The sequence below is a fragment of the Monodelphis domestica genome, chromosome 2 (genome assembly GCF_027887165.1).
Source record: "Monodelphis domestica isolate mMonDom1 chromosome 2, mMonDom1.pri, whole genome shotgun sequence".
Taxonomy (NCBI): domain Eukaryota; kingdom Metazoa; phylum Chordata; class Mammalia; order Didelphimorphia; family Didelphidae; genus Monodelphis; species Monodelphis domestica.
In genome coordinates, this window is record NC_077228.1 from 100,287,720 (window position 1) to 100,431,898 (window position 144,179).

Consider the following 144,179-nt stretch of genomic DNA (forward strand, 5'->3'; position numbering starts at 1 on the left):
CCAATTAGTTTTTTATTTTTTTCCCATGTACCTTTACTGATCATTATTTTTATTGCCTTGTGATCTGAGAAGTCTGCATTTATTATTTCTGCTTTTCTTTATTTGTGTGCTATGTTTCTCTGACCTAATGTATGGTCAATTTTTGTGAATGTGCCATGTGGTGCTGAGAAGAAGGTGTATTCCTTTTTGTCCCTATTTATCTTTCTCCATATGTCCATTACCTCTAATTTTTCTAAGATTTCATTCACCTCTTTTACCGCTTTCTAATTTATTTTTTGGTTTGATTTATCTAAATTTGATAATGGTTGGTTTAAGTCTCCCACTAATATGGTTTTACTATCTATTTCTTCCTTCAATTCTCCTAGTTTCTCCATTAGAAATTTGGGTGCTATATTATTTGGTGCATACATGTTGATTAGTGATATTTCCTCATTATCTAAAGTCCCTTTTTACAAAATATAATTACCTTCCCTATCCCTTTTGATCAGGTCTATTTTTGCTTTGGCTTTATCAGATATCATGATTACCACTCCTGCCTTCTTTCTATTAGTTGAGGCCCAGAAGGTCTTACTCCATCCTTTAATTCTGACCTTGTGGGTGTCAGCCCACCTTATGTGTGTTTCTTGAAGACAACATATGGTAGGGGTTTGGATTCTAATCCATTCTGCTATTCGTCTCAGTAACATAGCTTTTAAGCACTGGTTTCTATTAAAACCGATAAAAAATTCCATGATTCTTTGAGTTGATCTTGTCATTTTTAACCCTTTCCAAAAAAGAAAATTGGTTGACTAGAGATTGACTAACCTAACTCCTCCTCCCTGGTTTTACCATGGGCAGAGCACATCACTCCTCCAAATCTTAGTGGTATCATTTGTAAAATGGAGTTTATAATATTACACTGTTACTATGTCAATTTAAATAGTATTATTGACATTAATACTATATTTGAAGATCAGGAAGATCTAAATTCAAATACCACCTCTGATATTTAATGGCTGTGTGATCCTGTGAAATTCAGTTAAACTCTTCCAATCTCAGGTTAATCATCTCTAAAAATGTAAGAATAATGTTATATCCTACCCAGGGTGGTTGTGAGAGTATAATAGTAATAATAATATTAATGATAAATATTATAAACAATAATGGTCTTCATGTAGTCTTTCAAAGTCTACAAAACATTTTATATACCTCCATTTATCCTCCCAACATTCCTGGGACATAGGTGCTATTATCTCCATTTTTCAGATGAGGAAATTGAAGTAGACAGAGGTTAAGTGACTTGCCCAGGGTCACACAGCTAATATATATATTTTAAACCCTTACTTTCCTTCTTGGAGTCAATACTTTATATTGGCTCCAAGGCAGAAGAGTGGTAAGGGCTAGGAAATGGGGGTCAAGTGACTTGCCCAGGGCCACACAGCTGGGAAGTGTCTGAGGCCAGATTTGAACCTAGGACCTCCTGTCTCTAGCCCTGGCTCTCAATCCACTGAGCTACCCAGCTGCCCCCAATACATTTTATTAATATTTGTCTTCTCATATTTTTGTAATCCATATTATCTCTATCCCTTCCATCATCTCCCACCCTAAGAAGGCAAGTAATATGATGTAATTTCCATAATGTTGTGAAAGAAGATACATAATGCTTATACTAGAGGAAAAATTCATGGAGGAAATAAAGGATGGTATGTTTCAATTTGTATTTGTAATCTTCTGTGGTGGTGGATAGCCTTTTTTCATTATGAGTCCCTAGGAGTTGTCTTGAATCTTTGCCTGATGGATAATAGTTAATTCATTCACAGTTGATCATCATATATTATTGTTGTTAACTGTGTCTAATATTCTCCTGGTTCTGCTTACTTCCCATTGCATCACTTCATTTAAATCTTTTCAGGATTTTTTTTTGATCATCTTGTTTGTCATGTTTGATGGCACTACAGTATTCAATTCCAAGCATATTCCACAACTTGTTCATCCATTTCCTAGTTTATGCACATCCCTTCCATTTTTAGATTTTTTTTTTGCCACCAGAAAAGGAGCTGCAATAAATATTTTTGTACAGGTAGGTTCTTTAACCCTAATTTTAATCTCTTTGGGATACTATAGTTTGGGATATTAGTGGAATTGATGGGTGAAAGAATATACACAATTTTATGGCTCTTTGGGCATGGCTCCTGATTGCTCTCCAGAGTGGTTGTATCAGTTTTCAGTTCCATCAGTAGTGTATCACTGCCACAGACTGTATATTCTTAAGAGGGTTTCCTGCGATGCAGAGATGTTGAGTTCCCAAAGATGAAATGTATCAGATGTGGATTTAAGCTCAGGTCTTTCTGATTCCAAGAATAGAGCTTTAACTCCTGCCTCACTTGGTTGCTAAACTGTACTGAATGTAATGCCTCCCTTTCTCCCCATCTTCTTGTTCAGCTTGATCACGCAGTTAGCAGAAATAAACAAACAAACAAATGAGTGAATGAATGAATGAATAAACAGACAAAAATGATTACTTCCTTTCTCATTGTTATCACTACTTTTAAAAAATTTTACTTTCAAAGCCTTGATGAGGTAAATTCATTTGATTTGAATTTTAGAGATGTATGGAATTGGGCCAGGAATGAGAACACAGAGAAACTATTTGAAAAGCTGTTGTTATTGTTTTAGACTTTTAAGTTGGCTGTAAATTCAACGAACTGTATGTACCACATTAGAATGAAACCCTGCTTCATCATGCCACCACTTTTTTATAGAAGTTGAATAAATACACTTTTTTCTCCTTCCATACCAAAACTCTAAACCATTAATGATTTCTATTTATGACCATACATAACTGATAGTACCACTAACCTAAAAAAATATAACCAAGAAGTCATTTAGGAAATTTGAAAAAAAGTCCCTTTGAATCTGGGGTGGAAGGACACTTGAAGGTAAATAAAGCTGAGGAGATGTAGAAGGGAAAAAAATTCATAAACAGTCTCTACCTTTAGGATAAGATAGTTATCAGTTCATGGCTTAGGTAATATTCTGTGGCCTGACACAGACCTTTGAAAATTGAATGCATCTAAAATTCTTTCCCCTTTATCCCTTCCTAGCTTTTAGTCCCTCTTTGTATTTGAGATCATTGAATTAAAGAATATTAAATCATTATCACATTCTATATTCTGACCTCAAACTTTCATCCTAGATGGCAGATCCAGGTTTCATTTTTATAGATTCCAAGGCCTCATGCATAATTTTATTAGCAACACTTTAGAATTGTGTGTGTGTGTTTGCAGGTATAGACACATATGACTGTGGTTTTTCAATTAAGTTTTGGGGTTTTGTTTCTTGTTTTTTACTTAGTGAGGTTCCTAGTTCATCCTAAGTGCCACATGTCTGAAGAGTTTACCAACTGCAACCACTATTGAATGATTCTGGGAAAAGCAATCCTCTCTTTTTCCTTCCTTGCCAATAATGTACTTAGCCAGCTGTGCATTGCTGTCCCTCTGTGCACACATTCCTTCTCGAGATGCACAGGTGATCAAGTTACACCCTAAAGCACAGGATTTGATTACTCTTATTATAGTAGCTTGCAAAGCTACAAATGTCATTAGTAGTCATTAAATTACCCAGCTTTTCTTTCTAAAGTGAGCCATGATATTTCACTCAGTGATCTCCAAGGGCTGTGAATTCCACAGGTTGAACATCAATTTTCAGAGTTACATTTATCCCCAGTTCTATGTATGATTGCTCTAAATATGACTCTCTTCATAATGAAATCAGTACTGGTCTTTGTGTCTGTGAGTCTTAATGGGGTGAGTGGAAACTCAAGTCCTAGATTGATCATGTGTGATGGCCAGTATTCTCATGTTGTCTCCCCCACTCTTTTTGCTGTGTGCAAGCAATTTAATTCGGCATCTAATTTTACTCTGTAAACCTTCTGTTCCTGGAGCTGGAAAGCATGTGTTAGCACTTAACTAGAGAGGAGGCTGGGCTGAATAGGTCAGAGGATTAATGATGTTGAGCCTGCATTTTAAAACTGGTTTTTTGATTTTTGGAACCCCTAGTTAATGCTCTAAATAAAACAGGCCAGTTATTTCATGGCTCTTTGTATGTGGTATGAAATAAATTAAGAATGGATCTAAAAGATACATATAGGATCAAAAGATGGAAAAGACATTGGGAATCATTTAGTCCAAACTTCTCATTTTTAGATGAGAACTCAGATGCCCAATGAAGTTGAATGTTTCTGTCATGGGCAGACACAGGATTTGAATTTGCATCTTCCACCTACAGATCTAGTTTTCTTTCTACTATCCATATTGATCGATTACAATTCATTTCTATGGAACTTTTCTCAGATTTTTCAAAAGGAATTTATGTTTACATTAGTAGTGAGAGAATTCCAGGTACATAAGCAACAGGTGAACTTTTGTGTTTTCAGAGGAACTCAAAATACCTTAGGAACAGGTGCATATGGGTGTGGTAGAAAGTCTCCCTGTCAATTGAAAACCCAGTTGAATGATAGTGAAACTATTTCCCAGTTTGAAAAAAAAATTAAATGTCTAGATTTAGGGAATATACAACTGTTTTCTTGCTATTTGTTTTCTGGAAAAAAAGGTAGAAATTCACCTAAGAAGGGTTGAAGTTCATTCAATTTATTCTTTCTTCTAGATCTCCAAACAACTCATTATATGGCTAATTTAAACTATATCCAAAGATAACTTGGGAATTTGATGTTGCAAATTGGGTCCTCATTTGAAGGGGGAATGACACCAAACTGTGATGGAGAACCTATGGCATGTGTGCCAAAGATGGCATGCAGAGCATTCTTTGTGAGCATGCACACTGCACCATTCCCTCCAGCCAAATTCATTACTAAAAAGGCAGAGGAACTTGGGCAGAGCTGTTCCCTTCCCCCTTCCCACTCTGATGACATTTTTTTTCACATCACCTGATCCTCTGCTCAGCAGCCCAATGGGCACATGTTCTCATTCCCCTGTGTGGGATAAGGGTGGGGTAGGGTGCTCTGGGCCTTTGGTGGGGAAAGTCAAGGCATGGCAGGTGGTCTCTAAAAGGTTTGCCATCACTGCACTAAACCATGAAATGAATTCACCTCAGCTAATTAGGGATTAAACTTTGCACTGTCTATGCTGCTTGAGCTACAAATTTAGAGTACTCTCTAAATTTGGTACCCTGAGAGACCCAGTTCCTCTACCCAGTTCCAGCAGTGCCTGTTTTTTTTTTCCACACAGCCTTGAAAATGCTGTTGGTAAATGGAAATCACCAAGGGAACTGGAAATACAATGTAATAAGGAATAGAATGTATAAATTAAGTTAGATGAACCCACATATAATAGAAAAATTTCCTTTTCTCAGTCAAACTCATTGAAAAAAAGGTCTATTCTCATTAGCTCTACTTACTCTCCTATCAATTAGATTTCCAACATTATCAATCAATTGAAACTACTTTCTTTAAAGTTATCAATGATTTTAAATTGCCAAAATTGCTGAATATCAATTTATTAGTTTTTATCATTCTTGATCCATCCTGAGCATTTGCCACTGTTGGCCATGCTCTACTCCTCAATATTATTTCCTCTCCAAGTTTTTAATGATTCTTTTTTTCTTGATTGTTCTTTTGTCTTTCTGTTCCTTCTCAGTCTCCCTTGCCAAAACATCTTTCAGAGCATTTCAGATGATCTATCTGCTCTCCTGCCTCCTGTTGCAAGAGAAGAAATATCATTCCATTGATTCCTTTCTAAAAGGTAAGAAGAGAAAGTTTATTCCACCAAATCTTTAACCTGCTCTCCTACCTTGGGGAGGAGGAGAATAACATCATTCATTTAGTTCAAAGCATCTATCCCCTCCACTAAACTGTCTATGACCCTAGGAGGACTCCACCCTAAGATTAAACCTCTATGGGCAATGAAAATCTACCTAAACTTATTATTCATTAATTAGCAAAATGCTTCCTCCCCCAATATACCCTTCCCATGGCCTCCCTCGAGTCATTATTTAGACCTGTTCCCTGTCCTCCACCTTTCTGATTCCTTATTCACACTCCCTTTAACCAAACTCCCACAGTGTCCCACTACAATTACCTATCATCCTATTCTTCTCTTTTAAAAGAAGAAAAAAAAGAAAGGAAGAAAGAAAAAAGAAGAAAGGAATGAAGGAAGAAAGTGAAAGGAAAGTAAAATGAAAAGAAAGAAGGAAAAACTATCTTTTTTATCTTAAAGAGTTTCCTTTTCTATGCCTTCCATTTTCTGGCTTGCACTCAGACCTAGCTCCCTCCTGATTAGAGACTCCCTGGCTACCCCTACTTCTGTTTCTTTGAAGTCCACTACCACCCAATAAAAATTCTTGTAATTGCTATCTATAACCCTCCAGGATGCTCTCCTTTTTTATCTGGGTGAGTTCAGTGCTTGGCTCCCAGTGTTTTTTTCCTTCTGAATTCCTGTCCTCATACTAGGGAATTCCTCATACATATTGATATTCCTTACTCTTCTCTGTGACTGGACTTCCCAAGTTTTCAAGTATCATCTAACATCTTATTTTCTTCAAGAAGTTTTTCCTATTCCTCCTTAATTCTAGTGCCTTACCTCTGTTGATTATTTCCAACTGATCTTGTCTATAGCTTGTTTGTACATAGTTCTTTAGGCATCCATATCCCTCATTAGATTGCGAACTCCTTCAAAGCAGGAATTTTTTTGTTTGTTTTTACCTTTCTTTATATTCCCAAGAGTTAAATACAGTATCTGGAACTTAATATAGTTCCTGGCACCACATAGTGGTGCTTATTACATATTTATTGACTAATTGACAGCACACCATGAATGGACTCCAGGATTCTGTCTTGTATTCTCTTCTTCCTACTCTACTCTTCTTATTTGGTAAGCTCCCTCTCAATCTTATGCAGATGCCTCTTGGATGTGTGTGTGTGTGTGTGTGTGTGTGAGAGAGAGAGAGAGAATATATATATTATTATCTTGGTGTAGCTAGGTGGCTCGAGAAATGGGAGATCTTAGGTTCAAATCTGGCCTCAGATACTTACTAGCTGTGTGACCCTGGACAAGTCACTTAACTCTCATTGGCTGTCCTTTACCATTTTTCTGCCTTGGAACACTACATTGTATTGGTTCTAAAATGAAAGATAAGGGTTTTCAAGAAAATAAATAAATACTGAGACAACACACCTGAAATAAAATTCTTTATCTTTTCCCCCAACTCAATCTACATGCTTATTCCAATCAAATGTGTTACCATCCTGTCAGTCATCTGTATTTGCAACCTCACTGTCAACCTTGATTCATCACTCTCATTCACCCTAAACATCCAGTCAGTTGTCAAAACTTGTCATTTTTACCTCCACAATAGTCTATATACATCTCCTCTTCCTTCCTTCCACAACTAACACCCTCTTAGGTCCTTATTACTTCTTACTTATACTGCATGTAATTGGTCTCCCAACATTTTTCTCTTAGGCTACATATGATGACCCATACCTGTAATTTTTGATATTAGAAAAGTTAAGGATAGTGGATTGCTTGAGCAGAGGAGTTCTTTGCTGCAATAGAGCTAAAGCTTATCAAGAATCCACACTAAATGCAACATCTATATATGAATACTTTCCCACTCTCTTTGCCCCTCTCCACACTCCCAGGAGTGAAGAGCTACCATACTGCCTAAGATGCAATGAGCCAACTTAGGTCAGAAAAAGAGCAGGTCAAAGCTTCTGTGCTAGCCAGTAGGGGATCACAGTGGTAGGTGGTCTCTGTACTGGGTCAGATACGGAGATATGGAAACTTTTATTTCCAAAACAAAACAAAAACAAAGCTGATCCTTGACCATTCCAATTCATCCTCCACAGAGGTTGGGGAAAAAAAAAACTGAGAAGAAGGCAGGAGAGGGGAAACAATTAAGGAAATTAACCTAGGGGTCAAAGAAGGTCCCTCAGTAGAAAAATTCAGCAGCATTTATTCTAGGGTAAATCTAGCAATAATGAGAAGGGATTGGATTAGTGGTAATTTTGCATTGTACTATAACTATGTACTAAAAGCATGAGGAGGAAGGGAGTGAATTAATCAATGAATAAAATGACATTTATTTAGGCTCTTATTATGTAATAAGAATTATCTTAAATGCTGAGGGTGCTATTACAACTAATGGTAATAATAGCAACAACAAAAAACAAAGACATACCTTCACCTATAAAATTCTAATAAAGGAAGCAGGATACATAGAGATATAGTAACCAGGGAATCGTGCTTTGTCTAGAAATATATTAGTATGGTTGTTGAGGCCCTAGGGGAGTGGTTGGTATGCCCTATTCAGAAACAATGCTGGTGGTTAGATGGACATAGATAATAAAAATGTTATGAAACTATGACTGATTATTGGGATTTTCTTCAGAAGAAATAAACAATTTCCAGTGTTAGATACAACTAATAATCCAAGTAAACTGCGCCTTACTGAAGCTTTAATGAAGACCGGAGAATTTCAATAGATTATATAACAAAACAAGATATGGTTAATTAATATATCTTTATAAAATACTTCACCCTTGATATGATTACATTATGAACCAAATCAAGTTTTATATGATATGAAATAAATCTCTCAAATGAAAACTGGAAGACCTCAAACCATATTATCTTCATAGTTTCCCTCCCCACCTTTGGTAAAATAAGTCACCTTCCAAAGTATTAACTGTCTGGTATTTCAGCCTTCAAGGACTTGATCCAGTGAGGGATATCGATTCCCTTTGTTACTATGGCCAAGTATGCAATGCTCATACACAGGTCGCATTTGATGTATGCTTCACCTTTCCATAAAAACAGATTTAGTCCTGTGGCATTTAAAAGAGGGGATGTCACAAACTGTAAGAGTTAAAATAGTGGGAGACATAAACTGTAATAGATATAAGAGTGGGTGAGTAAATTGTGACCACAGAAAATATGTTTCACTACAGTGTCTTGTCTTGTATCAAATCAAATATAAGGTGGTCACCAGGGAAATATTCCCAATTATGAATATACCCAAGTCAACTGGGTTTTATAGAGATTTTAATTAATAATACAATGAGGAATTAAAGAAAGAGAGAAAGAGAGAAAAAGGAAATAATGAGAAAAGAATAGGCTGGCCCAGGGCAGCCCTGGCCAACCCAGGCCTAAGCCTTAAGAGAGAAACCAGTCAGTCGTTAATCACTCACCATAAGATTTGTCCAAGCAAGGATTCAGAGGGACAGAGTCTCCCCAGAGGGAGTTCCAGCCAGAGTCAGCCTCCCTTGAGAGATCTCCTTAGAGATTTCCTCCAAGAGATTCTTTCTCAAGAGACCCTCCTTAGAGCCTGCCTCTCAAGAGCTTTCCTTCTCAAGAGATCCTTTCTCAAGAGATTCCTTTTTCTTATATAGGGGGTTTTCTCCTATGTCACCTCCCCTAAGTTCTTCCATCTACCAATCACAGTAGACGTTTTCCAAAGGACAGCCCATTCTGAATTCACAGCTGAGTCGACTAATCCCTTTAGTAAGTTTGAACCAGAAAAAACACAGCTGAGTTGACTAATCCTTTTAGTAAGTTTGAACCAGAAAAAACTTCTGAATAAGTTTTCAGCTCTTTGCTCCTTGTAAATTCACAAGTTGCCTGACCTTTATAGGTACTTAGCACCCTATTGTATTAATTCTAAAAATAGGCATGGCTTAAGTATGGGTGTAAGTATTTTTCATTGTTTAGCAGGGAGTTTTCTCCCCTAAAGCAGTCCTAAGTGCAGGTGGAGCAGAGGTCCTCCCATTTCTGATCCAAGTAGAGTTCTCACGGTACAAATGGGGAATGTTCCCAGTAGGGAATTGTTCCAATGGAGAATTCCCCAATGGGGAAATTTTTAACATTCACAAGTCTGAGAAATTTCAAGATTCACAGTCCTAAGTGTTGTATAACTTATTCCCTCTTTAGAAATGTATTCCTTGAACTTGTCATCTTTCTAAGTCAGTGGGTAATCTCTTAGCTGCTCATCTGCCTCTACTGTATAGTACCAATGAAAATATAAAATGCTTTTCTAAATCTAGTGTATTGCAAGTACATTTATTTTTATTGTTTTTTTTTGTTAAGACATTTCATTAAGAGGCAATTACTTCAAAAAATTGGAAAATGAGGGGATGTCCTTCAATTGGGGAATGGCTGAACAAATTGTAGTATCTGTTGGTGATGGAATGCTATTGTGCTAAAAGAAATAATGAGCTGTAGGAATTCCATGTTAACTAGAATGATCTCTACAAAGTGATGTAGAGTGAAATGAGCAGAACCAGGAGAACATTGTAAACAGAGACTGATACACTGTGGCACAATTGAATGTAATGGACTTCTCTACTAGCAGCAATGCACTGATCCAGGACAATTTATGAGAGAGAACAGTATTCACATCCAAAGAAAGAACTGTGGCAGTAGAAACACAGAAGAAAAACAACTGCTTGATCACATGGTTCTAAGGGAATGTGATTGGGGATGTAGACTCTAATTGATCACCCTAGTGCAAATATCAATATGGAAACAGGTTTTGATCAATGAAACATGTAAAACCCAGTGGAATTGCTTGTTGGTAACAGGAGGGGGGTGGGGGGAGAGAAGGGAAAGAACATGCATCATGTAACCATGGGAAAACTATTCAAAATTAATTAATTTAATAAATAATTAAAAATAAAACATTTAAATAAATTTAAAAAGAGGCAATTCCTTAAGGTAGGCTACAAGCTGCTATCTTAAACTTTTAGAATATAGTAACATTGATAGATCTCATGGGAAAACTTTCTTGATTTCTCTCATTCTTTCTTACACTTCACTTGGCACTTTGTTTTGAAATTCTGTAATACATTAATCACATATTTTACACATAAAAGTTATCTGCTTGCTTCTTATTATACTTCTAAACTGCATTTCCTAAATCTGTACATTGTGACACTTACTAAGTGCTAGTCAAATAAATGAAATGAATGAATGAATGTAGTTTGTAGATGGCAAGCTCTTGAGTGGTATTGTCATTTTCTATCACTATATACTCTATTATCTCACCATTTTATACTTTAAAAAAATCCTTACTTTACATCTTATAATTACTACTGTGCATTGATTCTAAGACAAAAGAATGAAAGGAGCTAGGCAATGGGAGTTGAGTGACTTGCCCAAGGTCACAAAGCTAGGAAGTGTTTGAGGTCAAAATTGAATCCAGGACTCTCCATCTTTAAACCTGCTATACTAAGCTACCTAGTTGCCCTCTATAATTGGACGCTTAATAAGTTATTTTGATGATGGCAATGAAGATAATAAACTTGTACTCATGATTTTTATCTCTGAAGAGATAAAGCTAGATTACTTGATCATCTAACATTGATCTATGATTTGTGATACTCAACAGAAACATTAGAGCAATCAAACTATTTTTTGTTTTTGGGGGTGCCAATTCACAATAAACACCATGTATATTTAATTAAATTCATAAGTAAAAAATTTTAGCAGCGGAATTTAAACTCAGATCTTCTTTATTTCAAGTCCAGCACCTCAAGGGTTATACTATCCTCTATTTCCTCCAGTACCTAACTCAGTTTTGTGTGTGTGTGTGTGTGTGTGTGTGCATAATAAACATCTACTAAATATTGGTAAATAAATAAATGAGGTACATGTCTGAAAATAATGTCATACTCTTTTTATTTTAATAGGTGAGCCTTTGAGTTAGTAGAATATTATAACAATTCAGCAGAAATTAAAATGAACCTATAGGGCAAAACAAAGTGGCAATTAATGAAATAAATCTTCAAGTTAGCTTTATTTGGGGAAAAGAATCTCATGTTATGTGTCAGTTAGGTTTTAATATCTAAAGGAACATGGTATTTATGCATTTTGTCTCCCTTCTTATAACTGTTAAGTTATATACAAGTCACAGAAAGAAGAAAAAAAGCAAAACAAACAAAAAACAACCCTTGTATGAGCCTCACCAAAATGAAAGCAACCAAATCACTTACAGACTGGAAGGATATAGAGAGAAATTTATAGGGTTTTTATAATGCTCTAAGTTAAACTGAGTCACTGGTATTCTTTGTTTCTAATAGTATAAAATGGCATAAAATATGACATAAATTATTAATTATCCCAGTATAATAGTTTTCTTTTTCAATGACATAGTAGTTGGTTTTAAAGACATGTTTTATTCCTTTTCTCCACCTCAGTGATTTCTATACTATTTATAAATATATGTACACACACATATATGTATACATATATGCACTATTTTTAAAGATTTCTAACTCTATGAGTGTGAATGATTTCCCACTCTGAATAATTATAGGAAACTTCATTACAGCATTTGTAACAAACATTTGATAAAAATTGAATCTTTATATCCTGAAGGCATTTGCCAGTCTTCAAATGAGAAAAGATCTGTTGAGGGAAAAAAAAAACACCTCTTAGATTTCTGTGTTCCAGCATGGCTTTCATAGATGATGCTTCTCTTGCCTGTGACTGCAATAAAGTGGGGCCACAGTTGCATTCATTGTTCAGTGAGCTTGTCCATACAGTTAAACCCACCGACAGCAATGAATGTTGATTGTGACCTTTTTAAAAAATAAAGCTGGGCAAGACAAGAGGCTGGAAAAGTGCTTGAGGGTCCTGGTTTGGTCTTCTGTTGTAGTGGAAGTCCTGAGAGTGATGATGGAAGAAGGATGATGGTGGTTAGCTGTAGGGTACAATCAACGGTCGATGGTTTTCATTTTAATTCCAAACTCACCGACAGCGTTGAATGTTCACTGAAGCAACCTCAAAAAAAAAAAAGAAGAAGAAAAAGAAAGAAAAAGAAAAAAAAACAACAAAAACAGAATTCTATTGACTTATCATCCATAGGTATCTAAAAGGGGGCAAAAACACAATCAACACAGAAATTTTCACCATTCAATTCATGTTGTTTAAGTTGTGATGACATAGCAACGTTAAGGGGTATAGAGGGAATGGTCCAAGCAGGAGCTGGTAGCTTTCTGTTTCATATAAAAGGAAAAAAAATCTGCTTCTTCTGGAAATAAAAAATACAAAAATTGAAATCAAACAAAAAAAAAACCCATAAATCATTGCAGTTCTTGGTTTAACTTTAGAGTCAATGACCTCAATCTTAATGATGCTGAGTATTTGTCATCAAATACGGTCTCATCAAAACACATATCTCCTAATTTGTAAATAGCTATGTTTACAAGATAGATTAAAAATTATGGTATAGTCATCAACAATCATCAACATACATTTATTAAGGACATACTCTTTGTCAGGCAGTATGCTAAGGTTCAGTAGAAAGGACTCTGAAATTGTAGTCAAAAGTTTTTGGTTCAAGTCCTGACTCTGCTACTTCATAGCTCGCTGAGGGTGGTCAAATTTTATCAGGTATAAAATAAGAAAATATGAATAGGGGGCATCAAGAATAGAGGGCTGGGCCAAGTCAGTAAGATCTAAATTCCAATCCTGCTTTAGACACCTAATAGTTGCATGACCCTGGGAAAGTCACATTGCCTCTGCTTGCCTCAGTTTCTTCATCAGTAAAATGGGAATAACAATAACACCTATGGTCTAGAGTTGTTATGAGGATCAAAAGATAGGATATTTTTAAAGTGCTTCCAGGAAAATACTTTGTAAAAATCAAAGTACTATAGATATATATATATAGATATATAAGTAAGTATTAGTATTATATAACTATATAACATAGTATAGTAATATAAAGTACTATAGAAATATTAATAAAGTTATAGAATTATCATAAAGGTTAGAGTTTCCTAAAACGAGTCCTATATAAATCTGAACTATGAGAAGCCGAGAACTATAATGAAGAAAGTCCTAAATTTGGGGCTGAGGAAGTCCTGGGTTCAAATCCAATCCCTGGTACTTAAGGTTATAGGACTATGGGTAAGTCATTTAACCTCTTTAAGACTCAGTTTCCTCATTTGTAAAATAAAGCACAATAATAATTATCACTACCTAGTTATAATGGATAATAACTAGCATTTTATATGATGATTTAAGGTTTTCAAAGAACTTTATAATCATCTCATTTGAGTCTTACAAAAACACTGGGAAGTAGGTGATGTCATCTCATTTTATAGATGAAGTAAATAGAGGTAAGGATTTTGGAGAAAGAGCAATATAAATGACAGCTACTATCACATAGGAAATTTCTAATCTGTGTGGAATCCCCTTCTCCCATGTCCCAATTTCAGCTCCTATGAATTGGCTTCTAATTTTCAGGAGGTACATTTTTATCTTTAGGTATTTTTAGAGTGTGTAATTTTAGATCTAGTGTGTAAAATTTAGATCTTCCAAATAAATGTCTCTGTTAAAGTCTTATCATATGAATTACTGACTCAAATGCATCAATTCCTCAAAGGCCTCTGATTTTTTGATACAGGCAGATTACAACTAGCCTATAATTTAAAGCCTTAGAAAACTACTTGGCGCACAAGGAGATTAAGAGATTTACCTATGGTCACATAGCTTGTGAATATCAGAGGTGGAATGCAAACTGAGTTCTTTTTTTTTTTTTAAACCCTTACCTTCCGTCTTGGAGTCAATACTGTGTATTGGCTCCAAGGCAGAAGAGTGGTAAGGGCTAGGCAATGGGGGTCAAGTGACTTGCCCAGGGTCACACAGCTGGGAAGTGTCTGAGGTCAGATTTGAACCTAGGACCTCCCGTCTCTAGGCATCAAACTGAGTTCTTACTGACTTTAAGTCCAACTCTTGCTACCAATCCATGTTATTTTGCTGGCATATATACAGGATTAGTAAATTAAATGACAAAGGGCTTCATCTTAAGGCTCAAATAAAAATTACATTATTACAAAGAAAGGACAAGACTAGCCATATAAGTTCCAAATCCCTTCATTTATATGATATTGACAATCTTTTGGGGTTTGACCCCTTACAAATCCTATCTTTCTAAATATTCTCTTTCAAATATAAAGTGCATTTCTTTTATAACATTCTTGTTGTTTCTTTTTAAATAGTTTCCCCACATTTACTGAAATGTTAAGAGGTGCTTTGGGATATAACAAAATCAACACTGAGAATCATGGTCCCATGAATTTAAATGATAACTTGCTAACTTCTAGAAGAATTATATTTTCTCCTGGGTCAGAATAACCCACAATCTTTGGGGAATATTATTTTAAGGTGACTATGTTCAGTTCAACTCAAGTGTCTAGTTATTACAATGTGACCATACTTGCTAGCTAGACAAATGTTTATCAATAATGAATTTGGGGGGCACTTAGAAAAACTGTAACCCAATTCTGGTTGCCTTCAAAGTATGTTACAGGAATTTAAATTTTATCTAGAGCAATGATTACCGCCCCCCCCCCCCTTCATGATCTTCTAGGAAATAAACATTGGGGGATAATTTTTTTAATGATCATTTAAGATTTTAAAATATGTTTTCTTCATTTTTATAAGCAAACAAACATTTTTCTTAGACTAACATTCTCCAAAGAGTCACAGCTGAGAATTCTTTCATCAGCAAACTTTTCTGCATTGATTTTTTATTAAATTCTTCTCAATATGGTCCTGCTGATCCATTTAGTTACATAAGGAGATAGAGCTGAAGGTCTAGCTCTTCTTTCTGAGTTGGCTACTATGACATTAGGTAAATAAATCACCACTGTCAATCACATCTGAGCATCTCCTTATATTTACTAATATTGACATAATCAGAGCCCCCAAATTAATGATTTGCTATATATAAGATTTATTTAATTAAGCTTATATGATAAGTCAGTTGCAATTATATACAGTGAGTATTTTTTCATTTTCTCCTATGCCCATTCAAGTGTGTCAGTGATCTCATAGATTTGGGAGTTTTATGTTATAAGTGGTCTGTCACAGATGTGTAAGTGTATCTGTCACTTAAAGCAGCAGGAAATTATGAGGGACATATGCAAATAAAATGAAAACATTAAACTAGAAAGCATTTCTTATTTCTGTGAACAATGCTAATAATAATAGTAATGGCTAACACTTATATGATATTTTATTGCTTCTAGAGCTCTCCCAATTAGAACTTCATAATCAATGATCCAATGAAGCAGCCCCTGCAGGTTTTTTATTTTTATGTTTAAAATTTTTATTTTTAAATATTTTTCTATGGACTTATGAGAAAGAATGCTATCCACATTGAGAGAAAGAACTATGGGAGTAGAAATGCAAAAGCAAAACATATGACATTACTTATCACATGTATGTATGGGTATGTGATTTGTGGGCTTAGGCTTTTAAAAAATCACTCTGCAGGTTTAATTATCCTCATTTTAAAGGGGAAGAAACTGAGGGATGGAGAGGTTGATTGACTTCCCTTGAGTCATATAGTTAGTGTCTCAGGTGGGATTTGAACCCAGGTGTCTCATACCTTTAAAATCAGGAGAGTCACAGTTATAGATTTCATCTTCAGGTATTTAGAAATCCTTGTAATTGCAAATGTTATAAATAAAAGGGGCACAGTACTCAAACCTTAGATAGGGAAGAAGTTAATTATTAATTGGAGGCATTTTGGTACAATGCAAAGAGTGCTGAATTTGGTGTAGGAGGGCTGTTTTCCACTTGCTACTAGTGTGTTCTTGGGCAAGTCACTGAATCTCTATGGGTCTAAGTTTCCAGAAGCAGTAGCATTAGATGACCTCATTGGTCCTATCTGGCTATAATTTTATGCTTCCATATGATTTATAATGTGGAATGTTTGTATTTCTACACTTGCATTTTAATTTAACATAGGCTTAGAGGATAGGATTCTGGATTATTCATGGACTGGTAATTTCTGGATTGTAATTTCATTGATATTGGGAACTATCAGGTAGAGAAACTTGTCAATATAGGTTGACACTTCTTTTGAAGCATTGAGAAATTACTGTAGTTTTTTTCTCTACATATATATCGACATTCTCTTATCCTGCTTGGCTAGGTCACTTTCTGACCATGTCACCCTAATACTCAATAATCTCTAATGGCTCTGTCACCTCTGGGATTAAATATAATATCTTCTGGTATTAAAAGTACTTCATAACCTGGTTATGGAAGCACATTTTGGCTCTTCTCCTACCTGATTTTTGTCCCACTAGACAGATATTCTTTAATCCAGTGACTCTCTCCTCTTTGATGTTCTACAAAACACTCCATCCTGGCTTCCCAGCATTTTCTCTGGCTGTTCCCCATGATTTGAAAGTTCTCCCTCCTCCTCCCCACCTTCTGACTTCCTTGGCTTCCTTTAGGCACCATCTAAAGTTCCATCCTCCTCAGGAAATCTATCTCAACCCCTCTTAATTCAAATACTTTAGTTAATAATTTCCTATTTGCTCTGTACCTAAGTTGTCTGAATGTGTACTTCTTTGCTTGCAGTCTCTTCAATTATATTGTGAGGCCCTTGGGGACAGGAACTGTTTTTTGCTTTTTTGAGTTTGTCCAGCACTTAGCACACTTCCTGGCTTATAGTTCATCTTTAATAAATTATTTTTGGCTGATGGACTTTCTCTTGCAAGACTTTATTTTTCACACTTTGTCCCAGAAGATAGGGAAATTCTGTAGATATTCTAATTGACAAACATCAATTTTTAAAATGCTAAAATTCAGCTCTAACTGAAAATCCATTTTCTTTATTCAAAAATGTCTTCCCATTTTTCAAATAAACTATTCACATAAAGACATTTTCCCAGAGATGAAGGCAATGAGACTGTTTCATTCTTCTATTTGTGTCCTTAGCACCTAACATAATATGTAATATAAAGTAAGTACTTAATATCATTTGTTGGTTGATTTTAATATACAAAAAAATGATGTCTTCAAGTAAAGGAGATAGAGCAAGACCTAACAAAGGGACAATACAATTATTTCACTGGTATCCATGTAATGTTAAAAAAAAACCTAGAGGAATATCTCATGATTTAAGCTACATCCCAACAGATTGGGTGGATATAGAACATTTATTAAAGGATACAGATAAAAATCACACTTGTTAAGAAGTCATGGGTGAGAATCACCTGGAGGGAGAACCCGCCTCAAAGAGGTCTCCAAACCATTTCAGAATCTTAAAAGAAAAAGCAAAACTAATAATTCACTATTCCACTATTTATAATTCTATGAATTAAAAACAGTAAGGATAGTATACTAAATGTAGCATGAACAAGTATACTGGAATCAGGGCAACTATTAAAAAATCCCAAACCCTTACCTTTCATCTTAGAATAAATGCTATATATTGCTTCCAAGGTAGAAGAGATGTAAAGGACAAGCAGTGGGAGTTAAGTGATTTGGACAGAATCATGCAGCTATGAAGTATCTGATTTGAATCCAAGACCTCTCATCTTTGGATCTGGCTCTCAATCCACTAAGCCACTTAGTTGCCCCCTAGCCCTAACCATTTTCCAAGGATCATTCATACATTTCTTCTTTTTAAAAAAAATTCCTTAACTTTTCTTCCCCCCCCCCCCCTTAAGGCTACCCTTCACTTAATTTGCTAAAAATGCCAGAATTCTTTTCAGTTTTATTTCTCATCTTAGGCTTATGGGAACACATTTTGTTTTGCTTAATGTTAGCAGGTCATAAATAAACCAAAGCACTCTCCTTGCTTTGAGCAAGAGTTACAGAATACATGAAATATCACTTTAAAAAAAAAGTGAGAGTCTAACATGAACTGACAGAGGTACAGGAGGAAGTAGTACATTGTATCTCTGTAAAGGCCATGGGGATTTGGGCTATGGAAGTTGTCTTTCTCAGGAATAGATGAGCTATCTTGCCTGATGACCTGTACTTAATTTAAGTGACTGCCTTTGCCAGTCCTTCCAGAGGGCAAGTGTGTGAAATAGAGCATCTCAATGTCAGTCTCCAATCCCTTCCTCTTTGTGATGGTGTGACCTAAATTGAAGATTTGGTTGTTGATCTGGTTGAATAAACAAATAAACAAATACTTTGCCACCAATATAAGACTTTTCTGTACTTTGAATTGGCTGATTTAAGGGTACATTGGCTATAATACAGCTGTGAATGGATTTCAATTTGTTATTTTTGCTTTTACTGAAATTAAAATTTTCTAATCTAAGAAACTGAAATGAGTTACACTCATTATTTTCAAATACCTTTGCTATTGGTCACCTTTCTTCCTTTATCATTTTTTTCTTTTAACTTTGCCACAAAAAATAATCAGGGAAATATAATCTTATATGCCAAACCTTATAAGAAAATTTAACTGATTCTTCCAGGCACCCCTCTCCTGAAATCACATTGTATTATCTTTATTTGTGTACATGTTGTTTCTCTTTTATCAGTTCCCAGGTAAATGTACAATCCTTAAGGCAGGTATTCTTTTTGAATCCCCAGGAACTATCACAATGCCTGGCACATAGTAGGTACTTAACAAATGTTAGTTGAATTAAAATGAACAGAATTTTCCAGGCAGTGTAATATATTAAAAAGAGCCCTGTTTCTGGAGTAGACTATTATTATCATCTCATCTGGATTCAAATTCTTCCTTAATTTCTGATTTCCTCAACACTTTAAATGTTATAGCTAATAACAAACCAATCTGAATACAAACTGATGAAACTAGTGGTACAGTGGATAGAGAGAGCAATAGATTTGGATTCAAGATGACCTTAGTTCAAAGCCTATCTCCTACATTTAGTAGTTTTGTGACTGGGAAATCACTTTAACTAGTCTATCTCAGTTTCCTCATCTGTCAAAATGGGATAATAATAGCACTTGCTTCCTAGGTTTATTGTGTATGAAGATAAAATGAAATATTTGTGATGGATTTTGCAAAGCTTAAAGTCATTCCTAAATGCTATTTATTAGTGGTTTTATAGTCATCATCATTAATGCCTCAAAGGAAAGAAAAACATCCACCTCCCTAAAATAATCAAAACATGCTAACAATAGCCAGGACAATGTAAGATTTAGAGTAAACTTGGTAATTCTGATAATCTCATGGTATATTTTTCATCACCTATAAATTAAAATGCATGGATACCATATTTTTATACACTTTGCTTTTAGCATCACATGGAAGGAAATGAACATCATCTATTTGCTCCCAAAATGAAAATGAGCAATTCAAGGATCTTTCATCTAAGTTGTATTGTTTCCATTCAGAATTTATTGGCAATTGTAAAGGTTTTTATGGTGTAATTATTGTATGTGTGTATGTATTATATGGTGTAAAAATAGCTAAGCATTATTATGGCAACCATCTGGGTGAATCTCTCAACTTCCTTCAGTTAAAAGAGCCAGAGGAAATGCCAACAAGATGGTTTTCATTGGATATGATAAGGACTTCCCATAGATAACTCATTATATCCTCTAGTTGGAAGGGATCAATCTAAGATTTCTTTAAATTAAATGCTTAACTCAAACAAGCATTCTTTCATTAACATTCCCAGTTATTGGCACAAGGATACTCTTTGGAAGTTCTAAGATAGTGACTATCAATTTAGTGGAAACCACAATAGATTGGAAACCCAAAGTGTTCAAATCCTGTCCCTGCTACTAGTGTTTCTATGTAATATTGCCAAGTCACTTAAATGTCTATAAACCCCACATTTTTTCATCATAAAAAGTGAGATGGACTAGAAGACCTCAAAGGTCTGTTTCAACTTTGTATCGTATGAGTTTTATCTGAAAAGAAAGAAATATCATATATTACATCAGTAGTAGAATTTCATATGCTTTTCTAGAGAATAATTTGCCATTCCTCTATATGCTGTAATATGTGGAATATTATTTCCTATAAAGTATTTTAAAATGAACTATATTTTCATAGGATTAGTGTAGGGATCAAATGAGATAATATATGGAAAGTGCTTTGTAAAATTTAAAATGTAATATGAATGTCCACTATTATTATCATCTCATTCTCAACTTTTTTGGTAAGATTCAGACAGATAAGGTCCTCCTGAGACAAGTCACTATCATATCATTCTTTTATATTTAATGTTTTAGGAACTCTTACACAGATGAATTAAAAAAATCTTATTGTAGTTTTAAATTAGTAATATATTATGCCTTTTTAGGCTTGCAGAAATAATCTTTTGTATAATTATGATATCAGGACAAGAGGTACCATCTGTACTTTGTTTTACCTCCACACAATTTTGATCTACTCTGTTATGTTTCATATTTTTAAAGAGCTTTTCATTTCCTGTCACATACATGTCACGAGTATTATTAGATGTGAGGACATTTATTATGAACACTGTTCTTATGACATTATAGAATAAATCATCAATGTTATGTCCGGGAATTTATGCTCTTCATTTCAGTAAGCAATAATGGCTTGGTTTCAATAGAGATTATTGGTTTAGTTTGAGCTTTCAAGGTCTCTGTAGAATAAGGATTTACCATTTGCGGGTCCATGAAAAGACATTATGCTTATGTGTAATACTCGTCACCAGTTCATATTATATTAGATATTTGGCAGGTGATAAATTTTTAGTATGAAATGATGTCACAATCTCCATGTATTGTTGATTACAAGATCTAGGTACATGAATAATTTCTCTTCTGTAGTTTGTGGTAGTCATAAACTGGCCTTCAATTGTCACTGTAAATCCCTTTATGTACAAAGATAAACATGATTCAGCTATTTGTTTGATGATTCTTTGTCAAAATATTATTGAATTCATGTAACTATTGCCCATCAAGGTCATTTTGATTCCATTCTTGGTTTGGAGCCATCTTATATGACCTTTTAAATTGGAGGTAAATAACTTACAGTTATAGTTGAAAAAAATCCAATTCTTTTTACCTGTTATCAGGTTTTGTTAGTACCTAAAGCTTTTGAGGTCTTTGTCATGTGCTCAAAGGATGATTATCAAGATCTATTTTCCTTTTTGGAGAGAAAATGTTAACTTCTCTATAATTACCTTACATTGGTGGGCCTGTTTCTTACTAATTAATTAATATATTATTAGTAATAAACAATATGATAAATACACATAAGTTCATAACTAAAAGTAATATTATTACATTTATGACAATACATTAATTTTTGTTAGGACATATTCCAAATGCTATTTTTGTACAACTTGAGAAAGTTAAAAAAATAAGATTAAAGAACCAATTAATGTGTTTCTCCCCAATAGAGCCACATGATTTGGTGCCTTCTATATATATGAAGTAACCAATAATTTTGGTAATATTTCCTTTTTTAATTAAAAGCCATACTTGCTTCTTTTAAGAAAAAAATGATAATTGGCCTAATGCTAAGAAAAAAACAGGATGGACTTAAACTGTCTCCCTGAAATATGTTCCATTTATAAGAATTATTATTGATATTATGTTGTTGCCATATTTTATAAAAAGAACAGTTTTTGGTGACATTTTTAACTATAGTCAGATTACATATTTCTAGCATATACATAAGCCATGAATTTAGAACTGAGTCAAAAACATTTTTAATGAGTGAATGAAGTGAGTATAAATACTATAAAATTTTGGGGTGTTTGTTCAAAAACTTCTGATTATTCAGCCATTCTTTGTATTCTTGGGACTTTTTGATACCCCACATTTGCTACTTAGGAAATATATTGTTTTCTGGTTAGAGTTTACAAATTATTTTTAGTTACATAAAACAAGAATACTTTGTGTAAAATCCATAAACAAAACTGGCCTACATTTAGAGAAGTTACTTGTTTTCTTATCTTTTGCTAGATTGTTATTGAAAACAATAATGATAATAATGATTTTGAATACAGGTTGTTTAAATCAATTGAATTACCCACTCCCTCCAATTATTTAATTTAGCTTCTTTATGTTTTATATTAATGGTTGACTCTAGCAGGGTATTTTTTTCCCTTTAAAGAAGGCATTTTTCAGGGGCAGCTGGTTGGCTCAGTGGATTGAGAGCCAGACCTAGAGACGGGAGGTCCTAGGTTTAAATCTGGCCTCAGACACTCCCTAGCTGTGTGACCCTGGGTAAGTCACTTAACCCCCATTGCCAAGCCCTTACCATTCTTCTGCCTTGGAACCAGTACCCAGTATTGAGTCTAAGATGGAAGGTAAGGGTTTAAAAATTAAATAAATAAATAAGTGATTTTCAACCTTTTTGGTGCCTGGTGAGATTTATGGATCCTTTTTCAGATTAATGTTTTTAAAATAAGATAATTATGATTACAAAGGAAGCTAAATACAGTTATCAAAATACTTAAAAAAAAATCAAGTTCACGGACCCAGGGTTTGGAGCCCTTGCTACAGAGCGTTGATGTCAACATAAATGTAATTAAATTAAATTAAATTAAAAAATTAAATTAAAATTTAAAAAGCCTTAAGCTCCATACTCAGGGCCTTGGAAAGCAAGGCTGATTTGTACACTGTTGTTTGTGGATGTTTCCACCACAAATATATTTTCTTACCCTTGAGAATGTTGAATGGTTGCCAAGAAACAGTTCTGATTAAAAAGAAAAAAAAAACATTTGATATCATTCGTTCCAGAAAAAGCATGCTGTTTTTAAATGCATAAATAAAAAGCACATATATTTTAAATTACCTATATCAATTTCTCAATTATTATAGATTTCTGTTCATTTAAGTACTTAATAAAAAGTTGTTGATAGATTAAAACTCCTATTTTAGGACTGCATCATGTGATATAGGAACTCTTCCTGAAATAAAGAGAAAAAAGATACATTATTATATATCTACCAGGAACCATAAATGAATTGATATCACCTAACGACATTTTAGTTTATTGTTTGTAAATAAAATGTCATATGTAAAAACTATTTTTGAGGTAAGTTGTAAAGCAACTACCACATTAGACCTATCTGTTTTATATAGTTTTAATAAGACAAAAATAAAACAAAATTCAAGTTAATGGTCTAATGACAATAGAAAGTTGTTCAAAAATATTCTTACAGAGCACAAGACTAAAAGGGAAGAAAAAGATTAGAAATGTCAAACACAGGCATAAAAACATTTTTAACTTGAGTTGTGGTGGTAAAATGAGAATGTTCTTGTCTCCAACAAGTAGTGCAAAACAGATTCAAAGTTTTCGTTTAAAAGAAAAGTCCACATCATACCTACCACTGAGCAGCATTCCACATAAGAGTCTTGACTTTCCATTTGTCTGACTGTATAAAACAAATTTTCTGCCCACCTCACAGATTAGTGCAATAGGAGCTAGTGAGAGGGTTGAGGAGTGAGTTAATTCCAATTAACTGGAATTTTAAAGTGTAAATAAACATTATCTCACCTTTTTTGAAGGTGATAGGTTGATTTGTCACAGAAATGAGGATTGCCATATAAATAGAAGAGGGATGTATATTTCCTTAAGCAACAATTATATCAATTACTCTTGAGGAAGAAAAAAAAGCCTGACTCTTTTTACTTGAGAGTCTTACATTTATCACTGAAAAGAATCTTAAATTCATATTAAAAAATATGTAGTAATTTCTGAATGCATGTGTGTGAAATAGTGGAAATTGTCAGTTATGATGAGAATTATATTTCCTAAATGTAGAGTGGAACATAATTTTTCAGTCTTTATATATATGCATAAATATATATATGTATATATATTTATGTAGCACTTTTGTTGCTTATTTTCTGTATTCAATACAAAGGACACAGCTAATTCAGCAGCTACTTTTAGTTTCCCCAACCTTTTAGACTACATTCCTCGTTAGCTACATTACTAGAATACTTTACTATTTATGGGAGAAAGTATGAATGCATCTTAGTTTTTGGAGTTATATGAACATCTGTTCCTTCAATCAACAGAATAGCAAATGTGATATTTCACATCAGTGTGTGAAACAATGCCTACAGGCTTTGACTTCACATGGGCTTCTAGATAGTTCTAACTTCACAGGCAAGATATCTGAAAATGAATTCAAGGAACAAAAAAAAGGTTTTTGGGTGAAAGGAAAAAAAAATAGAAAAAGAACTCTGGGACCCAGAAGAATTTAAAGTCATGGAAATAGTTACTAAAAGTTGTAATATAAAAGTTCCTGAGTAGTAACTTGATATTCTTCTAGCTTTCAACTTTCATATGAAAGACATCATTGGCTACCTTTTCATCTGAATAGAATTAGGCAACTTAAGTGATAACAAAGATGAAGTGGGGGCATTAATATTCCAGGCAATAGCTAAACCCACAATATGTGGATTTATAATCTCCTACCCAAGATTACCTTACCTCCTGCCACCCAAGCCCTTCCCAATGGCAGCTATTATGAATTAGAAATGAATTAGATTATTAGAAATATGAAATTAGATAATAGAAATTAGAAATATGAATTAGAAATGGAATTCAAGTAGCCTTTCTGGTTCTTTTGTGGCATTAAATTTAAATTATGAGCATTTTAAAAAAGACTTCCATATTTTTATAGCCCCCAATTTTGTCACGTTTATATTATTTCTGCAATGCAATTGGATAGATTTAAAAGAAGTACTTCCATATTTGAAGAGCATTATTAAACAAGAAAAATCTCCTTAGAGTCCATTTGGGGTAACATAGATAATTAAACATACACATATAATTAAAATATATAATAAAATATGATAAGAGAGTGCTATGTAGGTCTCAGAAAGGCAGTATGGTACAGGGGTTAGACATTAGATCTTAGAGTCCAGAAGTCCTGGCTTTCAATCCAACCAACTGACAGTCAGACTTTGGGCAAGTTCTGCTTAACTCTTTGGAACTCCCTGAATCTGAAATGGTTTCCTCATTACACCAATGATTAGGTCCAGACTCTTAAAAATGAGAACTCCAAAGAGAAGAGCCATTACAATTGGGGAGTATATGTTAAGAATTATATTATAGACCTGGCTCTTGATTTGTTTAAAGCATATAAAGAACAGAGAGAGTTAGCAAAAGTATGGAGGGGTAGACATGGCACAGAGAGAATTTATCATTCTAGGCAATGACTAAGAATAATTTTAATGGTTGTTAAATAATAATTGGTCATCATCAATTAATCATACCTATTGTTTTTACTGTTTTACTGTCCCAGAGAACTAATAGACATTAATCAACACTGGTAAACCTGCTTTATCACAATGATTTCCTTCTAATTTTGAAAAGACAGAAATGTAATTTTACTTTGAACAATAATGCCATGGCACTGTTTAAAACATCTAAATTGTATCCAAGGAAAGGAAAATAAAACAACAAAGGATTTTATTCCTGGAATAGACTTATGGTGATATAAGGTAACAAATGTACCTTCTCAAATCTATATTAAAAATTCAGACTGAGAAGAGTGTTCCTGTTTAGGAAAACTGAATATAGGAAAACAAATTAATTTCTTAAAGTTGTAAAAATTAGTTTATTTGAATTATAGAATGCTATTTCAGTCTATTAAAATGTTGACCAAGAGAAAAGTTAGCTTCTTAAGTACTTCTTAAGGTAATATTGTGTATTTATCAGGAAGACAGAGAAAAACCAGTAAGACTTAAATTGGGGGTAAGAAAATGAATACAAAATATCAGATTATTAATATCAGACAAGGTATAAAATAGGAAAACACATTATCCAAGTTGGGGCATTGCCTCTGAAATTAGTATGGGAAAATAGTGATGATGACAATTCAAATATGTACATTAGAGTTTACAAAGTACTTTCCTCACAAAACCCAGAGAGATAGAAGTATTGAAAGCATTATTCTGCCTACTTTATATAATATATGTATATATTATATATAATGAGGAAACTGAGACTCAGAAAGAGTTGTGTCTTCCCAACAAACATAGCTCATAGCCATGGGGAAAAACATATTTTTTTTTATTCAAAATCCAGTATTCTTTCTCCTATTCCAGGTTGCCAGTCTCATCACAATTAGATTTATAAAAATTCAATATACTAGGGTAACATTTTTTCAGGAAAACTTTTCAGGAAAATATATATGTATAAAGTAAGATATACATACATTGTATTTGAGTCACAAATACATGATAATATAGTTATACCATATTTTAGATTTTAATAAGTATTTAGATTGGCTTATGGACATCACCATCCATCTATATTTTATTAGACTTCTTGGGAGTAACTACCATCATACTTAAGATTTGGCATATGATTTTTCTCATCTTGTTATTGAATATTTATTTTTCAGTCACAAGAATTTAGAATTTATTTTGCTTACTTTTGTAGGACAGGAGACTCTTCTGAACAATTGCCAACCAAGGTGCCTCCCCACCTCCACCATGAAATCCCAATTGGATACACTATTCTGCCTGGTTTCCTGTCTTAAAATGGATATTTTGTATTGCAGGGCAGCTGTTGAACAGCTGCAACATTTGTAGAGGTGACTTCTTTCCGTTGATGAATGAAGTACACAGTCCCAGAGAAAATTAATAAGATTCTTCTTGAAGAAGAACTTAATGCCATTTATGGCACTTTAAGACCTTACATTCTTGGCAATCCAGACTCCTTACTCTCATGAATTTATATATGCTTCTGAAACAGGAAAATGGAAATAAATATTCCCTTGGATATGTAGATAGAACTGCTTTCAGAATTAAAGGATTTGAATTTGAATTCCAATTCTCCTGATTTTGTGTGTGTGACTTATTCCAAAACTATCAACCTTTTCGGGTCACGTTCTTCTTTTGTAAAATGAAAAGCTTGATTAGAGGACATCTGAGGTACCTTCTGGTACCATATTTATGATTCTTTGATCTTAGAAGATCTCCAATATTCCTTTCAGCTCTAAATGTGTATTCCTATGCTGGGTCCAATACTTACTAGTGAGCCTCTTCCTTCCCGAATCTTAGTTTCTTTTTCTGTAAAATTATGAAGCTAGTTCAGTCAGTTTTAAAGTCTCACATTTCTAAATCCTATGACCTGATTCTTAGCTTTACCAAATTCCACCCCCAACCCCTTCCCCAAACCTTCTTTAATTCCTCATTCACATTGACTTGTGGATAACTGGAAACAACAATGAATTCATGATGTAAGTATAATGTGAATTCCTAGTTATCACACTCAACCCTTAAGACCCAATCCATAGATATCCTATGAGAAATGAATCTGCATTCCGTTGTTAATAGCCCAGATTTAGAAATAAATAATATTCACTATAGAAAATAACAATCAATACTTATATCCTATCACAGTGCCTTGTTCATCTGCTTCAGTTTTATTGAATTGATTGAAGGAGGGAGTGGGGTTGCCAGGAGGGAGAAGGTTGATTGCTTTCATTAAACTTTTAAATTATCTTCTCCAAATAGTGATCCTTTGAGCAAATTTTTGAAAGATTTCAAAAGATAGGAAAACACATTGTACTTAAAGATATTGATATGTTTTCTAATTTTTTTCTTCTTGAATCTAATGATATCAAATTCCTTTAGCTAATTTCTCATATGCCACAATCTTTAAGTCCTTTACCATTTGAGTTGCCCTCCTCTGAACACTGCTGTTTAGCAATTTCTTTTCTAAAACGAGATGGCCAGTATTGAATAAAATACCCAGGCATAGGTCTGACGAGGGCAGAATATCTTTATCACTTTAGGCAAATTATATAATATTTCTTAGCCTTAGTTTCCTTTTCTGTAAAATGAGGGAGTTGGATTACATAACTTCTAATGTCCCTTCCATAACTGTCAATGATGCTATGAATGGAATGCATTAAAAAAAAGAGAGAACATGGAATTATATTTACAAGGCTAAATCTCTTTCTGTAAAGTTTCTTTTCAAAGCAACCACTCCCTATACAGCTCTTCGTATATTCTATGATGCCTACAGATCGACAATTAACCACTCAATTTGATATTATTAGAAACAAAATAAATCATTTTAACTAAGCTGCCTCAATATTGATGAGCTGAGGAAGCAACTATTCACCATTAAGGGATCCCAAATCTCTGTGTATATTTGAACCTTAAATCTCGGAGACCTTTCCTAACTGACCTATTTGTTCATTACTCTTCCCATCACCCCTTAGTATATATTTTGTATTAACTTGTCTATGTTTGTTAATTTTCATTCAGTAAAGTATAAAAGAATCAAGTTCAGGACAGTTTCACATTTTTTGATCTTTGAAACCCCAGTACCTACCAAAGTAGCTGGCATAGGATTTACTGAACACTGAATTGAATTGAGTGAGAAACAGATTACTTAAGAAGAAAAAGCATAAGAAGTTGCTACCAGACTTCAGAGCCAAGTCCCATGCACTCACATAAATCTGTTTTCTGAATTTCTAGTCCTATCTTCAAAATATATCCTTTCAAATAGTGGAAAGGTAATGTAAAGTAAGTAGCTAGAAGCTTGGCCTCAAGGTCAGCACGACCTGGGTCCAAACTATGCTTCTGACACATGCTGATTTTGTCACAGTAGGCAAGTAATAATCTCTCAGTGCCCCAGGCAATTGTTTAAAACTGTCAGGAGGGAATTTTTTCACCAGGAGTTTCTAGTACCAGTGAGAACACAGGTATAGAGCCTCTTCCTCCCCTATCCTAAATAGTATTACATAACTTGTTCATTCCTTCTCCTACTTTAACCAAGGGAAAATGTTTTAAGTGCTTTAGATGTTTGCATTTTTGAATCCACTATCAAAGGCAGGCAGGGGTGTGTGGTAGGAGGGGAGCTTTCTATTCCCCTACTCGCCCTACCCAGAAGAGTTTAAAATTCCCAAGGAAGGGGGAATTTTCATTAAAATGGCAGCATTATTGGAATGATGTCCTAGGACATCTTACCTGTGGGATTCACATCTTAGGTGTTTGCTGAACTGAGCAATGTGAGCATTACCAGGATCTCTTCTGTTCTGCTTGTTTGTTCCCAAACTAGTTGCATTACATTTCAGGGTAACCTTGTTATCATCCAACCCCAAATATCTGTTATGGAAGCACTTGTATTATAGTCCTTTGAGGGCAATACTAGTAATCATACCAAACAGTAAAAATGCTAGTGTATAATAATAATGAACCTTGGGAAAACGTCACTCTGTCCTTCTTTTGTTTTCTGGACTCATTTTAGATAAGAAAGAATTTTTTTAAACTTTTAAATAAAAGGCAACAAAAGGAACAAAATTACCTCAACAGAGCTCATGTTGCTGTATTTCTTATCCAACATTCCTGCTGCTTTTATATAATTAAGTTATATCAGTATCTGGAAAATTGATATTCTTTCCATTGTCAGACAATCTGTTTGGCATTGCCTTTTATGTGGAGCATGTTTCACTAATTACTTTTGCTCTCCTTTTTAAGGGTTTTTGGAAAATAATAGGAAGAAGGATGAAGGATTGGGGAATCACACATAGGCTCTCTGATCATAGATTCTTATGCTATTTACACTTGCCATTAATTTCTGGATGCTGTATATTTCTTGAAAAAAAAAACAATAATTAGAAAGTTCTGCAATAAAGTTAGACAAAGGCATGGAGTATTCCTCATATACATATTATTCTGATAGTCTTCCAGAACATTAAATAAAATGCTTTTGGGGGCAGACATTAGACTCACGCTTTAATGAGTGTAGGAAACTTCTCTTCATCAATGTAGGGAAATCCCAGTGTAGAACCTCCCTTTGTAGCTCTTCTATAATTGCTTGCTTTACAGAGTGCTTGGAGCATTGAGAGTTTTAATTGTATATGTCAGAGAAAGAGACTTGAATCCAGAATCTCCAGACTTAGAAATATATAGAATCAGAGATATAAAGCTGGAAGACACCTTAAAAGACCACTCCTTTATTTTATTGAAGGAAATTAACCCCAAAGCCAACTCTCTTTCCCTCTCTACATCATCCAGTCAATAGAAGAATTAAGAGACTATTTTTAACAAATGCAATCATAAAGATTTCTTAATGTTTTTGAATACTCTGATATGTTTTCTACAATTAATTTCCAAATGTGACACCATGAAAACATAATTTTTGTAATGATATGGAGAGAGAAACTGTTACTTAGAGGATAGCTGTAGCAATAAATTTGAGTATTTTTCTAACTTCTATTTCCTGGTAAATTAAAAAGTGTTGCTGGGGGAAAACAGTAATGATTCTGGTAAATGAAGACTTTGAGCTCAGAATTGATTAATTCTTTTCACCCCACCCCAGCCTTCATTAAGGGATCATCACCTAAGTGTATGCTAAAATATTTCTTTTAAAAGCACAAGCTAAGTTTGGTTCACAAATATTAGATAGCCACATTTTTAATGGAGCTCCCAAAGCAGATTAACATCATTAAAGATCTTTCCATGACCCTGCTGATTTACTATTCCTTTTCCAGTAATATACTCTTAAACAGAAAACTCAATCTAAACATTTCGTGGCTCTCTTGAAAATTATTATAGTTTCCCTTGAGTAACTAATTAGTTACAAACAGCTAACAACTGCTGTTTAGGGCACAGACATTATTATATAAGCTTTCATTTCCACTGTGGGAAATGACCTGAGGCACATGGGGCAGGAGGTGGGAAGGGGGTCAATTTTCCTGCTGTTTTTTAATACAACTTTTATTTTAGTTAAAGCTGATATTCCATTAATGGGAGTGTTTCCAGAGTATCAATGTCTTGCAAAGATGTCTTCCTGGCATGAGCAGTAGGAAATTTAAAAATAAGAGGTGGCTTCATCTTAGTAACCAGGTCTATTTTAGGGAATACTGAGATAAAAATATTCTGAGCATGCAGCAAAATTCAGAACAGATGTTTTCTAATATGCATTATTTTATATGCATGTAAATAGTGCATATTTCTAAAGCATGATTTTTAAGACATCTTGTGGAAAAGAAAAAATAGATTTAAGATGTAAATAGATTTTAAGTTTTGCAATTGAGGAAGTTGCTCAGATGTCAAAGATTTCAATTTTTGTGACTACAGAAATGGAGAATTTCGACATTTGATTGAAGTTGATTTTCCAATGCTTTTACCACAATGCCTGGCACATAGCAAACACATAATAAATGCTTATTGATTGATTTTTCCCCTTTTTAAAAAATGAGCATGCAAGCTTCTTGGAATTTGGAAGAATTCCTGAACTCTTCACATGTTTGAATGTTTTGAAGACTAGAACATAGCAACACATCATGGAGATGTTTACAGGCACTTTCATGAAAAATAAAAATGAATACTGAATTGCATCCATTTTTATACTTCATAGGCTTGTAGCTGCTTTGGGTTTCACAATATAGTTTACATCACAAACCTAAGGAATCTTTAAAAGGACATTCAGTGTCTTTAGGAAGTGTGGAAGCTCAAACTTCCAAACAGTAAAAACATTTTTTCCCGAGCTTCTAAAAATCCAAATCTAGAGAGCAAATTGCTACCTTTTCCTGATAGTATAGCAGCTGCTTGTCCAAAAAATGTCATCGCCCATAAGCTCTGATGGTATATATTCCTGGTTGCAGTGTGGTGGTGTTCCCTGCCCTCCCCCATCCCACTAAATCTAACATCCATAGAAACCACTCTTATTTAAAATCTATGACTTAGTGAAATGAAGCAAGAATTAATTCTAAATGGGCAGAGTGCCATGTGAACAGATGGGCATGATTGCAGACAGCCAGGAAATGATGTATGTACATCAAGAGTGAATATGTGGTGAAGGCAGGATAGATCTGGGACTATTGAAACATCTGTCTTTCCTGAGATTGGGCACCTAGATTATAGTAAAGAGAACATTATTACTAATGCATTGAGTGGTAGAAAGAGGCAGATACTTGAGTGGAGTTAAAATTGTCTCCTTTAATCTCTGAAATGGGAGGCCTTAAGATTCAGGCCTAACTGACTTTGTAATTACGTGGCTTATGGATATGCCAATGATGGAATTGCTGGAGAGTACTTAAGTGTTCTATTAGCTCATCCATCCATTTTGTGGTCAAATGTATACTTTTCAATAATATCTTTATAAATAATAAAAAGCCTTTTGTATTTTTAATACACTTATTGTTGTATGGGTTTGTTTTTAAATAATGCAAATAGGAGGAGATGAGACATGAAAAGTTAACCTAGCACCCTGAAGCTTGCTGGAGGTCTATTCATCAGAACTATTGATACGGATTATTGATTGAATATGAGTGTTGGTCCCTTATGGATTCTAGTATATCTGTAAACTGTTTCAAGATACAAGCTAACTTTTTATTCAGAACTTTTAAGAACAGGCAACTCTAAAGTAAAAGCTATTTCATCTTTGACAACTTATTGAATTTTATTTCATCCCCATTTTTTGGTTTTTGAAAACAGATACTACTTGTGATTATTTGGGGTGATATAATTATTTTTAATAATAGGTACACTCCTAGATCTCTAGCAAAATGATTTAGAATGCAACACTCTACTTCTTTAGACTTACTTGAATCTTAGGGGTTGAGGGTAATCTTTTGAAAAGCAAGAAGGAGAAAGAAAATTGAATTACCCATGGACTAAGAAAGTATGTATCAAGTTAAATTGGGTGCAAAGGAACAAACAAATGTATGTTAAATCAGAAATTTGGGGAAAGCAACAATAAAAGGATTTGGAAAAAAACAGAACAATTTTAAATAAGTGAAATTGAATTACCAGGAGTCAAAGTGGCAGAGCTTAAGATAATTGCCGTTCTGATATACTATAGCAGTTCAACCGTCATTTCACTTTAGTAGAGAATTTCAATTCCAGAAACACTTATTAGACTCCCACTGTATGCAAAGCTGGCTCCAGTAACTGAAACTTAGAAAGACAAAACTAGCCATAATTTTTGCCCTTAGAAGTTTACAATTTTCTGGGAATATATAAAATGTATCTCCTTTCACTATGAAGTCCTTCTGATCCACCCAACTATTATTGGCTATCTGTTAAAAATGACAATACATTGCAGGCAAAGAGATTGGGAGGGAGTATTTTTGCAAAGAAATAGATCTGAGAAATGTAATCTAGTTTAAAGAGAATTGTTAGGAGGCCAGTATGACTAGACTATGGCCACATGCAGGTGGTAGAAATATGAGATCATGGGAAACATATTGAAAAAGTCTATAAAAATCATGTTGATGGTTTTACAGTTTATCCTAGTGACAATAGAGAGAAAATTTTAAGAATTCTGAATAGAGAGATTGATAATATGGTGTTTGGGGGGGGGGAGAGTGATGTGGCACGGTGCAGGATGGATATGACAAAGCAGATAAAGTATAGGATTTGGAGTTAGCAAGACTCATCTCCCTGAATTCAAATCAGGCTTCAGATACTTACTAACTGGGCAAGTCACTTAATCCTGTTTGCCTCAATTTCCTCATCTGTAAAATGAACTGGAGAAAGAAATGGCAAAGCACTCTAATATCTTTACTAAGAAATCCTAAATGGGCTCACAAAGAGTTGAACATGGCTAAAAAATAACTGAACAACAGCAGCTGGATGGATGAGAGAAGAGAAAGACTAGAACTAGAGTAGCCAATTAGTAGACCATTTTATAAGTCTAAGAAAGAGAAAATTAAAACCTGAACAAAGGTAGAGACCCATAAAATGAAAAATAAGGAAATGTACATGTTATCATCATCAGAAATTGTGAAATTTAGAGGAAGATAGGTTTTCAGAGAATTACAATTAATTTTATTTTGGATGGATACGAATTTGGCCATATGAAAAAATATAGCAAAACTCACAGATTTTTAGATCATAATGACAGTTTTCCCCTAATGTTTGAGATCATTGATCTAACAAGAAGAAATAAAAAGAGCACATCCTAATTTATTTGAGAATATTCTAGAATAATTAGAAGGGTTATGGTTAGACAGTCCTAGAATGTTAAAACATTACAGGACCTAAGAGAACATTTAATTTGATCCTCAATTTAGGAATGGTTGAATTGAGGTCTAGATGTTCATTTAAAATTTTTTCTTCCTCTTTTACCTTCTCTTCCAACCTGTCACCCTAAAAAATATTTCTTTCACACTTTAAAAATTATTATTCTCAATTTGTTTTCTTTGCTCCTAGAAATGCCAACCTTTGACTTTTTTTAGTGGAGATAATGAAATATAAGAGAGAGTTTCCCTCTCATCCCAGGTAATCACAAAATGTTAATAAGGTATTAAACTAACTCAAAAGATGAATCTATGCCCTGATCCTTTTATGAGGTGAAAACTCCTCTTTGATTGTGTCAAGAAGGGAACAATGCCATTGGTTGAACAAACAAATTAAGGTTGTCTCTGGGGCCTTTAAATAGCTGAACCCTAATTTCAGCAGTTCCTATAATTGTGAAATAGGTGTTTTGTAAGTCTTAAAATGGTATATGAATTATCATATATATGTAGAAAATTCACTATGATCACGATCAAATGATAACACTTGGGTTTTCAAAACATTAGATAATAATAAATCATCTTTATTTTACTAATCATTTTACTAATCTGAATTTCTTCTTTCTTTTCACTTCTTACAACTTCATTTATGGCAAAAAAAGAGCCTAAAACTTCACACTTCCTTCTGGTAGGTGTGATCACAGCAATGTCATATATAGAAAGAGGCTAGCACTTCTTTGGTCCTTTGAAGTAATGCCTTTTTATTCATGCCCCTCATCTTTCCTTGCCTTCCCTCCTTACCTCCATTTAGGAGTAACTAAGTATTCAAGGTGATTTCTGTGCCCAAATGATCCCAAAGATCTCTATCCCTTTTGAAGACAAATATTCAAATTTTCACCTACCTTCATTCCCATTTCATCTTTTCTCTTCTTTCTCTTTTTCTTCCTTGGGCTAAAAAGACTAGAACAAATGAAAATCTTTTTAGTTTTATACCCATGTTAGAATATCTCTTCTAATTATTTTTAATTTAGAAGTTACTTTGTAAGAGAGAGACAGACCTGGAGGTGGGATTCCATATAGTAAAAGGAACTACCACAGAATCACAAAATTTCAAAGCTTTAAGAGATCTCAGAGGGTATCTAATCCAAATTGCGTAAGTAAGAATTACAAGTAGAGTATACCTGACAATTTGCTATGTTACTTTTCTGCTAAAGATGTCCAGAGATGGAGAACTCTACATTTACAGGCAGCCCATTCCCAATCTGGATAACTCTATTTGGTGGAATGTTGAAACTAGATCTCTCTCTCTGTAAGTTCCCACTATTGGGGAGAAGGGAATAAGAATTTATATAGCGCCTTCGATGTACTAGGCACTGTGCCAAGAACTTTACAAATATTGTATTATTTGGTCCTCACAACAACTGAGCCAGGTAGGTGCTATTGGGAAACTGAGGCAAGAAAAAGTTAAATGATTTGCCCAAGGTCACCCAACCAGTAAGTGTCTGAGGCAAGATGGAAACTAAGGTCTTCCTGATTTCAAGCCTGATACTCTATGGACTATACTGTCTACTCCCATGCTTCCAGTTAGAGTTTAAGAAAAACGAGTCTAATTCCTTCTCTACTAACCAGCTTCTTAAATCTTTAAGAAAACTACATCTTCTTTAATACCTTTTGTCTTTCTTTCAGTCAATATAATAAAGATTTCAATTCATTTGCCACCCTGCTCACCTTTGTCTGGACCCACTACAAATTGTCATTGTTCTTCCTAAAATGTGGAATCCACGATTAAACTCTATACATCAGATGTGGGAAGATCACTAGCATGGAAACTTTTCTACCAATGCTGATTAGCAATTCCTGTATGATTTGTTTGTCTGGTTTATTGAGAATTTATGTGGTTTGATTATGGATACAAAATCTCAGAGGCAGGTCTTGAATCTAGGAACAATGTAATTTATGTGCTGGTCTAAAATTCACCTACTACAACGCAGTTTCTTATATTCTTTTATAATTGTTTAAGAGTAAATTAAGAATCAAAAAATACAGAACAGTTTTAATAACGATAAAATGATAGATACAGAAAGCCTAATCATTCCATTCAAGACTCCTGACACAGACTTCAAATTTTTCTTATTAGATATTTTGGCCAAGTACTAACATTAACCTTCCTGATCTCCAGTTTCCTTATATGTTAAAATGTTTGAACTAGATCAGCAATTTGTGACCAGGGTCCATGAATTTGAATGTTTAGAAATATTTTTATAATTATATTAAAATATAGTTTCTTTGGTCTAAATATTTTAAGCATTCAAAAATTTTATTCTAAGGAGTCTATTAGCCTTATCAGATCTTTAAAGGAATTCATGACAGATTTTTAAAAAAGCATAGAACTAAACAAGATGATTTCTCTGTTCCTTTCCATCTATAATATTGTTATTCATTATGGTACCATACAACAATGATAAGATATGACTCGATTTCTTAATGAAATGTACAAAGGCAACTGTAGAATGCTACTTATAATAAGTCAAAACTATTCAACAAACCATACATTCTTATCTGGAAAATACACTGAACAAAGAAAACCAAGCTGAATTTATCATTTCTGATTTTTCACTCCCTGTTTAGATTTTCCTACAATTCAAGAAAGCTCATTTCTTAACACAGACTACTTAAGAGTTTCTCACTCAGAAAAAAATAGACTGGGGAGTCATATTCCAAATTAAAGTAAATACAGAATTTTGTGAGAGTTTTCCATTGCTCTCCTCAAGATTGGCACAACATCAGTATCAGCCTTTTAGGATTGTTTGCAAAGTCCTGATTGTTCTGTCAGAATCTGGAAAACAAGAAGATAACTTTTCCAGACATTGACTATTGAAAGCTAAACCCAGCTACCAGATTCCTTTCCTATCTTTCCAATTCTGTGACAGGGTTCTGATCTTGTCACACCATTTCTCTCAATAGGAGAGGACTACTTTCCATACATTTTCTCTGACTACATTATTTAGGGAATAAATTTCCTAGAAACAACTGAATGGAGAGTTTAGCTGTCGTCCATACATATATGAGAGCTCATTGTAGAGAATTTTCTTACGTTATGGCAAAGTCAATTTCATAAAATCACTGAACAGTGCTTGGAAAATGGTAGCTAGACTGCAGTTTGCTTTTGATTCTAATTATTATATTACTTAACTTAGAAACAATTGACCAAGTAACCCACTTTAAAAATGGATTTTCGTTTATTTGAAATAAGAATAGGTTCACATTACAGTGAGGAATCGTAGAAACTCAGAGCTGGAAGGGATCTCAGATCTAATCTAATCCATACCTTAATAGAAATTTCCTCTACAACATCTCTAAGGAATAGTCACCCACTTCTGGGTCAGCAAGCTGCACAGGATCAGGAGGATAACTTTTGTCCCTCCTTTAAATTGTCCTGAAGACCTGAGTTGGCAGTCTTCACCTAAGTTAGCAAGACACTGTTTATTCCAGTGACTATTTTCCCTGAGTGAGGAGTGCAGAATTAAGGCTCTTGTGTAAATAGACTCTCAACAATGTCTAGAATGAAAGACAACAGATGTAACCTAAAGAGGCTGATTGTGATTGGGGGGGTGGCTGGGGGTTGTTATTATTTTTTCTCCTAGGAGCCTCTTAGGTCTCTCCCTTTGCTCAAGTGACAGCTTTCAGCTGATATGGCCAACAACTGAAGCAAGTAATCTGCCCTCAGGGGCTTGTGCATTGTCTCCAAATGGGCAGTCCTCCAGGGAAGGGTTCAGCAAGTAAATCAGAGCCAGAAAGTCTGTGTCACTATGAGTTTTAGCTGAAGCTGATAGCTTGAAGGACTCATTGTCTGCAGCCTTGAGTCTTTAGGAAGGTGTGTGATTATAGGGTTTGAAAACGAAGCCCTGGCAAAGGGTTCAAGTGCCTGGAGTATAAAATAGCTATTAATTAGGACACACAACATTCAAGTACTTCAGCAGTGAGTAATGATTTAAAAGCAAATGGAATTAATTTCTACTGCCTGTTAGACATTTGGGCCAGTTAAAATGGTGGCACTTGGAAAAAACCACACAAATCAAAAGCAACAACATTCACTTTTTACATTAACCTTTTTTCAACTGAGTTTCAGATTTTCTCCATGAAGCTAGATATAAAAAACACTTTTTATTCAAAAATCAGTTGAAAAATGTGTATTAAGCACCAGCTAGATATAAAACACTATCCTAGTTTGATACTGTACAGCATATTACACAAGATGGGCTAATAGGCTCAAAGAATGATATAGTTGGAGATGAAAGGGACTCTAAAAGTCATCTTGAACAACTCCTTCATTTTAAAGATGGGAGAACTGAGATCTAAAAAAGGTTAACTGGTTTGCCTAAATGTGAGAGGCAGAGCTGTACCAGGGTAAGGTTAAGTGACTTGTAAAGTAAGGTCACCCAAGATGCATATGCCAGGGCACTGGTCTGGAGTTTTCTCTTCTAACTCTCAGTATTTCCCACAGCACCACAATGCCTCAAACCATGTAGAAAGTGCTTTGAAAGCTTTAAAGAGTTACATAAATGGTCATTTCTAGAGGGAAGGAGTTTATATTCATTGGAGATCTTTCTTTACATAAGCTCTTGATTGCTAACTATTGGTTATGTTGTAGTTGAGATTCTTTTTCAGATATGGATGGCATTAGGTACCTCTAGAAGAGCCTTCCAATTCTGAGGGATCCCATGTTAATTATCTTTATTCTGGGCCTTCAGATGATCAGCACAGTACCACTTGCAAACAGCAGCACCAAAGGGCTTCACCATTCATAGAGTATTTCTGTTCCATCTTGTCCCTACACTAGGAACCTTTTATACATATTTTCTTATGCATTTCAAGGGGTAATATTGTATAGTCATGTACCTTGGATCCAAGATTTTCAGCAACTTCATATACTTAAATAGATAGAGAAGTAAAGTTGCTTTGGAGTTCAGCTAAAGCTATTTCTATTATGATGATAGATAGTAGACGAATAGAGAGATGCTTTGAAATTTTCCTTAGATTGAACCAAATTATTAAGATAGGGCACAATTTACAGGACTTTTTTACATTTTTATATTGTCCTCAGTTTTATTTGTGAGATCACAGTTACAAATGTAAAATTTCATACCCAGAGACTTTATGGGGAATTGCTGCATACTGTAGAAAAAATATTGGATCCAGAATCTTATAAATAACCTGTCCATCGATTAATAAATGCATGGGTCAGCATTGAGTATAATTACTCTCTCAGGATAAGTAAAAAAATTATGTCAGATAAATGTTAACATTGTTACTTTATTAATCTCATTTTCTCCAGGGCAAGTACATTAAAAAAGAATATGACCTATATGGTAAATTTCTAATAATTATTTACATGGTGATGATTTAGAGAAAAAAATCTGTCAAAAGAAATTATTGGCTTTTTAAATGGGATTAATTCTAAAAGAAAATTTAAAAATCTCTCCCAGATATTCTGCTTATGACCTGTAAGACTTTTAGCAATTTTTCTAACTTCTCCAGTTCTCAGTTTCCTCACCTGTAAAATACAGAATGCAGCTAGAAGATCTATTAGGTCCCTACCAGCTCTGAGTCTATGCTTCCTTCACTTAATATCAGGAATCTGACTAAAGAGGAACTTTCTAAAGAAACTAGGGTCTTAAAATATATAAACACTTAGTAGATAGGTTAATGCCATATTTTGCTGTTGCTGTTGTGACAAAATTCAAGCAGTTCTTTGCACAAGTCTACAACTAGCATTTCTATCTCATGCTCATTACCAAGCATAATTATAAAATCATATTCAAATATATTCCAGCTGTCCTTTCTGGAATGATTTAAAAAAGTTTAGAAAGGTAACCATAGTGTTTTATTTTTAAGTTATTTTATTTAATTATTATGAAATAATTTTATTATTACGTTGTATTACTGAATTCTTTTGCAATTTGAAAAAACATCATGATAGTGAAATTTATAGAATGATGGACTTGGTAGTCTGAAGACTTGATTTTAAATCCTCTCTTAGATAACTACTAGCTATGCCAGGGACAGTCACTATGTTAAGCTGAGTTTCCTTATCTACAAAATGAGGATAATAATAGCACCTACCTTCCAGGTTTTTGTAAGAATTAGATGTGCTTTGCAAATCCTAGAATCCTATATAAATGTTATCTACAGTTATTAATTAAAAAATGGGGGGGAGTCTTCTTAGACTTTACTTTCCTAAGAATCCATTGTTATTGTACCTCTCCATTGATCTCATATATCTGCCTATCAGAAATAAGGAAGAAGGAGGAAATGCAAGTTGGAAATGACATAGGAAATAGCTGAATACTTTTGTTTGTGGGAATTTTGTTTCCCCCCAAAAAACTGCCTGCCCTTTAATCCAGTCATACTACTGCTGGGTTTTTACTCCAAAGAGATAATAAGGAAAAAGACATGTACAAAAATATTTATAGCTACACTTTTTATAGTGACAAACAATTGTAAAATGAGAGGATGCCCTTTGATTGGGGAATGGCTGAAAAAATTGTGGTATCTAATGGTGATGGAATACTATTGTGCTGTAAGGATTGATGAACTGGAGGATTTCAATGTGAACTGGAACAACTTCTAGGAATTGATACAAAGTAAAAGGAGCAGAACCAGAAGAACTTTATACACAAAGACCGATATACTGTGGTACAATCGAATGTAATGGACTTCTCTACTAATAGCAATGTAATAATCCAGGGTAATTCTGAGGGACATATGAGAAAGAATGCTATTCACATCCAGAGAAAGAACTGTAGAAGTAGAAACACTGCCTGATCACATTGGTTGATGGGAATATGATTGGGGATAAAGATTCTAAACAATCACCCTAATGCAAATATTAATAATATGGAAATATGTCTTGATCAATGACACATGTAAAACCCCGTGGAATTGCTCACTGGCTATGGGGTGGAGAGAGGAGAGGAGGGAAGGAATATAAATCATGTAACCATGGAAAAATATTCTAAATAAATAAATTAACTAATTTTTTAAAAAGGTCTTAGAGATTCTTATTAGGAAATTAGAATACAAATAAATTATCAAAATTAATATATATATATAAATACAGCTCTACATTATAATATTTTAACAGTGATACTAAGGATTATCTATAAATTAAAGTCTTAGATGTCTCATTTTATATATGAAAAAGCTAAGACATTGTTCCACTGGAGAAGAAAATGGTGAACCACTCTAGTATCTTTGCCAAGAAAACCCCATGGATAACTATGGTCCATGAAATCATGAAGTTTTATATATACATATGTCTTTTTGTCAAATGATGCCCTCTCTAATGGGAGAAGGGGAGAGAAGGAGGGATCAACTAAGTACTTTAATGCAACAAACAAAAAAATAAATTTAAATTTAAAAAAGAGTGACAGTAGACTGAATGACTGAACAACAAGGCATGGATAGGTTGTAGCTTGTCTAACATGAATGAAAGAAAGTGCATTTATTAAATGTTTTATCCTAAAAATTATGTCAAATAGAAATCCACACTCTAGTATTCTTTAGTAGGTCTTAGGTCCTGTATCAAAGTTCTTCTTTGACACAGATTAGCTAGGTATGTGATCATGGACAAGTCATTTAGACTATTAGTTTTTAAACTTCAAACCCTTCCCTGCTCCCTATCATACCCTTCTATCTTAAATTCTCTTAAAACTATGTAGTAGAAGAGTTGCTATCTATGCAAGTGATGAGAGTTTTTACACAAAAATGTCCCCATATAGATGAAGTCACAGGTTCAGATAAAAACAAATCTTACTACATCAATAGCTTATGGTTTAACCATGTTAATTTTCTAGTGTGAAAAGGACACTTTTATAATGAAGCAGAAAAGTTATATAAATAAGTCTTCTATACACTACCCAATTTAAAATTTCCCCTAAGAGCCAGTGGAATTGCTCGTTGGCTAAGGAAGGGGAGGGAAAGAACATAACTCTTGTAACCAAGGAAAAAATATTCCAAATTGACTAAATAAAATTTTTAAAAAATGTTCCCCTAGGAAGAGAAGATCCAGGAATATTCCTAAAATGTAGAGACAGGGGGAATTAAAAAAATTACCAGAATAGGCTGGCCATCAACAAAATTGCTTTATGAAAACAAGAGATAAGTCTGTAAGAAAGAAATTTCAGTATACTTTTTTGTGGTTATACTAGTAATCAAGAAATTGAAGAACAAAGAAGCCGCCTGTGGAGGCAGTTTTTTTCTTTTTAATTTCAGTTTTTTTTTTCTTTTTGCTATACCCTGCAGCGGGCATCTGTGTGAATAGCTCACAAAAAGTCCCTTTACAGACTGTAATTAACAGGTTTCATTGTACAGTATTGCATTTCTTGGTAATTCAAATATTGTGTAACCCATGTGTGCCCTTCAATCAGAACCACAGACTGTTTATTTATTCACAGAATGTTAATCTGGTTTACAAGGATGGTTTGTGAAATTTGGTAAGGAAATTACTAGGAAGCCTCTCCTACATGGATCTAACAGATCAAGGATTATGAGAAAGGAGAAAAAAAAATAAGCCATAAAGGTCAAGGGATCTATAGAGTTTTAGGAAAGTGTGAATCTAAAAACTCCAGTTACATCCCAAAGTCAATGGATTCTGAATGTCAAAAAGTAGTTGTTGGCACATCTGGCTTAAGATTTTTCGAAGTAACCACAGCAATGGAAAATTGCCCAGATCTGGAAATGAAGGGATCTTCAATTGATCTGTACTTTTAGTACACAGCCACTTGGAGACAATGTACTCAGGAAATTGACTTTACTATGAAAGTTTTTTTTTTCCACTTTAAAGCAGCAGGAAAATGACTGCCTCTGATGATGTACTGCTACCCTTACTGACCAGGATCTTGTAATATAATATAGTACTCTTTTTAGAAAAAACACTAACAAACCTTGTAAGTTGCCCTCTCGTCTGCCCTGCAGGTCCTGATTAATACTAAGTAATGAGTTTTTTGCCCATAGAACTGGCATATTGTTCTTTGCTATTCAGTACCCCCTGGACTCCCATCCACAAATTACAACTCAACTGTGTAAGGAAGTTATTAGAACATATGCTTGTGAATATTACCATTTTTTTAAGTGGAGGCTGTGAATTTCAATGCTTTCTGCCTATCATTATTTGGCAGTATGAGATAAAGTAATGTCTTAGTTATAGGGTTCAGGGTTGATTCACATTCATATAAATACATTGATGTCTAAAAGAATCTAATGGTAATTATATGGTAGCCATTATGAACATAACTGTATTTAATGATGGAGAAATATTCTGAATACTTTTGCAATGCAGACCCCGGGTTGATGAGATAACAGATAAACAACCATTTGCCTATTCATGTAGAAGAATTCTCTATGTTCGATTGCTCTATTAGAACAAAAAATAAATTCTAGTCTGGTCAGAAGAAAAATATGCAAAAGTAACAGTAAATACCAGGAAAATATTTTGGTAAAATAGAAGTAAATATTCTGGTAAATATAGTAAGTATAATTATACCATTGCTTGAATTCTAGAACGAAATAGTATGTAGATATAGAGTAGAGAGGGGAAGCTATGATTTCACTGGTATAGGAAATCTACAGGTCCAGTGGCACACATTCAACATGTATTAGAGACAGGCCTTGAACTTACATCTGTTTACTCTGACTCTATTATGCATATTATCCGTATTTATATAGCAAGATTATTTAAAGAATCACTTTAGTTCAAAAAACATGTACTAAGTTTGAGGATTCTATCTCCAGAATAGGTATATATATATATATATATATATATATATATATATATATATATCTCAATATCAGCATAATATAACAGGATAAAGTATACGTATTCATACTGTACCATGAAATATATTAAACACATAAAACTATCCATTTCCCCTAGTGGTTTATGTGCTACATACATTTTCAAACATTCTGTATAGTTGTCAATAGTATTTTGAAAACAAAAGATGGTTCCCCTTAACTGATCATTAAAATCTTCTATGTTTTATGATTAATAAAAAATAAATGTGAAGGAATTGAAATGAGCAGGACAAAGACAGAGTGTGCATAATTATTAATACCCTGAGAGACTTGGAATGTGCAGGCACTAATGAGAGCTTGTTATAACATAGGTATTACTGGTAGAATTAGGGTAGAGATTTCTATAGTCTGGAATCAGGCCCAGTGGAGATTTGTATCACCACATTAACAAATAGACTTAGAATAAGAAGGCATATATCAATGTTTTTCCTGGAAAAATGTTATATATTAAAATGATAAAGGAACAATCTTCATTCCCATATATTATTCTTTAGAATCTGTATAATGTTTTGTTTGTGTTGTTCTTTTAAGGAAGAAGCTAACAAAAAGGTGCAAACCATTTTGATGCAAAGACTTAAGAGTGTAACATTTGATCTCCATGTAGAGAATGGAAAATCCAGGACACTCACAGCCAGTCATTTGTATATGAAAATGTGAAAAAAAAACAATAGTCCAGTTCTTTCACACAAAGCTGGATTTATCCAAGGGATAATGAGAAGGTATCTTTACAGTTTTTTTTTGCATGTTAATGCACAAATGACATTTCTATTCACTAAGATTCTAAAGCTGCTAAATAACAAATAGTACTAGTGATAATTACTTAATTTCTCCATGGATGGAAAACCAGCACTTTGTAGGTATTGAATAGTACGATTATTTGTAGTCACTTAAAAGTTATGCTGCGGTGGCAGGTTCCAAAAGATCCCAATTTGAAATCTTGCTTCAAGAAGATTGAATTCTTATATCTACTCTTTTTGGTAGCATTAGGATTATTTGTATTTTAGTATTATTTTTTTTACTTTATGTTTAAATTTGGGAGAATTAGCATTATGAATTGTCTTCTATCTGCCCTGAGGATAAGTCCAGAGATTGAAAACATGAGTGATTCAGGTCTTATCAAGGAGAGATTTATAAATAAAGCCATGCTCTCTCTGTCTCCATCTCTGTCACTGTCTCTATTTCTTTTATTAATTTATTGTTTATTTGTCCTGTTTTTGTTTTTTTATATAAAATAATAATGGGGCAGGTACTAGGCTGAGAATCAGAAGTTCTAAATTCAGATCCTGGCTTGTGCAATTATTGCTTTGTGATCTTAGGCAAATCAATCCATTGTTCTAAAATGGGGAATTAGGCTACATGAGGTCTAAGTTTCCTTTGAACAGTAAATCCTATACTGTATATGATCCTTTAATAATAATATTAGTCAATCCAATGGGAAAGAAGCTAATATTTAGAAATTTTAGCAGAATCTAGGGCTATGTTGGAGAATGCACACTTAGCAGAGCATGCTTGAGGGTTCTGCTCCCTTCTTCCTCTCCACATGTGCCTAAGGACATTTCTCCCATGACCTGCCTTTCTGCTCAGCAGCCCAATAGTGGTGCTTTTTCCCTCCTTTATCTGAGGTAAGAATCTGGGGGACTCACATGCCACATGAGGGTTGCAGTTTGGGCACTCAGTCTCTAAGGTCTCTAAAAGGTTCACCATCACTGATGGAGTCTTTAATAGAAAAATAAAGAAGTGATAACATAAATAAAAATTACTTTTATACTGTATTTTGCATAGTATTTTAAAGTTTACCTATATATATATCTGTATATGTATGTATAAATATATATGAATATATATGTATGTATATATATACATATATATATATATGTATATATAAAATACCCTTTCAGGTATGCAGTACAAGTTCTATTGAGCATCTTTTGTATGAGGGTATTAGATTGATGAGACAGATTTGGCTTTTTCATTGGTTTGGAAAGTCTTTAACCAGCACAAAGGCAAAGAGGAGAAAGAAGCTGATTTCTCTTCTCTGCCCAAAATATGTGATGCCTAAAATGACTTTTTAAAAAATAATGTTGAAAAAGCAAATAAAATATTTACAAGTAGTAAGAATATATGAAATTGGTTATTTGGGGAGTATGAGATATCTTAGATGTTCAATTTCCATGTGGATTTGCTCTACTGACATCCCTGCTTTCTCCTCCACAGCAAATGTTCACCATAAATTGAATATTAACCAAATGAAAATAAGCCAGATAATTTTTGTTTCATTCCTCCCCCTCTCCCAACCTTATTTCCTGTTTGGTTTATAATTGAAAATGATCACTAACTGTGCATTCATTTGCACTTAGAGTAGAAAGGGTTTAGGCATTTGGGGTTAAGTGCCTTTCCCATGTTCACATAGCTAGGAAGGGCCTAAGGTCAGATTTAAACCCATAATTTCCCATCTCTGGGCCTGGTTCTCAATCCACTGGGCCACCTACATGCCACCATTATTTTCACTAAGGACAATAATTACAATTATGATAACTCATAGTTATATTGGTCCTTAAAAGTTGTATAATATAGATGCTATACAAAGTCCAAAACAGCTCTTTGCAGGATGGCTTGCATGGCTGTATAAATGCAATAGTAGTGGCAAGTACTCTATAATGATATTGGGCCCATGAGATTAAGTACTAAGTTTAAGTACTCTCCATGGAGGTAAGGTCTCTCAATTACTCTTTTATGCTTGGAGAAAATTCTTTCCACTACTCTCTTCATTTGTCCCTTAGAACTTTTTTTCCTCATCACATTAATGGATGCCAAAATCTATTTTTGACCAAAACATTTGGTTCCACAGCCCCAGAGACAGATCCAGTATTCTGACAATTCTGTATCTGCCAAGTCACAGACTTTGATTGTGGGAAAAGATGATTTAGTCTCTGAAAGAGGATTATACTGGAACAGTCTCTATTTGTAATTTGCTGCTCATAGAGACCATGCAAATGAAACAAAAGGTGTTTCTAGATCTGAAATTTCTTAAAGTCAAAGACTGTTTCTAGGATTAATTTAATAATATATTATTGGACACCTACTTTCACCAAGGAGGCACTATGAAGAATACACAGAAAAGAGTACAATCCCTGACTTCAACCTCTGTTTACTCATGAATAAAATGCAAATGTTGCAATAAATGATATTTAAGAACCATATGCTATGTTTCTACCCAAACAAGTGTGTTCAAATAGTGCAAGCAAAGTATAACAATCCAAAAGGGAAAGTCAAGCCAAGTCGACAAGCATTAATTTTATTTTTATTTGTTTTAAACCCTTACCTTCTGTCTGAGAACCAATACTGTGTATTGATTCCAAGGCAGAAGAGTAGTAAGGGGTAGGCAATTGAGGCTAAGTGATTTGCCCAGGGTCATATACCTAGTATGTGTCTGAGGAGAAATATGAACCCATGATCTCCAGTCTCTAGGTCTAGCTCTCAATTCACTATGCTACCTAACTGCTATCATCACTGAATAGAAAGCAAAAATAGTCCTTCCCCTGAAAGTATTGAGAAAAACAATTTACAGACAACTAGTACAAATAAAATGTATATAGGACAAATAGTATTCTTAGACAGAAGACACTGATTAATAAGATTAATAAGGTCCTGGAAAGTCTTCTTGCCGAAGTAGGAATTCAGCTAACACTTGAAGGAAGCATAGGAAGTCAGGAGGGAGAAATGAGTAGGGAGAGTGTTCTAGTCATGGGAGCCAAGCCAATGGAAATGTTCAGAGTAAGAACAGGTGGAATGGAGTGTACAAGAGATTAGTGTTACTGTATCTCTGAAACTGTGGAGGGGGAAAATATGAGAAGATTGGAAGGACAAGATTAAAAAGAGCTTCAAAAGCCAAACAGAAGATTTTATACTTGATCCTAAAGAATTGAACCACTGGAGTTTATAAAAAATTGATCTTTAGGAAGATCAATTTGATGGATTGGAGTGAGGAGAAACTTGAATCCGGGAGACTACCAGCTTATCAGATATTTTCGGGATATGAGGTAAAGAGTACCCATACCAGGTTGGTTCCAGTGTCAAGGGACAGAAAGAGGCCTATATTATTTTATAAAGGTAGATATATTTGGATATTCAAGGGGGAAAGAGATAGTCGAATCTGATAGGAAACAGAGCTTGATTGGGAAGATGTTGATACCCTTATAAGTAACAGGAAATGTTAGGAAGAAGAAAGTGTCAGGGGGGAAAGAAGGATCTAATCTAATGCCTCAGTGTGAAAGCTGGGGAGAGTCCAGTTTCAGTGAACATTTCATGAACATTGCTATATTTTAGTTCAGGCCTCAAGGATAGATAGAATTTCAAAGGGCAGAAATTGGGGAAAGGCATTCTAGGTAAAGAAAAAGATATCAGCAAAAAGTATTGGTGTGGGAAAAGATAAGAGATTCATGGGTATATCAATTAGTCCAGTGTGACCAAAGTGTAGAGTATATGAAAGGGGAAAATGTAAAATAAAACTTGGATGGTTAGTTGGAGCCAGAACATAGAGAGATTTGAATGCTAGGCAAAAAAGTTTAGACTTTATTTGGTACCTAACATCTCACAAATACAGATTTCTTTCATTCCTGGTACTGCCACATATACTACCTTATTAGAGATAATTTTTTGTATTTTTTTAGAAGTATAACAGCAGAAAATATAGCCTTGACTGTTGAAAAATAGATGTTGTTATTGTATATAGGAAAGAAAAACATTTTAGGTCTGAAATGGATCTTACAGATCATTTGATTTAGTCCCTTCAATTTGCAGATGAGGAAAAAGGAAAAAGAGGAAAAGTGATTTGCCTAAGGTCTCAGAAGAGGTAAATAACAAGAGTTGGATTTGAACCCAGGTCTGTTGATGACAAAACTTGTATTTTTCCCACTACACTTTCTTTACAAACTTAAAAGCAAAGTAATATTGACAATACTTAAAAATCCAAAGATTGAATTTAAGAGCCCTCTACCCACAAAAAGTCAATGTTTTGAAGAAATCTACACCAGCTAATTATCAATTAACCTAGTGAAATAAAATGTGATTATGTGAAAATTTGCTGTATTTTTTCTCTCTGTTGAATTTCAAGGTTTGAAAAATTGAATAAAGAAATTGAGGAATTAAAATCACAGAGAGGTAGGAGACTGTTATGCCCAAGTACCCGAATCAGAGCTGAGAATCTATTTTTTCCTTCCTAATCTAGTGGAGTCACTGTACCTACAGAGGAATGTGTACCAAGCTCACCAGTACGTATGAATTTAAGTTAAAAGGGAATTTGGGGGGGCTAATAGGTGGCTCAATGGATAAAGATCCAGGTCAAGGGATGGGAATTCCTGGGTTTAAAAGTGACCTCAGATACGTCTTAGCTATGTGAACTTGGACAAGTCACTTAATCTTCACAGTCTACCTCTTATCAGTCTTCTGCCTTAGAACCAACACATAATACTGATTCTAAGATAAAAGGCATGAGTTTTAAAAAAAAGGAATTTTCAAGACTCTTATTTAAGAAATCTTATAGAAGTAGGGCCCAGTCAAACTTAAACCTATGTAATAAACAAACTTATTTTGGTTTCATGATATTTTTAAGGGGTATGTTAAAATTGACCTTCTTGGTTATGTATTTCCCAGGTAATTAATTTATTCACAAAATTTTACAGGATTTTTCCCCTGAAAATGTTACATATTGGAAAGAGGTATATTTTAACCAAGAATCAATAAATGTTATTAATTTTTAATTTTTCTCTAATAAACATGAAACTCAATTCTATTTGGTATTATCTGTGGATCCATACTAAAGAAAAGCATGAATCTTATCAAAAGAATTATGGAAAGAGACAGATGGAGAGAAAGATAATACTTATCTGAGATTCTAATTCAATTAAACCAGTCTAAACCCATGTGGGTCTAATTTTTTTTTTTGTCTATGCCAACACACATATATCTACATTAAAAGGTAGTTGGTTTTACTATTTTTCTAGCAAAGAAAAGAAACGAAGACAAGTACAGTATATAAAAGAACTGTAAAATGAGGCATCCTGACAGATTATAATATGGTGTCTCATCAGATGACAGGATGTTTTGACTATATGGCTATAGTGGGGCTATAATTTAAATGCCATTAATGGGACACAAAAGCAAGCACATGGAGATAGGAATACTTTAAAACCTTTTGGTCTGCCGTCACAATATAGATAAAATTGGCCTTTTGATCTTGTAGTGCCAACTCTATTACCCAGAAGAAAATCTCCTTTCAGGGGTACTTTTAGATATTGCAGGTTTTCCTTTCTTTTTCTTTTCTTTTTGTAAGCTGTTCAGTTCTTATAAAGAAAGCATAGTGGCTTTTGTTATAAATTATATTTTTGATAGGTTAATCTGTACTAGCATATGCATTGTTTATATTATTAATAAATATTTACTCAATAAGTAGACTTAGATTTAGTGTAATAGTAGCTATATGATCTTGGGCAAATCACTATCTGCCTCAGTTTCTTCAACTGTAAAATAGCAGCTAGCTTCCAAGGCTTTTGTGAGGATTAAATAAGATAATATTTGTAAAGTGTTTAGCCCAGTCTCTGGCCTATACTTAATAAATAATAAATGCATGTTCTTTTCCCTGTCACCTCTCCCCATCTATCTAAGATATTTAGATTTAGCATTAAAACTAGGTTATGAACATGTTACAGTTCTGTCTCCTGTAAACTTCTTACATACCTTAGAAATGGTTTTTAATTGTTAGACAAATCATAGTTAATTCTAGACTGAGCAAGTCATTTGGATTTGACAATTTTCATGAAATGTATTTAGTTCATTTGTAATAAATACTATCCCTTACAGGGAATATTGTGCAAATTATAATAGTTATTATTTCTAGATAAACACACAGATGAAAGAAAGCAGCCTTTGAGATTTATGGTTACTCATCCTAATTTCATATATAGTGGCTCACTATATATACAGCCTGTTTGAGTCTATAGACAGAGTCATATAGGGGGTCACATAAGAATATTTTGAAATGGTAACTTTTGGCAAATAAAATACAGATCAGTGTTTAAGCATATAAACACATAATATGAACTAAATGGATTTTGTAATTTTTAAATAAAACAAAATGGACAAAATTGTTTGCTTTAAAAATTGGTGAGTTTGACCAATCTAAAACACAAACAAGCAAAAACCTTTTCATTGAGATAGATTCTGAATACTGCATATGCCATTCATTCATCTCACTGTTACCTAATATGTAAGTTGCATTTGAAAATGACTTCTTATTTAATGAGCTTTTAGAGCACCTAAATATTTAAACACAGAGAAAATTTTCTCCTCTGCCAAGTCTTCTGTTGCTGTTGGGAAATCTTAATAATAAATTTTAACTTTTAACTAAAAAATGCCTAAATACAATACATTTCTTACACAACGGTCTACTGAGTTTTGTGACAAATTTCATTATATTATGACAATGTCAAGTAAACTATTCAGTCTATTAATTATTAGGACTTTAGAACTTTATTTATAATTGTAAATATCAAAATTTTTCTTATTTCTTATTTATAAACCAAAGTATAAATGATTAATATTGTCAGATATTTAGGTAAAAAATAAAAAAAAAAACTTGAACACTTTTCCTTAACCATTTTTGTCCCATCAAGAGCTGTATATCTAAATATCTTTCACAAATTCTTTGAAATCAACAGCAAATGATGCCTTCTCTGTTAATGGTAAGCAGAATTAATAAGCATTTATTAAGCACCCCTTACATGTTAAGTATTGGGACAGCTAGTGAGTTTACAGCAGAAAAAAATTCAACCATCACTATTTTCAAAGATTTCATATTCTATCAAATGAAATGGTTTGTAGTATTCATGGGGAGGCTTTTCCTAGTGAAGAACAAATACTAGACTGTAAGCTCTTTGAAGGTAGGGGTTTGGGTTTTTCTTTCTATCATCTGTAGCATTTGCTTTGGTGCATTGCTCATAATAAATGTTCAGAAACACATAGAATATTCAAGATCCATAAAATGATAAATGCCATATAAAGGGAAATTCTCTAAATTCCTCTGGAAATAAAGAATACATCAGTATGAGTTTTTCTACTCCTTGAATGATTGCCAAAGCACTTTGAAAATGCCACCTTGGAAAAAATTTTCTTTTCCTCAGGGGACCTGAAAATAATTTACCTTTCTAGGATTACATAGAAACATCTTTAGTTTGATGCTATGTCTCTTATTATGTGTTTTTTATTGATCATATGTGAGTTATAGTTTAGGCAACCAGCAAGACAAACAATCAAGGAATAGATTAAATGCTTTATACTATATTCTGAAGTTATGCTCTCTAGCTATATTAAAATCTTTCTGGTCTCCATATATACTAATGGTTTGCAAGTATCAGCCTAAGGCAGATGACATACTAGGATTTCAAACTAGCAACCATAGAGCAATAAGGGGAAATGAACCTGTCATTTTATAAGTAAATAATTATATTTTATGATTGTAAAGCTCCTTAGAAAACTTGAGGGTCCTAAGCAATTGAAAAATGTGTGATATCGGTTGGGTATATTAGGAATAAAATTGTGATAGAAGTCAAAATGTTTATGGCCACTAAAGCAACGATCCAGGAAGTTTCTGAGGGTGTTAAAATTCTGTTAAAATATCTATATGGAGGGTAGAGTGCTGATTATATCTGCCAAATTGGAAGGAATAAATGATAACAGTAGGAAGTAAATAAAAGAGCAAAAGAAATTATAAATAATTTATATTGCTTTATCAAGTTATGATATTGATAAAGCATTTATTAACTATACATAAATTCAGTAGAAAAATATTGAGCTCTATTAGTAGGTATTTTGATGTTTACAAAAGGGAAAGCTTGAAAGAGGAGGGAGCATTTAAAATAAACCTGAAGGAAGAGTACTAATTGGAATAATAGTATTGAGGGATGTGGAGAAGACGGTTCAAAGTAGAGAGACAGGTGCAAGCAAAGGTACTGAGAAGAGAAACCATAAGATCTATTTGGGGAAAGATGAGAAGTCTAGTTTGGCAGTTGTATAGTGTGTATGCAGGGAAATGATAATAGATAAGGCAGAAAAAAGTAGATTGAAAGAAAGACAAAATTAACTGAAAAAATATTTCACAGCTTAATAAGTGATAAGGTACTAAAGTAATAAAAGGCAACAAGTAATAAAAAACTATTGGTTATTTTTAAGTAGGGGAACAAGATAAGAGAAGTTATAATTTAGGAAGATAGTAATCTAATGTTTGTATATAGGCTAGAGGAGACTGAAGTTCATTTAGAAGAATATTGCAATAGTCTAGGTAAGATGCAATGAGTATAAGAACTAGATTTGGTGGCATTCAGAATGGAATGGAGGCAACAGATGTAAATTATATTATAGAGAAATAATTACAAGGATTTAGAGATTAATTGGCCCTGGGAGAGGGGATTTAAAATGTGGGACAAATCAAAGATTATTTTAGGGTTTTAAGCCTGAATGACAAAGAAGATCATATCTCCATTAATATATAGGAAAGCTTTAAGAAAGAATAGTTTTTTTTTTAAAAAGGAACATAACATTGGACATGTTGAATTTGAAGGAGGACAAATGTAACATCTAGGTAAATGTATAAAGCAAACAGCTGTGGTTACAGAAATAATACACTTATATTTGAATGCTGGAGCAATGAAAGTAGATGAGATCAGCAGGGAAAATATTGTAGAGGGAGGAGAATAAAATATACAATAGTGTCAAAGACCAAAACCTGGAGTATATCATCATATAGTGGCAGAATAATATGGAATCAGTACAGACAGCATGAACAGTAATAAAGAAAAGAGAACTAAAGGAGTAAATCATCTCAGAAGTAAAGTAGTTGTTTCCAAATAAAAGAAATACACAACAAAATTAAGTAAGTTAATGATTAAAAAAAAAGAAGACATTGACTCTTGCTACTAGGAGGTCATTGGTGTACCTAAGAAAAGCAGTTTTGACAGAGTGCCAGACAAAGGTATGAGAATTGAATAAATGGTGAAGTGAAAATAGGAATGACAGTTGTTCTTGAAAAGTTTGGAAATGAATATTGATAGAAGGGTTTTTGTAGAAACAGGAATAGCTTGAGCATGTTTTAAGTAAAAGGGGAGGGGGGGAGAAATTCGGTATATAAGGACATAAAAAATTTAAGGAACAAAAGAGGGAGAGGGAACTCTCCATGAATTAAGGTCCTAAGGAAGGCAAGAGGGAGTGGACACAATTGTCTAAAGGGAAATGAGAAGAAAAAAAGTTATTGGGCAGAAAGACTGAAAAACACACTGCAGAAAGATGTCATTGTTTTGAAGAAGCAAATAAAGAAATAGAGAGAAAAAACAGAAATGAATCTAGTTATGACCAAAATGTTAACAACACAGCAGGTCCATTTTCCATACTCAGAAAAAAAATATGGAAAACATAAGTCTCAAAGAATTATGCTTTTCAGCATTAATATTTGGTGTCTGAAAAACAAATGAACAAATATCATGACATATAGGCTAAGTTTATAAGGAGAAATAAAAAAGGAAAGAATTTTAAGATAAAATTTTCTTACTAAAATCAATGTAGATTTTCTGAAATAACTCATTTTAGGGAGAAATGGTATGATTGGAAATGAGATCAATTATTAAATTTGACTATTTCAGATACAAATGAAACATGCAAATCCATCATTTACTTATCTTGATTTAAAAAAATCTCATAGGAGTCTGGGAAAAAAGATTTTCTGGGTTTTATCAAATCAAAAGCATTTGCAAAATCATTTCAGACATTCAATGAACCCAAAACACAGCTGGGTTTGCCCATCTCTTCATCATTATGCTTAGTCCTTCTACTAAAGGTCTCTTTTGATATCAAACAAACTGATAAATATCTGAAAGTCTCTCTAAGCCAAGAAACAATGTAGGCAAACATAGAGATCAATGTTTCCCAGACTACTTTCATTTCTATTTTAAATGATAAAATCATATTCTAATATATAATTTGAAGTTGGTGATCTTTTGAATGATAAGAGATGATTGCTTAAAAATTTACTACAAGAGAAGTGCTCATTAAAATAACATGGCTAGAAGACAGCAATGCCAGAAAGGAGTTTAAATTCATCGTCATTACGTTAGCGGATTACACTTAACAATTATAGGCATGCCAAGAGCTTTGGTGCGATGTACTGACACATCTGGAAACATCCCAGTATATAAAACTCAACCTCTACACACACAGAAAACTCATAATAGAGTTCTTTCTCAATAGGTAGAAAGGACCATATCTTAAACATTAATCATATTAAAACTTACACATCACAAACTCTAGAATTGTGAGAATAATCCATCTGCTTGTAACTCCAACAAATCTGATTGGATTCCTTTGAAGCTGTTCTTTATTATTTTCTTGAAAAATTAAAATGTCCAGTAACATTTCTTCTCCAGTGGTCAGAAAATGTTTGCAACAATTAGGACTTTTCAGTAAGTACAGTTTGTTTCCTGATTTAGGACAAGAATCCCAGCTGTTACAGTAGCAGTGGGTTTATAGATGTCAGCGCTACATGGATAATAGCAGGAAGAAAGGGTTACAATTTTGTTATCATAGATTGCCATCTCTGTTGACACCACTGGCAAAGACTTGAAAACTAGTAGGGAAGAGATGAGCATTCTGAATAATAAGACTAAAATTTTCTGGTATGTAAGTAGGGCCATTTTGTCCATATGAGTGTTTCCAGAATAAGTCTCTCTAAGGATATCAATATGGGGAGCACCAAAGGGAGTAGGTAATTTTAAAGCTGTCTCACTTGTTTAGGTTGCATTTATAAAATCACACCCTGCATCTGAATCATCAGCAACTTCTAGTTCAGTTAGAGCCAGAACTCTATAACAACATTAACTGGGAGCAAAAAGAAAGTAGGTCACGGTTTAATACTGATGATGTCAGGAATCAGCTATGTACAAGGCAGCTGCTAGCTAATGGTGAATGGAGTACAGGAAACCATGAAACATGATTCCACTGTATTCTCCAAATTAGTTTTCTTCTAACAGTCCAACTACATCTCTTAAGGACACTTTAACATTTCACAAGGCTTTCAGTTAATGTGGAAATTATAAGTTTCCATTCAGATGTATGAATCAAGGTACCATTTTGTTATTGATGACAGAGTAAATATGAAATGTAAAAGGATAACATCTTCCATTACCCTAGCCCTTCCTCCTATCCCCTTAACCAAATACATCATAACAAAGGAAGTCCATAATTTTGAGGTGGGTGTCAAAACTTTAGACTGCTACCAGTTCTATTATTCATAAGCCCATATTAACAAATAATACTTTGTTATAATAGACTCAAGACACTTGGTAGAAGATAGATGCCTTAACAAACAAGAAGTCTATCAAATTAAGATAAAAATTGGAAGTAATTAGTTCTCTATCTTCATTTATACTCAAAAGTTTAAGAGATATCTTTTATAGAAGGAAACAAATGTAGGCTACCATATTTTAAAAGGCAAGAATGAATATCACAGAATGACAGAGGTGGATATAGATAGGATTTCTAACAATGCAAGGAAAGGAATTCATAGCTTAGAATTTCTGCCTAATACAATGAAAATGGTATACTAAAGAGTCTGAAGCTCTGCCATTGGCCCTATCTATAGAAAAACCCTTTAACCTCTCTGAAAGTCTCACTTTCATTAGTGAAAATGAAAATAATAGTACCTGGGATACCTATATTACAGGGTTGCCTAGAGAATCCATTGGAATAATGTAAATAATATGCTTTGTAGCAATAGGACAATTCTTGTGCAAAATAAATAAATAACGCACTTTGGAAACCCCAAATTGCTCTATAAATATTAGTTATTTTATATAAGCATATGTACATGTAAATATGCTTATATATGTATCTCTATGTATTTTTAATATACATATATGTTATTATTTTAATTTTATTTAGCTTCCAGCATATTGCTTTGTACCTAACAGGGCATAATGAATAGTTGATGAATATTTGATGTATTGAATCAGAGTGAGTTGAATAACTTGCAGAGAGCAGCACCAAAAAGGTTTTTTTTTAATCTTTGAGCATTCTTGAAAATATAATTTTCTTGGTGATTAACCCTTCCTATGTGTCATTCTTTCTATTGGAAAAAGCTGATCTCAAATGAATTGAACTTAAGCAATCCTTCAGCTAAATCTGTAGAGCCCAAATATGTTTGTTTCAGGATCTATGTTTAAAGCAATAAAAAGTACCACAATTTAATACCTCAAAGACAAAATTTCCTTTACCATTTAAAATGTTTCTATTAAGACATATTTTGTTACTCTTCAAATTAATTAATGATGTTATCTTTTCTTCTTTCATCTTAACTACATATCATAAGATTTGTTACTAAAAAAGTAACTAAGGCAAAGAGTACACTTATTTATCCAATCCTAAAATATAGAAACAGAGCAACTTTACTCTTAGCCTTTCTACTCCCACTAAAAAAGAAAAAGAAAACCCTCACAGCCATATTCATAAATCTTCTGTATAATTCAATTGCCCCAACTTGGAGCTATATATACTTGCTTGAAATCTTCACATTTAGTGTGCACCCATATCCATGTTCATTGGTTAAATTTCTTACTAGTGCCTGGGAGAAACTGAATGCACATCTGCTCTAAAATTACAAGTTACAATCTCAAAAAGACAACCCTATGCATCTTGTTGTTTTTCATGGTTCCAGGGACAATTTTTAATATGCTTGAATCTGTAAGGATGTGTATTCAAATGGAAAATAAGAAATTTCTGGCTTCAAATATGACATTTTAATCCCTTCAAACAATCTTTTGGATGAAAGTCGACCAAGGGAAAAATAGTAGTTCAAAAACAAATATCTCAACTTTTGTGAGAAGATCTGATTACTAAGGCAGTCAGAATTTTAGTTTTATTTCCCACCCAACTTTTTATTTATATATTTCAGTAAATATGATAACTTAAAAAAATCTTTATGAGGTTCCTATCTGGTTATTTCTCCCACCATCAGGTCATCTCAGACAAAGAAATGTTCTTGCTGCCATTTCACAAGTGAAATAATTTCCAAACTAATTCTGTTGTTTCTCAGCATTTCAGCTACAGGGTACTCAGGTCATCTTTAACTCTGTTTTTCAAAGTTCTGTTCTATTGTTTCTTTGTTTATTAATATTCTATGACCACTTTCAGGATATGATGTTCTTTGTTAGCTACATGGAATTTTTCCAAGACAAAGTCAATTGAGCTAACATTTATAGATGAGCCTAATAAGAGATAGAGTGCTTGCTCCACAGCTATTATTTCTAAGTTTCATTGTGCTGTCATTTTAGTAGCTTCTTGTCAGTAATGTTCTTTTGTATTCAGTTCTTAGAGGTTTAACCCTTTCCTCTGACAACACTCCAAATTAAAACAAACAAACAAATAAACAAACAACAACCTCTTCAGGATGATAAGAATATTTTACTCTAATCTGTCAGAAAACTTACACATTCTAATCAAAGGCAAAATAATTATTTGAGTTGACTGATATGGTTTATCTTTAAAGTTTTCATAAAGTGGCACAAAAAGTAAAAAACCCATATTCAATACCTCTAAATCTAGCAACATACCACATAAATATTTCAGATGTAGAACATAATATTGAAATTACTGCAAACACATATGCACTTATAAGAATTATTCCATACTTGATTCATTAGAGATAACTTTTGTTGAGATTAAGGAGAGAAACAAGAAGAAAAACTATTACCAAAAGGTAGAATCATCCTTCATATACTTATCCCAAGATTAGAAAGAAAAAGAAAACAGTCTTTAATTAAATAACTTAAGAGACATCTTTCAATAGAGGATAGAGAGCTGGCTTTGGGGTCAAAAAATCTAGGTTCAACTGCTATGTGATTCTGATTTAATGGGTGTCTTAAGAATGCCCAGAGGACCTAGAAGGGCATCTTTCCATGAATGAAGGCTTTCTATAAGCCTACTTCTAGGAGAATCATGATGAGTATAAATTGCTTTAAAATGCTCATTCACTGGCTTTGGAGTTATTAAAAAAGTTGCTTGGAACTTCCTGTGAAATTTGAGGCTTTTCCTCTCTGAGGTCAAGTGGCCTGACAATGGTTAGAAATTAGTTGATGGATAGATTTAAAAGGCTTCATTCTGAGAGAGTGAATAAGAGCATGCATACTACACTAGGCAAGACACTTAACTTTTAAGATTTCCCAGGTAATTCTCAAGGGCTAAAAATTGCAGAGAAGTTGTAGACCAGCAATGATTGGAAGAGAAGGAAAACAATCTTTAATGAGATAATTTAGGAGACACCATGGACTAGAAGAAAGAGGTCCTTTGACTCCCTTGTACCAATGTAATAAAAAAAAAATCTGTCCCCATACTTCACCCTCCCCAAAAAGTCCCCCATATTTTCAAGAGATTTCTGTGAACCTAATACACAAGTTCTATTCCTTTGGAGTGTTTCTCAACAATTTGTGTTGCAAATTTCTAAATCAGTATATTTCTCTACTGGTGGTAGGACCCTAAAAATCTAGACATTCTATGCCCCATTCAATAGTGATAAATTTTTGACTTTCTGAAAGAAGCAGAAAGCAATTTTCTCTTCCATTAAATATCCTATTAATATCTCTGAATGATTGTCTTTTTTCTTTGCTTCTTTAAAATATTATTGCATTAAAGAAACTTTATTTTGAAGAATAATTAACATATTTCTTCATTCATGGAAACTGGCAATGACCTGCTTTAAATTCTCCCATAATCAATTAACAAGTATTATATTTTTATGTTCTGTTGAACACATCAGTTATTCAGGCACAGATCTTTTTTTTTTCCAAATAATTTAAAATTTTACTTCATATTTATTGGTATAAACTTTACAACAAATAGTTCAAAAATGGAAGAGACTGCCCCAGGAGTTAGTGGGTTCCTCATCACTTGTGGTCTTTAAAGAGTAGATAACCACTTGCTTTTAGGAAATTACAGGGAGATTGCTTTTCAAGGCAAAAGTTGGACTAGATAACCTCTGGGGTCCTTTTCAGTGCTAACATTCTGTAATTCTACCAGAGAATATTTTAAAGGCAGAAGAAAATATAGATTGATATGTGATTCAAACATATAACTATTGGTTGTGATGGGTTTTCTTATACCATCTTCTCTAAAAAAAACCCAGAAAACTCTATAACTAGGGGAAAGAATCAAACCCTCTTTTTCATTCTCTACAATTTTCTCTTTAAAGTAGGCACTGAATATCACTTAGTTATCATTGGTAGCTGGACAGATGTCAGCTAAAAGACTGTTATAAGCAGTATTGAAAAGTCCCTGGTTCAGTTGTTTTCAGTTTTGTCTGACTTCATAACCCCAGTTGGGATATTCTTGGTAAGCATACTGCGGTGATTTGCCATTTCTTTTTCTGGCTTTTTACAGAGAAGGAAACTGAGGCAAAAGGGTTTAATGACTTGCCCAAGGACACAGAGAGCTATTATGTATCTGAAGCCAGATTTGAACTCAGGAAGATGAGTTTTCCTAACTTCTGGCCTGGTATTCTAGTCACTATACTTCCTAGCTACCTTGAGAAGTCTCTTATAAGAAAGCTAGTTCACTCCTTTAAAAAGGCAAAAATTTGGGAGCCTAAATTAAAGCATCTTCTTTTCTACTAATTTTCCCATCCTATTTAACCATCACCAACAACAATAACAGTGCAATGCTTTTGTCCCCTAGGTCAGGGACTATTAGTACATAGTATAACTAAATCTCTCTCTCCTTCATACTAACTTTTTGTATTAACCTTTTAAGTTATAGGGTATACTGACATCTGGACTAACCTGCCCTAATAAACAACTTTACTGGGAAACAAAGAATTATCTTGAAGTGGGTCTGAAGCTAATAACGAAAGATGTGTTATCCCTTTTCATAAAGAGGATATTTCCCATTGGGACACAATGTTATTTTTCAATTCTTCCTAACCTTTCTTTATCATGTAATATTGGATGGTAAGAGTAAGTAGCAGGTCAGAACTCCTAATCAAAATATGTAGTTGATCTTACCAATAAGTTCCAAGCTAACTTTTTTTTAGTCTACCCAGTTCCTATAATGCCTCAGAAAATGGGTTGTCAAGAGTCATACAAGTATTTCTAGCTTACACTGTGGATAGGCATACTATCTTTTTGTATTCTGTTATAAAAAGGAGCAAAAATGTGATAAGATAACAGAAGGAAATAATGGGCAGGTGTGAATGTATGCATATTTATTTGATTATATGAATACAGTATTGAATCATTTATTCTTGAAGTTCTGGTTTAGAGTTTCACTAAGTCCCACATGATTCAGCTGTGTCTACCAGATCACATATAGTCAGATGATACACAGCTGTACTTCCAAGCCCTGCACAATCCTATGAGGCAGATTGACATTTTACCCAATTATCTATGAGATGTTTAATCATGGATGTCTTCATTGTAGGGGAAGGGGAAAAACCACAAAAGTAAAATTCAGAGTTTTAGCTATCTTTACATTGCAATATGGAACAGAAAAATTATAATGAATTGCTACTGATTAACTTGTTAAAATTCCAGGTAAAGAGCTTTTCAAAAAAACATTATCTAGCTAAGATAATGCAAAGTTAGACACACTGTACTGTGGCATGCACTCTTTCTAACATGACTTTAAAATATGGCAACTGAAGTTGTAATTCAGTTAATGATGGTTCTTAACTTAAGTGGTATCTTCAAAAAACACAAACTAAAATGAAATCTCCTGGACTTCCGCTGGCTTGTTGCTTAAACTGTAATTTTTACCATCCCTTAGGTGTGCCTTCAATATTCTGGGCAGCAAACATATGTTTTAAAAAGCAACCAACTGGTGAATAAGGTGGTAAATGTCTATTCTCAGTTCCCAGTTTTGCTTTTGAAGGTTTTATCAATATGTTTCAAACAAGGAAGCTTTATCACCTTTCTTATTTTGTCTGTATTAAGGGTTATGACTTTATGATGGTGATGATTTCTTACAAGTGTTTATGAGTTATAACATTATTACCCCTAGACAGCATAGCTCTCTGTTTCAGGAATTAACACCTGGGCCATCTTTGCTTCATTTTGCAATATTCCCTACTACTATCTCCACAAAGAAAAGCTCTCCAGCTCATTTAAAAGCTAACAGGGAATGAAGCTTACTATTCTTTTTACAGTTTGTTGTTTGTTTATTTTTGCTGTAAAAATTATTGGAGGTAGTACAACTTTTTTCTGTCAGTTTCTGTCTAGCACTAATTCATTCAAACTCATACATACATACCTACATAGAGGTCCAGAAGTAACTGATTAAAAAAATCTTTTCATAAGTAGGCCAAGGCCCAGCAAATAGATACTCTACAATCTATTTATATTTTTATCTCCTTGAGTACTCTTTCTAAATTTCATCAAAACTAGTAAACATGCTGTCAGTGCTTTATCTTAGATCTAATAATTAAAAATTGAGCCTACTTACAGAAACAATTTTTTTCCAATTCTTCATGATGATATTCTTATGAAGACAGGTAGATGATATAGTGGATAAACCTAGAATTAGGAAGCCTTGAGTTAAAATTCAGAATTCGGTAACATTTAGCAGTATGAATAAAAGCAAATCACTTCCTCAGTTTCCTCATCTGTAAAATATAGGACACCTACTTTCCAGAGGCTTTGGGAGGATAAAATGAGATAATATTTTAAAGCACTCTGAAAATCTTGAAGTGCTATAAAGAGACAATTTTAATTATTATAATTATTATTATTATAGTAAGCTGACAAGTGGTATGCTATCATTTGTCTCTTATTTTTTTCATCCCCAACCTCATTCTTTCAAGAGCATATGGAAAAAAGATTTGCTGATCTTTCAAGTGAAGTATAGAAGGAGTACATTCTATTTCCTCTCCTGGGCATCCTTTTAACCATCTTAAGGTGTTGTGTTGATTACAAAGGCATTCTGTTTCCAAGCCAAATATAGAAGAACTAAACTCAAATTGTACTAATTTATATGAATGTCGGTAGGTACATAAGATAAAAATTATCATTATAAATGATGATGCATATGACCATTGAAAGTCAGGTTTCAGGTCTTTAAAATAATGCATACATATAATCATGTATATCTGTTGTCTACACAGACCTTATTGTTAGAATATCATGTTTTAAATGATGAGCAAGATGATTTCTGAAAAAAAGCTGGCAAGTTCTGCATGAACTGATGCACAGCAAAATAAGCAGAGCTGAGAGAACATTATACACAGCAGTGGCAATATTGTATGATGATCAATTGTGAAAGACTTAGTTACTCTCAGTAACACAATGATATAGGAAATTTCTGAAGGATTTATGACAAAGAATGATATCCACTTTCAGAGGAAAAATTGTTGGAGTCAGATGCAGATCACAGCATACTATTTTTCAAATTATTTTATTTATGTATTTTTTTATTTTTGAGGTTTGGTTTTAGAAGAGTATTTTCTTACAATAATGACCAAGATGGAAATGTTTTGAATGATGCACATATTACCCAGATCAAATTGCTTAATATCCCAGAAGTGGGGAAGGGAGGGAAGGGAGAGAAGGATGTTGTATGTTGAAAATTGTTATTACATGTAATTGGGAAATAAAATATCTTTGAATAATAAAAAAGAATATAATCTTGTAAACAGGGATTATTTCATTCTTTGCCTCTGTATTCCCCAGTCCTAACCTAGTGCCTGGCATAGAATAGGTGCTTAATAAATACATTTGATTGATAGATACATTATTCATGATGATAAATTCTAGTACATAAATATTTTGATGGTTGTATTTTCTCCCAATAACTTCCTGAGAAACAACAGCCTTCAATGACAGAAATCATATAGTGTACTGAGGAGGAAAAGTCTGCCACTGACTGATTATTTGTCCTTGGATCAATCATTTATGTTCCAGTTATAGTAGGTATGAAATCAGAGGTTAGATAGCAAACTTCCTTTAAAAATCCTGGATCCTAATTTCTATGACTATATGATTTCTAATAGAAATTTATAGTAAAGAAGGCAATATAAAGAACATTGAGCTTGGAGGCAAAGAACTTAGATTTGAGTCTCAGCTCTGACTTCAGGAAAGTCACTGTACTTTTCTAAGACTCAGTATTCTCATCTGTCAAATGGGTATAAAACTTACACTACTACTGCAAAGGTCTGTTATGAGAAAAGCACATAACAAATAGTAAAATATAATATAAATGTGAAGAATATGAAATTTTCCTTAAACATCATAAAAGTATAAAATTTAAATTAAAATTCACGTCTTCAGCTGATACCACTCTCACAATTCAAAATAGATTCTATATTTGGAGCAAGTCCCTCTGTGTCAAATTCTAATTGCTACAATGATCCAATTCATGCTTTTAAGTCTTTCAGACAAAATTGCCCTTGTGTCCATGGGCATTGTCTGAATCATTCCTCCCAAATGACTTCTTACTCAAATTCTAAAACAAATCCATATTGAAAAATGAACAAATCTGCAGTGAGGAGTACCCACTCTCTTCAGGCCATGGCTCTCCTTTTGGGGCCAGCTCTTTGTGGGTGAACAGTTACCAGCATGGAACAGTAGTCAAAGGCCCAGGAATTACTGTTAATTCAGCAGGAAAAACCAGCTGAGGGATAGAGAGAACCAAAGTACTAAGTGGATAGGCAAAAGCAGGGAGGGATAAAGAGGTCAGCCTATGATGACAAAGAACAGCAACTGGATTGGGGGTAGGGTAAAGGGAAAGGGGAGAGTGATAGCAACAGAGTCAACCAGCAGTGATTACTTCTTAAAAATGAAGGACATTATTTGCTGTGAGGTTTTGTTGTGTCCTGTTTCCCAGACAGGCTGCTTAAGCAGCTATATCTTTAAATTGCCTGTCTATAGCAGCTGCTTCTGCTGCCACCACAGAAAGAGAAATTATATCTTTCAACCCTTCATTTTATCCCTCTTACCTATAATCCTCCAGTTCCAGTCTGTCTGACCACTTGACAAGGCTTTTTAAAATTAGTTCGCCTTTTTTTGGGGGAGGGCTTTTAAATATTCTCTACATATACAGAACAGTAGACAGCCTTGGAAACTCTTGATGAGAAGAAAAATATCCTGCTGGGAATATAAAATGGCAAGCAGAGCATGGAATAATGATTCTCATAATTGAGATTGTCATGTGCCTTATTAGAAGTCATCATTTACCTGGGGGTCTGGCTTGAAATATGCTAAGATATTTCACACACTTTACATGAGGGGTTTTTCAAAGTATCACTGATTTATTTTAGCATCTGTATTGTTTTGTTACAGCCTCTAAAAGGCTTCTAGGTTTTCTTTTGAAATTGAAAAAAAAAATGAAGATGAAAGCTGTCATTCAAATTGAGGGCTGCACTTGGTGGCACCAGATACTTATAATAACTGCCCTGATGAGCCAGGTGGAACTTTATACAATTGCCAGTCTTTTCTAATGGGTATTTAGGAGCCTGGGTGCTTGTTCACCCAATAGATGTGGCATATATTTGATGAAAGGCAGTAAACAACATTAATTATGAAAGACGTCTGTTAATGAGGGGCAGGGAAAAGAGAGACTGTTCATAGATATGTGTTGTGGTACAGCATTTCTTTTAACAGGAGACAGAATAAAGTTATCTTGAGGCAGGTAGTTTAAGGAAATGGCTCACCTGAGTCATTTTCAAATTTTCAGCACAGTAGATGCATTTCTATGCCGAACCTTGGAAATCTCACATTTCGGCAGCTTCAGTGTAACAGGCAAGGGTCAAAGTGACTTCAGTCATTCTTGTTTGCTGGTTGGCAAATTTATGATTCCTAGACAAGGCATAAAAAGGGCAGGGGAGGGGAAGATTAGGCCAAAGTTCAGGAATGGCTAAGTAAATAAATTCAAATAGTTACTGGTGTTATGTTAGTGTCACTGAAGAGCTCTAACTTTTCCTGTGTTCACCATTTTCAGTGACTTCTTAGGAACCCCATAAAATCCCTCTTATTGTTTAGTTGTTTCAGTTATGTCCTATTTCATGACCCCTTTTGGGGGGTTTCTAGGCAAAGATACTAAAGTGATTTCCCACTTTCTTCTACAGCTCATTTTATACAGATGAGGAAACTGAGTCAAATAAGGTTAAATAAATTGCCCAGTCTCAAAGCTAGTAAGTGTCAGGGACTGAATGTGACGTTAGATCATCCTGACTCCTGGTCTGGCACTCTCTCCCTTTTGCCACATAACTGCCCCAGAGAATCTTCTTGAGAGATTCTTAAAAGATAAATTAAATTATTTGGGGCACATAATCCCAATCAATTCTAAGTTTTTTCCCCTTTCCTTTTTGTACTGGATTTTAATTAAAAAAACATTAAAAGCTCATATTTACATTATGCTTTCTTCACATCAGTCCTGTTAGGTAGGTAATACAACAGTCCTACTGATTATACAACCACTTTATAGATCAAAACAATGAGATCCTCAGAGGCCTCATCCGATTAGGAAGTTTTTGAGAATGGATCAGTATTCAAATTAACAACTTTTAAGTTCAGCATCATATGTATGTAGCATGCCATGACAGCTTTAGAAATATCCTGACCTTTTTTGGGAGGGTACATAGAGGATTCAGTGTAAATTTCTTAAAAATCTATTTTCTTGAGAGGAGGAAATATACATATAAATTTCTAGAGTATTTCTGAATGGTCTATTTTATTCATGACACAACTCTTTTATATCACATATTAATCTGAAGATCATGGAATTTTTATGTTAGAAAAATGTTTGAAGCTGTCATGAGTTAGAGCTTTAAAATTCCTTTTAAAGCATCCTAATTTATTGAGTTAAAAACATGATCAGTGATATTCCTTCCCATCAAGGAAATATAGATAGTCCTGACACCATGAAAAATGCTTTTAAGGGGCAGTTTTCAATATGCACAAATATATATTTATTCTTTTGACCTTGACAGAACCATTAGTAATAAAACTTTTTCCTATGGCTTATTCTGTTCCATTACTTGCCATCTTAAGAATATACTACACTCATTTGGCATATTTCACAAACTGTACATAATGATTTTCTTCTCACTTTTTCTAATGTTTGTCAATATCAAACTCTTCTGGAAGAAAGTGTATTGGAAAAGACTCTAAGTACTTCAGAGTCATAAACTCTGGGTTCAAGACATAGTTTGGCCTCTTGCTAACCATGGGCAAGTAATTTTCCATGAAAAATTAAAACAAAATTTCCCTATTTGAATTTTAGTATTGATAGCTACAAAATTGGACTAGATGATTTGTAAATTGTTATTCTAAGATTATATGATGGTGAGTTACTTTTAACCAAAGGTTTGCTGGAGAGAGCTCAAAACTCCCAAGAGCCTGTTGTTAAATGTTTCCTATAAGCACCAACACTTCAAGTTTGATCAATTATTAGTCACCATTGGATTGATTGTTTTGTTTATTTCTAGACTAAAGTGATAGAGAAAATGTTAATATTTTAGCTGAGCATTAAATGAAGTTAAATTTAAAATTTTGTCCTGCATATTTTTTCCTTCAGAGAACTGTTAATCATTTATCCATATACTGCTGTTTATTATCATTAATAATAATAACAAACAGACTGCAACACATTTTGCAAAATGTATCTCAATAGCCCTAAGAGAGAGGTACTCTAGGCAAGCTTCCCAGTTTGCAGATGAGTATACTGAGGCTTAAAGAGTTTAAGTGATTTGATTATGGTCACAGAACTTGTGTCAGAAACCAAATAAAAACCAAAGTCTTTCTGATTTGTAGTGTAGCACAAGATGCTTGATATTCAGTCTCCTCTCAGTAAGTATAGTTGAGTAGGCATGAATGTTATTACTTGTTCTAAATTGTTTTTTTTAAGTTTTTAATAATTATTCATCTATCTCGAAACACACTTAACCAAAGTAGTTGTATTCCTTAGCTTTGCTCCCATATAACTCACAAAACTCATTCCTTGATGACAACTTCACTTCCCAACATACACTCATCTAAGCAATAAAATATTTATTAAAATGCAGGCTAGGGTGATGAATTCTATAAATAGTTAGCCTGTATTTTTTGACAATTATAAATTATTTTGCAGTGCCCAAGTTGGTATTATTTCATTAGAGGCTATAAAAAAAAACACAAGTTTTTGTTTTTTTTTAATTCAATCAATCAACTGTTGCAAATGATGGCCTCAGTTTTGTCATCTTTCTAACAGAGATAAACAAAAGTGGAATGGATGTCTTAGGAAGGAATGGATTCCCCCTTCACTGATGGTCTTTTAAACAAATGCTAGATGACCATTTAAAGGGCATATTGTAGTAACAACTATTTTATCAATCAATAGGAATCATTTTTTGAGGGGGAATTTGATTACATGTCTATACTTCTTCCTTCCAACTATGAAATACTAGGATACTGTTATTTGATGCTGTGTAGACAACTGTTATGATTTGTTTGATTACTATATAGATGTGCCCATTATCACTCATAATAGTATTCAAAAATGTTTTCACTGCATTGTCAATTCAATTCAAGAATTGTTTACATATGCAGGTGTGTGAATGATCATCAAATTTAATATCCTTTTGTATAACTGTTTCCTCCTTCCCCAAGGTACTTGCTTAGGTCAAGATGTTATTTAATGATTCAAAATATTAAATGTCATAAGTACTGACTGATTCATGGTCCCAAATCCCTTATTTTAAAATGACATAGAAATGCAAAACAATGTATGTAGTATTCATGAAAATGGATGGTTAATATAAGCAAATATATTACTAAGCCTAATTTTAAAATTAGCATTTATAGTTTCAAAAATACAAAAGTTAATTACTTTATTACATCCTTTTACATTGCTACATATATGGACTCTATTCTTTATTCCTTAAAAAAAAAAAAAGAACCTGAGAGAACATTGTTGCTGTATTTTTTTTTTTAACTATGTGCCACATTTCACTATTTTCACCAAGGGTCTAAGGTTTCAGTGGGAAAGACAGGGGAACACTGTACAAATGAATACCATCTCTTCAGCAGAGTACTTATAGGCTAAGGGAAATACTATAATGAACAATTCTTATATATGTTCATTAAGATGTGTATATTACTAAAAGTGAATACAACATCCCTTTGTATATCAAGTACAGATAAAGTTCATTAAATCAAAAAACTAAAGTAAAGTTAATCTCAGACACAAATACTATTGGTAGGGTAGTAATGCATTTTAAGTTCATCATGTTAGAACAAAACCTTATTATAGTCACAGTTACTGTCTATTATTCATAATAAAAATCAATGTTTTACTCAGTGCTCTTTTGTTAGGATGTTGAAGTAATTAGGCACTTATTTGTGTGTGTGTGTATGAGATGTTTCAAGTGGTTGCAGAAATTCAATGTAGTAAAGAACTGTGAGGGGGGGGAAAGAAATTAAGAACCCCAAATATGTTCTCCACTGACCCCTTGCAGTGAATTTTTTAAAAATGTGGTAAAACATTTTTTTCAATTAAAATATCCTCAGTGCAATTTCTTGGTCTATTACCCCTGACAGCCACTGTTAATTATATTTTTAACCTGTTAATGATATAATATTTTCCAAGGCCTGTTAATCTTATTCTAAGGTTTCCTCTGAAAATGTGCCAATTTAGCAAGAGGGTAGATTTTATTGAATGGAAATAGGCATGTGGGCAGCCTTCATGTAAAATAATGAGGATTTTGCTGGAGGCTCTGTGATAATATTAGGTATCCATGAACACTAATTGTAAGAACTGTGGATATCTGAGGGGGGAAATCTAATCAAGAAGTAATTCTTGTGTTCCATGTAAAATCTTCTAATTGTAAGAACTAGGGGAAAACTCACCTTGAAAGCTCTTAAGATATGTTCACAAAACAAAATGTGGCTGAAATCAGAGTAGGCTTTTTGAATGCCAAAGTTAAAGCAAAAACTACTTTCTAATTTAATCTAATTCCATTTATCCTCCCCAATGGTTTTTAAATAATTGAAAACCTATGCCAACTAGAAATCCCACCTCCACTTGACAAAATCTCTCTCTCTCTCTCTCTCTCTCTCTCTCTCTCTCTCTCTCTCTCTCTCTCTCTCTCTCTCTCTCTCTCTCTGTCTGTCTTTCCCTCTCCACCTCCCTCTCCTCATCCCATCTCCCTTCCCACTCTCACCCCTCTCTTCCATTTCTCCCTCTCCTCACTATGTAACTTTTCGTCAAAGTGAAGTGGTGTTCTTCCTTTGTGTTTCAACTGTCTCCTCCTGTTCGTGTGGTGTGAAGGCAAATCAGAGAACACCATTTCTGGATGTCAGTAGCAGGAAAGGAACAAGCCAAGAACCCCAAGCTCACCAGCTAAAACTTGCAAGCTTGGCAAGGTTTGGATGCCAAGATTTAAATCCGTAATAAACCACTCACTGCATCTCCAATAATGATACCCTGGGGGTGAGGGGTGGAGAATCTTTTTATAGGAAACACATTCACAAGGATTTGATACTATCTTGCTCAAATTTTCTGTGGAGTAGTTTGCACTTTTCGCCATACTGTACTTCACCCCCAACACAAATGCTCACTGCGCGCGCGGGCGTGCGCGCGCACACACACGCACACACACACACACACACACACACACACACACAGAGTATATGCGATATGGAGTGATCCCGGGTTAATTCTTCATGGCCCAGTACTATATAATCAGTGGAGGTTTCTTTGGAGTTTTTTTCCTCCTCCTCTTTGGTGAACATGTGCTTCAGACTTTTAAAAATAAGATACCCTGCCACTGAAAGTCTTTCTTCTTCTTCTTCAGACTGTAAAGACTTTTTTAGGTTAAACAACATTTGTTGAGCTCGATGCAATCAAGTGTAATTTCAATCTCCTTGAAATATTCATTCTGGCTTCTCTAAAATGGCACATGTGTCAGCTTTCCATCATCCTCACTGGTGTATTGCACATGAAATCTATTTTCCCCGAGAAAATGGAATCTTTGTGCCTTTGTCTCCTTGCTGGCTGCTTTCAGGCATGTTTTGGCAGGAGCTTTGACTGTCGAGGCACTGGGGGAGGGGCCTCGCAGTCATTTGTCAGCTTTTCTCGCATCTGTAATTTCTGTCCACTCAGCAGTATTAGAGAGGCTTAGGAAAGGGGCTGAGGGGGTGGGGGTGAAGAGTTTGTAGCTGATGAAAGTCAAACTCAAAATAACTGGCAGACATTAACGGTTGGGAGGGGGAAGCGGGGAAAGAGAGAAGGGGAGAGGGAGATAGGGAGAGACAGGGGAGGGTGGAGAGAGAGAAAGAGCAACAGAGAGAGACAGAGACAGAGATAGAGATTGACAGAGACAGACAGAGGGGGGGGAGGTAGGGAGGGAGGGAGAGACAGACAGAGACAGAGACAGAGACTACAGAGAAAAACTTTTAAAGCATGTTTGAACAAGAAGGGTAGGACTTGGGCAATAATACATTCATTAAAATGGCCTGGAGTAACATTTTTAGATGTGGCCTTAGAAAGTCTTTTTACTTTACAGAATTACCCATATGAATGCAATGATTCATCAAATTCTATTTTAATTTTTCCACTAGTGGCTTCTGGTTATTTCAGCCCTCATTTCCTCCTAACTAAAATGACAACCTAATTAAACATATTTTTTTCTTTTCTTCATGACTATTTTTTTTCTTTTCCTTCCAAAATTCCCAGGTATTTTGGGCTTCTTTGTAATTTTAATGCATGTGTATATATGGATATACATTTCAAAGACAGAAGGAAATCTGTGACTTCCCAGTTGTATCCCAATAGAAAGATATTTTAATACACCCAAAGTTAAGTTAGTATTTTCACCTTCCTAAAAGGATATGTTCATATAGAATTGTGACACATTTTCTTGTTTTTTATTGAATATGATATTTGATCTTTCTAACTTGCTTTCTATGGTCTATTGAATCTTAGGGCTCACACTGTGAATTGTTAATTAATCAGTGACAGAGGAAAAGAATATCCCCACTCTGAAAGAAAATGTTACCTCAGTGTCTAATAATAGGGATGGAAGAAGCCGCCTGTGATTTAAGTTTTGTGTGTGTGTGAGATAAGGAGTCTTAAGCTGTGAGGCATAATGTATTTTAACTTAGTTTCCGGCTTTGCCAGAACATTAAAGGAATCATCAATATTTTGCCTTGAAGTGTCTAGACAGGAGTTAAAAGATCCTCTCCTATAGTTTGAAGAGATCCTGTTTCCCATAATTAATAACAGGAAGCAAGTAAACAAGCTTTTGGTGACAAATGAAATGGCAACAGTAACATGAGCACAGAAACATTAGATCTTCAGCAAGGCAGCCCAGTGTGGTGGTACAAGGAAAGATGGTGCTCCTCTAAAGCAATTATATGACTGTAGCATCAAAGTCTGGGACAAAAGAGAATGCACTTTAATTTTTCACAGAGCTTATTGGCCTTTTAAAAACATGCTTGTTAGTACTCAAAAAGATGATTCATTTGTCAGTATTGGAAACTATTTGAATGCAAAGTGATTTTCATGTTTGACATGACTAAAAAGAATTTCAGACATTTCCTGGAAATATGATGTATGTGTGTGTATTTATATCTATTTCCCAGAGAAAGACAAATCAAGAAGGAGGGAGGAGAAAAATTTTCCCCCTTTCTTAAAAAGAGAAAAGAAAGGCCTTTTAGATTTTAAAGGCAGTTCTTATTGTCTGCTTCTAGAAACAGGACTGCTATATGTGAACATTTTTATCTTAGGGTCTTATGGAAACTAAATGTAACATTAATCAGGTAGTCTCAATAGATGACTGGAACAACTGACTCAATTGTTCTTTGAGCTCAGGGCATATCTCATATGTAATGAAATATGTCTATATCTTCCAGTTGTATCATCTAATTTAAATGGTTTGATCTTAGCATTTACTGACCTTAAAAACATCAGTTATAGGCAGTTGCCTTGCTTCTTAGACATATTAGACTAGATTATAAATTCCTATGTCTATACTGTCAGCCATTTAATTTAAAGTTTATTATTAAAAGTAGATGGTTTGATATTTTAAAATCAATTTCCAAAAAAAGTTGCCAACATTATTTAAACATAAACTATCAAAAGTAACATACATATTTTGAAGTTTAAATAAAGAATTACTACATTAACTTATTTTGTGGAGCTGTCAGGATGAACTGGCTGCTTATATAGTAGGTATATGAAGCAGAAAATGAGAAAAAAGGTAAGAATATTCTTCTTAAGGAATATGAGAGATATACACCTTCACATGACAAAAAACAAAAATATATTTATGAAGTCAAATAAACAAAAAATTGTTCCTAATAAAATCTTAAAATTGTTTCTCAAAGGAACTTATTTTTTGTTTCCATGTGTTATTCAGCATAATAAAAATACTTACAAATAAAAATGTAGATTCTTATTTGCACAGATTATTTATATATATGTAGATAGATATAGAAAATGAATGGAAATATAAAAAATACTATGTAGCAATTTTCTTCTGTAACTTCTCTTTCCCTATCCCACTATAAATCACCTATTGAACTTTGAATAATTAGGGATGAGAGGAAGTAGTGCTAAATTGAAAATGCTTCTGTACAAAATTTAAGGCACTGAAGTCTATGTTCAGATTGGCTAGTCAGGAGATAGGATTATGGCAATATCTCAGAGACAGAGAAAAAATAATTTATTCTTATTCTATAAGAAATGGTCAACAAATGTTCTGAAATTTAATTTTTCATAAACTTTATTATTGTATGCATCATCACCTGCCCTTGATATAATGTAAGATTCTATAATATAATATCTCCCTCTATATGTGTATAATTCTATAATATAAAGTAGGTAATTTTTCTGCTTTTACATCTGATTATTTTGAAGAAATATTTGAATTCATATTTATTGTAGACTCACTGTAGTGGAGGAAGTTGAAAAAGTAATTAAAATTTCTCTTTTTACCAAACTAGAATCTAGTCCTCACTGAATTTTTCCTAGTGAATTGAAATGAAGGATATGTCTGAGTAGGAGCTACCTCTGAGAGTTGGATACTTGCTTATTAACAGTACTTTTAAAAATAGTTATTTGAATTTGAAATTCTAGTGAAATAACAAAACAGTGTCTGCAAGGAGAAAGAGGGTATAAAAATGAAAAGTCTGTCTTATTTTCCTTTAATGATAGTTGGGTTCCCCCCCCTCTTTTTTTTACTTGTTTGGCTTAGTATTCCAGTAAATATTTGGCATCATATTTTGAAAAAAATTAATGAATCCTAAATGACAAGAAATCTCACTATAGTGCTAGTCTATGAGAAATTCTCACTGAAAGACAAATCAAACCCACTTGGTACTGTGTGAGAATTATAACATTTGCAAATTAGTGCATTGGAAAATATTAAAGTTCTCCAAGACATCATTATGTATGGATCTTCTTGGAAGGAACTTAGCAACAAATGGAGATGGAATAACAGAGGATCAATGAATTTTAGAGTAAACATTTTCACACACTCCCAGCCTCATTATTTGATCACCTTTGCCATGATATTTCATGTTATGCCTGGCATTTGGGTTTAGCCAGGAAGATTATGTAAAATTTTTAAAAAAGTTAAATTTTACTATGTAAAATGTGACTGAGTTTCTTTCCTCCGTAGGTTTAGGATGAACAGAATCACTCATGCACTTAAAGAGTGAAATTCCTCCCCTCCTTCTTTCCCCACTCTGAGAACAGTGTGATGCCATATCTTTTGATGAACTGAATGGTGTTTTGGTCCATTTACTAAGAGTCCAACAGTGAGAGAGGTATGCCTTGCATAGAATTGGCACAAACTTAGCTATTCTTTAGAAGAGAAGAAAAATAGCTAATTGAAATACAAGACTCTTTCCTGATTATGAGATCTAGAAGAAAGAGTATAAAAGTGAAGTTCAATATTATATAGCTTACTTGGTTTGTACCTAACTACATAATATACACAACCCACATATGTACATATGTGTATGTATTCATGTATGTGTATATGTTGTCTAAAATTATACACAATAAGGCATATATTCTGATATCTATTTTAAAAGCATGAAAATTCAAAGTAATGAATGGCATGTGGTACATATTTCAATAAGATATTCTAGTTTCATTGATTTATGTTCGGCATATGAATTTCTGCTATATCCATATAACAGTGTGGATGACGGGTCCTCTATCATACTGCCTTCTGGATTCTATTTGCTGTTTAGTAATCTGCCTCAGGGAAAACTGAAAAATCTGTTTCCTGACTTCTCCCTTCCCCCTCTTACATTTTTTTGCCATGTGTAAAAGTTTCTTTAACCGTATCCCAAGGAGACACATTGAGTATAAGTGGGACCTGCCTTTGGTCTGGGCTTCTACAAGTGCTCCATTCCAGGTCGTCTGTGGACTCCACACTAGCCAGGTCTACATGCAAGAGAACAAAAGCTAGGCAGAAAATATTATTTGCTAAGAAGCTGGCTACTTTCATAGTTAATTCAGAAAGACTTTTTTTTTTTCACTTTAAAGCATCATCAACACAATAACATCCTGAAATTATGACTATACCATTCTCTTCCCCCAAACAAGGAAATTCATTCAACCTTCAACCAGATTTGTTTTTCATTGTATATTAGTGTGTTGTAGTGGTTGTTAGCCAAGGACAATAAGCTTCCTGACATCATCCCCTTCCTGGACATTATAATCTTAAGTACATTGGGAGCTCTCAGATGGAACAATTTATTATACTCTTATTAATTCTGACATTATTCTCCATTAGAAACAGACATTATTAGGATCCAAGTGTAATCAAATAACTGAATCAAAATGCAAAATTAGATAGAAAAATGGATGCATACATTTATCTATGCATTTGCATACATACACTCTTGGCAATGGGACTTAGGTAAGCTTATAAACTAAAACCCCATTTTCTGGGTAACTTAATTTCAAATTGGGCTTACATCATGCCAATACATTTTTAAAATGTTGCCACTTCCTTTAAAAGCAACCATTTTGTTGCCTACTTACAAATGGAACAAAATGGTGGTAGTGCAGTGCTTACTGTATGCCAATGAACATTCTTTCTCTTCTTTGTACAATTTTTTTCCAACAACTCATATTTCCTCCTTTCTCCCCAGTGTCATATTTTATTTAAGGATATAAATGAGCATATCCAATTGAGTTTTTAAAAATTAAAAGATAAATATTTCCTTTGTTGTCTAAAACTAACTCCTTTGGAAGCTAATATCCCATTTTTTTTAAAAAAGTGTAAATATTTTTAAGTCTAACAAGAATTTAAATGATTTTAGTCATAGGCTAAGAGAAAACTCACATGAAATGACAACACAACATTTTTAAACTTTCTGAAAATCTACATGCCTTGGAGGTTTGAGATTCCTGTTATACTTCCCTTAAACTTATAGGATTGATTAAAATCTTAACCACATGGAAACTAAATCCCCATCAAGGTAAACAAGAACAGTATGTATACAGAGCCAGTGAACTACTTCTGCTGCCCTATGACAGACATAATTTGACTCTGTGGCTTGAGATTCAGTATTCTTCAAGTGTTCACTTTTATTGAAGACTACAATCAATAGGCATGGCAAATTGTGTCTAAAGAGAGAGGACACAAATCAGGCCTGCCTGTTTCTGTTGTTCTTTCTCTGAATAAGTATTCACTGCTCTTATGAACAGGGTGTTTGCCCTTTTATGTGCCAGACTCTGGCCCTTCACTGCCTTGAACACTTACTTCCCAGGGTGCAGTTGAGAAGTTACAACCACTTATGAATCTGGGAAGATAGATTTGAATAGGGAAAAAACACAGATTTTACTCTTTGGGGCATATTATATATTTTCTTTGAGTATATAAAATTATGGGAATAAAAAATGATCCAGCCAAATTTACCATAGGAGTTTAAAGACCATACAATATTTTAGACAAAAATCCCTTATTAAGTGAGTTATAAGATAAGTCATTTAATTATTATTATTTTTTAAAGAAGCTGTATGGAATAGGGGATAAAAGAGCTAGCCTCGATTCAGGAAGGTCTTATGTCACTTATTTCCTCTGACACATGAAGGCTTTGGAACCCTGAGCAAGTTACTTACCTCTCAGTGTCCCCAAGCAAATCTCTAATGTTAAAAGCTCCAAGAAAGTTCCTGTTCTACTTTGGTAGAAGAAATTTCCTCATACCATATATCATCATAATCATCAATAATTACAATAAAATGTTATTAGGTACTTATTATGTGCCAGACACTTTGCTAAGGAGTAAGGATACAAAGGACAAACCAAAGGTCCCTGCCCTCAAGGAATTCACAATCAAATGGGCAAAGCAGCATACAAACAGACATGTACATGCAAGTTGTAAAGAGTGTAAATGGGAGAGAGTATCAGATGGAAGATACTCACAGGTCCATAAAAGTAGTTATTTCTTTTCCTTCAACACAAAGTAGACTTTTCATAGGTTTCCTAGTGTAATATCCCTATTTCAATAATCAACTATGATGAAATAGGTACATTATGTTAATAACTTGGGAGCCTGGCAGCTCCCTAAGAAAGAATTACCACTCTATAGTGTGTTACTCCACTTAATTTCCCACTACAATTATATCATCATCAAAGAACAGCTATTTTTGTTTTGGCCCTAGAAAAACTTTCTATAATTAAATTTCAATGTAATAATTTTGAAATATTTTTGTGTCACTATATTTCAAATGCCATATTTTTTGGCTATGAGGGGAGGGGTTAGGCTAAGGCCCCATTACATAGAAATTACTAAGCATCAGAAGCCAACAGAGTATGAACTACATAAATCCCTGATTTATATTTTGATGTGGATCATGAAAACATGACTGGAGGAGCTCTAACCAGTAAGAGAGAAAACAGGAACACTATTTAACATCATCCTAAAATCTTAATTACACTTTTTTTTTAAGTTCCTCAAATATATTGTTTCTCTTTTTGGAGTTTTCAAACAATCACATTTTCAAGATGACAGTGATGAGAGTATACTGCCATGTCTCTGTGCCAGAAAGCTAATTTGCTCTGCCATTTATTCATTCAATATGTATACCTGCTAGCCCAATTTCTGAAACAGAAGCATGTTTTCTTTGGAGGAATGAAAATATGGCCATGAAAGAAAAAAGTTTCCTAAAAATCTCCTTATCTGAAAAATAAGTGTTGGTAATTTATCTTTGGCTTCTCAGATTTTAAAGCCATATTTAATCACAATTTAAAATTAATTTCAGCCTAGCACCACCTGTATGTGTTGTCTTCTTCCATTAGACTACTTGATGACAGGAACTATCTTGTTTACTTGTACTGATATCCTTCATGGGTGCTTGCATATAAGAAGCATTTAATAAATGCTTTCTCAATCAAACACAGTCAGAGAATAATCTTTTTCACATTATAAAGTTACTCAACCCCTAAATTTAGTGGCAGGAATAAGGAAGATGGGCTAGTCAGTTTTATTTGCTGCACTGCTTTATACCTAACATTCACTATTTCTGATGTCTTTCTCCCCCATATTCAGAATTGTGTGTGACATCAGGCATTGAAGAAGGACATAGAGGGGGGTCTAGCTCAATTCCTCAAAAATTATAAGCCATCTTTTGGTTGGGGCAGAAAAAAGGAAACAACAAAGTGTCCCTCAGAAGTTTTATATCATGCTCATTTTCTCTTTCATAGAAGCAAAGGCATCTCCAAAAGTAGTCTTTAGTCTTTTATTCTCTCTCTCTCTCTCTCTCTCTCTCTCTCTCTCTCTCTCTCTCTCTCTCTCTCTCTCTCTCTCTCTCTCTCTCTCTCTCTCTCTCTCTCTCTCTCTCTCTCCCCTCTCTCCCCTCTCTCCCAGACTTTCTAGAAACCATTTGGAATAAATTAATATTCAATGACCATGTCTTGGAGGACAAGGAGTGTGTGTGTGTGTTGTGTGTTCTTGATCATTGTATTCACACTCTTGTGTTCAGCATAGGGCCAACCACCTTGTGGGCATTGAATAAATGTTTCAAGAACCGAAATAAAAAGAGATTGAGAAAATGCCACCAAAAGTCCCAGAGGGAAAAAAGAAAACAAGTAGATAACATTTGTTTCTAGGGCTTAAGGAACATCCTTCATATTGAGAGGTAGCATAAATTAGTGGAAAGCTCAGGATCTGCAGTTAGAATGGAGTTCATACCCCAGCTCTGACTCTTCCTGTATGACTAAGAGAGTTATATCAGTTCAGTTAGGGGCAGACACAAACAAGTGGACTCTGCCTTCAAAGAGCTGACAATTTACTTATTTGATCCTCATTTCTGCATCTGTGAAATGTAAAAGGATGATAATATACAACTTTATTCATATTTATGGTCAATGTTATAAATATCAGGGCATTGTATGGCAGTGATTACTGACCTCTGGTGTGAATAGTATGAAAAATTAGAGGGAAAAGTGGAGAATAATTTCCATTAGTGTTAGGGGAAATTTTTTTTAATGTCAATGTCCAAAGTTTCAGATTAGAATATGAATTTTTATCGCATCTGCTAACTCTGTTGCCATAATAGCAACTCTTAAATCTATAAGAGCACTCAGATATTTAATAATGAATACATAGGTAGAAGATTGCTGGTTAAGAAGATCTTAATGATCCTCCCCAAAATTCAATTGGCTAATAATGCAATAGCATTTTAATAGTTACTAATAGCTTGTTAAGTGATCTCTTAATGGAAGGGCCTAATCATGGCAAAATCGAGATGTGCTTTGACAACAGCAATAAAAAAACAAATTAAGTAGCTCACGCTTTAGAAAAGATCACTTAGGACACACACATTCTCTACATAGTTTGTGCTAAAAATACCATAATCTGAATGACAGCATGATTGTTTCTAGGACTGCCAAAGTGGGAACTATAATGGTAAGAGGCTACTACCCTAATCTTTGAAAGTTAAGTTGCTATAGAATTATGGAAACATGGCCACTTGGGAAAATTTGGATTTTCCCAAGACTAAAGTAAGGGGCCAACAAAAATACTGGGCCAGTCAGTCCTGAGGTATGAGCTCCTCCAATTTTTATTTTTTTATCATTCACAGTCCCTTGAACACAGTCTTTGGTTTTTAATTAGTAATAAAAAAGCATTATGGGGGGGGGCAGCTGGGTAGCACGGTGGATTGAGAGCTAGGCCTAGAGACAGGAGGTCCTAGGTTCAAATCTGGCCTCAGACACTTCCCAGTTGTGTGACCCTGGGCAAGTCACTTGACCCCCATTGCCTAGCCCTTACCACTCTTCTGCCTTGGAGCCAATACACAGTATTAACTCCCAGACAGAAGGTAAGGGTTTAAAAAAAAACATTATCATCTTTCCACTTTTATTTTCTGGAGGAGTTATAATTATGGAGGACTCCTCACCTCCACTGTCTTTATAATAGGACACAGCTGTGGCTGAATGGCAAAGAACATCATCCCACTCTACCTATCCTTCGTGAAGAATTGCCAGTGGTTTGTAGTGCATTGTAATTAAACAAATATTTGGTGTAGATGTTTATGGTAGCCTTTAAACACCTACAATTAAAGAATGTTGTGCTTAAAGTTAAAGAAGAGAAGTGGAAGGAATGTTCTCAGAAAAAAATGTGCTTGAGAGATAAATGATTTTCTAATACAATGGTAACCTAGCTCTGTGGCTGAGATGTCAGGAGTGCAGTCACCAAGGCTTCTCCATAGCCCTTCCAGTGTTTCCAGTACTTTCTTCTCTTCATTAATCAGGAAGGTGCAAAGTTGGCATGCATAGCCTGCAAAAGCTTACATTCCTATCACACTAAATAAAGAGATATATTTGCCATATGGAATTCAGATAAATCGAATATAGTAGAATCATAGGGGGAAGAAAGATGAACATGAAATTCTGGAAATATATAGGCTCTTGAGAGATATTCATGGACCCCTTCTTTCTGATGATAAAAACTTAAATCTCCCAAGAGGCAATTTGCTATTTTCTTCTTAAAGATTGCCATGGAGTCATATTCCCTAAGATAAAGGATAGAGAAATTACTCCTTTTTTTTTTTAAAGACCCAAAGAATCCTCACTGATTATTTGAAAGTCTCCTAGTTCCTTGGTGAAGTTTCTTCCATTCATGGTAACAAATCCAGTATCTAGTTGGCTAAGGCTACTTTTCTTTTCTCTAGAGTTTTCATTTTCCCCATCCACAGTCCTTAAAGAATTATCTTAGGTGATAGTGATACAAATTTCAAAGAAATATAGTCTCTGCCTTCCAAAAGCTTGGATTTTATTAGAAGGAATGGATAAATGGATATGTACTAATAAGACAGTCCATTATAGATACCATTCTATCTCAGTTCATTAATTTAAATCTTTGTCTAACTTGAAATTAAATCACTTCAAAACAGAGTTGTCCCCAAAATGGTAAATATAATTGGAAATCATTATCTGCTACATCAGGTACTGTGCTTTGTGTCACCATGATTCTATAACATGTTTTTATTCCTAGTTGAAAAAAATTAAATTTTACAAATTAGTTAGGTTATTCTTTATATTCAGAGCATTTAGGAGTTTGGCTCTAATATTAGGAAAATACTTAAGTGAAATAATATTACAATATCTTTATTCACAAAGGCAAGACTTTCAATAAGATAACTTCCTATTTATTTATATTAATTATACACTTTCTGTGGTTAATACATAGTTTTCATTCTGATAAGACATTAGATTTAAAATGAGGATGACATTAAAGTTGAGAACTACTGTAGTATTTATAGATTGCCAGGAAATCTCAAAGTCAAAAACATTTTGTTTTTATTTTCCATTTTCACTTAGGATCAACACTTTATCTTCAATGTGCAATGTATGACTTCACTATAACCTACATGACACTTTGAATTACTCATAAACACATAGCTAAAGGATAAAATGCCACTTTGGTTAAAATTCAAACAGTGTGCTTAAAAAAAAACTTCTGAAAGCAAGCACCTTTTACTTTATATTTATTGTTTCTCCTGATGAAAAAAATAGCACAATTCCAAGAAAAGCCGTGTCTGAATTAGGACAGGATTATTTGTTACATTAGAGGCTTGTTGGCATAGGAAAATGTTAGGGTTTCAGTGACCAGAGAACTGTCCCTTTTAAAGTTCTGGTATCATTCTACATCTTAGATTTAATAACAATTGACCACAGGTTTTTCCCTGTTTGTATTTTTTTTAATTTTAGAGAAGGAAACAACTACTAAGAAAGAGAATTGGATTTGGATTCAGAAAACATGGGTTCCACACCTGTCTGCTCTTTCTTAGCTGTGTGACCTTGGAAAAGCCACTTAATATCTCTAGGCTTCAATTTTCTTGTCTGTAAAATGAGAAGTTGGACTAATTAGAGATGCCAAACTCTTAGCCTATGGGCTGGTTGTGCTCAAAATTCTTCAATGCTCTTGAACCATATTAAAATATGATTGAGAAATATTTAGTAAAATAAATTAAAGTACAATATAACATAAATTATATTATTCATGGTCCTCTAAGTCAGCCCACCGAGATCCCTTTGTATTTGAGTTTGACACCATTAGACTATATGATTTCTAAAGGCCCATTCAACTCTAAATCTTTGATGCATTGATGGAATATCTAGCCCTTACTTAAATGGGATCTTTATATTTTGAAAATAAAACTGGTAAAGAGCCAGGAAGATAATCCTTTATTTTAATAAAGGTCAGACTTCTGGGTAGTCCATAAGGGTAATGAAAGCTAGACCATACCTATACTTGAAATTCATTCATTTTTCACCCAAATAATAAAATGAGGATATTATGTTTTTAAATCTCAGTATTTCAACCAAGCAAATTAGTTAATTTTTAAAAGAACTAAAAAGTAGATGTATATTCCAATCATATTTTTAATATTCTTCCATTTACTTTGCTAAGGCAATGTTGTTTTTCTGTCAGTAAACCTAAGAAACATATTCTATTTTACATAGTCAAACTTAGCATGATACTAATTTCCCAGGAAAGTGAGATTTATATGGAAGACAAATTCTATTTTGACAATGCTTCTTATGGATGCTTGGTAAAAGACTTCCCCCCTTCTAAAGCCATTTCAACAATATGCTGGAAACAAAAACTAGAAGGTTAATATCTATTGGTCATACCCCAGAGAAATCAAAGAATTCAAATCCATGAAAATATTCTTATACCTCTTTTTGTGGTGGCAAAGAAGTGAAAACTAAAACAATGGCCTTCATTAATTGGAAAATAACTTGAAGAAATTATAGCATATAAATGTAATGGAACACTATTTGGTTATAAGAAATGATAATGTGAATAGTTTCAGGGAAATCTGGGAAGATATGTATGCATTGATGAAGAGTTAAGTGAGCAGCCCTAAGAAGTCAACTTACATAATAAAAACACCCTTTTAAATACAACTTTGAAGTACTTAAGAACTTGATCAACATAATGACCAACCACAATTACAAAGGAAGCATGACCTCATGACCGAAGCAGTGATAAACCCAGGGTGCAGATTAAAATAGATTATTATTTTTTGTGTTCATGGAGTATGTAGGAATAAATTTCTTTTTAATGATATGCATTTGTTAAAAGTGTTGTGCTTATTTTTTAATGGGGGAAAAAAGAAAGTAGATTTCATTCACTAGAAAAAATAAAGTAGAAAATTAAAAAATCTGTTCGCTGACCTGACCTTTAGTTTTGTTCCACAATCAAGAAATTGGGTTCTACATATTAACTAGCATTTACAGAATTTACAGAATTATGAAGTCAATAAAAGAATTAAAATGATAGTTAGGTTGGCCAGCACCTGATATTGTGCCAGATAATTCTGAAATTGAGGTCTCAATTATATATCTAGACATCTCTAGGAAAATTTGGCATATGGTTGAAGTTTTCTGAGCACTCCTATAACATGCCTAGAATTTCTGGGTGGAAGAGCAACCACATTACTATTTTAAGTCATCAAAAAAATTCCAAATACACTGTAAGTCAAAATAGTTAGTCCTGAGGAGATGATGATATCCAAAATATGATGAAACAGAAACAGGAAAACATGGTTCTATTCCTGTGATGAGAGCTTCTAAAATTAAACACCTTGCAAAGCTATAACCTTTCACAAAGTGGTTTTCTTCCAATAGCTAAAATTTGTTACTGGGATATTTTCTTTTTTGAAATCTCATTATTGGTTAGATATTTTTAAAGTGTTAGCAGAAAAACCATTAATTTCAAATACAATACTCAGAGAGCAAAATCTTCTCTAAATCATTTCCCCAGATCCTTATGGTATCCTATTATTTTAAATTATTTTAAATTATTTTAAATGATACATTACAATAAACAATTTATCAACTAATCTCCCCAATCATAAAAAATTTGAATTGTGAGATCAAATGTCAGGTGAGAGAAAGTAACCCATGTTATTGCCATGCTGTATAATATTATTTGGACTAATGACCCAGAAGAATGAGTACTCGGTATCTCATTTACTATCATATATATGTATATATATATATATATATATATATATATATATATATGTGTGTGTGTGTGCATCTGTGTGTGTATACATATAGTTTTGTTTTAAATTCATAAAGATCAGTCATTAGCAATTGACACTTTACCCTCCATGTGTCAAAAGGAAAATCTTTACCTTAGCTACTGAGACAGAATCAGATGTATATAAAACAAGGCTTCTGATGTCAAGCATTGAAATATGCTTTTCTTTGCCCAAATGGGGCAATATTCTTGACAAAAAAGAGAAAAAGAAAAAACTGAATTCTAGCTATAGGTTATGCTATAGACTTTGTTTTGGTTAGATAAAATATATAGCATATATCAGTATAAAATTTTTCAATTTCTGGTCGTTTTAAAAACAAGTGGAATAGAGCTATTACCATGTACCTAATATTCCATTACAGTTGTTTATTTTTTCCATTCCATTCCATATGTGAGGCTTTCAATAGTTCTGTAGGCAGCATTTCATAGAAGTGATACACCAGGAGTAAGGTAAAAATCTGACTGCTCATTCATTCTCTTGGAAATCTTAGACCCAAGGACAGCACTGAGTAAAAGAACTTCTACCCTTATATGCAATATAACATCCTAAACTGCCATTGTAGACAAAGATTAAATTTTCCTTTCATAATGATAACTTCCATAACTCCTGATTTCATTTGGATGAGTCCTCAATTCACAGGTACAGATTGCAAACCTCTGCATCTCAATATCATTTTCATGAATTGCCACAACAACAAAATCACCTGATCAGTTGTCATTAAAGAAGTCTTTCCAAACTGGTACCTTTCAGAGTTTAGACTCTGCTGGAAAAGAACACAATCACTTTATCTATTATAATAAACTTTAATGGAGGCAGAGAATCTCTAAATTTGAAAGATAAAAAGGGCCTCAGAAACTCTTCAGTCCATCACATTTAAATATAATCCCCACATAACAAATCCAACTAGTGGTCAGGTATCCTCTTCTTTAGGATTTCTAAGAAGGCTAAGCCCACTACCTCTGGAGACAAGTTAGTCTACTTTTGGACTGATCTCATTGTTAGGAAGTTTGGATTGTTTTTTTTCCCTGACATCAAGTCTAAATTTGTCTTTTTTTCAATTTCCAGCCATTGTTCTTGGTTTTGCCCATTGAGCCAAACAGAACAAGTCTAATCCCTCCTCTATAGTACAAAGCTTTAAATACCTGAAGATATTTGTCATACCCTCCTGAGTCTTCTCTTCACCAGGCTAAACATGCCCAGTTTTGTCACTAAGTAGGAACAGAACACTGGATATAGAATCAAAATATAGGTTCAAATTTCACGTGATTTTGTGTATAAATTTGGACAAAATATTTAGTTTTTCAACCTTCCCTTTTCCCATTTGTAAAACAAAAGGTTGGTTTAAATAATTTCTGATTGGCCTTTCCAGCTCAAATTCCAAGATCATATGTAATGATTTCTAAGTAAGCTTTTTCACATTCTCTAATTTATAAGGAGTCAAAAGATATGAATAAGAAGCTTTTGGAGGAAAAAATTCAAAGTTAACAATTGGCATATGGAAAAATTCTCCAAATAACTAATTATTAGAGAAATACAAATGAAAAGAATTCAGATGCCATCTCATACCATCCAATTCTCAATGATGACAAAAAAGAAAATGACAAATATAAGAGATATGAGAAAATTGTCACTGATGCACTGTAACCAGGAACTAATCAAACAATTTTAGAAACAATTTGAAACTATGCTGCAAAACTAAACTATTTGTAACTTTTTACTTATACTGCTATGAAATCTACACTCCAAAGAGATCAAAGAAAGTGGAAAAGTATCCATATATTTAAAAAAACATTTATAGCTTCTTTTTTGTGGTGGCAGAGAAATGAAAACTGAGGGAGTGCCCATCAATTAAAGAATGACTGAACAAGTTATAGCACATGAATTCAATGGAATACTATTGTGCTATAAGGAATGATGAAGGAGCTGGTTTCAGAAAACCTTGAGAAGACTTATCTGAACTGCTATCAAAGTCAAATAAGTAGAACCAATAGAATAATGTATATAGTAACAACAATATTATAGAGATAATCAACTTTGAAAAACTTAGTAATTGATCAACACAATGACCAACCACAATTCCAAAAGAGTACTGATGAAACATACTATCTACCTTTAGATAAACAATTGATGAACTTAGAGTACAATGTGAAGTACATTTTCTTCTATGTTTTTATTTTTGGAACCTAGTTAATGTGGAAATTTGTTTTGCATGACTACAAATATTTGAAATAGGTTTTGTTTTTCTTGTCTTTTCAATAGGTTGGGAAAGGAAGGCAAGAATCTGAAAACTAAAGTAAATAATTTTTAAAAAAATAAAAAAGTGCTCTTTCTTGTGAGCCTGTTGAAAATTAAATGGTCAAATTATTAAGGAAATTATCTCTGCTAAATGAGAAATATAGGTTTCTAGCATTTCAGTTCCTTCATCTATAAAATGAGATAATGAAAGTACCTACATCCTAAAGTTGTGAGAATAAAATGAAATAATATTTATAAAGTACCTTTCAAACATTAATCATTATATATGTGTGCATGTGTGCTAGCTAGCTACTATTATTTTACTATAACTATTGCTATTATTATTTTTGAAAATGTTTTTATTCCAGGTCATCTTTTTCAGTTGTCTATTTTAAGAGTTTGTACCTGTCCTTGTGGGCTTTTCCCTGGCAGTGAGGAGGAATTCAATTTGTTACCATGTAAAAGCTAAAGAGGCTCTGGATAAAAAACTGTCATGAAAGTGTCTGGTCTGAGGGTAAATAGATGGTGGGTGTAGAATAAAATCAAATAAGTTCTGGAAACTATATCATAGTCAGCACCTCAGTAATGGCTAACATAACATAAAAATAATATACACATTTAGAGGAACATAGAGTAGACAGAATAAGAGGAATGAAAAGATGGAACTCTCAGAATAGGTCTGACAGTCATTACCATAGCCCTTAGGAATTCTTATGGAGTGTGCACAAATGACTAAAGAATGGGGAATACAATATGCTCCATTTCCTGACACTTCAAATCTCTCTGGAATTTGAACAGCATCTGTCTTTTTGACTAAAATAGATTGAATCTAAAAAAGGTTAATGTAACCCTTCATAAATGCCCTGGCTTAGCCGGATTTCCAAGATCACAGTGCCCCTCACCCTTTCACCTGGCCTTCACAATGCTTGATCTCTAGGAGACTGTGGGCTTTTACTCTAAGTTAGACTAGATGGCCTGGAAGAACTTCCCTTACTCTGTGATTCAGTAATATCCTCATTGAACCATCTCCTGGGTGATTATTTTCTTTTCTTTCCTAAAACTTCTTAAAAGCTGGTCTTGAAAACCAGCTTTGCTTAAACTTCTAAACTGACTCATTTGCTTTACCTTTCCCAGAAGGACTGCCCAAGAATGAGTCAGAATAACTGGCACCCAGGAGAGAAAACTGATGACACATTCTTGAAATGTGTGACTTCTCATTTGGGACCCCAAGTTGCACCTGAACTAACACATTTGGAGAACAGGTCAAATCAAGTCTCTATATTTATTCTAAACTAGTTGTTTAATTGACTGACAAGGAGGTAACAACCCATGGTTGTCTGTTCTCCAGGGAAAGTTGAAGAATAGTCTAAAAATAATATTGCTTGTAGTCAGTATGGAAAGCTAGGATTTTAGAAGATATCTACAGTTAAATCAAGGCTGTTTTGGTCAGGCTATAAGCCTAAATAAGACCTGAGATTCTGCCTAGTTCAGAAGAAAACAGGTAGAATCCAATATACTTGTTCTAGCCCTATACCACCTAGGCTACTCAGTGTTCCCTGAATGATCAAAGCCCAAGTCTTTTATGGCCTCAAGCTACTATTTCCAAGCAGACCAAAGAGGATCCTGGCATTTCATCTTGGAACCATGTGTAATATGGGGATCTATATGATACAAATGAAGTCCTTCGAACTAATTCCAAAGGACATAGCCCTTCATCCAACAAAGGTTCTAGGATACTTTCTTGTGTTCTTCCCTAGTTTCTTGGTTGAAAAAGGCTAGAAGAAAAGTTTGAGTATAGTGTCAGATAGCACAGGATAGCACACTGTTTTCACTTAGCAAGCATATTAAGTATCTGTGACCCTTGTGCCTCTGGTCCCTGACATGTAGGAGTCATTACCACATTTTACTATTGACTAAGAATAATGGAAATTTGAGAACATCAAAGCATCAGGCATCCTTAGGATTCCAATAATGAAAACAAGTATCTGCGGGTCAGATGTTCCTTTGCTATTGATAGTTCTGACCAAGCTATATCCAACTCCAAGGGATTTTTATTATGTGAGAAAGATCAAAATATTTCTTGCCCCACCTCCCTCTGATATAAGCAAACTAAAAGAAGAAAGAAGATAATTGAGAATGGAAAAAAAAAACATCTACTTCACATAGGAAGTCAAAATCATCAGGGCTTATTTCATGGTTTTCAAAATTCTTCCTGCAGTTCTGCAGTCACAGAACACACAATAGAAAAAACTGAATTTGGTTAAAATAAATGTGTTGAGACTTGCTGATTAATATAATATTCCAGTAAACAAAGGCATGCATGTAGAATATATGGATTGCCATTTTAAAGATTTTTATCAATGGCTTAGATAAAGGCATGATTACATATTCATTAAATTTTGAGTTGATGCAAAATCTAGAGGGATAGATAATATGTTGGTTGAAAGGCATCAAGGTACATTGAATATAACTGATTGTGTGACCATGGGTACCTTATTTGTGTTCCCTTATCTATGAAATGGGGATAATAATACTGTATTTGGGCTGCTAGGTGGTACAATGAAAAGAACACTGGATGTGGAGTTCACATCCAGACTCTGATACTTTTCTAGCAAGACACTTAATTTCTAAAGTCCTCAGTTTCCTCACCAATCACTTATAAAATGAGGAAAATAAAAGCACCTATCTTACTACTTTGATAGAAGGATAAAGTGAAATAATATTTATAGAGTTTTTTATAAACCTTAAAGTACTTTTTAAAACCAAGCAATTATTATTATGATTTCACAGAGTTGCTTTGAGGCTAGAATCAGATAATGCAACAATATATTTTGCAAATGTTAATATTAATGCAATTTATTATAATGATATAAAAAGGATCCAAAAAAGAGCTCAATGGGTTAAAATAAAATGAAACTTAATAGGGAAAAATGTAACGTCTTACACTTATATTTTAAAAAAAAAACAACCTCATAGTTATAAGATGATAAAAACAGGCTAGATAGTGAAAAACAAGATCTGGAAATTTTAATGCAATGTGAACTCAGTAGAAGTTAACAGTGGGATATGGAAGCAAAAACACCTATTATGGTCTTAGTATGAATTAAACAGAGCTATAGTATTTAGGACAACAGAGGCAGTGGTCCCACTGTACTTATCCATCATCATATTTACTTCTGATCAACATGTTTTAGGAAGAATAATGATAATCAGAAGAAAGCCCAGAAGTTGGAAACTGGTATAGTAAGGCATCTCAAGATTAAGGTTAAAAAACCTGAAAGTTTTTATCTTTGAAGGCAGAAGATTAGAGGAGAATACACCAGCAAAGGGTTTTGATGTGAAGGAGAAAAAAATTAGATTTATTCTGTTAGAAATCAAAGAATGGGCAATGAATGGATGTTGCAAAGAAGTAGTTTTGTTTGCTACAAAGGAATATTTCTCAATAACATTGTCAAATAAATAGAAAAGTGAGATGCCTCTGAAGTAGGGGCTTCTCCATTCCTAGAAGGCTTCAAGCAAAGAGTAAATATGTGTCAACCTGTCAGGTGTCTAGTTCTTGTTTAGAAATGGCCTGGATTTAATAGTCCCTGAGTCCTTCCTAACTTAACACTCCCTCCCCTCCAACTTTCCAGTCTTCCTATACCTGACTCCCCAGCACATACTTTGATTTTATCACACTGACCTACTGGTTGTTCCTCAAAACTCTCCATCTCAGCTCTGGCTAGGAATTTTCTTTGACTATCCTCCAAATCTAAATACTAGCCCTCCTTATTTCCATCTACTACTCTCCCTGGTTTCCCTCAAATCCCAACAAAATTTCATGTCCTATACAAAGCCTATTCCAACCCCTTTTAATTCTAGTGCTTTCCTTTTATTATTTCCTATTAATTCTCTAAAGAGTTTATTATCTCTCTCATAAGATTGCAAGATCCTTGTGGGTAAAACTATATTTTGCTCTTATTAATTAATTAATTAATTATTTTTAATTTGTTTGTTTGTTCATTTGTTCATTTGTTTGTAGCCCAGAATTTAGTTCAGTGCCTGATACATAGTAGGTTTTTAACAAGTGTTTATGTATTATTGACTGACCAATTCTGTGATTATCCTTTATCAAATAATTTAAAAGACTTTTATATATATACATACACACACACACATAAATCACATAAATATATCGAGAGAGAGAAAGGAGAGAGGAGAGTGAAAGAGCTAACACTAAAATTATATTGAAAATACTTTCTTTTCTTTCCATGATTTTAAAACTCATAAAATTTTAGTTGTCATTACTATAAACATCAATCCACATTGTGTATACAGGCAATAAAATAATTTTCTAGTTGTTCTATTTAGTTGTGCTTTCATTCAAACATCCAGCAGAAGTTTTTTAAAGTCTAGTTTGTTCCAAGCTCTATGCTAAGCACTAAAGATTTAAAGACAAAAGTGAAACAATCCTTGCCTTTAGGGAGCTTATATTTTGTTGGGAAAAACAAGTATATATAAATAAATATTGTAGAAAGATATGCATATTTGTAGATATCTATATCTATATAAAATAAAAATAAACTTAATTTGTGGTAAAAATATGAGGTAAATATGATCATGAAAAGTCTTGTGATGAAAGTGATGTGAGCTGAACCTTGAGGAAATATGAGATCATAAAAGGTTGAAGAAAACCAAGAGAATACTCTAGGCATGGGGATATTTTCTCCAAAGTTGTGGAAAAGAAATAGGAAATATAAGTATGTACTTACTAATTGCCAGTCACAGTTGATAAATGCTTTATAATTAATCTTACATTTGATCCCCACAACATCTCTAGGAGGTTATTATTATTATCATCTCCACTCTACAGCTAAGAAAACTGAGACAAACACAAAATTAAGTGATTTCCCCAAGGTCACATAGCTAGTAAGTGTCAAAGGCCACATATGAACTCTGGCCCTCCTCAGTCCAGGTCTACTGTTGTATCCACTGAGCTGCTTCCAGCAAAAAGGCTGACTTGGGAGGTGAAATGTATATTATATACAGATGAAGAGTAGTATTATTTAAACCCAGAAAGGTTGGCTGAAATCATGTTGTAGAAAATTTGTATTTTATCTTAGAGTTTGTATTTTATCTTAGAAGCAACTTAGGGAAGTCACTAAAGTTTTTTGAGCAGGGGAAAGACCTGATCAGACATGCTTTAGAAAAATTGATTTTTTTACAGCCATATTGAATATGGATTGGATAAGGCATAGTCTGAGGAAAGAGAGACCAATCAGGAAGGTTTTACAATCATTCAGATAAAAGGCAATGAAGGTCTGAAATGTTGTAATAGTTTGAGTTTTAAGAAAATGAAATTATATATATATATATATGTATATATATATATATATATATATAATAAACAGGACTCAGTAACTGATTTGATAGAATGAGTGAAAATAAAGAGTGAAGGATGAATCCTTAGTGGCAAATCTAGGTAATGGGAAGAATGATGTTGCCAATGATAAAAAAGGAAAAAATAGAAAAAGGAGAGGGCATTTGGGAAAACATGAGTTAAGTATTAGGCATGTTGATTTTGAGATGCCTATTGGATATGCCCAGTAGGCAGTTGGTGATTCAAGGCTAAGGGCTTGGTTGAGAGATTAGGGCTAAACACATAGATCTATGAGTCATCTGTGGAAAGATGATAATTGAAGCTCTGGGGGTTGATAAAATCACTGAGAAAGGGTATTAGAAAGAAAAAAAAAGATGAGGGAGCAGAACAGAGTCTTAGGGGAAACTAATGGTTAGGGGGCAGGACATTGATGATGAAAAAGCAAATGATACTGATAAGGAATAGTCAGACAAGTAGGAGGAGAACCAAGAGAAAAAAGCATTGTCATGAAACCCCAGGGAGTATGCAGGAAGAGAGAGCACCACTTGTTACAGAAAGGAGATGAGGACTGAAAAAAAGGTCATCAGATTTAACAATTAAGAAATCACTGGTAACCTTGTATAGCTGAGTTCAGTTGAGTCATCAGGATAGGAGACAGATTGCAAGGGGTTGAGCAGTCAGAGAGAAAAGAGTAAATGGAAGCAAAAAGCAAAGGAGAGATATAGGCTAATAGATTGTAAAGATGGTTTAATAAAATTTTGATTTTTGTTTTCTTTTAAAGGATGAAGGAGGTTTAGACATATTAATAGGCTTCAAGGAAAGAGCCAATAGATAGGAGAGGCCAAAGATAAGAGGAAGGGGATGATTTTGGCTACTTCTTCATCTGAGAGTAGAGCAGATAATGAATGAAAGGGGAATGATGGTAAGGAGTTCTGGCATGTAGTTAGATACTGCAGTGGTTAGAGTGCTGGTAAACATGGACTCAGGAATATCTAACTTAAAATTCTGATTCAGACACTTGCTAACTATATGCCCTTGGGCAAGTCACTTAACTTCTGTCTACCTCGATTTCCTCAACTAAAAAATGGAGATAAGAATTGCACCTATATCCCAATTTGATTTATGAAAATCAAATGTTATTTGTAAAGTTCTTAGGTACCATATAAATACTTGTTATTATTATTGATTCTGAGAAGAGGAAGAGAGGGAGTTCATGGAGAAGAAAGTTAATTTCCTTGGCAAAGTATACAGTGAAGTATTTTGCTGAAGGAGGGGCAGGGAAAGAAAACGTTTGGAACAGCCTTTGTAGGGAGTATGATGGAATTTGTTAAGAAAGAATAAAAGGGTTATCTTTTGTCGGAGAGCTCTCATTTGAGATTCTAAAACAAAAATGTATAGTGGACCAGTTAAGCTGGTTGTCTCTCAAGCACCAATTAGTAGCAAAGTGTAGGAAAAGAAAATACATATGGGAGGTGATCCAGATTCAGGGTTGGGCAAGTTGTAAACGATAGAAAAAAAGCGGGAGCAAGGGATTCAAGAGCAAAGGATACTGTTGAACTGAACTGGTTAACTACATTGGTCAAGATTTGGGAAAAGGGGAAAGTAAAGTCAAAGCAGAAGTGATACTCCAGAAAAATTGAGGAATGAAAGGACTGGAGATCCATGGGAAGACAATAATAGTTTAAATAGGTCATCTGTAAAATGAATGGAGGCATGAATTATATGGAAATTCATTAAATGATCTTGAAAGTTCCTGGGGAACCTAACTCTTTGATCCTAAATAGTAAAAAAAAAAAAACCCACATCTTTTCTATACTAGAGGGAAGTTGATCTGAGCCACAATTTCATATTTAAAGAAACCAAGTGATTAATGCTTAAGGAACTACAGTGCTGGGGCAGCTAAGTGACTTGGTAGATAGAGAGCCAGGCCTGGAAATGGAGGGTCCCGGGTTCAAATCAGACCTCACATACTTCCTAGCTATGTGACTCTAGGCAAGTTATTCTTCAGCCTTGGAACCAATACATAGTATTAATTCTAAGATGGAAGGCAAAAGTCTAAAATAAACAGAGAGGATTACAGTAATCATCATTTCACCTAATTTTCCAGTTTTGAACGGAGGTTTCTTTGTAATGGCATTAGAAAATGCAAGAACATACACAGCCATTATCAAAAGTTCTCATTTCTAAGTTGCTGCTCCCAGAATTTATCATCTTTCTCCTTCCCATTCCCCCATGCTAGTTGCCTTATGGAACTCATCAATCGACTTTATTAGACAGCATTCAGTAATTTTTTGTTAAATGATAATAAGTAAGCTATGCCAGGGTTTCTCCATGACATTATTCTTAGAATCTTTGCTCTGATATAACCCAATAAGGTACATTTAAAACAAAGTCTTTTTGTATTTCAGTATCTAAATCCCTTTAGATGGGGTCCAAGACAGCAATGTCTTAAGAGACAATTGTGCTCTATTGTAAAGACCATTAAAAAGCAGCATTATAGTGCATTTACTAAAATATCTTAGGTTGAATACTCCCCAATTTAAGTATGATTACTTTAATTGGATAAACAAAATAATGTATTTTATATTACAAATATAAACTTGATTTTATGATTAATATGGGGATTAAAATTCTTTGAATTATAATTGACACAGCATATAGCAATGGATAAAAGACTGGTCTTGGTGTAAGGAACTTCAGGGTTCATGTTCTGTCTGACATAAATTAGTTATGTGGACATAGAAAAGTCACTAAATCTGAGTATCCATGGCAATTCTCATTTATAGCAATAATGAAGAGGGGTTTCCACACATTTGTAAAATCCTGAGTCCAAATGACAACAACTAAAAAACCCCAACTTTTTCAAAATAACTCATTCTTTTATAAATATCTTCAAAGTGTGAATGAATAAATAGGTTAAATGGATCCCTGTTCTCGTAGGTATGTCTATTAAGATCTATTCCTTTTTATCTTATGTAATTCTTGCCTAAGCCTTTTCATAAATTCTCCATGTTTGAAACATCGGAGCCATTTGTCTGAGGGTTCCATTATTTCTTCAATACTAGTATAATAATCTAACTATTTTATATAGCTTTGGGGATGCCAAAAAGATAGCTCAACTATTATGTTAATATTAATTTTATATGAGGAAATTAAGTCAGACAAGGGTTAAGTGACTTAACCAGGGAACTAATTGAACAAGTAGGAAGCATATGAGGTCAAATTTGAATTCAAATCTTTCTAACTCCATGTCTGATGATCTATCTTCTTCACAAATGTTATCAAATACTGTTAAAATTAATTTTATAGGAGTCTTCACATGCTAAAACAAATGTGCTGGAAATTATAAATGGACAGTTGGACTGATATGTTTAGTATAATTATATTTAATATATAGGTTTGCCTTACAAATTAATATCTTGACTGTCTCTGTAAATTTGAAGGGGAGATGAGAGATAATTTTTCACCAAATTATCTCTGCCTGGCATTTATATGATTAATACTTTTCAAACCAACTTTATATCTACGATCTATTTTGTATTCATTGTTGTTTACAACAGTCCTCTAAGAAGTAGTCAGCCTTCTTTTACTAATTAAAAGAAAACTGAAGTAAAAAATAAGTGGTTTGTATTTGTATCTTGTTATAAGACAGTTCAGGATAAGAATTCTGTTGACTTAAATAAGCTATTCTAGTGTAGAATAAGTGATTATTCTACCAAGAAACTTCACCTTCCTTTGTCAGAAAATCTTTTACCTGTTCAATGAACAAAAATGTGTTAATTTATAATCATTTTCATTTAGATCTAAACTAAACAGTGAGCTGAGCAAAGCATGTACAGTGGGGGATAGATATTTCAAAAAGATTCCTGAAAAAAAATTAAAAGAATTATATTAGAATTCAGGGAAATCTTGGTTCTAGTCCTACCTAGGCTACTTAACATCTTTAGACCTCAGTTTCCTTATCTGAATAAGGAAAGACATGGATTAGATAATTTCTAAGGTCCTTCCAAGTCTATGATTTCTTAAAAAACTATATCATCCTTCCAAAAATAGGGAGTTAATTATAATAAATAAGTAATCCCCCAAATATCAAATTAAAAAATAACATTTTGAGGCATTCTATTCTAGTCTTTCCTTTTTTTAAACCTCTGATTGCTGTATTCTCTTATTCCTTCTCAGTTTTTATGAAGGTAAACCTTTAATTAAAAAAAATCTATTGTAAATTGAATATATTACTTCCATGGAGTATATAGGGCAATTTGAGGATAAATATTCAACTAATGTGCTTCAAACCTACCATTAAGTATATAATATAGGTATGACCTCTGATATTAATCATCATTTCATATAAACCATATATAAATATGCCATAATCAAATTGTTTTTGAGTTTGGATTAAAAATGATAAATTCAATCCAATCCTCAGAATCAATTTTTTTCTATTTACAAATTTAATTCCATTCCTTCTCAGGTTTTTATCATACTTCTTATTCTATATAATTCTCCTCACATTATCATCATACATTTCTTAGACCTCTAACTCAATGATCTTGTGAGATCAATGAATCTTGCCTTTGTGCTAAACTTTTTCTTCTGAACTATGAAAATATGTGCAATCGAGTAAACAATATATTTAAGTATGTGACATGTACCTTTATACAACATATCTTCAACAGCTCTAAAGAGAAGATATATATTGAATCTTCCAGGAGGCCAGGGCCATACCAACATTGACAATTCCACCATTCATTTTAATCTGTTTCCAAGCCTTTTAATATGTTGTCATTCTATGTAATTATTCTGTTACTGAGACAAATTTGACCAGTTGCGTATATCTCTCAACTATTCTTTTTAGCACAAAATATGATAAACTTTAGGTTCATTTTGAATGATTTCCATGCTATTACTCAAAGTTTCACTGTCCACATCAGCTATCGGGAAAGCCTCATGGTTACATCAAATTGCTGTGGCCCTAAAATAGAGATGCAATTATTGGTTGTTTTCCTATTATATTATATTATATTATGTTATGTTATATTATATTATATTATATTATATTATATTATATTATATTATATTATATTATATTATATTATATTATATTATATTATATTATATTATATTATATAGAGTGAATGGTTCAGGGTAATTGAAGGTGTATACCATGACCCAACTTTTGTGGATGAGCAGGATTTACCCCAAAGATAATAGTACAGAATGAATTGCTGGGGCATTTCTAGGGAATAGAGGTAATCTGCTATGATAGAAAGGGCAATAGACTTAGAAGTCAGAAGAGAACTGAGTTTTAACTTTTTTTTTTCTCTTTAAAACCCTTATTATCCTTCTTAGAATTAATACTATGTGTTGGTTCTAAGGCAGAAGAGTGGTAATGGCTAGGCAATGGGGGTTAAGTGACTTGCCCAGGGACACACAGGCAGGAAATATCTGAGTCCAGATTTGAACCTAGATCCTCCTGTTTCTAGGCCTGACTCACAATCCACTGAACCACCTAACTGCCCCCCTCAACTTTCTTTCTGACATGAATTAGTTATATAGCCATGAAGAAGTGATTTAACTTCTCTGAGCTTCAGTTTATCTATTTTTAAAATATAGGGGGAAAAAAATCTCTCCAGTACTCACCTTGGAAGTATGTTGTAAGGATCAAATGTGATCAAGTAGGTGCTGCTTTGCAAACCTTAAAGCACAGATCCAAATATTATTATTGGCTTTAGCTTGCCTCTTGATAAAGTAAGGATTTTAGACTAGATGATCTATAAAGTTCCTTATATTTTATCATTCTCTATATGATACATTTTAACTAAAGTATGAAAGCAGAAAAAATCAAGCAATGAATGATCGTGGAGAAGATATGTATAGGGTGTATAAAATCAAAAGAATGAAAAGAAAGAAACACAGCAAAGGCACTAAAGAATTTAGCTATGAATATAATAAAAAGGAAAGAGATAAACTAATTCTCTGGTTTATGAAGTTATTGTCACTTAAAGAATTCAGACTTGGGTAACTTCTTAAAAGTTTACATGTTTTCTGACTCAGAAATCTGGAAGAGAGATCAGAGATCATCTAGTTCAAACCTCTTGATATTGGATGAAATTGAGGAAAGTTTGGCCTAAACCTGGAATTTTATTGGTATAGGGGAAGTCTTGGGGAACAAATCCTCTCTAATAATGCCTGCCAGCATCAGGTCTGCAAGTTAGTCTTAGGGAATGGGCCTGAAGCATTGAGAAGGTGAGTGAATTACCTAGGGTCTCACAGCCAATACAGTATGTATCAGAGATCATTCTTTAATCCATGTTTTGTTTTGTTTTTTACTCTAAGGATAGCTCTCTATCAGGATGCCAAGTTAACTCTTATCCATTGTTTTATTGATAAGAAACTAAAGCTTGCAGAGGTGACTTTGTCCAAAATCACAGATCCAGTTTGTAGATGTCCTGAGAATAATTCTCCTATTTCTTAATTTTAATTCCAAACCTCCATCCATTATATCATGTTTCCCTAATCAAAAATGAATTTAAGGAACAGACAGACTCTGAATGTGGATTAAAATATACCATTCTTCACTTTATTCCCTCCAGGAATTTTTGACTAATGTAAGCAATATGTGTCTTGGTTCACAACATGACAGAGAAATATGTGTTATATGACATATATGTACCACCTATATCATATTACCTACCTTCTTAGGGAGTGAGGAGAGGTGGGAAGGAGGAAGAAAAAAAGAATGAGATGAAAATGTTTGGCCATAAACAAGGTGAGAATTTGTTTCCATTACCTAAGTATATTTAATATAATTTATTACACATATATAACAAATCATATGTATTATATTTTGGTTGTGTTAATTTTATATTATGAAATATACATAAATAAAAATAAATGGCAACTTAAAAAATAACAAAAAGAATGAATTAGAAGCCTTAGGATAGAAGCTAATAGGTTACAATTCTAGAATAAAGAGAAACAAATAAATGAGAGTCATTCACAGGAAAAATACTTAGATGGAAAGAATGCTGGCATCTTTAGGGATAAAAAATGTTGTTCCAAGCATTCAGTATAGACTTTTCCAGTGATTTGCCAGCTATCAAGAAGAGGGCTAAAAACAACCCTGAATGTGGCCCTATAACTTGGCACTGAAAATGGATAATGGCAAAAAATTTCTCTCAGGTACACTGTAAATTCTGGCACCAAACAAAGATGCCTCTCTGAGACAACCAAAACCCTGTAAGTGCCTTTTGACATCAGTCAATAAAAATAACTTTATATAGATCACTGCTGAGTTTTAAACTTTAGCAAAAGCTAATGTGCCCCCAGAAGGTACCTTACTGACCACTGTGACCAGAAAGGATAGCCCATTAATAGCAGCCTAACAATATCCTCAATTCACATTTGCCTGTGGTGCTATGGGGGCATTAGTTTTTTTTTAAAAGAAAATCAAGCCAAAGTTCTGTTTGCACGTGCAAACCTTGATTACTTGACTCCCTCTAAAAGGAAAAAAAAATCAAATCATTTTCCTGAGATTTTGTAAAACGGTTTAATGTCAAAACTTTTCTTTAAAAATATGAAATGAAAAGAGGTCTTAGTCAAAACAGTCATGTTAGTTTTTACATATAGACTGCAGACACAGTGAAAAGAATAATGAGTCAGATTCTTCAAGTTTCACAATGGACTACATACACACTTTGTACTTGGAAGGAAGATGGAGTTGCTCAGATTGTTTTCATATTTTTGTATTCTGTTTAGTCTATGTTGGTCAAAGAGGTTGCCTGGAGTAAAGAACTAGTAGTAAATACCAATTTTCTAATCTTGAATGAACACAGAGTTTAGAAAAGTCAGTTGAAAATGGTTTCAGTGGATAATGATCTCAAGTATCTAACCACAGGTAATCCAGTTGCCCATTTCCACCTTTAGGCAAGATCAGGATTTCAATTTAAAACGGAGGGGGAAGTATCCTCTGACATACAACAACCAGATTAATGGAATGGGATGGGGGAGGGCAGACAAGGGGGAACAGAGGAGGGGGGAGAGGAAATGCATTGCATTTAAACTCACCTTCATGTAATTCTGAAGTTCTCTTCTGAGGAAGCTTAAATTAATGCAACCAATGTGCTCCTTATGACATTTTATTTTAATGAAGCTTACAACTACTGTGGCAGCAAATGAAGGCAGTCCAGATAGGCCTCCATCCCTCCCCCAATGGTTTAGTACAAGATAATAGAGAGATACTGTTCAACATAGGAAACTACTTCTTAAACAACTTTTCATGAATGCATGGTCCTAATATTTGGGGAAACCAGTCTAATACTCAGTTCAAACTGCAGCCTGTAAATAGATCGCCTAACTTCAACTATTACTTATGTTGCTTTGTTGTTTCAACTGCTGGCAATTTTAGTCCTCATTTAGAGTGGTTAGAACAAGCAAAGTGCTGTATTTTAACCTATTGTGCAATGCGGGGCATATATGTATATGCATGAATGTGTGCAGCTTACAAGGAAACATTTCTGATCTATCTTAAAGCTAATGTTAACTAAATCATTTTCATCTTGTTCCCTCAGCAAGATCAAGAGCTTAGCATGAACGTGGTAGGGGTGGGAGTTAAAATGTGAAATGGTGATACTTCACATACCTGAGGAAAAAATTCATCTGAAGGGTTTGCATTGAGTTTGTCCCAGTTTTATTTCTAAATTCAACAAAATGGAAATCTACATGCTCTCCCTTTTTCTGCAAACCCTGAAGAAGACTTTCATTCCAAAGTCTTCATTCCTGATCAGCATGTTAAAATTAAGTTAAAGCTGATCAGACCAACTATAATTATTTTTAATTCCAAAACACTGAATCTGGCCATGTGGTTGTATCATTCCCATTAATATTTTAAGGAGAATCAATGATTATATACTTGGCATTTCAGAAAATAATTTATGTTAAATTTTTTATTATTTCTTCTTGTTTTAAAAAGCAATTAAGTATAATTGTGTGTATATGCTTGTGTAAAGGTGTATATGTATGTACATATACACACATAATTAAAAAGCCTATTGCCTTCCAAAGTTAGGAATGTCTTGTGTCATTTCTTCTGTAAATCTTATTTAATTTTTACATAATTTAGGATAGTTGGATTAAGTTTACATAAAAGCAAACCTTCAGCACAAAAGTAAAAAAAAGTTCTATGTAAAATTGTGCAAATAAATGGATGTTTTATATCATGCAGACAAAACATCTGGAATGACTAAAGTTTTCCTTTTCATTTGGAAGTGCTGGAAGTGCTAGCCTTGATGAATATCTTTTCAGTCTTTATATTACTTTAGAGTACATCTGGGCAATCATTTGTTCAAATTAAAATTATTTTGGGTAGAATGTTAAGCATCTTGTTCTCCGTGCATTTGTATACACCTATGCACAGGCACAGCTGAATGTTATTTAATTGAATTCATCTAAGGTTTTTCTGGATTTCAGGATAGAACTTTAGGTATTTCAAGTAGAGTGGAGAGAGCACTGGCTGAGGGATCGTAAAAATAATCTGAGTTCTAATCCAGGCTCTACACTTAATTATCTGTGTGACCCTGGGGAAGTCATCTGTCCTCCCTGGCATTTATGCAAAGTGGTCTCTGAAGTCTCTTTAAATGCATTCTGTAACTCTAAGTATTTCTGGTTTTTGTTTCCAAACTGTACAATGAAAAATTGTGGGAGAAATTAATTAATTTTAGTAGAAAAAAATCCACGGTTTGTTTCAAAGATTTATAACAATATGCACTCTTGTTTCTGTTTACCATTACATTGCAAAGGAAATTAACTTAAAGAAATATTAAAAGTATCACTCTTTAATGTAGTACATGTATCTTCTTGCTAAAATTGACCAAAACTGGAAATATGCTGCCAGTTTAAATTAAACTTTCACATCTGGGTAGTTATTTCTCATAATTATTTTTTAAGCAGAGATATACAGCAAGTTTTTTTTTTATTAATTATGAGAAGATATGCACAAGTTGATACAAGCTCTTAAATTCTTGAAGCTTGGAAAGCAGATCTATATGCTAGTTTCACACTCTCTCCCCTCTACCCCCCTCGCAGGATATTTTATTTAAACAGCATGTGAAACCTGTACAAAGTTTCCAGTAATGGTAAAGTATTTGCAAAAATGTTGCACCTGGAACAGGGAGGAGTGAAGAGGGCAAAGGTCAAAAACAAGCATTAAGGCATTGACTAAACAGACTTTAGACTCAGTTGAAAAGTCCAGACATCCCCTGCAGTGTCATCTTACAACTCTGGTTTTCTTCTTTTCAAAATGTAGTAATCCATAAATACAACCAAATGACCAGTGACTTAGCCTTCCTTTAAAAAAAAAAAACGGTATCAAAAAACTCTTCCATTCCTTCCATTTAATGTAGAGACCAGAAAAACTAAGCTCTGGAAATCTCTTGACCAACCAAAAGAGATTTTTTACCTTAGCATTGTCATCACTCACTTTTTAAGCTCCTCCCTTTCTATATAGCCTGCATATTTATTGGCTGATGACCAACTTAATTCAATGAAACTTCTATATGCTTTCAATAATGTCTAGGGAAATTGCTGAATTGAAAAATAGCAATCAGTGTTTGTAAAATAACTTCACTATCATACAATGATATAACATAAGATTTATATATATATATATATGTATTATATATTTCATTAAACTGCATCCTTCCTTAAAAATAGTTTAAAAAGAAAGAGATTTTTAGAGAATTTCATGACTTAAACCTCATGTCAAAGAACGCATTTCCAAACTCAACTATTATGAGCAAATTACTAGAATTTCAGATTATCTAATACAAATCTCACTTTGAAATTCGAATTGGCATTATCACCTACTGGTTTCCTTAAATTCTTTGTTGATATAAGCAAGATCTTGTTTACTTAAATCCAGCAGGAGTACTGACAAAAAAAAGGCCTTTTAAGTTAAACTGGCTACTCCTTTCAGGGAAGGTGTGAACTTTTCCCCAAGTCTAGAAAAAGAGAGTATTGATCAGGTATCTTAGTTTTGGGCAGATAATATGGAGAAGGGACCAGCTGAAGAAACTAAAGTCATTTGATTACACTGTGATTTTTGTTTTATAAACTGAAGGATTGTGAATTTCAAGACATCAAAACTGGCTTTGGTATTACCCATCCTTCCTCAGCTCCTAGGCATACATTTCCTCAAAATAATGGTGAAGTTTTGAGACTGAATTGTAAGGGCCATTAAGCAGAGGTTAAAATTTTAAGTGGAAAAATTTAGAACTGAGACAGTGGTGGGAAACCTCATAGGATCATTAGGAACCATGTAACTATGAATAAGAAATTTAGAAGTGGATAAAAATTAATGTCTCAGAAGAGAAAAAGAAACCATATTCCCTGGCATCTTGGTCTCCCAATGTTAAATCTAGTCCCCCAGTATAGAAAGAGAGATGATATCATAGGCAGGTATTGTGCACTTTTAATAACTTAATATTGGCTAGAGCTTTTCCTGGGACCAGATTGAAAGGAAAAGCACTAACTAGTTCAAATTTTGTTTGCCTCTGATACTTATTAACACTATGACTTTGGGTAAGTCATTTAACTATGCTGGATCTTAGTTTCCTTATCTATAAAATACGTAGGTTAAACTAGATGGCCTCTGAGGTCTTTCTAGCTATAAATTTATGATCCTATCTTTAATATACATATTCATATATAATGTATATATACTTGTAATAATCTATAAATTCCAACCACCATGGGCAAATTAAAAATGCAAAAATATATTCCAAACACATATGAAAATAACTTTAAGGTGTCATTCTTCCCTGGAATTATCCATGATACTTCTTGATTATGAATAATTAAGAGTTAGCTCTATTTATTAGATAACAATACAAAGAGAAAAGAATATAGTTTATGGTTCTACTAAAAATTTTTATAGCTTCAATCATATAAAATCATGACACTAGATGAATTTTGAGTATTTTATCCAATATATAGAAGTTATTGGATGAGTTATTATAATCTGGTCAATGGACAGCAAAAATGAGATTGTGAAATGCTCAATCAATACTGGAAACTTTACATTCTTCTTACTTCTTTTTTTCACCTTTGAGTTGTTTTCTGGACTAAAGACCCACAGTATATTTTGTTCATTCTGGGAGGCAGAGTAAAAAGACAAAAAAAAAACAAGAACTAAAACCAATCAATTGAGATCTATTTTCCAAATGGATTTTGTTCTTAATCATGATTTGACAACAGAAGTATGTCTAAAGTACCCTATGTTTCATGGTACTACAAAGAAATGAAAAAGGCTTAGCAGAGGCAGGGACTTATCATGCTTTATGTGGCCCGGCATCATACACGTGTAACAAAAATGTTATCATTGCAGAAGATGGTGGCTTTAAGAAAGTCCTTTGTGTTTAGAATCACATATAGTCAGTTTTAGCTTCATGGAATGTTAAGACTAGAGGTGGAAGAAAACTTAGAGAGCAATTTTGGGCCCATGCCCTTTATTTTACCAATAGGAAATCTGAAGTCCAGAGTTGGTAAATAGCCTGTCTAAGATCCCACTGAGAGTAAATGGCCCAGCTAATATTAAATCCAAATTTTCTGATTGAAGATGTAGGGTGCATTTTATTATGTCACATTGATTCCAACTACTTTCCTGCTTCTGTTGGAGTTCATTTTTAATGATGAAATTTTCACTGTGATATTTATCATTATTGCAAGAGCTAATAAAATGAAAATTTAACATATTCCTCTACACAAAGGAAAAAATTCAATGAGCCTATGAAATTAAAAAAATTATTCATTCTTATGGTGCCTAAAGAAGAGAGCCCCCCAAATGAGAGCGAGCTATGGTTATCTGCATTAAGATTTGTTCAACAGCAGCTACAAGTTTAAAAAATATAATTTATTTTTTTCTCAATCCCCTCTTCATCTCAACTTTTTTTTTACATATGTAGAAAATTAAAATATGGAAACATTAGAAATACTTATCAATCATCTTGCATATATATATATATTAATAAAATATCTTGAATACTGACTTCTTAGACTTTACTTCTTATCCCATTGTTTCCAAGGCTTGCCTCCTGTTAGCATTTTTCCCCTGAGGATTTTCTTAACTCTGCATATATCTAATGTTTGATTTTGACCCAAGTCCAACTAAGGTCTTTACCTGGAAAATGATCTCAATTTCCACTGTGTCTATTCTTAATTTAAAAAACTTAAAAAGTTCTCTCAGAATCTTTTTTTAGCATCAGTCAAGATCAGCATGGCTATTTTAGTAAATTACTAACTAGAAGAATAAAACAAACAACTACTTTTTGATGTATGGTATCTTCAATATATCGAATGCACTTAAATAACAGACATAAGTCAGTACCTCCTAATCTTGGCATTTTCTGTCTCTTCTGTATATTTCATGGATGTGCTGGCTAAGAATACTTCAACTACATAAGCGAACTCTGTTAAGCCTCATTAAATGAGAGCGCCATTCTTGCATACCATGCTATTACTTGCTAAAGCTAATTCCAAATGCCTGGGTAATAACATCATGAAGAAGCTATGGCCCAAGCTTCTGCCTGGATGGAATAAGCTTCTGGAGTAATAAGCATTTGGTTAAGCAGATTTCTTTCTTCCTCCAAATTAAAAATAAAAATTAAATAAAGATCCCTTCCTATAACTTCCTGTAGTCATTTCTGGTGCCAACTTCAGGAAATTTATGACATTTTATTATATTCATAGCCTACCTCAACCACTACACTAAATTTTCTTTGACTTTTTTTTTTTATTTCAGAGAATTAACTCAGAACCTGTTTGCCCAGATGGCTGAGAAAGAGGGACTGTGTATACATGTATGAGAATCATCTCCTGGTTACTGGTGTTGAAAGGGCAGAAGTAGTGACTCAAGTAATTTACATTGGGAATTAGCTAGTTTTGTAGTCATAGCAAAACTAATATAAATTAAATATTCTTAATTATTTTGGCTCTGGCTAGTAAGGGCAAAACACAAAGGCAAGATTGATGCAGGGAACCTCACAATGGCCCTACTGATTTCTCTACTAGCCCTTCCTCTGCACATGGTCAATTAGAATTGAAAATCCTGTGCTGATTTCATTCGCTGGAATTTTTAAGCAGGTCAGGAAGAAAGATGTTATTGAAAGGAAAAGTCTCATCTAAATAAGAAAAGAGCACGTGGCCATCTGGTCTAGCTATACCATGCAGAATTTCATTTACATTCACTTGCAGTCTTGATATTTGGAAAGATAATGCTTAAAAATGAACCTCAAATCTGTTTCTAGCAAATAGCACAAATGTGTGCACTTTTTAAAAAATCTAGAAAAATGCATGGCACAGTCCATTTCCTATCTGTGATGCATGAGCCCATTTGACCCCAGTGCCTCACTGAGCTTCACTGAGGTTCTGGCCCTAAAGCTTTCAATCATTCTCAGAGCACTTTTGCTCCTTGCAACTGATCTGCTAGAAGTTGTGCAAAGAATCTTGAACTGTTTCCACTCCATGAAAAAATCTGCGTTTATACTTAAAGAGAAAAATGTTAGGGGAAAAAATGTTTCTCCACTCACTTGATGTTCCCATGCATTCTACACACAATGCAACATTGTCTATATTTCAAAGGAGTAGATGGACCAAGGGGAGAAAAAGTCAAACTATACTTTCAGGAAGAATCCACAAATCTGAAGTTACTTTTTAGGAACATGATGAAAGTATTTGGGGGTGAGGAGAAAGAAGAGAACACTTGGATTCAGAGAATATTTCAATTTTTTAAATAAGTGCAATATTTTGAGCCAGTCCTTATAAGATTCAAAACTAATATTTTTTAGATGAGGCATGATGCACAGTAAGTACATAATGATCAAAATATATCCTTAGTCACTTATATGTTTTTTCGTGCTAAGTACAAGTTGATTTCTCTACCCAAATTCTGTTCAGCTGACACATATGGAAATTCAAACTGTAAAACACATATTAGTCTGGTTTTTCTATCACATATTAAAAAACAACAACAACAACAAAAAACCACCAACCAGTAAACTTCTTTGCTAATTAAAAAAAACAAAACACACATCACCTGCATAGCTTATGTGTATTTAAACAAGATGGTAATTTTGCTTTAAAGAAGAGGAAGAAAATAATGAGCTTGGAGAGATGCATTCTAATATAACATGAAATATACATTTTTATATATCTTCCATATCACACATCCATTGATGCATTTATCCATGCAGTGCTGTGTACCCTGCCATTGAATATAAGAGCAAACTGTACTCTCATAAATTGTTCTTTCTCAGTAATGCACTGAAAAAATACTTGTTCTTGAATTGGAGTTACGTAGTTTTGACTATTTCTTTGAAAGATGTCTTTTAGTAACCTGTACCTCACTGGGTGGTTCTGTGTTCTGTTGTCACAAAGTAACTGAAAGTTCAATCCTACTGTTTATCCATTTTTTCTTTCTTTAATAATCCAAATGAGTTCTGCAGCTCTCAGAGGCAGAACTTTGAGGCTTTCCTAAAAGAACTGCCCATGGAGAGATTACAAATTGAGGCCTAAGTGTTTGTCCAAAAAGTTACATATTAGTTCAGAGTCTTCCCACATAGAATGTCACCCAACTTGTGTGACCTGTTCTGTGTCTAAGTTCATAACGTGTCAACTGATAAAGTTATATCTTATGGAATAACCTTTTCAACAGGAGCAATATTAAAGAAGGGAATCATTTTTGATTGTTTTGATTTTTAAAGTCACATTAATTTAGTAAAGTTCATACCTCTTTGATATATTAGAACACTTTACAAATATTTTGAAAGTCCTCTTAAAATATACGCTTTTCTTCAATAAGTACACAGCATGAAATGTCGAGATATTTTAACATGTAAAAATTGAACCAAATCTGTATATTAAAATGGTGAACAATTGTTTTCTGATATATATAATTTTTATATGCATGCTTGTATGTGCATTGCATTGTATTAATAAAATTCAGTTGACTTTTAGGAAAATACTGTTGTGTTGTACTTTTAAAAATACGCATATAAGAAGGTGAACTGCAATTGTAATTTATAGGAATCTTAAAAATGCTAGAAAATAAATACAGGAAATTTCCCAGCCCGGAAAAAATTTAACCCACCCACTATCCAATGAGAACATGTACAGATAGTTAAACATATGAAATCATCATTCTTTACAACTCATTTGGCATAACATTCTTCTCCCTCTATGGAAATTGCTATTAGCAAGGTTCATTTTAGGGCATTTTATATAGCAAGAAAAAGCAAAATCACAATCAAATGTCACTTTATTTAATATCTTTTATTTCAGAAAACCTAAAAATTCTTTATTAAATCTTCTCTTCCTATTTATGTCACCTCTGGAATAGAAGTGAACACAACCATTATATTAACAAAGCTCTCCAGACCCAGGGAAACTGCCTATCTTATTGTGATAAATGTGACCAGAGTGCCAGAGTGCCATATGGACACATCTTTAAGAGATGGCCAAGACTCTAATACGGGTTGCCCGTGGGTGTAGTTTAACCCCACAAATACCTGAACTTCTTATGGTCACACACCCAATTGAAGAGACATTGGTGATTGGAAATGCTTCCCACGAAGGCAAAATTTGGGAAAGTGATGACATCATCTGAAAATTTGGATTTCTCTCTGATGTAACTGCATGAGTATTTTGGGAGAAAGGGAAAAAGGAGAAGAGGAAGAGAGAGATGAGAGAAATGGGGTGTGGGTGTGGGAAGATAGAGGAAAGAAAGAGAGGGAAAATAGAAGTTGGGAGGGAGGGGGAAATGAGAGGGCGGGAGCGAGAGAGAGAGAGAGAGAGAGAGAGAGAGAGAGAGAGAGAGAGAGAGAGAGAGAGAGAGAGAGAGAGAGAGAGAGAGAGAGAGACCTTCATGCCTTCATGAATGGCATCATCAGCTATGCTGTAATCTACTGCAAGGTTTGGAAGTCACTCCCCATTAACCTCGGACTTTTTGCAGTCTTCCTGCTGCAGAATTCATTCCAACCACCCTCACTGTGCTTTTATAAGCAAACGATTCCTTGTGGAGAAGTGTATTGATGATGCTAAATAATCCAGATGTGGAATGGCATTAGGGAATTGGTTTCTAAATCAGTCAGGCGGGGGTATATGATATGCTGCATGAGTTATTGGGTCTCTGGAGACCTGGGTTACGATGGAAAAGGCATATGGTTGGAGGGCACTGAAAGGGTTAAAATTGAGGCTGCCCAGGGTAAGAGAAAGGGGATATTGTTGTCTTTAATCTTTCCGCAGTGTGTGTAAGACTCCCATCCCTGATCTGCACATAGCAGCGGAATAGGCTTGGCATGCATTGCTGCGTGCAGGCTCCTTGATTGTAGAGAGGGGAGGAAAAAAAAAAAAACCTGGTGGACTCCAGACAGGCTAGAGCTCTGTTGATCATTATGTCTAGCCTTCAGGTGTCTCAGCTCACAGTGGGCGGTGGTGGGGGGAGGTGTAGATAACATGAGGGCAGACAAAGAAAATTAAATGGTGTATTTTTAAAAGATTATGTGAAAATTCACGTCGAAGTCCTTCTTTAAAATTAATCCTAAAGTCTCGGTGCCTCCCTCCTCTCCCCAATTAGAACACACAAGCCTCTGCTGGAGCAGATTTATTTAAGCCATAATTAGGCATGTCTGGAGCCCTTCAATAATTTTCTTTATGAGAGTTAATATGCTTTTTTAAACCACCAAAATAACATTTGCCCCACAAACTCTTCTTTTCCTCCCATGCTTTGTTACTGAGCAAGCCCTGATGCATCCATGAAAAACAGATTTGATTTCACTGCCCCCCCCTCCCCAACTAGCACCCCCAGGAGACTCTTAGCATGCAACTTTTAAAAGATTTCCATGATTCTGGAAGTAAAGGCAGAAGGCTCTGCTAGGTTATATTATCCCCGTGTAGAAGGGCAGAAGTGGTAAGTCAACAGCCTATTTTACCCATTTGGTTAGATTTTCTTTTCTAAGAATAAAACCAAGAGCTTTGCTTTTTTTTTTTTTTTAAGCTTCTATTTGAAGTCCATAAATCTTACGTGAAAAGCAACTCAGATGCGAATCATATCTTTTTGCTAGCCAGTAAAGATGAAAGAGAAACCTAAAATTATTTTTCCGTCTGGAATCTGCTGCGAAGAAGCTCCCCCTCCTCACTCCACCCTATTAGGAATTTCAGGGGGAAAAAATTCTTTATACATGGAAGGCTGGAATCTGAGACATTAAAGCTGTCTCTCCAGTCTGCCATTGCACTGACCAATTTCAGACTCCTGCAGAACTGTTTGGGTTTTATTTCTTATTTTAAAAATAAGCTCTGCAACCCTTCCAGAAACTATAAATACTATAAAAATGGAGAGGGCGGTTAAAAAAATAAATAGAAAGCAAGCCCTGGCTTGGATCCATTGTTCAAAATTTAAGAGCTATTTGCCCCCAAGTGCCTTCGCTGTCTTTCATTGCTAATTATAATAACTGTCAGATGTCTGGAAAGTCTATAGTGCCCTTGTCAAAGGAGTCAGCAAAGTTTGTCTTTTATTTTTCTTGGGGACAGTTCAAACCTGATTAGACACAGAGACCCAATAGAAAAGAACAAAATACATATGTGTCTGCCTTAGGTTTTCTTTATGAACAAAGCGGGCACATAGCTATGTTCTGCCGAGCAGCCTCATGTAACAACCCTAAGGGATGACTGACTTTTATTTATTTATTTTTTGTTCTTTTATCTTTTTTGGACTGAAACAGACGACATCTGGTCAAGAATGATTTTTCTAGTAATTTGCATTCTCATTAATATCCACAGTCACAGGTAGATGGTTTTTTTAAAAGTCTCATATACTTTATGCATAGGACATATAAACTATGTAAATCAGGGCACTTTATGAAAAAAAAATCATACTTACAATTTCAAACCGTTTAGCTGTGTGAATTTCTTGCTACTGAGTGGCAGAATCAGTCTGGTTCTTTTCTGATGCAGGTGCAGAATTCCAGTTGTTTTATGCCTAAGGAAGGCAGAAAAGTCCTTCATAAAGTCACTCCCAAGTCAGCCACTTGTGCTCAGACATCCCATCGCTTCTGTGAAAGCTGTACTATCTGCAGTTCTGAATTGAACTAAATTGCAACCCATGTGAAAGACAGGGGAAGGGAGTCATGTGGGACACACACAGCTACCCTATTGGCCACATAGGCATAACTTAGGCATTCTGCCTTTTTCACCATTGGTTAATAGTTAAAACTGAAAGCATCTAGGTCCACCTAGTGAGCTTATTTTCCTTTATGTGTGGAAGAATGACTGTAGGATTTTACAGTGACAGAATTAGTTAAGAAAGAGACTGAAGTCATCTTTCACAGAGACTGGTGGGTGGGGAATGGAAGCCTAGGCTGCTCACCCCCCAACTGCCCCCTACCTCCAACACAGACATAGACACACACAACACACACACACACACACACACACACACACACACACACACACACACACACACACACACACACACACACCTTTTCTCTTCTACAGTCTTGCCTGTTCTTTGCCTGTCAGGAAAGCTTTCTTTTGCAGCTAACTTTGGCACTAGCAGAAAGCGACTAAATCAGCATTATGTTGCCTTCAAAGAATTCAGTCCTAATGTGAAATCCTTGATTTTTCAAAGGAAATCCTTTCAAATCAATCATATTTTGATGACTGTGCTGTTTCTCGTGAAATTCCAGTCTAGTTGTCCAGTGTTCATTAGTGCGGTTACCCTAAATCCTACTTCCTTTGTGAATAACTGTTGGTGTTCTAGTCCCACGAAGGTTTAGAGAAAGCAGAAACTTTGTGCCACTCTAGGGTATGTACAATTCAATAACGGCAGTGGAACAATTTTAACCAGCCAGGAATAAAGAAGACCAATATTTTTTTCACTATGGAGCAACCTTTTTTCTTTGCCTGATTGGATGATGCAGAATGAAGCAAAATGATCTCGCAGATGACATAAATGATCTCCCTTCTTTCTAATCCCCAGCTCCAATTTTTAAGGAAATTTAAGAGCATGGTAGATATGCTGTTTTATAATTTGCACACAAGACTGTAAGTTGTATGATATCCAGTAATACTTGGGAGGTTGGTGAATATGTTTTCTGGTTATTTTGCTGCTTTTTTTTTAAGCAAATGACATAGCAGTGACATTCTGGTTTTCAGAATTATGCATATACTAAATGCCCAAGTTTGTGACTTGGGAAAGGATTCATCATTTCAGCAATACCCTCCCTTGAAACCAGGTCAGGATTTTCTCCATATATTACTGAATTGTCATAGTTTAGCATAACTATAAAAATGTCATTTAGAATAAATTACATTGCATTGATTATGAACAAAGGATTATAGAAACTGCTCCTGGGACTGAGATTATGACAACAAACAGCTCTGAGATTATTTACACTTAACCAGAAAATGAGAATATTCATGGCTATGGACCATAATGGCAGCTACCATGTCACGGGATAGCAAATACTGCCTTGGGTATGGAAAGTTTGTGGCATGCTTGGTGTTATGTTGACTTTTCCCAGCAGACTCAGAGGTAGCATTATTTCTATGGTATACAGGATGGTCCCCTGGGTGTGGTTAGTGCCTAAATTAAGACTGGGCTGGCCATGGGGTGGGGGTGGGAGAGCAACTAAAGAAGCAAGTTTACCTTCAGAGTCTTTTTCATGTCTTCTTTTTTCATCATATCCTCATACCATAATGTTACCTCACCTTAGTTACCCATTGTCGTCATGCTGACAACGGATTCCCAGGAGCTATTCCATGCAGCCTCTCACCTAATCTATCCTTCCCAGGAGACACATACACTGAAATTATTGCTTCCTCCTTACCCTACCCAACCCTCTCGGTTCCTCAACTATATTGTAGAGGACCTAGAGGACTGTGGGTTATACATCATTGTATCCTTTTGAGGGGCAAAGACAGCACTTTGCATATGATAGGCACTCAATAAATGCTTGCTGAATGAATGAATGGATTCCATTAGTGATAGACCTTTAGTGAAGAAAGCAATCTGGTAAACTAACTGACAATAATGTCAGGTCCCAGCTCTGCTGGTGATGAGAAGCAATTAATAGGCTTAGGGGGTGACGATCCTTCTGTTAGGGAGTGTGGGGGAAGATGTGGTTCAAGCCATGGTAAGGAAGGGAAAACTAAATCTCAAGAATCTCAAACCAAAGTCTAGCCAAAGAGTTCACTGGGACAAAAAGATTAATGGCAACAGGCAGGAACTGTGAAACAGAGGTTGGGCAGCAGTACATAATCAGCAAAAATCTATGAAGGTAACGACTCGAAGGAGTGGATGTTTGTCTCATTCAGGACATGACTCCTCCCCACCTGGCAAAGTATCCTTTTATGTACAGTTTACTATCTGTTTTTAACCTCAAGCTTCATGCCCACTCAGGTATATTGGACCCACTGTGGACCAGAAACAAAAAATTCTCTAATGCCAAAATGTCTCCCAGGAATATTTGCTCTTTGAAGAAGTTTAGAAGGAAACAACTTAAACCAAAATAATGAATCTCTAATGGCAGAATTCAAACACAAAGTAGATAAATAAAAGATGTGTTTGGGGACAGGAGAACCTTCCCAGAGTCTTTCATAAATGATATAAAATAGTGGCAGTTAGGTGATTCAGGGGAAAGAGAGCCAGGTCTGGAGATGGGAGGTTATGGGTTCAAATTTGAACTCAGATACTTCCTAGTTGTATGACCCTAAGCAACTCAATTAACCTCAAATGCCTTATCTTTACCACTCACTCTCATCTGCCTTGGAATCAATGGCAAAGTATCAATACTAAGACAGAACATAAGGGTTTTAAATAAATGAATAAATAAATCATATTAAATAAATTTCCAACTATTCTGCCTATATAGCTTATAACAGTCTTAAGGCTAAAACAGATTCTTATTTTCCCATGCCATACTTCTAAGAAGGGACAGTATCTGGTGGTATAATGGAAAGGGCAGTAGACTAGGAGTCAGGAAGTTGGGAGTTCAAATCCCAGCTTGGATACTTTTTAGTGTTGATATTAGATAAATAACTTCATTTCAAAGCCTCGATTTCTTCATTTATAGAAAGGGAAGCATTCTTCAATTTAGACTCTGCTTCAGAGAGCCCTTATACTTTAGTAATCATAGGACTTTGATAAGCTTACATTTTCATGGTTTATGACTCATTTCATACTTATTAAACCAGAGAGTGAGTAAATAAAGTTTTCTCTGTTGTTACATCTTGAATAAATCTTATGTGATTTTGACATATGAAAAAAAAAACAAAAACCAAACCTCTTTGGAGAATTTTGAAGGTCTGGGACAAAAATGACAAAGGATGGGAAGTCATGGAGATATTGCAATCTGTCCTAATAAGCTGGTAGATCTAAATCTAAGTGTTCTACTAGGTATCTTTAGATGGACCTTTATCAGAATTAATGTACTGTTGAAGACCTAAATAAATGGGAAGAACTTTTTGTGATTTCTCTCTTGTGTAGAAAGGTGTGACAAGTATGTGTTTATGTGTCATGTAGTATACTGGGCATATAGTTAAATGCCAACTTGACATCATTACCACAGGCTTACAGAAATTAGCTTCAAGCAGCAGATATGTCCATTCAGATAACTGACTAGCAGGGAATCATGAAGAGATTCAACAGTTGTAGTGTCTATTGAACTTGAATCATTATTGTACTGAGCATTTAAAGCTAAGGCTTATTTATAGAACATTTGTTGATCAATTATTGTATCAAGTGTTTATGATTAATTATACTCATTAATTGAAACACTAATGTAACCTTTTACTTATAAACCTAAAATTCTGAGTATTCTAAAATTCCTCTATTTTATAACTTATTATTTGTTGGCTAACACTTCTAAGATACTGTTTTCAGTTATTTGACTTACATACTCATTTTCTTGGAGAACACAAACAGTTGAATTAATATATTTGGGTTCTAAAACAAAGACTAAATACAGTTTTTATTTTTAAGTAAATAAATATGGGCTTTAGACTTTTATCCTTTAAAAATATAGCCTGTAGTTGTATTTTAATTTCACATGAATTATGTAATCATGAGAAATTAATGGTTCCCACCAGAAAGGTCAAAATAATTACTCCCATTGGTCAAAAACAAGCACAAAAAGGGGATAGAAATGTAAAAGACATGATTGGATTGGTTTTAAGCTTTTTATATATTAGAAAATCATAAGTAGGTTGTCTGGATTGAATTCAATTTGGCAGGGATAATTTAGCTGGCATGTAAGGTAGTTTTGTCTTCCAGTTTCTAATATGGTCAAAGTAATTTTTTTGTAGTTACTGTGCAGATAGGTTCTTTAAATGTAAGGGCCTGGCTGAAAGTTTAAATTCTACATTTATGAATAGCTTTTTGAAAAAGATTCCCTCTTTCTCTCTCAATGCTTCTTTCTCTCTCTCTCTCTCTCTCTCTCTCTCTCTCTCTCTCTCTCTCTCTCTCTCTCTCTCTCTCTCTCTTTCTCTGTGTGTGTGTGTGTGTGTGTGTTTTTCTCATACCTGGTCCCCAATCTAAGCACATTGTTTACAAGAGATGATCATGATATATGGGCAAAAGCATTGAATTGGAGACTACGTAGATTGACATCTAAGTTCTGCTCCCTTTCGTTTTTGTGATTTAGTCAAATGTTGTCACCTTATGTCCCTCATTTATAAAAAGAAGAGGTGGGATTATACAGTTCTGAATGCTTTTCAATTCAAAATCCCTAAAATGTGATGAAATCTTGGGGGGGAGTCTGATTTTATGATCTGAATGCATTATTGGATCAGCTTAGACAATGACTGTGTCTTTGCTTAACTTTCCATACAACACTTTTATTAATGTTGCTATAGAAATGGGAATCATAAATCAGATCAAGACTTAAGAATAACATTGAGTTTGTGAAATGAAGTATACTGACCCTGCTTTTACTCCAGAGAATCCAAATAAAGGTCCCCACGACTATAGAACAAGTAGGAAATTTCTGCTGCTCCTAACCTATCCCATCTAGGATTCCTTACTTTGAGTTCTACGAGGCAGTGTGGTATAGTAAATGCAATATTTGACTTAGGACGACCAGGGTTCAAATCCTGTATCTAATGCTTAATAGCTAGGTGACCCTTATCAAGATACCTTATATCTCTTCAGTATCACATGTAAAGGGTTGGACTAAATATTCTTTTAAGACACTTCCATTTCTCCATCTCTGATCCTATGATGTACTTTATCATTAACTACTTTATCAGAGAAGCTTGAGATTTCATAGTGACCTTGCTACCAAGTTATAATTAGCTCCTCCAGTCTCTCAAGTCTTGAGCTAGAGTTCAGCATGCTGATTAATACATGTACCACACAATTGTATGTTCCAGGTAGCTATGAGTATCCCTCTTATTTCATTTCCTGTCTTTCAAAGGAAATCCCTGATCAGGTTCCCTGGAGAATAGAGACTGTAAAGATCAGAGATTTGGAGCCTTTACTCACCTTTCTCCCAATGACCATGAGATTCTTATTTCTAGACTAAAAGTCTTAAAGAGTGTTTTAGGGTCTGATGCTCTAATGGCAAGTATTTTTCCCTTGGCAAGTTCAGAACTGCCCAACTGTTCAAGAAGTGCTGACACCCCCATTATAAAGCTCTGAAAAGTTGAGGTTAATTTATAACTCTTCCTAATGTTTTATAATTTAATAATACTTTCAGCAGAATAACCCTCTGAATCACATCACCTCATGCGACTATGGTTCTCTCTTATAGGCAAAGAACTGAAGTCCTGCAAAATGAAGTGATTTGCTCAGTCCCACAGAAAATAGCAGTCAGGAATTTAATTCAGGTCTTTATACTCTAAACCAATAATTTTATACTATATTTTGATGCTTAGTCAGGGACCATGTAGTAAGGGAAGGAGAAAGTATCCAACCTCAAAGGCAAAAAAGAAAGAAAACCAAAAGCCCAATAAATAAGTCAGAAGCTTAATTAAGAATGGCTAATGTTCTTGCATTGGTGTGACAGAGGCTGACACATAAGAAAAGTGCCAGGCTGAAGAGTGTGTGGAACTGAATGACTGAACAATAACAACAAAATGTTCTTGCTAACATGCCTTAGACTAATTCGTTACCATAGCTTTAGAAACCCTTTCTTATATGATATTGGAAGAATGAAATAATTTTCCTTTGGGCTTATTGATAAATCATGTTTCTCATAACCAAGCAACCAAATCCACAGTAATTTCTGAACACAGGACTTCCATGTATCAATGCTCTCATCAATGTGTTACAGTCTTCAAAACTATAGACCAATCCAAAGCAATCTTAGGATAATAATTTTAGAGCTGGAATGTATTTTATCAGAAATTAAGGCTAACAGATGAGTTGAGAGAGTTGAGAGAGGCTGGGTGCTTTGGATCACACAGATATAAAGTGTCTAAGGACAAAACAAATGTAGATCTTTTTGACTCCACAGCCACTGGTATAATGCTACTTCAACATCTTTCTTCTCATGTTGTACAAATGTTAGTCATGCTTTATTACAAAACTTCTCTAGACCTATCCAATGAACTACAGACTTTCATCCAAGACTTTTAACCTCAACTACTATCAATATAGCATTATAGCTAATCATATTTTCTCCTATTTTGACAAAATGATTGGCATAATCAACCGGTCACTCAAAGGACCTTTATTAAACTTCTATGATATGATGGATATTGTGTCAGGTGCTATATATTCAAAGAAAAAAAAATGAGTTAATCACTGACCTTAAGGAACTTTCTTCTTCAGGAGAAATAGAATATATTTGTAGATATTTACATTTTTATGTACAAACATATATCTACATATACATATAGGTATATAGAAAATTTGTAAGTAACAGTTTGGAGAAGAAGCACTAGTTGCTATGGGAATCATGAAAGACCTCCTGCAGGAGGTGGCATTTGAGTTGAACTTTGATGCAAATTAGGTATTATAAAAGGGGGAGATGAGGTGGGGGTACATTCTAGGCCATGGGGTGGTGTAATGTCATTGTAAAATTATGCAACATCACAGAGAAAAGAAATGTCATGCCCTGTGTAGCTAATGGAAAGCAGGCAATTTGATTGGACTAGAGAGCTTGTGAATATAACTAAATGTGGAAAAGTTGATTGGGGGTAGGTTATGTCAAAAGGAGAAATTTCATTTTATTCTTGAGGTAATTGACAGTCCATAGTGTTCATTGAGCAGAAATGCCCCATGGTGAGTGTATGGTCAGAATTGGATGTACTTTGGGAGCTGAGTGAAGAATACGTGGGAGATGAGAGAAGAGGCAGGAGGCAAACTTAGAGGCTATTGCCACTTAGGTCAGTCAAGAGCTGATGAAGACTTAACCTATAGTGGTAGTCATGTAAGTGTAAAGGAATGAATCTGCAAGAGGGATATTGTGGAGGTAGGTGTTGTAGTGGAGAGAGTGCTGACCCTGGAGTCAGGAAGACTCATCTTCTTGAGTTCAAATCTGGCCTCAGATACTTACTAACTGTATGTCTCTGGGTAAGCCACTTAACTCAGTTTGTCTCAGGTTCTTAATATATATAAAATGAGCTGGAGAAGGAAATGGCAAAATACTCACTCTAGTATTTTGGCCAAGAATATTCCAAATGAGGTCACAAAGAGTCAAACACAATTGAAAAGATTGAACCACATCAAAAGAATCAACAAGTGTTGACCTTTGAATAAATATGAAAGACCAGAGAGACATCCAATTCAACATATCTAGTGGGCAGTTGATGAAATGGGACTGGAGATGATAAAATAAATTAGACAGTATACCTAGGTCTGGAAATCATCTATGTCGAAAATAGCTTCTCTTGCAATTGTACACTTCCTGAACTATATATTTTACTGTGCTTCAGCATGTCATCATTGATTATATCCTGTAGCCTTCTTCTGCCCAACATACATATATCCCAGTTGCTCTTTTGATCACTTTCAATTTTGAGTCTTTATGCTATTGTGGTATTTTATGATTCTCAATAACATAGAATCACTAAGTAAATATTGGTGTTAAAAAGATGAAATTTTATGTAAAGGGACAGCTTGCCTAATGTTTATAGAATACTACACTAAGAATTATGAAGAAATATGAAAATTTAGATATGGTCTATATATTCTTAGAGCTTAAAATCAAATATAGGGATGTCGATGGTTCACATGTATTATGTATAAACAAAAAATAATACATAAGTAAATTAAATATTTACAAAGCAAATTACTATTTTATATAATGCTTTAAAGTTTGCAAAGCACTTCCCAAAAACAATGCTGGAAAATGAATAGTGTATAATTATCCAAATTTTTCAGAGCAGGAAACTATGTTAAAGTGATTTTTCCTTTAAGAGACAGAGCCATTTCTCTGTGCCACTCAGTAAATAGTTACGTGTTATTAAGACATCTAATCTCTCCTGCAAACTACATTAAAATTTACTAAAAGCATATAAATTTTATCTCTTTACCTTCTTCAATATCAATCTTGTTCTTGTTTAAATAACCAGGTTCTGATAGTAGATTTATTTTAACTAATCCAGTCATGAGTGATCTGATTCTAGGATAGGAAAACTGGAATCAGATGAAAATAAGTGTCATCAGAGCAGGAAGCTTCTGGATCATACTGAATGTAGAGTGGGTATATATTGGAATTTATAGTCAGAACATAAGGAATTTGAACAGACAGAAATACAGGAAATGACCTCCTGGGCTACCTTTCCATACTTTGTCGAATTCTGTGACAACTGAACTTTTATGGCTCTAATGTTAGGCTTCTGTTTTTATAAGGATATAAGAAAACTTTGTAAGTTATTGCTATCCAAATCCCCCTCTTTACAGTTGGAATGCCTCTTTTCTGTGTCTACAATTCCAGAATGCCAAAAATCCAAAGGATGAATGAAATCAGCCATGTAGATCTTTATTAATATCAAGATGTTTTACTTCCTATAGACAAAATATTTGGTTATTAACTAATATATTCAATTTTCAATTGCAATTTTTGTCATCATATGATAAAAGTGACTAGGAATAAGTTAGCATAATATTATAGATGAAGGAAGATGCATGAGTTATTGTTTTCACTAGTCTCCTAGTGTCCCATTTAAATTGTAAAAGTACGAGAATTTCATTTGGTGAAAGGCATTCTAAATTGTGTTGCCTTCTAGTGAATAAAAAGACTCAGAAAACAGATTTGTAGAAGCCAGGTGCAACATATAAAATTACCTTATTGTTAGGAGAGTGACAGAAAAGCCAGTTTTTAGCCATTGGAAAATCTGCATAAAGACAATGACAAAAATATGCCAATGTTTTAAACTGTCTTTATGGGTATTTGGTTCCTTGGTTATAATATATTTATGGTAGGGTTTCTATTTCTGACCAGCAAAACAAAGCTAAAATAACATTATCTTTAAAAAAGAAAGCAAAAAATGAGCATAATTTGAACTTTATAGGTGAAAAGTTATTCATTTAAAAATAATTCATTAAACATATACTACATTCAAATCTCTGAATGGTTATGAATAAATAAAACACAGACATCAAATCTCAAGAAGCCACTTTTTTAGTTAAAGGACATGAAACTTGTAAACAAGTAAATGCAAAACAAACAATGGTATGTTTAATGTCTAGGTATAAGACAAATTCATGAGAGAGCCACAAGAAAGTGCCATAAGAGACCAGAGAGAAAAGTATACTTTCTTAATAATCCCTCTTATACCATAACATCATTAGTAATAAAATGAAATCTATTTAAAGCCCACCATGCATCTTTTCATTCCCATTGTTATTTGTAATTTTAATTTTTAATCTTCACATTTCATATAATCATATATCATCACTTGGAGAATAAATGTGAGGAAGAGGTACAATGAAGAAAGCTTTGGATTTGACCTGTTTGAATTCAAATTTTGCTCCCTACCAACCTCGATGACAAGCCATTTCATCTCTGTGTTTCAATTTCTCTATCCCTTAGGCTGAAGGAAGTGGTACTATTAAGTAATCTTTTGGCAGTTTGATGGATTGCTGACACATATGACATTGATTTTTTATTTTGACTCATCCTACCCATGAGCAATTAATATTTTCCCCAATTATTTAAATCGATTTATTTCTACAAACAATTATTTGTAGTTATATTTATATAGTTCTTGTATATATCTTGGAAGGTAAATGCATAAGTATTTTATACATTCTGAAGTAATTTTAAATGGAATGTCTCTTTCTAGCTCTTCTTGCTGGTTTTTATTGTTATCATATGGAGAGGAAAAGGTAAAAAATATTAAAAAAAATAATGAAAAGAAATGGCAACTAGGGGTCCTGGCAGTGCCAGATCTCAAACTACTTCAAAGTAGTTATTATTTAAAAGAATTTAGTACTGGTTAAGAAGAAGAGAAATTGATCAGTGAAATAGATTTCGTGTACCACATACAGAAAAAGTAAATGGATTCAATACTTTAGTATTCAATAAAAACAAAAAACCCTATTATGATAAAGATTCTCCTTTTAATAAAATCTACTGGAAAATGAATAGCAAAATGAAAGAAATTAGATTTAGACCAACACTTCACACTTTGTAATAGTATAAGCTCCAAATTGATATAAAAACTATATATAAAAAGTCACATCATAAACCAAATAGGGGAAAATGGGGAAAATGTACCTGTAACATCTAAAAGAATAAAACCATGACCAAAAAAGATAGAAAGTGTCATAGAAGATAAAATTAATGATTTGGATTAAATAAAATATTAAAGTATTTTAAAACAAAACATCTAAAAGGCTACAATTAAAAAATAATTACTCAGTAAAATATTTAACAAACTATCCTGATAAAACCTAATTTCCAAGATATATAAAGAAAGGATTCAAATTGATAAGGACAGAGATGTTTTTCCACTTATCAGTGGTCTAAGAATATGAACAGTCAATTCATAAGGGAAGAAACCTAAGATCTTTATAGCCATTTGAAAAAAAAATGTTCCAAGTCACTACTAATTAGAGAAATGCAAATAAAGGAATTCTGAAAATTTTCCTCATACCCGTCATAGTATCTAAAAATACAAACAATGAAAACAATAAATATTTGAGGAACTGTGGAAAAACATGTTCATTGGTGTTTGGTTACAACCATTCTAGAAAACAACTTGGAATCATACACAAAAACTTACTAAATGGAGTGTGACCTTTGATCTAACTTTGCCATGGTAGTCATACACAAAAAAAATAGTCAAAGAAAGAAGAATAGATTACTTAGGTATAAATATGTAAACTCCTTTTGTGGTGGTGAAAAACAAAACAAATCTTCAAATACTAACAGGTTATAAAACAGTTCAGGAATGGCTGAATAAGTTGTAGTAAATGAATGTGATGGCATAATATTGAGTTGTAATAAATAAAGAAACAAATAATTTTGAAAAAGACTTGGAAAGACATATAACCTGATACAGAGTGAAATCATCAGAATGAGAAAAAACAATTTTTTCTTTAACTCAATTTAGTTAAATGAAATATTTTGAAAGGCTTTTATAAAGTAATAATGAATGAAATGAGCAGAACCAGAAGAACAATTTTAAAGACACTTTAAAAATAAACAAATTAAAAACCTGTAAAGATTGTGATTAAAACAATCATCACTTATAATTTCAGTGTACTGATGATGAAACATATCTATTTCAGATAGGTGATAGATTTAGAGAAAGCAATGAGACATATGCGTTTTCATGTAGAGCTTTGGAGGGAATTGGTTTTGCTTGACTGAAGATTTGTTAAAAGAAATGCACCTTTTTCTCCCCCCCTCCCCCCCGCACTGGCTTATACATGTATTTACTCAATACCTATTTCCACATTAATCATTTTTGTAATAATCTTTTAATAACCAAAACCCCATCTCTAATACACATATAAATAAGTGAAAAAATCAAATGTTTTCCATCTGTGTTTCTATTCCAACCATTCTTTCTCTTGATGTGGGTAGCATTTATTCTCATAAATCCCTCTGTATTGTTCTGGATCATTGTATTGCTTATCAATAGTAAAGTCAGTTACAGATGATTGTCCCACACTTTTTCAGTTTTGGTGTACAATGTTCTCCTAGTTCTGATTATTTCATTTCATATCAGTTCATGGAGGTCTTTATAGCTCTTATCAAGCAATTTATGCTTCATTATAGCAGAATATAATTCCATCACATCATATACCATAATTTGTTCAGTCATTCCCCAATCAAGAGACACCACCTCATTTTCCAATTTTTTGCCACCACAAAGAACACAACTATGAACATTTTTGTATTAGTATTTTTCTTTATTATCTCTTTGTGGTACAAACTCAGTAATGGTATTGCTGGATCAATAGGTATACTTTTTTCTTTCTTAATTAAGTGGAGGATGTGAGGAGGAGAAAATATATTTCTATTAATTTTTTAAAGTAGAAAAGTTGGAGGTAGTGCCACAGAAATGAAATGTGTAAACTTTCAGATGAGATCACAGCATTATTAGTTTTACTTAAGTACTTTGCTTTGTAACAAGATAACACATTTAAAAGATGAATAATATGCATATATTTATAATACATCAAAAAATTTAAATATAAAAATGAAAAAACCTAAATTAAAAAAGATAATGTAATTTGACCATATGAATTCTTGATACCTTTAAATAATATAAGATGGATCTGGAGGAAAAGCAAACTATTTGAGATTCCTATTATTATTGTTGTTGTTGTTTTTGTTGCTAATAGGTAACATTAGCATAGTGCTTAAGGTTTTACAAAATATCTTTTAAATGTGTAATAAAGAGAACATTTCTGGTCATGTTTAGAGCATGCCCAATTTGCTTTAAAAGAAGCCTGTTGCATCCCCTAATACATGGATGGTGGAAGCCTTTTCTGATTGGTTGCTTGTGCTGTTTAAAGTAGAGAAGTTGAACCTTTCACTCTCTTTTCTTTTGGCTGTGCTCATTTCAAAGAATCTTGTCTGCTTAATTCCATCATGGATTCCATGAACTGAACTGAGGAGAAGGTTCACTTATCTTTCTCATTTACCATATCTATGAGAAGTGGTTTGTGCTGAGTAGGGATAAGGGTTGTATCTTGAGAATTGATTCCTGATTGCCTTTATTTTTAAAATAAATTGTATATTTTAATAAACAAAAGTCTGTGTTCTCTTCTTCCCAATCCCTCTCCTCTATTACTATATGAAAAGAAAAGGAAAGAAACCTTGCAACAAATATGCCTAGACAATCAAAACAAATTCCCCCAATTCATCAGGTAGGGAAAAATAACTATATCCCCACTCTGCATCTTGAATCAATAACTTCTCTTTGAGGAAATGCTTCATGTTATTTATAATCAGTTTTCTGGAATTATGATTGTCATTGTGTTGATTAAATTTCTCAAGTCTTACAAAAGTGATTTCTATTTATAATGTTGATGTTATAAATTGTTCCTTATTTTGCTTACTTCACATGACATCAGTTCACACAAGTCTTCCCATGTTTTTCTGAAACTGTCCCTTTTATCTTTTTAAAAATCACATGACAATATGCCATTGTATTTATATACAATAATTTGTTCAGAAATTCATCCACTGATGGTTCTAAAATTTTGTCACCACTAACACAAATTTATATTGTATATGAAATGATCAATATTGATTTCATATCCTGTTTTTATCGATCCTATTTACAATTACTTGATTTTATCTTGTAATTACTCTTGTCCTATAATTGCTTAAGTCATGGTTTTCTCTCTTTCTCTGGTCTTAATTCAGAATTCCTATAACTTGTAATAACTTAAATTCAGGAATCCTGTTCTCTTGATAATCACTGATCTATTCTTATATTGGGAAATTTTGCTAGCTTTTAAGAATGTATGGGATTAATATCTTTACACCACCTAGTCATCTTTCAAAGATGTCTGGTTTGCTGTACAAAAGTTTGGGCCATTATCAGCAGCCTTGCAGGTGGTCTCAAACAGTAAATACTTCTTAGTCACAGGGAAGGAAGGAGGGGGGTAGCCTCAACTACAAAACTTCCAACAAATCATATTGTCCTTTATGCCTCAGCTATACAACCAATCATGTCTCCAATCCCATGATATCCTCTATCCTCTTCTTTTTTTGTTCTGTACTCCCCAAAACCCATAAAAGAAAACTGTTCTTCTTATTTGAGGTCTATCCTTCTGATCCTTTTTATTGGTAGATTTCTGCTTTACCAATAAATCAATCATGCTGAGAAATTTTGAGCCTCAGTTTACTTTATTTTAACTGTTACATATGTATCTGGTCAGTTTCAAGAGTTTTTCCTTATTCCATTTAAAAGGCATATTGATTCATTTTTTTGGACTTTGATGTGGGACAGCTTAGATTTTATTTTTCCACCTGATAAGTTTAGACTGCTTTTTAAAAAATACTGGCAGATTTGTTCACTTTCTCATGTTTGTTGCCATCCTTCCAATTTCACCACAAATACTTTAATTTAGTTGAATATCAAGCCAAGATCCATGAAAAGTTCTTTTATTTTCTCAATAATTTTCATCTGTTTTATGAGGTGATGGTATGTAGAGCCTTTCGTCTTCTCAATAAAGTTTCAAAAATTGACATTCTAAATAAGTGTTGCCCTTGACTGGTATATTGTTCTGCCTCATTAGGAAGTCTGAAATTTTCTGGGCCAAGAATTTTTCTATGTCTTTTGCTTCTTTACTTAAGCTTGTCAAGCAATGGCCATAGACATATTTACTCATATCTATTTTTAGAGGTGATACATTATTTAAATAGATTGACATACAGTCAGTCAAATTGCACATGGTACTTTCCCTTCTTTATCCATTATCATTATTAGTTCTTACTTTGATATCTATTATAACCAGTCAATAATTTGCACACCAACATTGGATTATTAAATTTCTATTTTTATAGATATTTTATGATATCTTTCCATACTTGTTGCATGCATCACCTTTTATATCTCTATGAAAGAAAATATCCATTATGAACAGGTTTAAAGTATCTAAAAGTCACATGTAATTTCTACTTAATTTCTAAACCTTGAGCCATACTTGTAAACATGTTTCACCCATCTCATGCCTGTTTCCTTTTTGTAAAATTAATTTTACTATTCTATTTGTATTATCAAACAGATAAATGTATTTCTTTAAGTAACTAAATTAAGATTCCCTGCTCTTAGTTAATGAAACTCGTAGGAACAATATCAAATACCACAGGAGAAGGAAGAAATCATTTTGACCGAGGAAGGCATTTGGTGCCATACAAAACTGACTATTAGGTCTTTGTTTCCTTGGTTATAAAAATATACTCACTCAAGGAAATGTAGTTTCCTGACAGCCTATTATGGCCCAAGCATTCACATGGTTAGTTCACATGTGAGACTAAGGCTTAGATAGCTTTCTTTCAGTTTTCTGATTGACCTCTGGGTATTCTTCTATTTGTTGCTAACTTTTTTGCTCTTATATGGAGACTATTTTTGTCTCAGATTCTTTATATTGTGGAGAAGGAGGAACTCACTAGCAGAACAAGTTTACTTTTGGTTGGCCCTCTGAATTCCACAATCCCAGGAAGATATTCTGAGAAGTGGAATTTACTATACATTTCTAGTTGAATGTTTTTAATGGGCATTCCTCATTGCCTATTAAGATCTTCAATTACCAGAGTTGCTAGGCCTACCAGATACCTCAGTGCATGTGATCTCCAGCAACATAATCAATTCCGATCCCTCTCTCAACTCTTGGGTGGTCTAAAATTGAGATAATTCATTAAACCCTTTGAAAAGCATCTGCCATGCACATTTTTTCTTTGATGAAAGAAATTATTTCATGGTTTACTTAAGGGAAGTTAATACCCCAAAGAGTCTACATCAGCACCATGCCTTGCATTAGGAGATGCCAAATTTGATACTTGGCTACTCAAATGCAATCTCCCTTAGTATCTTATGAAAATTTAAATTGAATTAGATTAAAAATTTAAGAAGAAAGTTCTATCAGTGAAGCTTAAAAGGCAGAAGTTTTTTTACAATAATGAGTACAAATGCTAACTAAAAAAATTATAGTTCTGTGATTTGGGAAAATAATCATCATAAACATATTACTTTACAATTATAATATATCAAGGGAAAAAAGATCCTTTTTTCAGTATAAGAGAGTGACAACAATGTGTCACAGTAGGAATTTGGAATGAAGGGTAGGATGCACTGTGACAGTGTTAGTTATATATTAATATATTTAATCTATAACCTATGATATATTAAAGATTAATTTTTCACATATATTATAAACATAATATATAAATGTATTATATGTATATGTATGTATACATAATACATACATACATACATACACACATATATATGTATATATATATATAGGACAGAGGAGACTAAATATGTTACTTCATTTATGTAGGGAAATTCTCCTCTGGAAGGAAATTAGCTACCTAGAGGATACTTTGGATGGAGCTCTGTATCTGGTGTCATAATGACCTAAGTTCAAATTTGACTTCAGATATTTACTAGCTGTGTGATTCTGGGCCCATCACTATACCTCCCCTAAACTCAATTTCCCCATCTGTAAAATCTAATCTAATCTAATAAACATTTCTTAAGTGGCTACTATGTTCCAGACACTGTCATAGGTGCAAGGGATACAATTAATAAAAAGAAAGAGTCCCTTACCCTCCAGAAGCTTACAATTAAATGAGGATGACAACACACACACACACACACACACACACACACACACACACACACACACACACACACACACACAAAGAGGCAGGGAGTAGAGACTAGAAGGCATCTTCTGTGGAATTGAAACAAGCCAGAGCAGCAGATACAGAGTGCAATGAACTAAAAAGTCTAGTTTCTACCTTCTATAAAGGAGACTTTAGCAAGGGTTTTGTATTCCATCCTCTAGCACTCCAATCAGATGGAGATAGCAGTAGTGCTTATCTCTGAGGATAGTTGTGGAAATAAAATGAGATATTTGTATTGCAATTTGCAAATCTTTAAATCTCCTCCTCCTCCTCCTCCTCCTCCTCCTCCTCCTCTTCCTCCTCCTCCTCCTCCTCCTCTTCCTCCTCTTCCTCCTCCTCCTCCTCCTCCTCCTTCTCCTCCCTCCTCCTCCTCCTCCTCCTCCATCCCTCCCTCCTTCCTTCCTTCCCTCCTTCCTTCCTTCCTTCCTTCCTTCCTTCCTTCCTTCCTTCCTTCCTTCCTTCCTTCCTTCCTTCCTTCCTTCCTTCCTTCCTTCCTTCCTTCCTTCCTTCCTTCCTTCCTTCCTTTTTCCTCATTATTTTGCAACAACCAATTCAGATGAACAATTGTTTCACAAACTACAATTCTGGAGGAAACAACGAAAAATTAAATGACTTGCCCTGGGTCACTAGCCAGTATTTATAATAGGTAGGATTTGAATTTAGCTCTTCTTGATCTGAGATAAACTTTGTCTAATGCCATGGTGAATGAATTGTGATCAACTTTTCTATAGAAATAGTTAACCTGGAGGATAGGGTTATTCTCCTCATATTTCAAGTGAAGTCCCTGAAAGCCCAAACTATGGTGTTTTCATTCTAATGTCTACACTACTCAGCACATTGTAGGCATTTTAGAGTTGTGTTGTTGAAATCACTAATGTACATTGAAGAACTTCCCAAGAAGTATGGTACTAGGTTGTGTGTGTGTGTGTGTGTGTGTGTGTGTGTGTGTGTGTGTGTGTGTGTGTCTATGTGGTCATCTATTTGTCTATATCTGTCGTTGATGTATAGCCTAGGATAATTTCACTATTCTTGCTTGCATTGGCAAGTCAGGTCCCAAAGAACAGCTGATACTCTTCACTCAGTGCCCTAGGGTTCCTCTGTTTCATACAGGCTTCCATTTAGTATGCCCCTTGATATAGATTGATGAACCAATGTGAATTAACTCTTAAATGGAGGCATTTACTGAAATGACATAGTAAGAACAATGGGTACAAAAACACCCCTCAGTCTTCAAAAAATGTTTGAGAAACACTCTCTAACTATTACATATAGACACCAAAAATGGATTCAAGCTTAGAAAACGTATAATAATAACAAAAACATTTCTATGGTGCCTAGAATGTGCCAAGTACTGTATTAAGCACTTTTACAACTAATGTTTATATGGCACCTAATAAATGCCAGGCATTGTTCTAAGAGCTTCACACATGTTATCTCATTTGAGCCTCACAACAGATGGTCATGTAAGCCTCTAATATTTGGAAGTCCTTTTGTGTAGTCTTCATGAAGTTCTTCTGAGATGTGTCCATTGTTCTCTCTTCTGGACCTGAGGTTCAAGATGGGAAAGGGGAATAAATATTTATACAGCAATGACGAAGTATCAGGCACTGGGCTAAGTGCTTTACAGATATCTCATATGATCCTCAAAATGACCAGGTATTGCTAATATCCTTCATTTATAGTGAAGAAATCTGAGTTGAGTGACTTGCCTAGAGTCACTCAGCTAGGAAGTATTGAATGCTAGATTTGAACTCAAGAAGGACTCATCTAGCACTCTATCCAGTGCCTCACCTAGTTGCTAAGGAATCCTGAAAAGGCATTTCTCTACAACTCAAAGAGGTCAAGCTCCCTGAAACTGCATTTTCTCAGCTTTGTCCTCTCACACTACTGGCAGAATGCATTTTTTTGTTACTTTTCTAGTCTCTGATAATATGGTATATGGAGTGGGAAGGGCAGGACATATTTCCTCTGGACTGGCTCATTTTTCAACCCCCAACTTTCATTATAAGCAAAAAAGTATGTTTCCTTCAATTGCTGAAATGTTTTGATTGGTCTTGATGACTTCCAGCCCTTCCAGCTCTAAATCTATGGTCATATGAACCAGTGGTCTACAAACTCTAGCCCAAGGACCAAATTCATGCTGACTGCTTGGAAGGAGTCAAGAATGGTTTTTACATTTTAAAAACAGCAAGACTATTTAAAAATATATTCTTAGCTCACAGGAGGTACAAAAGCAGGTGGCTGCCAAATTTGGTCCACATGCTGTAGCTTGCTGACCTCTAGATGAACTCATAGAAGGCTGAGGCCATTGGGAAAGGGCCATTGTTTCTGGAGTTTGGGAAAAGTACTTCCCAGGTGCAGAGTAATTTTAGGAGAGCCATAATCCTAAGAAAAGTGCAACATCCCATCTACTTGTTTACCCTAGGCATCCTGCCATCTGTCTTGCCACCATCTGCAATATACCATCCCCCTTATTCTACCACCTCTTGCTCTGGGAAAAGCATCAAATCAATACTATGATAGGATAATTTGTTTTGCTTGAATTTTTTTTTAATAGAAGGTTTTTCCTCCCCCTTTCTCTACCTTGGGGGTAGGATCTAGGACAGAGAGGGGGATTTTCAATAGAGATGCCAGATTTAAAAAACAACAGAGGGCCTTTGTTTAAAAAAATGCACAGTAGAGAGTAGAAGTTTCAGAAATAGACATATATAGGACAGCTTTGAGATGTATTTTCAAATTTAATATATTTTTTAAAAATGCAAAATATACACAAAATATTCATAGTACCATGAATCACCCTTTTTTGGAGTATATTCATATATGTGTATGGGGAAATGATGGTGATTGATGATATTTGTCAAGTACAGAATAACACAAAAATTTTAAATAAAAATAAAATCAACACCATCTTTTCTTCTTAAAAGGGTGTGATAATCTGCTATCCTAGAGCTCTAGTCCCTTTTCTGGTATATAATTCTCTCAATGTGGTGACTCCTGCCACAAGAATGTTAGGCATTTGAGGACAGGAAGAGTCTCATTCCTGTGTTTGTGTCTTCTCTACCTCATCCAATGTCTGACATGTAAGGGTATTTAGTAAATTCCTTCATTCATTCTTTCATTCATTTATAAAACGTTTTAGTTCAAGATGTCTTCCAATAGGAAAATGACCAAAAGAGTTGTCAAACTTTTTGTCTAATGCTGTGCAGGAGGAGCAAACTTTAAAGTTAAATGAGGATGGCCATATATCACTACTTGATACAGTGAGAGTGATCATCTCCCTATAAATAGTGTTGGACTCACAGCAGTTTAGCTACTGACTGGGGAAAATCAGAGAACAACCCTGTAAGTGGTTTATTTACATAGAGAAAAAGGACAGGGTCTTGAGATCAAGGAGGCTAGAGAACACAGCTACTAAGTGCCTATTATATACCAGGTCCTAGATTAAATGCAGAGAATAAAAATACAAGCAGAAAGATAATGCTTCAATCCCTGCCCTCAAAAGGTTTACATTCTAAAGTTGGAAGGCAGCACAGAGAAGGGAGATGAAATAGGTTGGGAGTGGAAGAGGGAAGGGTGCCCAGTGGAAAAAAAAACAATCTAAAGGATCAGGATGCTTTCAGGATAAAGTGGAAAAAAAACGTAGATAAACTGATGCAAAGTGAAGTGAACAGAACAAGGAGAACAATTTATATAGTAACAGAAATATTGTATGATGATCAACCATAAAGGAGTAAACCATTATCAACAATGCAAGATAACTGCAATCAACTCATGATGAAAAACTCAATACATAGCCCATAGAAGGAATGGTCAGCATCTGGTGTTAGATGAAAATACACCATTTTCCACTTTATTTCCCTCATGAATTTTTTTCTCATGTGTGATATGTGTCTTTTTTCATGGCATGAGAAATATGTATTGCTTGATAGCACCTGTATAACCTATATCAGATGGTAAATAGTAAAATAAAATAATTTACCATCTCAGAGAGGGTGAGGGGAGAGGTGGAAGAGAATCCAAATTGCAAAATGTCAGAAAATAATTGTTAAAATTATTTCTATATGTAATTAAAAATTAAAGATAAAGCATTCTAGATATTCAGAAACTGATCTGGATTAGGAGTGAGCATGATTGGAATTGGTTCTATTTTCAATGGAGTTTCCAGGGAAGAATAGCATGAATCTCCAGGGATGGAGAAATATCTATCATGAAAAAGTTGCTGAGGTTAGGGAGGTGGGGCAGTGGGGCTGAGGAGGAAATGTAAAAGTAACCCAGCAAGCTAGGAGCTCAGTCAGTTTAGGAAACAACTGTACTCACAGAGGTCTTGGCCTTCCATTCCTACTTTCCTACATTTGTGAGTTCCTGTCACTCCCAAGGATTTATTTTTGTGAGATTTAGAAGCTAAGGAATTGGGTTAATGTTTCAGGATAACAGGGAGTCTCAGCTACTGTCTGGTTTTTCTTGTGTGCCTCTTAAACATCCAAAATGTTATGCCTGAAGGCTGACCTGATCCCTTGGTGCCTGCCCCTAAAAAATGACCTCTTCTTTATTTGTTATATACTGATGTATGCCCTATTTTCTCCCCTTATAAGCTCCTTGAGGATGGGACAGTTTCATTTTTCATTTTTATTTTTTGTGTATTCCCAGGGCTCAGCACCATAATAATTATTCCTGTTGTAAATGAACTGATTTGTTTATGAGAATGGAGTTGGAGACTGATTTTCTAATCTCAATCCTTTGGGGTAGGGTGTACACAAATATTATTATCATCCCTTTTTTGCCAAATATGGAAACTGATGATGAGAGGGTACCTGACATCTTGATGATCACTAAGACAGCATGTGTGTGAAGCAGAGTTAGAACTCAGGTCTCCTGACATCAAGGCTAACACTCTTTCTATTACATGGCATTCTCTCTTTGTATAGGTATTCTGTGTAAATCTCTATATCTACAGAGATTTTTTTTAAAATGAGCCACAGAATGAAAGGAGAGAAAATATTGATATCAAGTTAAGCCATTTCCTCCTGTGTTTTAACATCTATTTAACACCAAAGAAATAGATGTTCAGAATCTATGTAAATCTCTTTTCTTAGTTTATTGCCTTTGATTCCAGAGATCCCTGGTGGCTAGGTATGATTTGAGGTTCAATGATGCTGATTTGCAAGGGAATTTTATGCATTTATAGTCTTCCTTTATATGGTTTCCTATCTACTGATCTTTTCTTTGAGGCTCAGGCCAAATCAAAACCCAGAGGAAGGAGGAAAACATCTTCTGAAAAATCATGTGTTTCACCTGATGTTCACCCCAGACCTTGAGGTGGTCCAAAATTATTCAAATTTTAGTTTTTACAAGGAGAATATATCAGCTTCCTAATTTTCATATTCGTGAAAGTAACAATGAGATCAAGCATCTCAACCCAAAGGGAAATTTGAACTGCAAGGACTTAATCCAAAAAAATTAAAAAAAAAAAACATGTTTCTGGAGTCCCATCCTTAAATACTGACCTCTCTAAATACTTGTCAGAAAAGGCAATAGAAGGGTTTTTGCAACCCAATTTCCACTTCTATTTTTGCTCCTATTTTCTTGCTATTTTACTACTGGAATGGGGAGACAAAGGAGCAGATAGGATTAGGGTTTGGTATGCAGAATCACATAATCAAGAGTTGGAAGTAATCACAGCCACTGCATAGTCCAATCTACACTGTAAAGGAATCTTCACTACATCATACCCATGCTATTTTTTTTAAACCCTTACCTTCTGTCTTGGAATCACTACTGTGTATTGGTTCCAAGGCAGAAGGTGGTAAGGGCTAGGCAGTGGGGGTTAAGTGACTTGCCCAGGGTCACACAGCTGGGAAGTGTCTGAAGTCACTTTTGAACCTAGAATCTCCCATCTCTAGACTTGGCTCTCAATCCACTGAACTACCCAGCTGCCCCCTCCATTCTACTTTTGAGAGTTCAAATTGTGAGGAATTTTTTTCCTGATATCCAGCCTAAACTGTGTTCTTTGTGATTTCTACTGGTCTATTCATTATTAATTTCTTTAAATTTTAAAATTTTAAAAGTTTTAAAAGTCCTAGTTGAGCAATTTTGTCTAAATGGGGGCATGTGTTAGTGGGGAATTAATACAATTTATTTCTAGATGTTGGAGTTTTTAAATTTAAAAACATGAAGCATTACATAGTCTTTACCTATGTTTCAAAATAAACAATAGCCTTAATAACTTGCTTCAGTTTTCGACTTAGTTTTCTTGCATGGGTTCTTACCACATCCCTAGTCTGTGAACTGAACATCCCATTGCAATGCACAATTTAGAATCAACATAATTATTTTAAATGGGTTTATTTCAATGTTTCAGATGACTATTGAAATTTGTACAATGAGGTCAAATTGCAATTTGCAAACTTTTGTGAGTATTGAAAAGGATTTCTTTTGCTGTGATATGTTTTCAACAGATGATGATGATGACAGTTATCCTCTGCTGGTCTAAATTTAATTTTAGTGATTTTTATTCATGGCATTATAAGCCATGACATATTAAAAAAAATACACAACTTCTAAAAGTGCTGAATTCTCTTTGAGTTGCAGTTTATCATACTGTTAAAAACTATACATCACAGGCTAACAATTCATGTAGAAAAATGTGTCTGTTCCTTTGAGAGAGGTGAACAGATAAGCTGTCCAAAGTACAAGGAACTAGAGCATGGATAATGCAGGTTGGAGACATTCTGCTGCTTAAGTGATGCATTAAATCAATATTCTGCAAAGCCTTTCCTTGTTATGTTATTTACTTCCATATTCCTCACTAGCTTGTCTATTTTGGAAAACTCTCTCCTCCATTGCAATTTCATTTAATTAGCGTTCTTTAAGTGATGGAACTCATTCACTACATAAATTATCACTCTCTTTCATTTTGTCACTGTCCTGTAATTGTCTTCCGATGTCCTACTACATCATCAGCCACCCTGCTTACTTCTAGATGCCATCTATGATCTCTCCATTCCAACTTGTTTCCCATCATCTTCCTTCTCTCTAATCAGAGCTGCCTTCATCCCACAAAGACATCATGCTCATCCTCATCTCTGTCTGCATTTTCTCATATTGTTCATTTATGGAATATCCTTTTTTCTTTCTCTACTTAAAATCCAAGCTTCCTTTAATGATTATCCTAAAATGGGTCACCTCCATTTCTCTTGCTAGAGAATTCACTCTCCAGTACTTAGTGGTCTCCTAGAAAATTCTATCTACTTACTATCTGTAACTGTAACTACTCAATTTAGCACTGAATTTTCCCTTTCTTATATTTGCTGTTATTTCACGAGTGTTAATTTTGGTTTTCTGACTAGACTTGGTAAGAGAATCTTATAGGAAGTGACCATATAGATAATGAAAAGACTGGCTTTTAATGTAACCATAATTTAGCTATAACTAGGCTATAATTAGTGTTATATAGCCCTTTAAGTATGCAAAGCACTGTATATGTCTGTATATGTTAACTTCACAACAACCATGTAAAATAGGTGGTATTATTATCCTTATTTTACAGATGTGGAAACTGAGGCATAGATTAGTTTACATGGCTTACCCAAAGTCATAAAGCTAGTAAGAATATGAGGTAGGATTCAAATTCAGGTTTTCCTAACTCCAAGTCCCATGCTATTATCTATTGACCACTTAGCTACTATCTCCTGTGATTTCTAAGAATACCATTAAACTCTAAATCCCTACGATTGATGTTCTAAACTTTCTCTGTAATGTTGAGCAGATGGTAAGTAGTCAATAAATAATTTTTGATTGAGGATTGTGATTTCAACTGATGTATGAACAGTTACAGTAAATAATTTGGTTTATTATTGAAGTTATAATTAGACAGCCAGAGACTCACTGTGATCTTCATCATTAGAGGGAATTCTCAGTGCTGATAAAAATCATAGATTCATTGGATTATTGGAGAATAGTCATAAAGACAATAGCTGACACTGATATAGGGCTATTAGGCCTACAAAGCACCTTACAAATACTACCTCACTTGATTCTCATTGATTTCCTTACATAGCAGCACATAAAAAATGCATCTATTTGTAAAATGATATGTTATGACTAATAGCCATCTAGTAAATGATGACCTAACTTTTAAAGCAAACTGGACTTAATACGGCAGCTATAAAAAGAAGGCTGGACTATTAGGTAAAAAAGGCATTTTTAAACTCAGAAGGATGTAAAAATCAAAATTTAAAACTGTCAAATTATCTGTTAAAAAGTAATGGCACATGTATTTTTCACATTTTATTTAATCCATGGTCTTATTTAGTTATTGTATAAATGGAATTCCAGGAAAGCTTCACTTGACTATCACAAAACATCTAACCTATTCAGATTTACTATGCTTTCTTAGTATCATCTGTGCTATTATAAGGATATTATTGCAAGAATTTAACATTAATAAAACATTAGTAATACTATTGAAATAATGATAAACCTCAAAATAGTAAGATAAAATATTAACAAGTACTTATTAAACAACAATTGGTACCAGCAAAGAGGCAATGCGACATAATCAATAAACTTTTATTAAGTACCTACTATGTTCCTGGCACTGTCCTAAGTGCTGAGGATACACAAGAAGGCAGAAGGCAAAAGACAATCTTAGCTGTCGAAGAACTTAGAAACTAATGGGAAAGAAAACATGTAAACAAATATGTACAAAGCAAACTCTATACAGGATAAAAATATCCCAGATAAATATGGTGCCCAGAGAACCAGGAAACCTAATTTCTAAATAGCTTCTGACACATAACTGGCTATGTGACCCTCAGCAAATCATTTAAACTTTCAGTGCCTCCAGGAAACTCTCTGAGTTTATAAATTGTAGAGCAGGCAATGATCTACATAGGAGTTCCCTAATTAGGAGTCCCCTATTTGATGAAATCACAAGAATGGTCTAAAAATGACCCTGGTATATGTTAGGTGATAGGAAAACAAATGGAAAAAAAAAGTGGTAATGCATGTCTCCAAGAACATTCTTCTAGATATTCTTAAATACAGAAATATTTTTTTAAATCACAAGGAAGCTTGGGATATTTACAACTAGGGGAATCAGGAAAGTATTATTGAAATAGCTTGTATTTTAGCTGGTTCTTTAAGGGAGCAACAATTTGCAAGAAATGAAGGTGGGAAAAAGAAAAACCATTCTAAACAGAGGGTATAGTTTGTATAAAAGTGTGAAGATGTTAAGAACAATCAAGTCAATTTGATTGAAATGTCTGGTATCAGACAATAGTAATGTATAGTCAGTCTAGAAGAAAAAATGGAACCAGATTGTGAAAATATTTATAATAAAAATAAAGAAGTTTTCTGTTTTAAGTTGAAAGCACTGGGGAGCCATTGAAGTTTATGGGGATATCAATCTTCCAACTTGTGGAGAATATTAGAAAGGAAAGAGAATATATTACATAGATACTATATGTAAAGGTGTCAGTGGGGGGTGTCTACCACAATAATGGGAGAGCCTACCTTCATATGATTGTTGGTATGAATAGGAAGAGGATAGATGCAAGAGATGTTAAGGAAATATAATTAGCAAGATTGAGATAGCAATGGAGGACAAAGGAGAGTGAAGAATTGTGGATGACCTAGTTGAGGTATGGAAATATGCATATTGAAGTCATCTGCATAGAGATGAAAAATTCATTTCTAAGAATTGGTGAATTTACTAGAATAGAGATTATATTGATCCAAGTAGAGAGATCAGTTTGGAGCTCTGGGATAAATTCATGATTAAGGGGTGAGATCTGAATGCTGAACATGCAAAAGAAACCAAAAAGAATTAGTTTGACAGAAAAAGAACTATGGTATAAAAGTGTCATGAGATACTGAAGAAAGAATATCCAGAGGAAGGAAATTATGATCATGGAGAAGGGCTATATAGAGAGGACAAAAAGAAGAAGATTTGGATGAAGGTCACTGAATTTAGCAGGAAAGAAATTATTGGTCCTGTTGGCAACAGGGATTTCTTTCTAATGCTTAAAAAAGGAGGCAGAATTGAAGAAATTGGCTTGGGAAGTGAGAAAGTATAGTTAAATAAAATACAAAGACAGGCAGTATAAAAATAGATGGAATTTCAAGCTTGGGGTAGGAAGACCTGAGTTAATATTCTATTAACCATACATACTAACTATAGACAAATAACTTTATTTTATTTGTATTTTTGGTCCCAATTGTCAAAGACATCTTGGTGCAAGGAAAAAGTGATAGATTTGAAAACAGAAAACTTAAATTTAAATACAAAGCTGCCACTTGCTATGCAAATATTAACTTGCACTTGATCTGTGTCTTAATTTCTTCATCTATAAAAGAAAGGTTTCTTCCAGTTTTAAATTTCATTGTATGTTACTATATAATAAATGTTTTGCTGATCTGAACCAGTAAAAGGAGTTTCTTCCGATAAAATCTCAGGTCCAGATTGATAAACAAATGAAAAAATAAATAAAAACTTATGGTCATACATAATTATTTTTTTTCTTTAATAGAAATCAGCAGCAGGTTGTTCTTTCATTACCATACAATTCTTCATTTTCCTCCTAACCTTGTTCCTGACTTTCTGGAATACAACACCATGTCCTCTCTACTACTGGATCATCCTGAAAATTCCCTTAGTACCTTAACCCTCATTGCCCTGGAACAGCTTGCTCACCTTGAAGTATCACTTTCCGTCCCAACCCAAATACTTCTTCTACCTTCTCTACTTCGGGAATTGCTTTAGAGTTTTCATTTCATAAAAAGGCTCTATCTGGTTTGCCCTCCTTTTCCCTTCAGCAATCTTCCTTACTCTCTGGATTTCAAAATCGTAAGGAGTTAAATATATTTCCCTGACTCCCTACCCAATTTTCAACACTCTTTGGAATTTTGTCTTCCTGAATTAGAATGTGAGCTCCTTGATGGTAGGATCAAATTTTCTTATTGCTTATTTTTCTACACCTAGAGTTTAGCATCATGGCTGTAACATGGTAAAAACTTAATAAATGCTTATTTCCTCCCCTTTTTCCTATAGATGCTACTTATATACAAAAGTTATAAAATTTTAAGGGCTATTTTTAATGGTTAGTTGAACAACCACTTAAGAGATTATTTTTTAAAAATCCTATGTCTTTGTATCTTAAATGCCTATCAAAGTTCCTGGCAAGTTTCTTTTTGTTTTAAATGGACCTGAGATTTCACTGGTGAATGGAACTTCCATGTTGAAATTATGAAATCATTTTTTACCAATGCATTTTAGAGTCTTCTCTGGAATTTAAAGTGCATAGAGTTGCCTGGGATATTGAGCTCAGTAATTTTCTCAGGGTCACAGAGAGAAGTTAGCTACTTAAAAATGCTTCATACGTATAAGGAGGAACTGAGGGAAAAAAAGCAGAAATAGCCTTATATTTGAAATTAAAACCTCAGGACTTTGCTTACTATATGTGTGATCTTGAGTAAATCATTTAATTCTTCTGAGTTTCAATTTGCTCCTTTGTGTGTGGCCCTGATCAAATTTACAACCACTCTAGGCTCTAGTCAGCTTTCTGAAAGTAAGTAAGAAAAGGATCTTACCTGCCTTCTTAGATGGAGTTTCCTTATCTGGGAGGTCCATAAAGTAATTGGTTGAATTTCTATCTCTAATGTGAGGATAATAATTCTTGTACTTCTTTAATGAAAGGGATTTTATGAAAAAAGTACATTGCAAACTTTAAAGTTCTAGATGAATATGTTATCATTATTAATCTTCTCTGCAGAGTGAAGCTAATCAATTATACAAAAATTCATTGTTTAGACAGCAAATCCCATTCCCTCTTTTCACCAGGAAATGAATGAATATTGAGATTCCTATTCGATGTGTAATTAAATAGGAGCCAACTGAATAATTTACGTGATAGAATGTCTCCTCAATAGTCCTCTTCCCTAGACTTTGCAGAATTAGATTTACTCTGCACAATTCTGAGTTCCTTGCTGTAACTCTGATATTTTTAGAAATATTAATAAAAATCACAATAGCAACAATAGCTAGTATTCATTTAGTTCTTTAATATTTGTAGTGTTTTACATCTCAACTCATTAGATCAACTGTGAGAATAAAAAGTAACTAAATCTGTTTGTTTTTAATAATGGTCTTTCTTTCATTCTAGTTGGTTCCATGATAAGCCCTCATTGATCTCATAGAATATAAGAATTGAAGCTTAACTTTGTCGTCATTGAGTAGTAACACTTTCTTTTTTCAAGGAGGTACATAAAGTGAGGGAAGGAAAGTCATTTGTTCATAAATTTATAATTCAAAAAGCCACCAGACTTGAAAATGGAGCCAACTCCCACAAGTTTTTACAAGTAAGGAAAACTCAGGATCTAAGATTGTAAAGTAGCATCGGTGACCAATTATAGCTGGTCCATGTTTGCTTTCCTTACCTTTGCATGGACTGTACATATGCCACCACTTAAGACACTCTTACATAAAATGTTTTAAGAACAGAATACTTATATTTGGTTAGAATATGTTCAGACAATTCAGGTGAGACTGTCATAGTCCCCATTCAAATACAAGAGGATTAGAAGTAAAATTAGACAGTCAAATTACATTAACCTTGGATTAGCCTGTTGAATGAATGACCGACTTGTCAATTCCCAAATTGTATATTTCTGGAACAATTTCACAAAGGGTCATAGTAGTGAGCAGAAAACGTGAAGAGAATTTTCTATGGCAGAAATATTGATATTAGTTTGGAATGGCAAGACTTTGATATATCTGGTACCAAGTCTGCAATAGTTTTTAAAAACCTGACTGCGTGAATTCCTTAATCATAATTTTAGTAGCATGCATAAATTAAACAATCCTGCAGGGGTGACGGGGTAACTAGCATTTTGCATTCTTAATATGCAGGCATGTGATTGCTTTAGCCTAGCTTTCAGGTTGTCCAAGTAGACCACTGTGGTTTTTCCTATAATTGGATCTCATCCAGATAATGTATGACCCCTTTTAGCCCTTGTAATATCTGTTTTATAATGAGCAAAAAACCATTGAAGCACTATCATACCATCACCAGTTATGATAGAATTATCCTTTTAAAGATCCAAGGAAAAGATGTGGTTTAGATTTACTATGATGCATCCCCGGCTTGCAATGGAGTGTCAAGCTTCACTATTAAACTAGAATTCTGATGTTATAGTTTCCCTGGAGTAACTCCTATAATCACTTTGAGGTGATAAATTTGTGGTTTTAATGAAAAAGGTTAAAAAAAAGAAAAAATGGATATTCATTACTCAGCCTCCTTTTCTTTTATCATAAAAAAGCTTCCAGTTGATGTCCTGAAAAATTCGAGCCACTTTAAGCCATTTTAAAATCTTATTCTTCTTCTCCTAGCCATCTGTTTTTTGGAGTAGAGGTTTTCCAGGGATAACTTTCCTTGAAGTAGTGCCAAAATCTTATATCCATTCTCAAGCAATACCAGGAAACAGTCCTTTTTAAAAAAAAAATCAGTAAAAACAATTATTGTCTATTTTAACTTGATGCTAATAAAAGGACAGTGATTTAGAGATTTATTTTTATGAAAATGTCTTCTTCAAAGAGTATGATCTTTAAACCAGTGTGTAGAAGAAGAAAAAGGCAGCTTTGTTAGACAATTAAAGTTCAAGGGAGTAAAAAAGAACCTTCCTGCTCTAAGTCAAAACAAGTAAGCAAGCATTTATTAAGTGTCCACTATGTGCCTGGCCAGGTATTATCCTGAGCCCTGAGATACAAAGAAAAGCAAAAAGTCTCTGCCCTGAAGCACCTAAGCATCTTAAAAATGACCTGACTGAGATGAACTAAACTGCAGAGTACAAAAACAAAGCAAAGCAACACAACAAATTGCATATAGGATTATAGAATCATTTTTGATTATCTGTGAAATGTTGATTATGGCATAGGTCAGAAGAATGGATAAAGACAAATACTCATACAATTTTCAAAAAGAAGAAACAGATAGCATCTGATCATCTTGATATGAATTTTTATTTTTTTGAAAAGTTTATTTAATTAGTCAATTTAGAACATTTTTCCTTGGTTACAAGAATCATATTCTTTTCCTCCTTTCCCCTACCCCTTACCACAACTGACTTGTAATTCCACTGGGTGTTACATGTGTCCTTGTTGATATGAATTTTTAGAATAAAGTTCCTGAATGGATTATGTGACAGGTGATTTACCAGCACTTTGAAAAGAAAACAGTACTTATGATAAAACAACATAGGTTCACTAAGATCAAGTTACAGAAAACCAACCTCATTTCCTTTTTTGATAAGGTTACTAATAGTCAGGTAGAGAGGAAATTTTGTAGAAATAGAGTAACAGAATCAGAATAGTAGCACTGAAAGTTTTTGCATATATATATATTTTTTTTAATAAATAAGATGACTAAAGTCTGGAGAGAGAATAAACAACTTTTCCCAGATCATACAACTAATTAGTGTCAGAATCAAAATTTCAGGTCCTTAAACTCACTTTGTTTTTACCAATGAATTTGCTATCTTTAGTGTATCTCAATTTCATGAAGACACTTGGCAAAAGTCTTGTGATCTATTTACTAGTCTGTGTTTTATGAATGTAGTAATTGTATCTTATTTAACATATCTAACTACCATGATTATATAAATAATCTGCATGCAATAAACACTTAATAGGTATTTGTAGAATTTACATATTCAATCTGAATTTGATTGGACTGAATGACAGAACATTATGCACATTTGTTGCTTACTGAACAATTGTACCTAAAACAGAGACTTTAACATATGGTCATGTTAGGAAAGCTATAAATGAGGTTTCTTCTTTGAATGGGAGGTTAGACTAGGTGTTTCAAAGATTTCTGTTTTTTTTTAATATTTTGTGCTTATATAACTGAGCAGATTTAACATTTTGCTTAAGGAAAGAATTAGGGTATTGGCTTCCCTTTATCAGCAATAAACACTCATATAAATAGATGCTAGAATGCTAGACTTCTTGAATTTCACTGAAGAAAAAGAGTGCTTTACTTAAAAGAAGTGAAAGACAGAAGGTTGTTAAGCACATAGATTTTCATATAAAATTTGTATTTTAATAAAAATATGCAAATCTAGCAAAATAAAAGCTACAAATTAAATATGTAATTCTTGGGCTCCTATAAATAGTGTATAACTCTTAGTCATAACCATAAAGACAGAGATTCAGCAGAATTCCTGAAAATTAGATGGAGATTACTAGTTAACATCCCCTCTGAGACCCAACACAACCAGAGAAGGGAAAGAGATAGGCAAGTGGAAGAATTTAGCAGTGCTATAGTGAATTATTTTCCCCTTTACCTTTCAGAAATGGAACCAATGATGAAGAGCATGGAAGATACCGCTGCTTGTCAATATCTTTTTCTCGACTTTTGGCCATCTTTGGACATTTGTACTAATATTCCTTATTCAAGCAGTGGCAATCCCTCCTCCCCCTTAATTATCAAGGTTCTAGAGAAACAAAGAAAATAAAAACTGTCCCTGTCCTCCTTAAGAAGTTAACATTCTATTAGAGGAGACAGCTTGAAAACAAGTTAATCTCAGAGAGGACCACAAGAGATGAGGGACTTTGGAGGAGGAGAAAAGTGGGAAAGTCTGCATAAAGTAGGATTTGAGTTATGAAGGAAGCCAAGGAAAC

At 34.0% G+C, this 144,179-nt stretch overlaps 1 long non-coding RNA gene and 2 other non-coding genes across 6 annotated transcripts; all 3 read right to left on the reverse strand.

The window, feature by feature from the left end:
* Window positions 1-5,477: 5,477 nt before the first annotated feature.
* Window positions 5,478-112,056, reverse strand: LOC103097316 (uncharacterized). 4 transcript variants are annotated; one of them, XR_008916136.1, is made up of 7 exons: window positions 111,613-112,056; window positions 66,243-66,387; window positions 63,041-63,111; window positions 35,563-35,620; window positions 27,715-27,752; window positions 23,512-23,626; window positions 5,478-23,412 (listed from the first exon to the last, which is right to left on the reverse strand). It is a non-coding gene; the product is annotated as an uncharacterized LOC103097316 (long non-coding RNA). The 4 variants fall into 4 exon arrangements; XR_008916135.1 differs by lacking the exon at window positions 27,715-27,752; XR_008916134.1 differs by lacking the exon at window positions 27,715-27,752 and having other exon boundaries at window positions 5,478-23,626; window positions 111,613-112,051.
* On the reverse strand, window positions 12,488-12,574 carry MIR181B-1 (microRNA mir-181b-1). The gene has a single exon (NR_032220.1). It is a non-coding gene; the product is annotated as a microRNA mir-181b-1 (primary transcript).
* MIR181A-1 (microRNA mir-181a-1) lies at window positions 12,700-12,763 on the reverse strand. Its single transcript, NR_032219.1, has one exon. It is a non-coding gene; the product is annotated as a microRNA mir-181a-1 (primary transcript).
* Window positions 112,057-144,179: the final 32,123 nt, after the last annotated feature.